At 40.1% G+C, this 139,664-nt stretch overlaps 15 protein-coding genes and 1 non-coding gene across 34 annotated transcripts in view; 10 read left to right on the top strand and 6 right to left on the bottom strand.

The window, feature by feature from the left end:
- Positions 1-12,832: 12,832 nt before the first annotated feature.
- On the top strand, positions 12,833-25,394 carry ccnd2b (cyclin D2, b). The gene is made up of 5 exons (XM_046872531.1): positions 12,833-13,437; positions 14,466-14,681; positions 19,863-20,022; positions 22,283-22,431; positions 25,086-25,394. The coding sequence occupies exons 1-5, from the start codon at positions 13,243-13,245 to the stop codon at positions 25,245-25,247; spliced, it is 882 nt and encodes a 293-aa protein (XP_046728487.1). The 5' UTR covers positions 12,833-13,242; the 3' UTR covers positions 25,248-25,394.
- Positions 25,395-29,271: 3,877 nt separating this feature from the next.
- Positions 29,272-32,001, top strand: tigarb (TP53 induced glycolysis regulatory phosphatase b). The gene is made up of 6 exons (XM_046873455.1): positions 29,272-29,405; positions 29,975-30,012; positions 30,132-30,253; positions 30,555-30,632; positions 30,738-30,848; positions 31,262-32,001. Exons 1-6 carry the CDS (start codon positions 29,371-29,373, stop codon positions 31,652-31,654), a joined length of 777 nt encoding a protein of 258 aa, XP_046729411.1. The 5' UTR covers positions 29,272-29,370; the 3' UTR covers positions 31,655-32,001.
- An 8,817-nt stretch (positions 32,002-40,818) lies between these two features.
- Positions 40,819-49,052, top strand: fgf6b (fibroblast growth factor 6b). The gene is made up of 3 exons (XM_046872516.1): positions 40,819-41,455; positions 41,880-41,983; positions 45,173-49,052. Exons 1-3 carry the CDS (start codon positions 41,122-41,124, stop codon positions 45,347-45,349), a joined length of 615 nt encoding a protein of 204 aa, XP_046728472.1. The 5' UTR covers positions 40,819-41,121; the 3' UTR covers positions 45,350-49,052.
- Positions 49,053-51,534: 2,482 nt separating this feature from the next.
- Positions 51,535-51,606, top strand: trnag-ccc. The gene has a single exon. It is a non-coding gene; the product is annotated as a tRNA-Gly (tRNA).
- Positions 51,607-52,662: 1,056 nt separating this feature from the next.
- fgf23 (fibroblast growth factor 23) lies at positions 52,663-54,863 on the top strand. 2 transcript variants are annotated; one of them, XM_046873938.1, is made up of 4 exons: positions 52,663-52,766; positions 52,858-53,100; positions 53,247-53,350; positions 53,911-54,863. In XM_046873938.1, exons 2-4 carry the CDS (start codon positions 52,860-52,862, stop codon positions 54,343-54,345), a joined length of 780 nt encoding a protein of 259 aa, XP_046729894.1. In that variant the 5' UTR covers positions 52,663-52,766; positions 52,858-52,859; the 3' UTR covers positions 54,346-54,863. The 2 variants fall into 2 exon arrangements, with proteins under 2 accessions (XP_046729894.1, XP_046729893.1); XM_046873937.1 differs by lacking the exon at positions 52,663-52,766 and having other exon boundaries at positions 52,792-53,100.
- Positions 54,864-59,135: 4,272 nt separating this feature from the next.
- Positions 59,136-64,777, bottom strand: LOC124401843 (piggyBac transposable element-derived protein 4-like). 5 transcript variants are annotated; one of them, XM_046874358.1, is made up of 7 exons: positions 64,248-64,777; positions 63,959-64,117; positions 63,399-63,505; positions 63,040-63,114; positions 62,816-62,921; positions 61,162-62,457; positions 59,136-60,017 (listed from the first exon to the last, which is right to left on the bottom strand). In XM_046874358.1, exons 1-7 carry the CDS (start codon positions 64,262-64,264, stop codon positions 59,594-59,596), a joined length of 2,184 nt encoding a protein of 727 aa, XP_046730314.1. In that variant the 5' UTR covers positions 64,265-64,777; the 3' UTR covers positions 59,136-59,593. The 5 variants fall into 5 exon arrangements, with proteins under 5 accessions (XP_046730314.1, XP_046730313.1, XP_046730317.1 ...); XM_046874357.1 differs by having other exon boundaries at positions 61,162-62,460; XM_046874360.1 differs by having other exon boundaries at positions 59,778-60,031; positions 61,162-62,460.
- Positions 64,778-71,387: 6,610 nt separating this feature from the next.
- Positions 71,388-76,296, bottom strand: LOC124400771 (piggyBac transposable element-derived protein 4-like). 3 transcript variants are annotated; one of them, XM_046872522.1, is made up of 8 exons: positions 75,794-76,296; positions 75,617-75,666; positions 75,350-75,476; positions 74,878-74,984; positions 74,626-74,733; positions 74,418-74,544; positions 72,375-73,643; positions 71,388-72,273 (listed from the first exon to the last, which is right to left on the bottom strand). In XM_046872522.1, exons 1-8 carry the CDS (start codon positions 75,808-75,810, stop codon positions 71,850-71,852), a joined length of 2,229 nt encoding a protein of 742 aa, XP_046728478.1. In that variant the 5' UTR covers positions 75,811-76,296; the 3' UTR covers positions 71,388-71,849. The 3 variants fall into 3 exon arrangements, with proteins under 3 accessions (XP_046728478.1, XP_046728477.1, XP_046728479.1); XM_046872521.1 differs by having other exon boundaries at positions 72,375-73,646; XM_046872523.1 differs by lacking the exons at positions 75,617-75,666; positions 75,794-76,296 and having other exon boundaries at positions 72,375-73,646; positions 74,878-74,923.
- A 1,134-nt stretch (positions 76,297-77,430) lies between these two features.
- On the top strand, positions 77,431-82,395 carry rad51ap1 (RAD51 associated protein 1). The gene is made up of 10 exons (XM_046873518.1): positions 77,431-78,140; positions 78,369-78,415; positions 79,006-79,132; positions 79,511-79,620; positions 80,160-80,216; positions 80,438-80,515; positions 81,013-81,120; positions 81,213-81,377; positions 81,773-81,928; positions 82,148-82,395. The coding sequence occupies exons 1-10, from the start codon at positions 78,124-78,126 to the stop codon at positions 82,273-82,275; spliced, it is 993 nt and encodes a 330-aa protein (XP_046729474.1). The 5' UTR covers positions 77,431-78,123; the 3' UTR covers positions 82,276-82,395.
- A 1,366-nt stretch (positions 82,396-83,761) lies between these two features.
- Positions 83,762-89,143, bottom strand: ada2b (adenosine deaminase 2b). Of its 2 annotated transcripts, XM_046872582.1 has the most exons (11): positions 89,035-89,116; positions 88,601-88,778; positions 88,118-88,433; positions 87,796-88,015; positions 86,599-86,809; positions 85,435-85,562; positions 85,238-85,328; positions 85,046-85,145; positions 84,795-84,952; positions 84,021-84,223; positions 83,762-83,909 (listed from the first exon to the last, which is right to left on the bottom strand). In XM_046872582.1, exons 3-11 carry the CDS (start codon positions 88,428-88,430, stop codon positions 83,819-83,821), a joined length of 1,515 nt encoding a protein of 504 aa, XP_046728538.1. In that variant the 5' UTR covers positions 88,431-88,433; positions 88,601-88,778; positions 89,035-89,116; the 3' UTR covers positions 83,762-83,818. The 2 variants fall into 2 exon arrangements, with proteins under 2 accessions (XP_046728538.1, XP_046728539.1); XM_046872583.1 differs by lacking the exon at positions 88,601-88,778 and having other exon boundaries at positions 89,035-89,143.
- Positions 89,144-89,247: 104 nt separating this feature from the next.
- atp6v1e1b (ATPase H+ transporting V1 subunit E1b) lies at positions 89,248-92,995 on the bottom strand. 2 transcript variants are annotated; one of them, XM_046872977.1, is made up of 10 exons: positions 92,806-92,995; positions 92,075-92,140; positions 91,854-91,963; positions 91,692-91,758; positions 91,514-91,603; positions 91,199-91,267; positions 91,017-91,111; positions 90,843-90,930; positions 89,686-89,778; positions 89,248-89,375 (listed from the first exon to the last, which is right to left on the bottom strand). In XM_046872977.1, exons 1-9 carry the CDS (start codon positions 92,836-92,838, stop codon positions 89,716-89,718), a joined length of 681 nt encoding a protein of 226 aa, XP_046728933.1. In that variant the 5' UTR covers positions 92,839-92,995; the 3' UTR covers positions 89,248-89,375; positions 89,686-89,715. The 2 variants fall into 2 exon arrangements, with proteins under 2 accessions (XP_046728933.1, XP_046728932.1); XM_046872976.1 differs by having other exon boundaries at positions 89,248-89,778.
- An 802-nt stretch (positions 92,996-93,797) lies between these two features.
- On the top strand, positions 93,798-96,052 carry ccdc167 (coiled-coil domain containing 167). The gene is made up of 4 exons (XM_046872979.1): positions 93,798-93,994; positions 95,318-95,412; positions 95,490-95,542; positions 95,634-96,052. Exons 1-4 carry the CDS (start codon positions 93,944-93,946, stop codon positions 95,735-95,737), a joined length of 303 nt encoding a protein of 100 aa, XP_046728935.1. The 5' UTR covers positions 93,798-93,943; the 3' UTR covers positions 95,738-96,052.
- Positions 96,053-96,953: 901 nt separating this feature from the next.
- Positions 96,954-119,887, bottom strand: snap91b (synaptosome associated protein 91b). 9 transcript variants are annotated; one of them, XM_046872971.1, is made up of 24 exons: positions 119,018-119,878; positions 113,068-113,210; positions 111,987-112,062; positions 111,800-111,902; positions 111,599-111,692; positions 111,243-111,354; positions 111,048-111,154; positions 110,585-110,626; positions 108,727-108,788; positions 108,625-108,630; positions 108,511-108,523; positions 108,268-108,404; positions 108,085-108,155; positions 107,848-107,862; positions 107,448-107,618; positions 106,780-106,878; positions 103,887-103,961; positions 101,264-101,362; positions 100,656-100,680; positions 100,490-100,556; positions 99,100-99,153; positions 98,924-99,013; positions 98,217-98,314; positions 96,954-98,037 (listed from the first exon to the last, which is right to left on the bottom strand). In XM_046872971.1, the coding sequence occupies exons 1-23, from the start codon at positions 119,145-119,147 to the stop codon at positions 98,228-98,230; spliced, it is 1,878 nt and encodes a 625-aa protein (XP_046728927.1). In that variant the 5' UTR covers positions 119,148-119,878; the 3' UTR covers positions 96,954-98,037; positions 98,217-98,227. The 9 variants fall into 9 exon arrangements, 7 of the variants coding, with proteins under 7 accessions (XP_046728927.1, XP_046728925.1, XP_046728926.1 ...); XM_046872969.1 differs by having other exon boundaries at positions 101,264-101,395; positions 119,018-119,876; XM_046872970.1 differs by having other exon boundaries at positions 100,520-100,556; positions 101,264-101,395; positions 119,018-119,874.
- LOC124401051 (clathrin coat assembly protein AP180) lies at positions 104,045-106,773 on the bottom strand. The gene is made up of 3 exons (XM_046872978.1): positions 105,613-106,773; positions 105,238-105,312; positions 104,045-105,006 (listed from the first exon to the last, which is right to left on the bottom strand). Exons 1-3 carry the CDS (start codon positions 105,746-105,748, stop codon positions 104,876-104,878), a joined length of 342 nt encoding a protein of 113 aa, XP_046728934.1. The 5' UTR covers positions 105,749-106,773; the 3' UTR covers positions 104,045-104,875.
- Positions 119,888-121,124: 1,237 nt separating the features above from the next.
- On the top strand, positions 121,125-124,249 carry c18h11orf98 (chromosome 18 C11orf98 homolog). Its single transcript, XM_046873515.1, has 4 exons — positions 121,125-121,278; positions 122,340-122,464; positions 123,094-123,191; positions 123,487-124,249. Exons 1-4 carry the CDS (start codon positions 121,243-121,245, stop codon positions 123,552-123,554), a joined length of 327 nt encoding a protein of 108 aa, XP_046729471.1. The 5' UTR covers positions 121,125-121,242; the 3' UTR covers positions 123,555-124,249.
- Positions 124,250-125,768: 1,519 nt separating this feature from the next.
- mansc1 (MANSC domain containing 1) lies at positions 125,769-133,967 on the top strand. 2 transcript variants are annotated; one of them, XM_046874377.1, is made up of 5 exons: positions 125,769-126,326; positions 129,242-129,356; positions 129,683-129,990; positions 130,071-130,211; positions 131,469-133,967. In XM_046874377.1, the coding sequence occupies exons 3-5, from the start codon at positions 129,747-129,749 to the stop codon at positions 132,512-132,514; spliced, it is 1,431 nt and encodes a 476-aa protein (XP_046730333.1). In that variant the 5' UTR covers positions 125,769-126,326; positions 129,242-129,356; positions 129,683-129,746; the 3' UTR covers positions 132,515-133,967. The 2 variants fall into 2 exon arrangements, with proteins under 2 accessions (XP_046730333.1, XP_046730332.1); XM_046874376.1 differs by having other exon boundaries at positions 125,770-126,326; positions 129,686-129,990.
- A 1,024-nt stretch (positions 133,968-134,991) lies between these two features.
- lrp6 (low density lipoprotein receptor-related protein 6) overlaps positions 134,992-139,664 on the top strand; it is a 36,685-nt gene continuing 32,012 nt past the window's right edge. Inside the window, exons 1-2 of the mRNA XM_046873273.1 lie at positions 134,992-135,613; positions 138,070-138,469. Coding sequence (XP_046729229.1) covers positions 135,529-135,613; positions 138,070-138,469 — 485 coding nt within the window. The 5' untranslated portion in view covers positions 134,992-135,528. The remainder of the gene's footprint in view (positions 135,614-138,069; positions 138,470-139,664) is intronic.

Raw genomic sequence — 139,664 nt, forward strand, 5'->3', positions numbered from 1 at the left:
GACACAAGGCTACTCTCGTGCAAAAAAAACGTTAGCTAGAACCGTCGAGCTACGTGGCATACGATGCACCAGCGTCCAACTGATTAAACAATTGTGTTTTTGGCGATAAAAACTGTGGGATATTTCAGTCTCAGACGTTTTCCCCTCTATGTTCCAAAAGAAGCAAATTCCAAAATCCTTTCAAGGAAGCAGCGATTTGATAACGAGCTGGAATTGATCACAATTCCACCTGAGCCTTAGGACCTTTCTTCACAACCCAGTTCCCAGCCCTCACATCACTTTTAACTGCAATCTGAAATAAAAAACCCACACACACTCCTCTGCTCTTGGCCTATTCTGGTCCCCAGGAATTTGGATCTCTCTCTCATTCTGTCTGTATGCCTTGAGCCAAGATCAGCATAGTTACCATGTTTTCTAGGAACAGGAATTGTGCACATCCAGCAGCTGCGGCTCGGGAATCTATTCCCGGGTCTTCTTCACGTATCGTTAGGACTTTTGTGGTCGGAAAAAAAAAAAAAACGTTAAGACCGAACATGAAGGTGACTACAAGCTTTAAGTGCGCTATATGGACACCATATGTTGCATTCATCTACAGGAACCGTTTCTCAGGGTTATGATGGATCCAGAGATACGCTGCTAAATGTTCAAAAGTATTGGAACAGAAGGTTTTTTTTCTCCCTAGTCATATGTGGTTGCTTCCTGAGATGTAGCCCAAAGACAGAGGCATACGATTGTATAGGACGTCTCTGGATGCCATGGAGATATGGGCGGAAAAGGAAAATCTTGAGTCTCCTGCTTCAGAGATCTGACTTCACCAACATCACTACCTGACTTGAAGATAAACCTTCACAAGCACACCAGTGGAACATCAGACGAGCAAAGGTTGTTCTAAGAGCAGATGTGGAACAGGATTTTCAAAAGGCCCCATCAAAACTCATGCTCGGGTGTCTGCAAAGTTTTGGTTTAAGAAAACGGCAGCAGGAAGGCAGAACTCGATCACAAAAAGAAAGGTGCTGTTTGTACATGCAGACATATTTCTGCACAGACACGTCTCCTGCTCTCGGTCCACATGACCTCGGCTTGTTTCTCTTTCTCCGCGTGTGTGTGTGTGTGTGTGTGTGAATGAAACCGACACCACTGTGATAGCCCAGACAAAAGATTGTTTTGTACTATTAGGTGATTGACACCTTGTATGCGCTTCAGGTGAAAGTTTAACCAGGTTGCTTAATGCACTTTTTCTCTCTCTGTTGTCACCAGACTGGAACTTGAGGAATGACAGGGTATTGTGCGGAGAAAGAAAGAGAAGATGACAAGGAGAGAAAACAAGAACGTGAGAGAATGAACAAGAGAGCAAACGAGCCGAAAAGGAACAAAAAAAAAAGAACAAAAACTAAATATCTCTATATATAAACCGTAAAATTCTTTAGGTACTTTTTTCTACCGGATTCTTCAGACAAGATGTTCAGCTCAGCTGTGCATCTCAAGACCTTGCTCCTGGCAGGTCTGCCTCTGATAAACATCTGACTTTTGTTAATGGTCCAGAATGCAGCTGCATGAATTGTTTTGAAATTCTTTTTTCAAAGTTCACACCATTGCTACTTTCCTTCATTTGGGTTCTTGTATCTCCTACATAAGATTTAAATCATGGACTCCTCCATTCTCCATCACTCTTTCAATTGATCCCTCAAACATCTACAACTGCACCAGTGATCCCTTCTTCATCTACCACTGCTCCACTGATCCCTCCATCATCTACCACTTCTCCACAATCCTTCCATTATCTACCACTGCTGCACTGATCCCTCCATCCTTTACCATTCCACCACTGATTCCTCCATCATCTACCATTTCTCCACAATCCTTCCATTATCTACCAGTGCTGCACTGATTCCTCCATCCTTTACCATTCCATCACTGATCCTTCCATCATCTACCACTGCTCCACTCGTTCCTCCATCCGAAACCACTGCACCGCTGATCTCTCCATCATCTACCACTTCTCCACAATCCTTCCATCCTCTACCATTTCACCAGTGATCCCCATATTCTTTTCACTCCATAAACGTCCATCCTCAACCACTGCAAAACAGAGATCTCTCCATCTTTTACCACGGCTCCACTGATCCATCCATCCTCTCCCACCGCTCCATTCATCTCTCCATCCTCTTCCATTAATATAATGATCCCACCTGAACACCTATAGAAGATTTTATTACATGAAAGCCGATCTGTTCCACACCTGGTGAATTATTTTGCCCCTAATGCCACAAAGACTTGCTCTATCTCTCTTTTTTTATTTGTCGTCCATCTTTAGACTGAAAGGTAAAGGGTCTAATATCTGGCTTTACTGGATGTCTGCGGTTGACATTCCCTTGCAGTCCAGGTGTTGCAGTTGCTAGGGTGTGCACTGAGAACTGGGCAAAACAAAAGTAAATGTTGCCAGATTGTGTGGGTTCTTTTCTTCTTCTTTGTACATTGTATATAAATATTGGAAACATCTGCTTCTATCTTTTTTTATTTGTTCTTCCTATATTCTTGCATATTTCTGCACTCGGTTCTTTCACTTCGTTTATTCTTGCTTGGGGTGGTTCTCTTCAATCCTGGCTACATTACTGTTACATAGGAAGTGTGTGTGTGTGTGTGTGTGTGTGTGTGTGTGTGTGTGTGTGTATTAAAGCATGCATAACCAGTACAAAATACAGACTTCTGCAACACACAACATTACCGAACTGACTCGCAGCAGTCCGGGTGTACAGACTGCGGTTAGAACAAGCTTGAAATATGCCTCGAATGTGACACATGCTGCATGCCACCCACTCATTTTGAGCTCTCATGTTTTCTATCCGTCACGTGCATGTGCATGTATGTGTGTGGGTGCATGAGCATGTGTGGTTACGTCCAAACACACTGCTGTAGATCGCATTCTATGTTCGATAGTAGTTTAAGGTGCATGAGCACTTTTTCGATCTGTACAATGAAGGTTTTGCATCAATTTCTAACGCCTTTGTTCGTATTTTGTATATAAAATCTGTATTCTCACGAGCGCCTGCTCTAATTATTAATTTTTTTTTATCATAGATTTTCCTGAGAACACTCGACTACTTTGCATTAGTCAAATGGAACACGTGTTTACACTGTTGTGGTTCTTGCTGCTGTTGTGGTTTTAAAAAAGTAGGACAAAAGTAGGGTCCTTCTCGAACCATTGGGCAGCTTGAAACAAGGCTAGCTAGCAAGCTAGTCACGAACAAGCTACTGTGGTTGCAGAAAATAGCTACATAACGTTTAGCGTGGGTTTTTATGACAATTTAGCAATGGAAGGAATGAATTCATTTATGAATACATAAATTGCATGAATAAATTATTTGGGTTTTCCCCTTTTCCTCCAGACAGGAAATAGACACATTTGTCGTGTTTTCTGTACGGATTGAGTTGCCACAACACCGTTCAAAAAGCAGTTCAGAGCTATAAACCCTATTGAACACATGTGGGATGAATTTGTCACTACACCGCAGGCCTCCTTATCTAAATCAGTACCTGATGTTGGTGTGTGAATTAGCACAAATCTATACAGAATCCAGTGGAACATCTTCCCAGAAGAGTGTAGGTTTTTAGAATTACAAAAGGGGAGTAAATGTGGAACGTGCTGCTCAAAAAGCAACATATCTTCGGCTCTGGTGTCCGCATATTTTTGTCTATATACAGTAGCACATGTATATTTTCTTATATCTGGGATTCTAGCGGGTTAGAAGTTATTGGAGTATTCGGTGCCTCCTAAAGAGGCGTGATGATTTCCTCCCCTCATCTGTAGCTTGTTACAGCTCTGTAACATGGTGGGAAGCATGACATCATGTGCGTTTTAGCGATTTACCCGCCAGCCCTCTGCAGCGGCAAGGAACCCGCAAGTGGACCCAGACACACACACACACACACACACACACACACACACACACACACACACACACACTGGATTTTTTCAGCAAAGTGAGAGGCCCCTTTTAAGGGAGACTAAAGCCAACTGTAAATGTCACAAATGAATGAGGGCCCTCAATTCAAAATGGAGTTTAATTCAGCTCGTGCCACAGCTGTGACGTTTTAATCTGCAAAGAAAAAAACTAAAAACGTCTCAGGCTGTTAGTAAAAAAAAAAAAGGGGGGGGGAATTAATTCTTTAGTTCTAGTTCTGTAGTTTGCTCTCTGTTTTAAAAATAAAAATTCTAAATGTCTTTTGGGAGTGTAAAAACACACCTTCAAGGCCCTTTTGGCATGAAAGTGTCCAATCGTCTGTCAAGAACAAGCTTAAAAACACTACCGAGTGTGATGATTATTATAGACTGTAAGGACGAGAGTATATGTAAACCTGGGAATAATGTTGGAACGTTCTTTTTCTCATTCACATTGATAACAATAGGGTTTATAGCTCTATAGCAGGCCAACCGAGATCTTCCACTCTAATCTTCTCCTAGAAATCATTAAAAGCAATCTTATACAATTGCATAAAACCACATATAGCATATGGAGAATTTGGGTGTCCAAATACTTTTGCCCAAATGTAGTGTATGTAATAAATCCAACCCTGAAAATGACATCATATACAATACTGTAGATGTTCCATGATTCTCCTAATAAAAGGAACAAAAGTATATGAACGCTTTTAGAATGAGCAGCTCTGGAAACTATCATCGACCCATTTTAAGTTTGTCTTTGTGCCCACAAACAATACCCTCAGTGTGGGCACTTTTTCCGATCCCAGTGCCAAAAATACAATATATTGACATTATGGCAAAAAACTTCCCAAGGGAATCTGTGCTCTGTCTGCAGGGCAGATTACCTCACCGTTGTAACATCCGATAGTGACACTAAATATCAGTGGTCTCATTCAGCACATGGGAGCTGGATGGCCTCAGCCTGAGTCTCTGCACTGATGTCATCCATCCTAGCTAGAGAGCATGTTCTAGTGGTTCTGCAGGTCATATACAATCGGCTATCTAATACCCTGAGGAGACCTGGGGCGCAGTCAGCATTCCAATTCATCCCAAAGGTTTTCCAAGATCAATAGCAGGTCACTCAATCCACTTCCACCCCAATCCAAATCTTCATGTAGATGGTTTTATGGACAGGCGCTGTAAAAGTCAGGTGTCCCAATACTTTTGGAAATACAATGTAGAAATGTTTTGCTGAAAAGTTAAATGTGGTGTAAAAATGTACAATTTATTTTTTGCCTAGCTAATTGTGATAGCTAGCTGAATGAATGTAAGGTTCATCTGCAAAGATTAGCAAAGAACATAGCATAGCATAGCTATGTGGATGTTAGCATGCTTGTGCAATGCCTTCCTGAGGTGCAAAAGGGATGGCTTATGTGATCCGAGTTTTTGTTACCTCGGTATATAGAAACAGTATATTTCTACATCCATGAGCTGGATTCAATGCTTTACAGACGTCACTCTCAGAATAAAATTTTTTATGTCCAGTTAACAAGGACTTTTCCACCCCCTGCTACTATTTATATTGAAGGAAACATGCCACCAAGAGACAAAACTCAAGTCGCAGGTCCAATCAAAACACACCCCTGTTCAACTTCCTGTCAGGGTTGCCTTAACAGACGCTTATACAAACATCAAAAGACGCCAAAAGCCTATGCATTTCCTCTCTGTACACTGTGTACTTGATAATATCAGTAAAGGTTTGTATTTTCATACATCGGTAAGGCTTTTTCATTTGAAACGTACCAAAGAAATGAATCCAACATCCTGCCGAGCAAACAGAAAACATCACGAGCACAATGTAGGTCAGAGTGATGAGACATTTCCTGATAAGGGAAAGAGTTTCCCCCGGAGGGACAGCCACGGTCCTGGGAAGTAAAGACCAGGGATCAGAAAGAGCATGGCAGCCGAGACCCTTTTCCTTCACCCCTTCCCCCTCTCATAAATGGGTCCATATCAGGCAGAGACCCCACGAACCTTCAAATGACCGTGTTAGCAAAAGTCGAAAGTCTCTTCCCGAATTGCATAGTGCAGAGAGGCGCTTCTCAGAGTCTGCTGGTGGGAAGAGTTTTAGGACTTCCTCTTATTTGACCTTGGTGAGAGGTTCAGAATAGATTTTCCAATGGGTATCAGTTATTATTAGTTCTTGTACGAGCAGTAATCCGAGTTGTCGTGTGGGAATGTTTTGGCGAAGCCTCACCCTGAGTGCTTTCTGAAAGAAATCATTAAAAAGCCTTCTGTCATTAGCATAAAAGTTGAATGCAAAAAAATGGCCACCCTCACGAATGCTTTTGTCTGCAGAATGTTTCACCTTCAGCCAATACACGTTTTTTTTTTAAAAATCCTTCAGTGATCACAGCCAGAGTGTTTTTTATTTTTTTATTTTAATGGCCCAGATTTATCAAGATACTACTTTGCATGCTTCAGGTATTTCCTTCTGTTAAAAGGTCATAGGTAAGGCTTGCTACTGAAGATTCGTCTATGCACAATCTGAGATGATATCAAAAAGTGTCGAGACTATTGGTGCTAACTGGAGCTTTTCTGACCATCACGGACTGCAAGTGAGAACAAAGAGCAAAAAAATTCTGCGTGAAACTCTGCCGCAAATACGTTTGAGTCTTTCGAGGTGATTTCGAGAACGCAAGAACTCGAAGACGCTTCAGACAATGAGAGATCAGAAAGACCGTCAACGAGCTCGAGCTCAAACATTTGGCAACGTGCACGATGATCATCGGAGAACGATCCACATGATCTCCCTTCTGCACCCACCCTACTTGCCCTGCGGACTTCGCCCTATTCCTGAAGATGGAGATTCAGCTTGTCATTTGGACACCATTGAGGAGAACCAGCATGATTCACAGAAAGAGCTTGAAAGCCTCAAGAACAAGACTTCCAGGACATGTTCCAGAAGAGGCAGGAACGCTGGGAGTGCTGTATTGGTGCGCAAGGGGACTATTTTGAAGGTGAAATTGTGGAAATGTAGATAAATCAAATACTTTCTAGTAATATGTGCTACACAGCAGAATATTGGAGCACCATTTCTTTGTCAGCAAAACCTTCTTGTAAGTTCTTGATCTCGTTTGGGTGGAGATGTCCCGCCTTGCATTATTGCCCAGCATACCAGCATTTCTACCTAAAAGCTTTCTCGCTCTTCCAGATCTGACATTTTTGACATTTGTGAGTTGGAAGTGCTTTGATATTATTACCATTGCAGGCTTTGTAGGTATCTTGAATGTAATTTTTTTTTATTCAGCTGCTATGAGGAACCCATGCATGCCTGAGGATTTATCACTCTCTGGTACTTGTTAGTAATGGAAAAAATCCTGATAAACATGGGATTTCAGTCCCAATATATCTTTGCCGAGCTATGTTTTGATGAATAACAGGATTTGATTTAGCAAATGATGACTAAAGATTTACTATATAGAATGCAATATAGGGTTCTTATTAAAAGCAAGGACCATGATTCAAAATGCAAACTATTTGCTCTTGGGTGTTTCTCTGCACTGCAGCCTCGGGCCGAAAGCCATTCTTGGACGGATATGGGAGTGCATCTGCCTTTGCTTCCCACCCATTTCATTGATAAGACATCTGTTCTCTTCTGATTTCTCAATTTGGAAAAAGTAAGTCGAAATATTACCAGAAATATCGACGATCATCTCATCTCAGACCACCCAAGTCAACAACTACAAACCACCAATCTTCAATAATCTCCCGATCAAAGCATTACTGTGGAACCGGGCAGTGTGGGCATGTCACCCTGTCCTCATCAGGCTTCATCTCTCACTCTTAGAACATTTTTCTGCTGATAAGGTCGGTATGCTGTCTGATTGCTTGCGAGCGTAAATTAAGGCTCCCATCGTGATAACTAGAGTGTCGGAGCAGATCGGGTTCGTTTGTGTGTTAGTCATCCATTGGCTTGAGTTTATCTTTTCTACACTACTAAACATTTTTAGACATTTCAGTGTGGACGAGCAACTTTTAGATGAATATGCTGTTTTGAAATTTATCCGGATAAGTGTAGACATACAGTTCTCAAAGTGTTTGGAATTTATTTGAGACTGAATATTAGGCCAGTGGCGCTACGGCTAGCCCAGTGGTTAAGGCTCTGGGTTACTAATTGGAAGGGTAGGGGGGTCCAAACCTTGTTATTACCAGATTGCCACTTTTGGGGCCCTTGTACAAGACCCTTAACACGTTCTGCTTCAGGGGTGTGTATTGTGCTCTGACACCAATTTCCTAACATTGGTGGGATATGAGAAGGAATGCAAACCAACTTGCAGTGTGTGGCGTACGGTCCGAGCACTGACAAGTGGACCTTCTGCTTCCGCAACCTCTGCTGTAATGCTGCAGCACTCATGCGTCTGTTTTTTTGAAGCAGCTTTTGCACCTGACTCGAATTCTTTGATGGAACCTTGCGAGGTCTGTTCCGAATGGAACCCGTCTTGGAAAACCTCTGTTTGACCATGGCCACTGCACTGTAACTCAGTTTCAGGGTGTTACTTTGTCTTTGTGGAGACACTGTGGATACTGACTCGCTAAAATATATCCAAGTTCCATTGCTTTTGTATTGTCCCTTGGAAAGGTACACTAAAACGTTTGCTGAAATGTGAGGGGTGCACTCACTTTTGTGAGATACTGTAACAACTACTGCCAGCCATGGTCATGCAAAACTCAAAGCCACCTTGAAATATATTGAGAAGGTGTTCCCTAAACACCTTTGGCAGATACCTTTATCCAGAGAAACTCACAACTGAGTAGATGAGGGTTAAGACACCTTGCTCAAGGGCCCAGCAGTGGCATCTTGGATTTAATGGTATTTGAACTTGGGACCTTCTGTTCCAGAGTTTAATGCTTTTACCCACTGAGCTCCCACCTCATCCTGTGCATTCTAGCTTGGTGCTATACAGTTCCCTGGTCCCATATGCGAACAAACTGGTGACCATGTATTCATATGCAAAGAATAAAATGCCGCTATAGGAAAACGATGTTGTAGTATGATGCAACCTCGTGCAAAATGACTATTACTGAGCAAAAGAGGATTATTTCGCTTTCACAGCAATTCTTGAAGCATTATTTCCTCTTCCACCACCACAACTTGCTGACATAATGTACATTTCTTTCTGTTTATAGGTATATGTCATGTTCTCGAACATTCACAAACCAAGCAAGTTCCTGTTATCACTTATATTATTGCCAAAAAAAAAAACGTTTCCTCTCCGATCTCTATTAAGCTAATAAAACAAAACCATGCAGGCTTCATGTTCTTGCAGACTTTCAGAAGTGGAAGACTGGAGGCTCCTTGAAAAGAGAAAATCACCATGATGAGATATTCACCTTCTTTTATGCTTTTTTTCCAGGATGCTGAGTGTAAAACGGTCCTACTTGAGACAGGAAACAGGTCTGTTTGGCTCTTAGATGGGGGCTAGGCCGGCATGCATGGAACCTGGTGATTAGGCGGTGCACGAAAATAAACGAAAAAAGTGAACTAGAGGGCAAAACTAAGGCTGGAACAGAAAACAATTTAAGTTTTGAAACAAGGTTCACGACATGCACATTATTGATCACAAACGGAAGGATGAATTGAAGGCGAATTTATTGTGTGTCGCTTTTCATTTCGTTTGATTGTCCCTGGTTGCTTGTGGTTGGAAATACACAGCAAGTATGAAATTCTATATATTGTTTATATTCTATAACTGAAGCTGTCTAAAAGAGGCCTGCAAGTTATGTGCCAAAATCGAAGATCATCCATGAACTTGCCCGAAGCCCCAGTCCCGGCTGAAGAGAAGCAAAACTATTGCACGATGCAACCACCACCATGCTTTACTGTAAGTATGGTGTTCTGTGGGTGATAAGTTCTTTGGTGTTTTGCTCAATTCCTTTTGAAAATGCGAGATTTTATCACTTCACAGAGAGTTATCGAGTCTCTTCCAGATGTTCCTGCAGCTCCTTTACCGTTGCTGTAGGTCTCTCAAGAGCCTCCTCGATAACATTTCTTGTCTGTTTTGTCATTTTGTCAGGATGGCACACCTAATGATTCAATGTGAAGTGATCAGATCAGAATTGATCTTTGGCAGGACATGACCCTGTAATTAAATACATATTATTATTCCTCACCTGCTACGCTACACTATATTCTGTTCAACTGTAGATCCCAAGATCGGTGAATGTTGACAGAAAGAAAGAGGAAGAGAGAGCAAGAGAGAGAAAGGGAGGGAGTTCTGCATATCTTCCTCTGTTTAGAGATGTGAGGATATGATCTCATGCTCCAAAAATCCAACCTATGTCACTAGTGCTTCAGCCAGGCTTTCATTTACTGTGCTAACTCTCTCACACACACACACACACACACACACACACACACACACACACACACACATATATATATATATATATATATATATATATATATATATATATATATATATATATATATATATATATATATATATATATATACACTATATACATACACACAGGACACTAATGTAAAAACAACCAAGTGATTCAGTTTGAAAGTTTCACAGCAGAGGAACCTTAGGACTTCACTCAGTGTTTGGATGAAGGCTTGTGGGTCATCAAGAAAAGGGGTATTGGTGTGAGGAAACTGAGAGAAGCAGAAACAGACTTATCCTTTGGAAACTATCGCTCATGCTAGCAGCCTAGCGAGCAGCTACACTCGATGTAGAGTGACTTCAATTATTATGTCACAACATTAAAACTGCCCTTTCACCTAGTGCTACACCTACAGACACATCCTTGTGGTATTCACAAGCACTTTTTTTCGAAGAAAAATACCTGAATGGGCTAACGGTGGAATTCGGGAGCTGCCTGAGTGAAGAATAACTACGATTGGTAATTATGTAAGAATGCCAGCCATCTCTGTCTCGTCCTGTCGGGTTTGTCTGGAGCGTAATTAGTCCGCTGAGCGTACGAGCCGAATGCATTGCAGCATTCCAAATGGAACTAGCTTAGCCTCCAAAACAGGTGTCGGTGCGTTGGGCTATAAACGTCGGTATAATGCTTTATAACACAACAAAACTAAAGAGCGTTGATTAGTGCAGATCGTAATACTTAAACTGCGATACGTATGTATTGGGACACCTGACTTTTCCAACCATGCGTGGTTGTACTTCGAACCCTTCCCACCGACTTTAAAGAGCTTAATGTCTCTGGATGAGCTAGCATGACATTTTCCTTTCACTGGAAACTAGACCCAATGCCTCTGTGCACAAAGCCTGCTCCGTGAACAAATGCTTTGCATGGGTTGGAGTGGAAGATCTCCTGCTATAGAGCTATTGAAGATCTTTGAGATGAAATGGAACGCTGACCTCACAAATCTAAACAAAACAAATCCACAAAGTCTAGCGGAACATCTTCTCAGAAAAATGGAGGTTATTATAACAATAAATGGGGGCTCATTTTGGAATTTAGTTACGTTTATAGCATCTGGTAGATGCTCTTATCCCAAGAGACTTACGATTATATTATTTATACAACCGTGCAGTTGAGGGTTTTGTTCAGGAGTAGCAGGGTATTGGTGCTGGGATTTAAACTCAAGACCTTCTGATCAGGAGGTTAATAAAACTTTTGTCTATTTAGTGTATGAACAACTTACACAGACTTGTGTGAGGAGTCTCCAGTGTCAGCACTTTGTACAAAGTCAAAAGCTTCAAGCTGCCACTATTTTCTGTGGTCATCATAGAGTAAAACACTTCACTATTTTCCCCAAAAAATGATGAGCTACGGGTTCCATTCATGCAGCGATAATGCAGCGCTTGCATAAAAATAACCAACCAAAATCTCCCTATTGCTTTTTTTTTACTTTCCAGGGCGTTTCACTGGCTTTCATGTGAACCTCATGAGAAAATTCAACATCGCTAACCTTGAACCTCACCCTGGCCTTTTTTTTTTCTTTTTTCACTGGTCAGAAATGTTCACATGGAGTTGAATTGTGCAAATTCCTGCATTGGATGTGTGTTATCACTTCCGTCCGTCATCAATGTTCCTGTGAGAAGAGGGAAAAAACAGGAGTAGGGTTCATCTGTGCAGCAAAATCTGTTCTATGAAATTTCATATCATAGACACGATATGGTTTTGTGGACACCTGACCACAAGGTTTGTATGTACTCTTTGAAAATTCCACTTTACTTTTACCACATTTGCTGTTCTAATGAGCTCCACTCTTCTGGGAAGATCATTCACTAGATTACTAGTGGAAAAATGTACCCCAAAGGTGCTCAGTAGGGTTTCTCGTTCAATAGCAGGCCACTCCAGATCTTCCATCTTCATGGAGCAAACATTGTCATGTTGGAGCATGTTTTGGGTCTCCTAGTTGAATAGAAGCGCACCCGAAGACTTCAAGTTTGTGCTCAAAATTTTAGAAAGAACCACATATCACATCAGATGTTTTTTGTTTTCCGCACCATTCACCTCCCAGATTCCCAGAAGCTATCTGAAATTTTCAGATGGGTATAACTCATCGTGACTCATCGATGTTCTTGTGCAAAGAGATAAAACCAGGAGTAAAATTCATCTGTACAGCTCCCTTTTCACATCATAGAGCACAGTGCTTTTATTCCACATTTCACATTTAGTGCCACCAGCCAATGAACATGTCCTGAAGTCACAACGGTCACACTTATGTGGTTGGAACACTGACCTGCATCTGCATTGGTACATGTTCTGCTGATGTGCAGGTGTTCCTAATAAAGTGGCCAGTTACATTATAGGCACTAAAGATTGTGCATTGTGACTTATTTTGAGTCGAACATTTCTGCAACTTTAAAGAAGGGTACTTGAGTTGGTGAAAGCGCATGTGCAACGATCCTTTTTTTTTTTTTTTCCTTTTGGGTGGAAAAGAGAGAGGGAGGGTAAGAGGGTAGGAGGGGCAGAAAAGTCGTGCGTACTGGGTGGTCGTGAAGCCGGTTAAGAGTTCCTCCGTTGCAAGTGATGGCCCACTGTAGTGGGGAACTCGTGCATATGCGCGTGCGTTGGCGGGGAACTCGTGCGTATGCGCGTGCGTGGGCGTGTGCGCGGCTGTGCGGTGCGGTGCGGCTCGCTTCGGCTTAACGCGCGCGCGGCGCAGCGCTGGTGACGAGCAGAAAGCGACTGGAGGCCAGAAGAAGAAGAAGGTGGAGAAGGTGGTGGTGATGAGGTAGAGGAAAGAACGACCCTGATGCTCTCCTGCCTTCCTCTCCTCTCACTTGCTCTTTCTCCTCGTCTTCTGCCGCAGTCACTCTGAAACGCAAAGGAAAGTGAATATGGAGTTGTTTTGCCACGAAAAACCAGTGGTGGTCAAAGCTTTTCTAGATCCCACCATATTCCGGAACGACAGGGTGCTGCGGAGTCTGCTAGAGGTCGAGGACACTTTTCTCCCACAACCTTTTTATTTCCAGAGCGTTCAAAAAGATCTGAAGCCCTACATGAGGAGGATAGTGGCCACTTGGATGCTAGAGGTTGGTTACTGTGTATGCATGTGTGTGTATGCATACTGTACGTATGCGTGTGTCCATTTTTTTTTATATTAAACATTAAAAAGTAACTTATGCACGAGCGCATGCATCCCGAAAATTCCATTAACATTTATGGAATTTGGCAAACGCCCTTCTTCATCTAAACAGTTGAGAGACTTGCTCAAGGGTCCAGCAGTTGCATCTCAATGCTTCTGGAATTTAAACTCAAGATCTTCAGGTCAGAAGTCCAGATGTCTTAAGTTACCACTTCCCTTATAAAACATTTCTTTTGAAATAACACTGGATGATGTCATGGTTTTTCTGGAGGTTCTAAAGTGGCCGAGTGTGTGTGTGTGTGTGTGTGTGTGTGTGTGTGAGGGGCGGAAGATTGTTTGAACTCGAAGGCCCAGGAAGTAAAATAAAAATGATAAAAAAAAAATACATAAATAAATCTATGTAATGGATAGTTCCACATAAACTATTAAAAAACTCCTCGAGAAAAAGTTTGAAAAAATATGACTTCCTACTTTAATTCTTTAAAAGTCCTCCAGAATGAAATGTACATAATGTTCTGGCAATGAGGGTTTTGAACTGAATTCTTGGAAACCAAAAAAAAAGAACTACGGAAGTGATGAAAGCTGGTGAAGTTACAATGCATCGTGAATCGAGTCCTAGTTAGGATGTCAAATAGGCTTACAAAAAAAACAAAAAAAAACATTTCCCAGCCATTGTGTGGGGTTTCATTTCTTTAAAATCCTCTCGCACTTGAATCACTAAAGCTCGTCTGTGTGGGTGTTTTTGCAGTTTTGCAGCGATCATGTGCGATTCCATAACTTCCTATGTTGAGTCATACTGTACGTAAATAAATTGTCTTCGCTCGAGAGCTTGTGTTCCCCTCCTCCTTTTGACAGGTTTGGCAGCAGTACGATGAGCCTGTTTATGCTTGCATTGTGGAGAATTGGCTTTTCACCCACACATACACACATACCCACACACACACACACGTTCATTTTTTTCCATGTCTTCCACAGGTTTGCGAAGAAGAGGAGTGCGAGGAAGAGGTTTTTCTTTTGGCTGTCAATTACCTGGACCGCTTTCTGTCGGCCGTGCAGACGAAAAAGTCATGCCTGCAGCTCCTCGGCGCCGTGTGCCTCTTCCTGGCATCCAAGATGAAATCGAACCAGCCGTTATCTGCCAGGAAGCTATGTTTGTACACGGACAACTCGATTACGTCTCAGGATCTGCTGGTAAGACTGAGTCCATCAAATCGAGCGACGTGCCTGAGGCGGGTATCTCGAGCCAGTTTTCCTCTGTAGGGTACAACTGGGTGATATGGGCCAATGTGTGTGTGTATATACAGTATATATAAACACATACACAGCTAGTACCCGACTTACAATGGAGATGCGTTCTAAAGACCTCAGAAGTCGAGTATGTAAAACTATACACATGTATATGTATGTGGCAGCAATCACACGGATGAACGCTGGTTCGTAAGTGAAGGGGGCGAAGCCAGACAACACGAGCAGTGAGAAGAACACGTGTAGCTAAAATTTAAATTGCTGAAATTAAATTGGGCTTCGAAACACCAAAAACGCAGAAAAAGATGCGCATTCAACGCCGAGACGACTGAACTCTGTCGAACACCATACATTCCTGCAGCGTCCCGACATATCGTACCAATTTATCAGGCCATTTGAAACTTTCCATTCCAACCCTTGTAGACATATCTTAATGGGACTGGCTTTGCGTGTCATGCTGGAACAGGTTTGGGTCTCCTAGTGAGGAGAAGTTCATATTAGTGTATCCAAAGACATCCTATACAATTGTGTGTCTCCAGATTCAGGCAAGAAAAACTATGGCCTGAAAAGTTGTGCGTCCCATAAATTTTTTTTTGATTTTGCAGAGATGAAGCCTAAAAATGTCTATTAATTAGAGCACACCCCAAACTTTGCAAATGTAATTGCTTGCCTGATGAAACTTGGATTTAGTTCTTAATGGCATCATCTTGAAAGTCTACAGGAAATTACTATGCAAGTATTTTTGCTATGTCATGCTTTTCACCTGAACCGAATCTATCATGAAACGCCCACGATGCTCAATTTACCCTCATTGGCATTTTCCATAACCTTTTTTTTTTTTTTTTTTTTTTTTTAAACCAGGTGGAAATACACGCGGCAAACAACAGATGCGTTAAAAAAAAAGAAGTTTTTTTTGTTGTTGTTTGTTACGTTTTTTTTCGCTCACTGAGATGTCGGTTCGCATAAAGCGGTGCAGTGTCTGTATGGTGTGTGGGCAAAGTGGAGCAGTGGAAATGTGAGAGGCTGACTCAGTCAGTCCCATCGTTCTGCCAAATCTAAAAAGGTCTTTTCTGTATTGTTTCAATTCCTTCTTGGGTTTAATAGACCCGCGTTTTCACTCTTTAGAACCAAACAGTTCGAAAACAACTCCTTAGACCAGCTGAAAGACCCCCATATTCTAAGGTTGGGTCATACATATTGTCATGTAAAACAATGGATTTGTTTCGTTTATATTTAGCCAGAAGGAAGCTGATGCAGAAATCTAGATTTATTTAGGCCGAGTTGCTTGTGGAACCCCTGATCTCATCATTTTGAACAATTTAAATAATTTTGAATTAGTCTTGAACTGATTAGATCCACCAGATCATTGCAGAGTATATTTGTTAGTGGGATATTACAAAGAAATTCGGGGTCTGAGACACCTGCATGTTCTAGACATATGTCTCAGTTGGAAGCTTTGGAAGCGCTAGCATGACATTTTCTTTTCACTTCAATCAGGATACCCAAACCTGCTCCACCATGTGTGGACAAAGAGAGAAGATATGGGTTGGAGTGGAAAATCTTAAGTAGTCTTTTGTAGAGCTATAAACCCTATTGAACACGTTTGGGATGAATCGGAACGCACCCCAGTCTTCCTTATCTCATCAGCATCTGACTTTGTTCGAGTTCTTCTGGCTAAATGAGAGCAAATCTCCAAAATCTAGTGGAACATCGTCCCAGAAGAGTGCAGGTTTATTATAACAGCAAATGTATGACGTTATGTTATGAAAGCACATACGAATCTAATGGTTTTATGTCCATACAGTGTATTTGCTTTGTTACTGTGTCAATACACTTGCTCCTGAAAAGCTCCTGAAATCAAGGTTGGCACAAAACCTATGGAAAAGTAGCAGTCAGGGACTACGTAGAACCGTTTAAATAAGAATCGAATGCATTTGTTAGAAAAGCTCGTCCACCCTGAGAAGGCTCTCAATCATACAAAGGTATCACTGAAAGAGCAGAAGAGATCCACAGTTCTAGTGCAGTGGAAAAGCTTTGTAGAAGTGAACCTGTACAAAGTTTGGCTAAGCAACAATGACGAAAATTGTTGGAAAAGGTTCTCTGGTCTCATGAGACCAAAACTGGTCTTTCTGGCCTTGGTGCAAAATGCTAAGCTGGGAGAAACCCAGAACTACTCAACAGTCTTGGAATGTCATGGCTACAGTGTAGCATGGTAGTTGTAGCATTAGTGGCTTTATTAGCAGGTAACACATGAGGCGTGTGGGGAAAATGGATATAGTAAAACAGGAAAACCCCAGATGAAAATCTGTTGCAGTCTTGGTGATGGTTTGATTTACAACTGGACAAGACCTGACTACATACATTGAAGTGGTTTATTACCAAGGAAGCCTAGAGTGTTAGGATGACCCAGTCAGAACCCAGATCTCAATCTGGGGGCCTTGATCTGCCGATTGAGAAAGCCAGAGGTGATCCTACTCCGAGGGGGACTAAATGCTTATGCAACAACCTCTGTGATTTTTGGAAATCAGATGGTCAAAATCCCAAAATCCATTTACCGACCAGGTTGTGACACTACTACAGCTTTATCCTCCTCACTAATACTCCATCTTGGAAAAGTACTGCCAGTTTTTACGTTGGTTTTGCCTAAGTGTTTTTCTCAAATCACAAAGTGATTACTTGGCTGCATTGGCTGCTTGCTTGATTGCTGAAATGCACTTGCTGTAACAAAGGTGATGATTGTGAAGGGTTTGAATATTGAGGAGCATTCAGCCTGACCCAAAAGGGAGCAGCACGACTTAACTGCACTGTCCTAAATACTCCAACACCACCCCAGTGCTCCGCTACCATGCTTCTTCAATCATCTACCATTCCTCCACTGATCCCTTAATCATCTCCCACTGCACCATGCTCCCTCTATCATCTCCCACTGCACCATGCTCCTGCCATCCTCCACAACTGCTCCACTGATTCCTTCATGCAAGAATGTGATCATGTGGCTAGTATGCTCTAGATATATTTTAATATAGATTGGCGCCCCTGGTGTTCAAAAAGTACACTTGCATCCGATGCAGAAGTGACAGATCAAATTTCTATTATGCAAAGTGCAAATCTTTGAATCGTTACACATGTATTTACTTGGCACATCTGTGTTTGTTTTGCATGTTTGTACCTAAATTCTTTTATGCTTGGTCAAGCACACAGAGAAAGATAGCTAGCTGGGTGCCAAGCCAACGATGATGGACTCTTTCAACCGTTGTGTAGATTTTGAAAGGTGGGACTTTGTGTTCATGGATGGGGTCAAGGATTAAGCATTCAAAGGTTTAATGTAGTTCACCTTGTAACTGCTGAACACGAATTCTGTCCAACGCACCGTTTAGCAACATGCACTGTTTTGTTCTGATTGCCATAGTAACTTGAATGACTTTGCTAATCGTAAAAGCTGTAATCCAGCCAAAAATAGCATGCCCATGTTCGCTTCTGTTGGAGAAAGTCCAGTACCATTTTGACAAGTTAAAACATTCCACTTAACGGTAAACCTGTTGCACACATTATTATATATTTGAGATGACTAGCTCAGTGGCACCTCCTTAGTTAACAGGAAATAAAAGCAGAAGCTGCATTTAGAGTGTGTTTCCACCAGCTATGGAGCATTTCTCAGAACACTTCCTGTAGAAAGGAAGTGTGTGTGTGTGTGTGTGTGTGTGTGTGTGTGTGTGTGTGTGTGTGTGTGTGTGTGTACATCAGGGAGGAGAGTGAGGTTTTGTTTGGCCATTATTAGAATGAGGGGGCTTGAAGGGCTTGTTGTCCTCACTTCATCCTTCGCTTCTTGAGACGTTTTTTTTTTCACCCATGGGATCCTGACTTCAAATGGCTTTTTTTTTTTTTTTTGAGATTGGGGCTTTTTTTTTTTTTTTTTTTTTTATCATTCATTAATTTTAATGCAGTTCCATGCAATTTAATGACTTTGATAACTTACAAAATATTTAGGTTATTATATATAGATTATAGAACACAAGAATGATGCTTCTAACACTTTATACCTACTTTTTTCACGTTAAGGGTTTTAGATTGTCCCGGTTTGGGTTTTATTCAGGGACTTCTTTGTATTGGCTTCATGTTAGAGGTCGACTGTATCTTTTGAAAAATTTTTATTTTAATTTTTTTTACTCCATGGATTTTACCAAAATCGATAGATAGGTTGAATGCTACTTGCCAATAACCAATTAATCAACCAATAGTTTTTGAAATAATAGATTTACTAATAGATTTTTAAATCAGTCAATTTTTATTTAATTTTTATTTTAACTTAGTTAATGGGCTATGAGCTAACTTGAATAAGGTAAAGCACGAAGCACGTGGCATCATCAATTCTCCTCTAGAGGCCGCTCTTGTACTATATAATGACAGCGGACCTTCTCAGACGCAACCCGGAAAAACTATCGTTATGGATTTTTACCTCTCGTTCCAGCAATCCAATTAATCGGTCGACCTCTACTTCATGTATCTTCTCCATTGATTCTGCCCTTGATGCTGAGAAGCAACCCTTATCTTATGATCCTGCCCTACTTCACCATAGGGATGGTTCACCAGTTGATAAGCAGGACCAGGTTTTCGCTGAGACATAACATAGTTTCCATATTTTCCTTAAGACTGATTTTCTCATAGCCCCCCCATAAAGGGGTTGATTGAGGGAGCATTTCTGAGTTGGTTCATGCAGGTTCTCGTATCTCTATGGACTTTTGAAGCATTCTCAGCGTGTCCAAGGATCTCTTGGTCCCATCTCTGACCAAGGCACTTGTAGCCCAGTTTTAATAGCTCTAGGAAGAATCCTAGTGATTCTAAACTTCATCTATTCCACATGATTGAATGTACTGTGTTCCTGCCAACAGAACTTCAGCTTCATTTTGTTGCCAATGTTCTTAAAATGGGACTTTATACACACAGGTGTTTGTATAGATATTTGAATTGTTTGTTGATTTACGATTTACAATTAAATCTGTAATACACAGGCTACTATACAAGTTTTACAGTAAAATTTTAAGCTTTTATAGAAATCCAGCTTTTTTCCTGAAAGCAAATGCTTCTTTATTTCTTTGTTTCTGTTTTTTTCTATCTCTGTCTTTTTAGAGCTGGGAGTTGATAGTTCTGGGAAAATTGAAATGGAACCTGGCAGCTGTCACACCCCATGACTTTGTGGAGCACATCTTACACAAGCTTCCCTTACCCCAGGACCGAGTGACGCTGATTAGGAAACACGCACAGACTTTCATTACTCTTTGTGCCACAGGTATTACAAGTATCAATACAAAAATTGCAGACATTCATTAAATCTGGGATCATTAAATCTGGGGTATTTGGGATATTTACGTAATTTCGCTGCTTTTTTTTTTTTTTTTGGTAGGATGTCAAGTCATAGCGCCAAAAAAGTGTCTTTTGGAATCTTACTGAACACTTCACAGTTGTTTTTCACACACACACACACACACATACACACACACAGTCCAGAAAAGGATCGCTGCGAGAGCACAAGAACATCCACTGACTATTAAAAATAGGCTTGAATTGAAATAAAGTGCAGGTCAGAATTTGCCAGCAGCATTAAGCACTGATGTAAATGATCAACCTTACGCAGACCAGGTGTCCAAATCAGCAGAATGGTCATTTCTGACACCACACTGGAGCGGAAGTGGCTTTAGCAGTCAAATAAACCAGGAATCAGGCAATAATTTGAGTATTTTATCTATTTCCTGCACCTCATATTCTGCCAAATTGTGTCTAATGATGTTATCCTGCATTCGAGGTGGAACTTTTGGAACATTTAGTCCCCATTTGCTGTTCTAATAACTTTCACTCTTCAATCATGTTGATTAAGTCAGATTGAGCAATGCCTGTGGTGCAGTTTATCCTAAAACTGTTCAGAGCTTTAGAGCAGGTCACTTAAAAACTTTTACTCCAACCCATGTGAACCATATCTTCATGGCCCCGGCTTTGTGTATGGTCATGTTGGAACAGGTTTGGGACTCCTAGTTCAAGTCGAGGGAAAATTACATGCTTCCATATCCAGAGATGACTGATACAACAGTGTACCTCCAACTTTGAACCACAAAAGTAGCCGGAAAAGTTCAATTCCATTAAATTTTATTTTATTTTATTAGTGTATTACTAACTTTATTTTTTGACTGCCCCATTGAGATTATTAATTTTCCTGATTGTTTGTCATACCACTGTGAAAAGTTTTTCAGTTCTTTTTGCATTATGAACAATTTAGAGAGCAACAGTCTACAAATAGGTAACATGCAAAAAAAAAAAAAAATAGCTTTCATGAGATTGAGCCAAACTGAGAAGGTGTAACGATGTGTTCCAATCATGATTCGATTCGATTTTCAGTGCTTTACAAATTAATAGCAATGTCATAGCAGCTCCTAAGGCATCATTTTAACAAAAAATAAAGATCCAAAAATGCCAGACTTCCGAATTTGACCATCTAAACTATAATACCCAATATTACTTATAATATGCTTCAATTATTGCGATCCACATTGTGGATTTATTATTTTCTTTGGAGTGCAGCTGATTACTGACACAGTCTAAAAAATATAAAATAATAGTTTTGTTATCGGGACCTCTGGTGTTCAAATGGAGCAATTGCATTTCTATAGGCTTTTAAATCGTGTTTTTATCAGCCATGGAAGTACAATGCAAAGAGAACCGAAACAATTGCACAAACTTCCAATCCACGTTAGCAACGTTGGGCTAGTGGGGGGTCCCTCGTTTTCATGTAGCACGTCTAAAAAGACGAGTAGAAAATCTTTTTTTTTTTTTTTGAGGTCTTATCTTATTTTTGTGTCAGCAGGAATAGTTTCCAGCTTTGGGTGTGTTTCCTGCAGGCCTGTGTCTATTCATAAGGCCTATAAACCGGCGACCACAGCAAAGAGTGTGCCGCTGCTTTTTGGGAGTAAATGTAAATGTTTGGGGTTTTCTTTTTCGTGTTTGGATATGTCGTTCTCATGGCATGAGAGGCGGCCCACATCGCAGCTGGCTTTCTCGCCATATGTTTATTCAAGCCTGTCTGTCACATCCTCTTCGGCCTCTGAGAAAAGAATTAAACCAAACACCAAATTCAAACCAGGTTGAGGGATTAGGTTTAGTGATGTAACCTACTCGTAACTAGCAAATGAGGTCGGATGCCCGTCTGAAAAATAAACTGCAAAGCGCATACAAAAATGTGCGAGGGTGGAGGGGAAAGGATCTACTCTCTGTTTTTCTAATCACAGCTGCATCTTTAAGGAACGACATTGACTGGGATTCTTGGCTGAATTCGGAGCAGATGTGGGAAGCACTGGAAACAGCTCAGATCTCCTCCAGCCATCTCACACACACACACCCACACACCCACCCACCCACACACCCACCCACCCACACACACACACACACACACACACACACACACACACACAGAGACTGGAGGTTAATTGTGTGCAGGATGCTTCGTGAACAACTTCCCTGCATGCTGCGTCTCACGTTATCTAACGTTTGTCTCTTTCCAGATCACAGCTTCTCGATGTTCCCTCCCTCGATGATCGCCTCGGGGAGTGTGGGTGCGGCGGTGTGCGGACTCCACATCGACCACACGGAGAGCAGCGTCTGGGGCGAGAGCATGACTGAACAGCTGGCCAAAATCACCCATATTGAAGTAGTAAGTGTGTCACACTGTCCCTGCCAGTATACACATTTTCTCCTGCCAGTCGTTCATTGGGAATTAAACGGAGGCTAAATTAACTTTCCTAGCAACATAGTCTGGACTCATCTGGGTCTTTATTACTTATGCAGGATCTTCGTTTATAGCCTGGGCTTTTTTCTTTTTTCTATTTTTAATGGTTTCGGAGCCCATGTGGCCCAACAATGGGTAACGTATTGGAGTGGGGTGGGGGGGGGACCACTTGTTCATTTATTTTGAATAGAATATTGTATAGAATAATATAGCATAGTATTGTATTGTTATATAGTACAGTACTGTATAGAATAGTGTAGTATAGTAGTGTATCATTTTGTATCGCACAATATAGTGCTGAAAAGTATTGTACAGTATTGTATAAAATAGGGGCAAGGTGTCGTACTGTAACATATCAGTTAGCATAGAATAGTACAGTTTTGTATAGTATATTTTAATAAAGAGTAGTACAATATTGTACAGTATGATACATTATAGTGTAGTGTAGTACATATAAGTGTAGTATAGTAAAGAACAGTATTGTGTAGTATAGTACAGGACAGTATAATGATGAATGAGGAAAATGAGAGCGAGAGAAGGTTAATTGACATACCAGTAGTAGCGTGGAGATGTTTAAGAGAGAAGGAGTATATGACTAAATTTTTTAAGAAGATTCTCAAGGTTGAGGATGCCTAAGGGATGGAGAAGGAGTTTGCTGGTACTGATCTTTAAGAATAAGGAATATGTGCAGACCTGCAGTAACTACAGGGGGATAAAGCTGATCAGCCACACCATGTCGTTATGAGAAAGAATAGTGGAAGCCTTTACTACAGGACATTCTGGAGTTGAGGGAGGCTAGATTGAGATGGTTTGGACATGTGCAGAGGAGGGACATGGGGTATATGGGTAAAATAATAGTTTATGGATGTGGTGAGGGAAGACATACAGGTAGTTGGTTTGAAAGCGGCAGATAGAGGATGGGGTAGTATGGAAAGGTATGATCCACTTTGGCGAGCTCTAATAAGAGCAGCCGAAAGAAGAAGAAGAAGAAGTAGGAGAAGTACAGGACAGTATAGTGTAGTATAGATTAGTTCAATATAGTTTAGTATAGAAAAGTACCATATGGAGTATTATAGAATAGTGCAAAATTGTGTAGCATAGTACAGTATAGTGTGGTTATAGAATATTACAATACAGTATGGTATAGTGTATGTAGTATAAAATAGATATACATAGAATGTATATTATTATATTATAATATAATACAATATATTGTATTATTGTATAGTATTATATAATATAGTACAATATAGTGTAGTACCGTATAGTTCATTACAGTGTAGTATATATTATAGTACAGTGTAGTGTATTATTGTATAGTATTATATTGTGTAGTATAGTACAATAGTGTAGTATAGTACAGTGGTGTATAGAATATGACAGTGCAGTACAGTGTATTATTGTATAACATTGTGTACTATACTATATTATAAAACACTATACAATTATACACTGTTTTGTGCTGTATTCTATACAACACTGTAATGTACTATAAGATACACATTACAGTTTAGTGTAGAACATTATAGTCCATTACAGTGTAGTATAGAATATTGTAGTACAGTACAATATATTATTGTATAGTGTTATATCATATAGTAGAGTGTAGTTTAGTACAGTAAAGTGTAGTATAGAATATTATAGTACAAAACGGTATAGTGTATTATTGTAAAGTATTACTATATAGTATAGTACAATATATAATTGGATTGTAGTGCTAAGCCGCCACGTGTGTCTTTCTGATTTTATTTTTTAAATAATATTAATACTGGTTTTGTCTGATTTATTTTTTTTTTTTTTGTTCACTCGCTCTCAGATTACTGACCAAATAAGCGTCAGCTCAAGTCAGTGTGGCGGTACTGCTCTGTCATTCCAGAAGACTGTAATAGTTTAAAGTTTTTTATAAAGTGCAGCCCTGATGTTTCTGCATTTGGTGACTGTTGGTGTTTCCACTAGTTGCATATTGAAGCTATTTACATTTCATGATGAGAGCCTGTACGATTTGGCTGTGGCTGGATCTGGCAGCTATAAAGCGACGTGTGCATGTGTCTGTGTGTGTGTGTGTGTGTGTGTGTGTGTGTGTGGGCTTGGAGGTAAATTGCTTCTTGGTGTGTGTGTGTTTGTCATCGTTCATTTCTATGGTAGTGCTTGTATGTCTGTGTGAGTGTGTGTTGTGATGGAGGAATGTGTGCTCCGAGTTGCATTTTTGTGGCCAGACATAAGCCTCTGCTTCTCATGGATCTGGATTATGGCTCACCGCGCGAAACGCACACATACACAATATGTTGAGCTGCATAGCTAGCTAGAAAGGACATTATGCACATTTATGTACACACACACAAACATCATATTCCTAATTTTTTCCCATGGTGTCTTAGCTTATAAAGTAATAGAACATTTTTCTACCTTTAGCTTTCAAATGAACCAGAAGGTTTTCAGCTTGGAACTGACAACCTCCTGAAACCTGACATCAGCAGGTTGAATGCATCAATATTACAGGAAAGAGAGAGAGAGAAAGGTGCATTATTTGTTCGTATGTGCGATAAAAAGTATTTTTCTTTTTCCGTCTCTCTTTTCAGGAATGTCTGAAGTCGTGTCAGGAGAAGATCGAGCAATTGCTGACTAGCAGCCTCCGGGAAAGCAGGCAGCAGAAGCATCAGGGGGGCGGCGTCACCAGCAAAGGGGCAGAGCCTCCGAGCCAGTCATGCACCCCGACAGATGTGCGGGACATCGATTTATGATTCATCACCGCACAACAACCCTACGCCCGTACCACCCCTACCGACCCCTCATCACCACCAACCCCTCATATCCTCTACCATGTGCAACAAAATTCCTTCATCTGGAAAAACTCATTTATACATTATAGAATTTGATTACAATTATTATAGCTGATCAGTTATTTATATTTATATAAATATATAAATCAATAATATATTCATTTATATATATATATATATATATATATATATATATATATATATATATATATAATCTTTAGTAGGTGTACACACATGTATGTGTACCTGAAAAAACAAACAAAAAAAAAATTTTTTTTATTTGTCTTCATTTTTGTGTTATTAACTATTTTAGTGTTATTTTTATTATTATTATAATTATTATTATTAATGTTAATATTATTCGCACTAGTTTAGTGTCACACTGAATTGTGACTATTTCTATTACCCCGAGAGAACGGAGTGAGATGAGAACGCAGTGTCGATCCGGGACAACGATAAAAAAAAAAAACGCCCCCGCGTCCACAACGTCGGTACCGAGGGTGTTTGACGGATCGATACGAATGTAGTTCGCAGGTACAGGGAAATACTGCTAGTCAGCTATAAGTGTTTGTGGACACCTGAGCATGAGATTTTATTGTTTTTTCGAAACATCTGCTCGAATAAACTCCATGTGATGATCTGGGTGAATGTTCCACTAGATTTTGTGCTCATTCAGATACAAGGATGTTTAAGTCAAGTACTGATGTAGGTGAAGTGATGTGACCTGGGATGCAGTGAAAGATTCATCCTAAAGGTGTTCAATAGCTCTTGGAGAAATAAGTTTGGATTTCTTAGGGGGTAATAAGTGAAAGAGGCATTTCATCCAACGATGTTTTATATACGATCGTGTTGGAAGCGTTTGGGGAAGAACCGCAAGTGGCAGATGAAGTCAGGTGTCCCAATACTTTTGCCATATCGCATTGGATGTTCAGTTTGGAGGTTTGACATGTCCAAACGGTGTTCACTGTGCAGAATCAGAAGAGCACATGGGAACTTGGACAATGTCCCTCAGATGGGCTCCTGTAAGTAAAGCAAATGACGTGGAAAGAAAAGAGAAGGTGATCGATTACGAGAAAGGCAAAGCAAGTCAGCGAAGGTATGGCTGATGGGGGGATGTTTTAAAACAATTAAGCAAGCCCTCCCCCACCCCCATCCCCCTTTAGAGAGTTAACGTTATCACTCGGATGTGAAAAGAATTCAACAAAAGCATAACCAAGTGCACTTTTTTTTTCTTTTTTTTTTATTTCTACAAAATTATTTTCAGTGCCCAAGCAGATATTTAGCCTTTTTTTTTTTTTTTTTTAAGTTATTTTTTATATTGGGGCTGGTTTCCCATCATGTTCGGTCAGGTCAGGTGTACTTGCAGGGTTTAACTGGTAAAGCATCAACCAAAGGTTGCTGAAAGAGGATTAGAGGGTTTTTGCCTACTGGATTTTATTGTACTAGTTAAAAAATTATGCAGATTTAAATTTTATTATTTTGCATCAAAAAATGTTTGCATTTTTTGCATACTTTTTTTTGTATAAGATTTTCTTTATAGGAATTCTTTTGCTTGCTTTTTTTTTTTTTTTACATTTTATTTTCGGGCCATAGTATCAGATTTGATTTAGATAAGCCTATTGATTTGATCTTTTCATCTAATTGTAGTACTTTTTATACGTTGTTGCTCAAATTTTTTTTCTCTTATAAACGTACTTGAATTTTACTCGTTCTGTATTTGAGAAGAAAAAGCGAAACGTTTCTGATTAAATACATCGAACGAAGGAAAGTGCCTTATGATGACATCATGCACTAACATGCTGTTCTACTCCAAAGTTACATTCCAGTGTAATGTGCTGTGTGTCCTGGTGTTCGCTTGTGAGGAACAAATTAATATCGCTTTTTTTTATTATTATTTTTGTTTTATAAGATTTTCTCTGATCGTCTGTCAGTATGCTGCTAAAATGGGAAAAAAAAAGCTTTATTTTTATTTTTATTTTATTTTAACACCATGGCACCGCATGCCTACATTCCACTTCATTTGCTGCTATAACATACGCCTTTACATTTTTCTTTAATATTGTATGTTTCCTTCATGCTGTTGCTGTTGTGTTACTGCTAGCGATAAAAGCAAAAAGGGAAGAGAAGAAAACCAACAAATGCTCGCTCACTTCATTGTGGACGTTTATCAGGGAGCTTCTACTGCAAGCGATGAATGATGGACACTGAGGAACGTTCACGCTACACCTCTGGATCTGCTCTTTCCAAGCACGGTTGGAGCAATATCTTTTTCTATGTAACATTTTTTTCTCCTTATTTTTCTTAGAAATGTTTTTTTTATCCCCTTTAAATTCTCCTCCAATTGTGCAATTTACAACAAAGACGATTTAATTTAATTTTTTGATTTTTAACCAGAAATTGTCCTCTAATGCAATTTATAGTAAGGTGTGTGTGTGTATATATATATATATATATATATCACCTTACTATAAATTGCTACGTTACTATAAATTTCTTTTTTTATTATTTTTAATTATGAATTTTATTTTATTTTTTACTTTTACTTTTATTTTATTTTTTTTTTTTTTTTTTGGGGGTGTTTTTGTTTAGTTTTTTTTTTTATATTGTCCTCCAGTGCAATTTATAGCAAAGACATTTTTTTTTTATATCTTAAATTGCCCTTTAATACAATTTATAAATCTAAATAATACAATTATTTTTCTATTATTTTCCCGGGGGTCTTTTCTTCTAATTGTCCTCTAGTGCAATTTTTAGTGCAAACTTTTTTTTTCTTTTTGGGATTTATTACATTGAATTCTTCTTTAATGCTGTTTATAGTAAATAAATCATTATAGGTATTTTTTATTATTATTTCAGGGTTTCTTTCCTTTAAATTATCCTCCAGTGCAATTTATAGCAAAGATAATATTATTATAAACATTTTTTTTTTTTCAATTGACCGTCCGTGCAATTTACAGTAAACAGAAGTGTTTTTTATCGTCCTTCTTATATCCTTTAGTTGTTATTTACACCAAACACAATTGTATATGTTTTTAAATCCATTTTTTTCTCTTTAAACTGTCCAACAATGCAATTTACAGTAAAGGCTATTTAATTTTTTTTATTTAGATTTTTTTACACCTTAAATTGTCCTCAAGTCGAATTGACCTCAAAGAAAAGTGTTTTTTTGCTGTTGGTTTATATATATATATATATATATATATATATATATATATATATATATATATATATATCTTATACAATCTGGTGCAAAAATACTTTTCACTTGAAGATAAAAAAAAAAAAGAATCTGATTTTTTTTTTTAATTATAACCTCGTCTAAATTCCAGTGTAAATCATATGATCAGTGTGTGGTGCAGGCAATAAGTAATAATTTTAACTTTTTTTATATTTCTTACGTGTATCAGACATCAGACTTGTGATACAATTTACAGCAAAGATCAATAATTTTGGTGGGTTGTACCCTGATTATAAACTTGATTATGAGAAAAGTCCATGTTTCACATCCTTTGTGTTCAATAAAGTTCAATCAGGACACTTGTTTGGAGTGTGTGTGTGATTGTGTGGTTGTATGGGCGCATTGCTTAAATAAATATGTATGTTAATCAACTAAAATAATCACTTATTATTAAAACTAAGATTAATTAAAGGTATGACTAATTAATTACACCAGTCTAATAACCTGAACTGAAAGATAAATGTGTGATGCTGTAATATTAGCAGTCGTTCACATTTACTGTAACACTGCCATCTAGTGGCGATTACACACTGGTGCGCTGAAGGCACATAAGTGTATAGGATGTCTCTGGATGTGGGAGCAAATTTCTTTCTTCACTATAACTACAAGACCCAAACCTGTTCCAGTATGACAATACCCATCTGCACGATGACATCTTCCATGAAGACCTGGGTTGGACCGGAAGAACTTTTCGTATAACTACATGAAGCAGTTTACGTCGATGTAGTTCTCGGTTCTGCCACCTGATAGCGCGCGTTTTTCACTAACCCCACAGAGCGCCCGTTAGGTGACGTCATCCAGCTGCGTCTCATTTCCACGAGTCAGTAGAATCTACGTGTGTGTGTTATGATGCTTACTTTGGGTCTGACGCTCGTGAGACAGTAAGTTTGTGTGTGAAAGAAAGAAAGATAGAATAAGTGTGTGTAAGAGAAAGAATGAATGAATGTGTGTGTGAGAAAGAAAGAGTGAAAGAATGAATGTGTGAGAGCGAGAGAGAAAGAAGAAAGGAAGAATGAATGTGTGTGAGAGAGAAATATTGTGTGTGTGCGTGTGCGTGTGTGTATTTGCTTGTTTGTTTGTTTGTGTAAAGCAATTAATCTAGTCTGAGTTTATATAAAATTGATTTTAGGAGTAAGAGTGCGATTTCACACACACACACACACACACACACCATCACAGAAATCTCACTCTCGCTGAAAGATCAATCCTCTAATTTTACCCTGAATTAATCTGTAAAGGTTGCCAGAGTGTGCATAAATCCTTACTTGCTGAGCTCATGTGATCAGAACCCTGTAGTTCTCATTATGCAGCTTTGCCAGTTTTCCACTGGAACCCTGGTGGCGCGACTTCAAAGTGTCTGAGACCCTAACCCATCATGGTGTGTGTGTGTGTGTGTGTGTGTGTGTGTGTGTGTGTGTGTGTGTGTGTGTGTGTGTTCTCTTCTCCTTAGTGGTGAAACCCAGTACAACAAGGACAAGCTGCTGCAAGGTATGAGCCAAAACCTGTAACGATTTGGAAATACTGATGACTGAAAGTTAAAAGGGATATTGTGTGTGTGTGTGTGTGTGTGTGTGTGTGTGTGTGTGTGTGTGTGTTTGTGTGTGAAGGTCAAGGTATTGACACTTCCTTGTCAGAAATGGGATTTCGGCAGGCAGAGGCTGCAGGCCAGTACCTTCAGGACCTTCACTTCACTAAGGCGTTTGTCAGCAACCTGCAGAGGGCCATCCAGGTGATACTGTGTGTGTGTGTGTGTGTGTGTGTGTGTGAGAGAGAGAGATTGAGTGAGTGAGTTTGTCTGTCTGTCTGTCTGTCTGGGCTTGAATCTTGAGCATGTTAAGTGTTAGTGTTTGTGTGTGTGTGAGAGAGAGAGAGTGAGTGATTGAGAGACAGTGAGTATGTGTGAGTGAGCGATATGTGTGTGTGCGTGTGTATGTGTATGTGTGCACACGCACTATTCCTGTATGTCACTAGTTTGCTGTACTCTCTGATACAAGATGAATAAGTTCATGGGTCTCTCACTGTTTCTCCAGACGGCTGAGATCATCCTGAGAAGTAACCTGCACTCTGCGGGCGTTGAAATGGTTTTGGATCCGTTGCTCAGGGAGAGGGTGAGACTGTCGCTCCCATGTCTTCAGCTCTGTCCCGTTGCTCTGTCCCGTGCTCTGCACCACTGTAGTTTCACGCTTTACACTGCTGCATTATGTGTTGTGCAGGGGTTCGGCGTGGCCGAGGGTCGACCCAAAGAAGACCTGAAGAACATGGCGAACGCAGCAGGACAGGCCTGCAGGGATTTCACACCACCAGGAGGAGAAACTCTCGAACAGGTACGAGCTTCGGAACAAAGTGCTGGAAGCGTAACTCTTGTGGTTGAAAGGTCATGAGTTCAAATTCTGGCACCACCAAGTTGCCAACTGCTGAGGCCCTCAATTCCGGAAGCTCTTAATAAGGCTTTACTTCCCTATTTAGTCATTAGCCAAGTCCCACCCATCAGCTAGTTCGTTGTGATGAGTTCTCAAGCAGGGAAAGGGAAAGGTAGTGTGTGCTTTTTCTTCTTTTTCTTGCAGCTAATGCAATATCATAGGGGAGCTGAATGCACCAGAAAACTCAATTTGCCCGCCTCTGCATACATGTCCTCACAAATGCCTAGTATTCCCCACGGATAGCTGTAATATACGCTGTGTGTGTGTGTGTGTGTGTGTGTGTGTGTGTGTGTGTGTGTGTGTGTGTGTGTGTGAAGGTAAAAACCCGTTTCCGTAAGTTCCTCAAGTCCATGTTCCAGCGCATCCTAACCGACCACAGACCTGGTCCGAGCGCAGACGCGTTCCCCGAATCGGCCCTCGATACCTCAATCGCAGGATTTGCAGACGACGGTGTGGAGAACCTGCACGTCCACGCGTTAGTGGTGAGCCACGGCGCCTTCATCCGCGTTGCCGTGCGCCACCTGGTGGATGGGCTGCGCTGCAGCCTGCCCCAGGGGATCAAAATGAGCCAGGTTTACTCAGCCTGCCCCAACACGGGCATCTGCAGGTTCGTCGTCACGTTGCGGACGGACGAGGACGTCCCGAGACCTGTTGCGTTCCACTGCATCTTCATCAACAGGAAGGATCACCTCGCTGGACTGAAAGACTAGACACGTCGTCTCCTCTGCAGCTTTTACCAAACCTGTGATCAGTGTCGTATAATATTCTTTATTTATGGTCCTCAGATTTCTGTCGCAAAAAACACGTACTAATTAAATTTGCATTTCCTATTTTTTTGTAACATTTACTGTATTTATTGGGACTCTACTGTATGTATCACTGTATGTATTATGAATGAGATGTTAAAGACAAGCTTCGGTTTAGTTTTTTCTTTAAGACTGACAAAATGCACTTTATTTACAATGGCATAGAATTTTTTCCTTTTTTCTGGAGTGTGGGGGGCGCGACATGTTAAATCGTCCTCTGCCGTCAAAAATAAAGATTGATGAACACTTTATATCTGATTAGTTTTTTTTTTTATATGGACCTATTGTCTCACTGGAATTTTTCAAACATGGTTCTTCTCCATATTTTTTGCCACAAATTTGGATGCACACAATTCTATACAACGTTTTTGGATGCAGGAGCAAAAAACCTTTTTCTGCACTTAAACCAGGAGACCCCAAACCCGTTCCAGCATGACGATGCTTCTGTGCACAAAGCCAGGTCCATGAAGATATGGGATGTAGGTAGAGTCGCAAAATCTGCATAAAATTCATCTAAATAAAATAAAACTTAAATAAAAAAGTTAAATAAAACTTAATCTGAGGAATTTGGGAAATATTCCAATTTGAAAACCTTTAAGGAATTTATGGGAATTATGACCAGCATTTTATATGGTCATAAACTGACATGCATGCAAATGAAAACAGAAAAAAGAAAAAACGGGAAAAAAAAGACATTTTTACTATATTTTTTTAAGATTAAAACATAAACTTCTGTAATACTTGTCATTGATGTGAATACTCACCAAGATGGACTTTTTTTTGTTTTTTTACATGCAGGATTCAAGAAATTATATATGATGAAGGACTGCACAGTGCATGTAGGGGGCGTGGCCTCAGTAACCCTGCAGAAAGTGTGCATGCGTTTGATGAATATGTAGAGTAGAACTAAAATTGCATTAAATCTGGTTGTTTTAACCAGGATTTTCCTGCAAGAACCACACTTAGGCTCCAGGTTATAGGCTAAACTGCAATATTGTAAATTCCCAGTTCCTGATAAATCCCATGGAATGTTTCCAGTCTTAAAAATTCTTGGAATTTTGCAACCCTGGTTGTAGTGGAAGATCTCAAATGGCCTGCTAACTCTGTTGAACATTACCATCACCTACATCAGTGGGTGAATCTCCACCAATTCTCTACACAATGTTCAGAAAGCTGTGGACTAACATATGTCCATATAATATACAGTCCATAATAACTAGGAATGATTGTCCAGAAGATGGCACTGCACACCCGGACCAGAAGCTTTTAGAAGCAGCATCCCTGACTCAAGGGGCAGAGAGCGAAAGGACACGTTCTCGTCGCAGTCGCCTACACTCTGGCCACAAGCAATCCCAGCCTCTCCCCTTCATTTTTCCATCCCTTGTTGGAAATGTGATCTTTCAGAAGCCTGTCATTTGCCTGTCGGTGAGTAGGCGGTGGTCTGGTCTCATTTGTCACACGGAGGCGACCTGGATTGGTCCATAATCCTCCAGTCCAGAGAGTCTGCGGCCTCGCATTCTTGCCCTCCCACGGGCGCCAAAAATATCAGGTGCAAACCAAATCCATGTCACACACACACACTCACACATATTCACACACACACATAAATACACACATCATACTTATTAACACATCCTGTCTAGAAAACCTGAACATATGGTGCAGCCACACAAACGTGACCCTCAGGTAAACATATTCACAGCATGCACGACTTCAGGAGTCAGTTGAAGTGCATGCGTGCGTTGGCATACACGTGTACGCATCTGTAATTACATAGTATTGTCCTGTAGCATTATTTTGTTCCTTTGGACAGGAAGTGCTGCTGGTGATCATCCAGGTTTCAACGAACACGTCTCGGCACCCAAACAAAGTCATGTGAGCAGGATGTTTAGGGATGTGTAGAGTGTGCATGTGGCAATATGTTGTTTGCATAATATAAAAGAAACGTCTAGAGTTTTTTTTCTGCTGGGTCATAACAGACAGGAAATGGGGACCATTTAGATAAAGATTTTGGAATTTTAATAAACAATAAGGTCGAATGGACAAAGTTTTGGACACCTGAGCATGTGCTTTTTGAACATTCAATTCCACATTTGTTATAATTAATATCCTCTACTTTTCTGAGATTTTCCACCAGATTTGTGGAGAAACAATTGTGTTTGTAAAGTAAGGTACCCATCAACGTCCTGAGGTTCACTCAAAATTCACATTCTATAGAAGTTCACTCAAGTTCTTCAACTCCAATTTGTATGTTCATGGAGATGGTTTTTTGTACACAAATGCATTGTGTTGCTGGAAAACGTTTGGGTGTTCTTGTTTAATTAAAGGGAAAACTACAATTTCTGCAAAATGCAAAGACATCTTATACAATCCAAGTGCTTCCAAGTTTGTGGATGATCCTTGTGAATGATCTTCCCGTGATGCACTTGTTCATAAATCGTCTACAAGACACACTGTAATCCAATTTGACAAACACACGCAAGCCTTTCATATTGTCCGAACCAAAAACCTCCCCAGGGTCTTTAGTTGTGTATTTGTGTGTGTGTGTGTGTGGTGTGTGTGTGGTGTGTGTGTGAGAAGCAGACACTTAATTCAATACGGTGTAATGTGATGACTCTGCTGATACGTCTCTAGAAGTCTCCAGAGCCTGAATGGGTCAATACCGTCTTCTTGGGAGAAGCATTAATCACACACTGTCCATATCCAAGTGTCCAGACGCCATACCATACGTTCGTACACGGACAGTGGTGCGAGACGACACACTGCGTTGTGCTTATCTTGAGGAGAATATATAAAAAAAACGACGCATGTTGCGATATAATTAAAGAGAATCTCTCCGCGACGTCACCATCCGTTTCGATAACATCCGGACTGATTGGACATGCCTTGTGGTTGAAAAAGAAAAAGGACAGGGATATTTACGGCAGCACTCTGCCTTTCTAATGAGCGCCAATCAGCCTCTGCCTTTAATTAGTGGTTTACTGATTGCACTTCCCCCTGTCTTCTATATAAGGACAAGCCCAGAAGGCTGCACGGGGCTTTTCGGATATCCGGTCGCGAAGGCTGTGTCCTTGCCTGGTGATCTTCCGACTCGGAAAAGGCCACTAGGGTCAGGTTTCCTCCAGGCAGCTCCAGACTACATTTTGACCACAATAGCTGCTGCCACTGCCGTTTGCAGGCCTTGAGTGGGCAGCACAGGGAGTGAATATGGGCATTGTGTTTTTTCCGGCATTTTTCCCCCCTCAGGTTTCTTGATATATAAGTACACACTTTGGAAGTTTTGCGGTTCGAGGTGCTAAATGCTCCTGGGGGGATGAAATTTGAGCAAGACTGTGTTCCTAACTACCGATTAAGCCCTTTCACCCCGTTCGGGTGGCAGGGAACATTGTGTCTTCTGAGCTGTGCTATGACACATCCAGTATAAGCACTGGTTCCTGTTCAAGAAAAAGAAGTTTGCTGGCTGATGCAGTCCTTTTTAGTTCCAGGATCTTAAGATCAAGATCAAGATTGCATTTGTTTTACATGAAGTCGATTTCGTGTGCTAGAATTTGCAGGCTGGTCAAGAAGTTGAGGTTAGAGCTCTATAGCGTTCCGCTCAAGAGCTTCCACTCTGAACCATGTACTAGTAATGCACAGGGGTATCATCAAGTTGGAACAGGTTCAGGTTCTCCTGGTTATGATGAAGGGAAGATTTCATGCAACTGCATCCAATGACAACCTATACACTTATGTAATTTTACTTTTGTGGGAACAGTCTGGAGATGAACCACATATAGCATCTGGAAAGGTCAGGTGTTCCAATACGTTTATTCGTATAGTGTTCTCCTAAGTCAAGAGCATTTGATTTTCATTGACCAGCAATCACATGGGTTTTTTCAGTCTGTTCAGCTTTTCATTCAGTGCATTCAATAATCAATTTAATTTTCTATAGAAAACAGAACTAATTATCACATTTATGTCTATCTATCTATCTATCTATCTATCTATCTATCTATCTATCTATCTATCTATCTATCTATCTATCTAATGCTTTAATTTGCTCATCAGTTCTTTATTTATTCTGAGCAGATAGTCCTCATGCAGAGACAAAACTGTGTTGTAATGCTGCAATGCAGTGAATTAATCCAGTAGACACACTGGATTTCTCCTCCACCAGAGGGCAATACCTCCAAAAAAAGAACATTTTTTGAACTCCATGTTCAGAAAAGAACTTCTCAGAGAGAGCTTCAGCAGTTTTGGGTTTCAGCCTGTCCTGGTCATCCTGAAGCCTTTTTGCGTTCTTACCTCTATAGACAGGTTTAGATTGGACGGCAAGTCGAAGAGAGAGTGAGAGAGCAGTGAGATCAACCTGATACAAAGAGGAAATGGTTTCATATTTCTTAATGGGATTAAAATTATTTTGATGATGATGATGCTGATGATGAAGATGATAATGTGACGTGAATTTTTTGTGTGTTAGGGACAGGAGATATATATATATATATATATATATATATATATATATATATATATATATATATATATATATATATACACACGTGTGTGTGTGTGTGTACAGTATATGTATGTATATGTATGTATATGTATGTATGTATATAAATGTGTGTGTGTGTGTGTGTGTAAATATTGGATATTTAGTACACATATATAGGTTATCTATCTTTCTGTCTGTGTGTATCAGTGTGCGTCAGTGCACACACTCCGCTTTCATCTACAAAAATTACCTTGCTCGACATTCCTTGCTTTCTGCCCCCAACTAACCCACCCATTCCTAGCGTGTGTGTCTTACCAGAACTCCAACCAGCCAGTGGGGAAAAATGCTCATGCTTTCACACTCACTTTGAGATTGCCGCCGGCGCACTTGACGCCTGAAGGGGGTGAGAACGTGCAAAGTGGCCCACGAATGTCCGAATGAAATGTCTTACATTCCAGCTCTGGGCTTCATGGCCTGGTGTTGGGTTCCAGCCGGAGAGACAGAAGAACTACACACTACACACTTCTCTGAAATCTGTTCCCTGGTTACTGGTACGCTCCAAACTAAACAACATACTTCACTATAGTTAGAAACCGTTCGGGATGTTCTTTAAAAATAATAATCAGCTTTTGGAGAAACTCAGAATACCACTCTGTGCAATTGTGGTGAGCGGAAAAGCATCTCAGAATGAGAACCTGCAAGACAACTTCGTCTCATAATAAACTATATGAACTAAAGTTTGTGGACAAAAATTAAATAACATTTTATTTTTCATACACATTCATACATAAATGCTTATTATAACTGTCTAACATGTAAATAGTATAAATAATAAATATTAAATAAATAATAAATAACAAAAATATGAAGTGTAAATAACATTTTGTTCTAAATATTTCTATTTCTCAGATGTATACTTCAATATTTAATTGATTCTCTCATCTTTCTTGAAGTTGTGCACCTTTGTTCCACAGAATGTATTACCCTGGTGGTCACAAATGGGAACTGCATCAATTGCTTAATAGAGGTCCATTGGGGCAGGATTCACACTGCCTCATGCTCAAGGGTGGATCAGTTAACAGGACAGTTAACAGAGTTGCCATTTTTTGGGGATCATTCAAATTTTTGCAAACACGGCCAAGCACAAGTCTCTAAAGAGTGAGAAAGTGAGATGGTGGAGAAATGCGTGTGCATCACAGTGACCTTGTTTCTCTGTGAAATAGAAAATAAAATAGATTTTTCAAATTTCCTAAATAGTTAGAGGATATTTTCTGATTATTATATTAGCTAAATCCTGGCAACCCTGGCAAACACATGCTGTATCAGACACTTTTCAACAAATATATCTCTAAAACTAGCCAAAGAATCCGAATCTGCATCTCAGAATGCGCAGTACATCTAACCTCGAGGGTTGAGGTCAGAACTTTAAAGTATGCCACTCAAGATCTTAATTTCAACCTTGGATCATTTTGTGTGATGAATGAAAAATGAAAGTACAGTGACTCATGCATTTATTCCAGGCAGCAAAGAAAGTGATGACCTCTGAAAGCTGGCTGCATTTATGCCTGAGTCATCCTCCAGTACATGTTTTAGTACTTCAAGTTCTCTGTCTCTCTGCAGGGGGCAGATGCAGTGTCCTCTCAAACCATGCATCTGCCTCTGATCCTGTCAGTTTAGTCAACTGTGGAACATTAAAACTGCCTGGCCACACATGCTCGAGTGTGGCTCTGAGAAACCTTAGTGCAGAAAAGATTGATTAGCACTAAATGTATTCAGTATCAAGATCAAAACTCAATTCAGATTCAAATTCCTGCTTCTAATTCGTGCATTTTGAGATGCCGTTCTGCTCAGCATGGTTGTAAAGAGTGGCTATTTGAGTTCCAATAACCTTTCTGTCAAATGAAATCAGTCTGGAACTTTAGAAGCTCTTGAACTGTATTAATTTTTAATGCAGTTTGCTCTGCTAGTCCACATGATTTGACATATATTGCATAACGTTGCAGGCGTACATGGGTTAAGTGGGTGTGTTAAGTGCATTATCATTTGCTAGACTGTCAGGAGTCTTTCTAACTACTAAAAAGTAAAGGATGTTTTTTCTTTACTTTCCAAGACTTTGGGAAAGTATAGAAAAATGGCCTTTACTTTTTTGAATGGAAAATGTTATTGTGAATTCCCTTGCACACATCACCCCTATTACATATTGTAAATGAGTATATTTTTTCCTACAGCCTCAACTATATACTGAGATCCACAATTAACACATTATTTTAAGGAGTTAAATTATAAAACATATATATCTCCCCCAATGAATTATTTTTGATTTATTATTATCTTATTGATTTTTGCATTTTGATTTATTTTATTTTATTTGTTTGTTTTATTTCTTATTTTTTCATCTGTTTCTAGTATTATGTACATATTCTAGAATGAAAAAAAGAAAAATTGTATGGTTGATAAGTGTGTAACTATTTCTGTTTTGGAATTGGTTACTGCACTAAAAATTAAGAATTTATTAAAAAAAAGATTGGCCTTCTTGTATTATCCCTTCGTAAATCATATTCATACTTATACATGTGTTGCACAGGGTCTTTCTGTAAAATTAGGATGTCAAAAATCCAACCCAAAAAAATTAGAAGAGAAAAGAAGAGAAAAGAAAAGAAAAAAACAGCCCTCCCTGGGGTATTAAATGTTTAATGGGTTTTCATGGTCCTTATGTCATGCTTGGGTAATTCTCTGCCTGCTGTTTTTTGCCTCTTTTCAGCTCAAGTACCAGGGACGGATCTAGAAAATTATTTATGGGGTGGCAACAGGGTATATATATATATAAAAGAAAAAAGAAAAAAGAAAGAAAGAAAGAAAGAAAAAGATAAAAAATCAAATAGTTTGACAGCTATGGATTTAGTATTACTGAAATGACTGGTGATGGTGGTGGTGGGAGGCGTTTTGGGGAATCCAGTAGCTTGTTCTCTTTTCCACCTCATCGCTACTGTACTTTGCAATATTTCAGCCTCCGTCTCCTGCACTGTCCTATTTACGAGTAGTTACTCCATCCCGCTCTCGCTCTATTCCTGAAATTTGCCGCATGACCTAGTTCTAACAATCTGCTTGAACCCCCTTTTTATCTAAAAATGGACATATTGTTGTCTTCCAGGTCAATGTTTCTTCATCCTTGGTTTTAATAAATGACCTGCTACTGTACATTTTATTTCATCATCTCAGTCCTATTGTACTGCTAAAAAAAAAAAAGGTACCTGTCCGAGGTCCTGGATTAGAAAACATCTACCTACATTATTTATGAGGTCCTGATTAACAGTTTCTATCCTGATGGGTGTGGTTCCTTCCAGCCCCAAAAAAGGAGCTCTTACTGAATGATGCAAATAATATGGTTTTTAGAGCTGCCAGATTTCCAGGCACCTATTAAAGATTTTTTAAAACACTTATTCTTCACCATCATCATCCTCACAAAATATTCTAATCTTATTTGACTTAAATTAATTTGTGTTTTAAAAAAAACCTTATTTGGGAAGATCTCATTCTAGAAAGGTGGTCATTCCTGCATTGCAGTTCCCAAGACTTGTGGAATCAATGCCAAGGCACATCAGGTCACCCAATAACACTTTCTACTGTATTTCTCTCTCTTTTATTGGTCTCTATCCCCATATCTAACAAACACTCAGCAAAATTTAGGTGAATCGGCGAGTTGCATGAAGCCGTCGTCTCAGCAATCACTCAGCAGAAATGTCCTGTCGCTTCAACTGCTGTCCGTCTATCGATCTGGTGCTTAGTGTGTATATTGAGCTGTCATTATTTCCCACTGGCAATTTGTTTTGATGATACAGCATATGACTGTGCACATGTAGCAGTAACACACACACACACACACACACACACACACACACACACACACATACACACACACACATGTACTGTCTGAAGTCTGGTCAGTGTACCTGGAAGAAAAAAACTGCTTTTTGCAAGCATCCGAGTATTGATTTGAATTGGGGGGGCAGCTCAGTGGTTAGGATGTTGGACTTCGGATCAGAAGGTCATGAGTTCAGATCCCATCACGAATAAGCCGCTACTGCTGGCCCTTGAACAAGGCTCTTATCTCTTTCTCAGATGCTGTGCTGAGATCATTGGTACATCACTGCTCAGCATCACGAATCCCAATCATCCAAACCTTTTGTGCATGGTCATCATACCTTGAGGTGCAATGAAACAGCTTAATATTTCATAACCTGTATAAACTTCCTCCAAAAGATATATGGGGGGGTATAGGGTGTTGGGGGGGAAGGGGGGTAGGTGGCGGGGGTTGGAATGGGTGCCATTGCTCTCCGGTGACAAGTATCCTGTTTTTACACCTTCCATCTAAATTAGGAAGCAGCCTGGGCAGCCATATGACCAGCGCCCCAAATTGGGACGCTTGTAGTCCCATCCAGCGGCCGTGTAGCTACCAACAAAACTTTCTCCCTCCTCCTCCTCCTCTCCCTCCTCCTCTTCCTGATCGCGCGGGACAGCGCGTGAAGACGGGCTGATGTCGCACGTCAGGATGCTGGGGGCCTGGCAAGGTGTGATAGGTGTTCGGTGAGTGTGGGGCCACACACACACACACACACACACACACACACACACACGCACTGAGCGATCCGGCGTTGCCCCTAAAAGCAAAGAGGCGAAACATGCTAATCATTACGATCAGCAGCAGCACAGCCACCGCACGTCGCAGCGCGCTCCTGCTCTGTCCCCCATCGAGTCCGGGGACGTGCTTTGCTCCTGAAACCCTGCTCCGTGACGCTAAAATAAGCTCGTGCGGCCATGCCGGAGGCAGGGGAACGAGAGGAGCGGTATTTTTAGCGCCGTGCGCCGCTGCGCACCACGTGCCCCCGCGGTAAACCGGATGGCCATTGCGCGAAGGTCGTTCGCCAGTATGGTGCGCGAGGCCGGCGCGCGCTGGACGCTCGGCGCCGTGCTCCTCCTGGGCTTGCTGACCGAGATCGGGCCGCCGGGCGCCGGCGCCAGCAACGGGACATGGCCCGAGCGCCGCTGGGAGAGCCTGCTGTCGCGCTCCGTGCTGGCCATCTCGGGAGAGAGAGCGGAGACAAGCTGGGAGAGCGACTATTTGATGGGAATCAAGCGCGTGCGACGGCTTTACTGCAACGTGGGAATCGGGTTTCACCTGCAGGTCTTCCCAGACGGCCGGATCAGCGGCGTGCACGACGAGAACCAGTACAGTGAGTTTGCGTGCGGAAATTCGGTAACGCAACACGCGCACGCACACACGCATACACACTTCCACACGCGCGCGCGCACGCACGCGTCCAGGACGCGCTCTATCTCCCTCCCTATTTATTCACATTGTACTGCGTTTATTTACCCCCTAGAAATAAATAATCTAATAAGTGTAAAGTGGCAGGTCCACATGACATGAATGCTTGCACGGATATAGACAGAGTGCAACTTATTTTTACACCGAAGTCCTGAATCCGCTCCGGTCCTGTCCCGAGTGCACGTGGAGTGCGTTTTTGACTGCGTTTGGAGCGAAGCCGCGGACGTGTCCGCACTTCTGCCGGCGTGCTGCTGCTCCCAGTTCTTCTGCTGCTGCTGTTGAGGGACGAATGTGAGTCGTAACTCGGTGGTTGTTGCTTTTCTGCTCAGGTCTGATCGAGATCTCGGCGGTGGAGCGCGGCGTGGTGAGTCTGTACGGCGTCAAGAGCGAGCTCTTCGTCGCCATGAGCAGCAGGGGAAGACTATACGGCTCGGTAGGTATCCACATCACCTTCATCCTCATTCTCACTCTGATCCTCCTCCTGTTTTTGTGCTGCACTTATTCTTTGTCGCACCTAAAACCTCCAGTGCTTTTCCCAAAGCTTTAAATCTGGGTCTACATACTCTAAGAAGAAGAACCAAGAGACAAACATGGATCAATATATTTAAATAAACAGGCAGAATTTTCACTCGGATAAAATATGCAGATTCAGCAAAAAAAAGGACATGGTAACTTGGTACTATGGTAACACCATAGTAACAATAGTGTAAAAAAAACCACGTGATACACTATTCAAATAATTTCATCCAGATCTAACTGTCACTGTGACCTCAAAAGTACACTTGATGTTGCCATATGCGCTCTTTTTTGAAACTTTTCACAAAGTCGGAGGCACGCAAATCTCTAGGTCGATTTTGGATGCACTGTTGTGAAATTTCACTTGAACTACGAGACATGACAATGCACCTGTGCACAACGCCAGCTCTATGAAGATATGGTTTACATGGGTTGGAGTGGAAGATCTCCTGCTATAGAGCTCTGGAGTCAACCCTGTTGAAAACATTTGCAATGAATTGGAATGCTGAATGCACCCCTGCTCTCCTCACCTCATCTACACCAGATTTCCTTATCCAGAGTTAAGGGCCTTTCTCAAGGGCCCAGGATTGGCAGCTTGTTGTGTCTGAGATTCACAACCTGTAGATTAGAAGTCCAAAGCATTACTAACACCCTTGTGGCTAAATGGGCAAAAATCTACACAAAATCTAGTGGACCATCTTCCTAGAAGAGTGGGAGGTCATTATAATAGCAAATAAGAACTCAGTGTAAAATTAGATGTTCAAAAAGTTGTCCACAAACCTTTGTCCATGTAGTATAAGTGTGACATGGTTGAAGTGTAGCCTTGTAGCCTTGTTCAAAGTTTTCACATCCTTTACACGATGCTCTCGCTGTAGTTGTGCAATTCAATCCAGGTTTCCTTGTGACAAGCAAGTTACCGAGCCAGCATGACCGAGACAGTTCCGAGTCTCGAATGTCAGGTCAAAGCAAAACATCTTGCTTCCTCTGAGCTTTGGTTTTATAATTCATTTGGGCACGAAAAGTTTGTAGCGCCGTCACACAAGCGACATTTCAACTGACGTTAAATGTAGCCATTAAAGGTCTTGCGGCCATTTTTTTCACCTTGCAGTAGCCTGAGAATTTACAGCATTAGCTCAGTCACATAAATTTGTCTAAACTAAGTGAAAAAGATCTTCTCTGTGTGAAAAGATGTTCCACTAGATATTTTTGTGGATATGTAGTTCATTTAGCCACAATGGTGTTAGTAAAGTGACGTAGGAAACGTGAAGAGGGCTGGGGTGTTCAGTAGGGTTCATAGCAGAAAATCTTCCACTCCAATTTATATCTTTATGAAGTAAATCTCCTAGTTCAATTGAAAATTCAATGCCACCACATCCAAATACAATTGTGCACCTCCTTTTTTTGGAATAGTTTGGTGACGAACCACATATCACTGGAAAAAATGGTTGTCCCAATACTTTTGCCTATACAGTGTATATTGGTGCTATGTTTTTTTTGTGTGGTTGCATAGTCCAAAATGTGAGTAAATCAGATTACTTCATTCTATATTCGATTCTGATTGGCTGGAAATTGTCTGGCAATTATCATAGAAAGCTGACATTTCGAATTCTATACATTGAATATATTTATTCTATATTTTATTTGATATGCTTTGTGCTTCTAATATATTATTTTAAAATTAAACAGCAACCAGGAGCTAACTCCAACAGCTTCATTATTAATCTCTCACTGTGTCTCCATTAACCATGTAAATAAATGTAATCAGGCACTACTTTATTGCTGGGTGTGATTCAGAGCAACAGGATTGTAGCTTTAATGAGATGTATATAAAATGAGGCAAATAAAGAGTTATTTTGATAGAACTATAAAGACATGACAGATGTATTAGAGCAGTTTGAATTTGGTGCTTTGAGTTCAATTCTCTCATACTGTCCACTGGATTTTCAACATGGCACCTCGTGGTAAAGACTCTCTGAGAAATTGATCATTAGAATTGTTGCTCTCCACAAAGACGGCAGAGGCAAAGAAGATTGCACTGGTCCTTCCAAGAAGTCGAGTCCTTGTGCTGCTTCAAAAAAAACAGACACGAGTGCTGCAGCATTGCTTTAGAGGTTGCAGAAGTAGAATATCTGCTTGTCAGTGCTCAGACCGTACGCCACACACGGCAACAAGTCAGTTTGCTGGCCGTCGTCCCAGAAGTAGCCTCACCTGAAGTTGGCTTACAAGAAAACAGTTTGCTGAAAATGACCTGTCGAAGAGCATGAATTACTGAAACCATGTCCTGTGGTCTAATGAGACTATGGTAAACTTGTTTGCATCCGATGTTGTCCAGCATGTGTGGTGATGCTCTGGTGAGGAGTACCAAAAAAATTGTGTCTTTCCTACAATCAAGCATGGTGGTGGTAGCATCATGATCTGAGGCTGCATGAGTGCTGCTGGTACTAGGTTCATGGAGTGAAACAAGATTTCCAACATGTACTGTGACATTCTGAAACAGAACACGATGCCCTCCCTTCAGAAACTGGGAGAACAGCAGACTTCCAACATAATATAGACCCCAAACTCACCACCAAGATGACAACTGCCTTGCTGAGGAAAGTAAAGGTGAAGGTGATGAAGTGGCCAAGTATGTCTCCAGACCTGAAACCTATTGAGCACCTGTAGGTATCCTCAAGCGAAAGATAGAAAAGCTCCATTTGTCTAACATTCAGCAGCTCCATGATGTTATTATGGAGGAGTGGAAGAGGATCCCAGCAATAACCTGTGCAGCTCTGGAGAATTCCATGACCAGGAGGATTAAGGCAGTGCTGGAAAACAATGGTGCTCACACAAAATATTTACACTTTGGACACAGTTTTGACGTGTTTTTTGAGACAATTGTGGCTGTATGTTGAGTTATTTTTAGAGGACATCTATACTGTATAGAAGCTGCACATTGACTCCTCTAAAGTATATCCAAGTTTAATTTCTATAATATTTTCCATTGAGAAAATGTAATAAAATAGTTGCTGTATAATAATATATATTTCTATATATGGATACATATAAAATGCCTATGATTCCAAACTCAAGCTGTATTTATTTTTTTCTCGTTTTCATTTTCCAGCCCACCTTTAAACCCGAGTGCATGTTTAAGGAGACCTTGCTGCCGAACAACTACAATGCCTACGAGTCTTCCGTTTACAAGGGATTCTACATCGCTCTCAGCAAACACGGCCGAGTGAAGAGAGGCAACAAGGCCAGCACCTCCATGACGGTCACTCACTTCCTCCCTCGAATATGAGCGAGGCGTGCAGAAACCGCTCTCGTTTTGCACATGCCGTCCGGTCCGCTCTCTCTCTCTCTCTCTCTCTCTCTCTCTCTCTCTCTCCAACACGGGAGGCCCAAAGGACGACGACGCCGATGACGAACTATACGTACCCACCAAAAAAAGAAAAGAGAGAATATGATTATTTATTTGTGACTTGATATATGTATATTTGGATAGCCAAATGTTTTTGATTTTTATTATATAGGCCACTTTTTTGCTGCTTTTTCATGATGGACATTGTTGCTCATGGATATGGAGACTGCCTCTGTCTCTTCACCTTATTCGGTCGCTTAAACAGGACGTAAGGAAATACTGGATGGAGACGACAATATGTGTTTTTTTTGTTAAATGACCTCAGAGCTGCTTATGGGTTAAAAGGATTAACTTATGCAGAGTTATGCCGCTTTTGTTTGTTTGTTTGTTTGTTTGTTTGTGCCAATGCAAGCTTGATCGTTGTTGTTGTTTTTTTTTTTTGTTATATATGCTAACATATCTTGATTTCTATTTATTTTTTATTATTTCTTTAGTTCTCCTGCCATGGAAATGTGAGAGCACTTAAAGCAACACGGATCCTTTTTTTCGCTGCATGATGAGCTGAGGTGCCTTGGCATTCCTCCACGCCGCCCCTTTAACATGCATTCTCCGAACGCCCCAGGGAGTCAGAAATAGGGCTGACACGTTAGCCAGGTCTCTGGAGGGACTCTCCCGCTGAGGAGGGTGTGTGGGTGTGTGTGTGTGGTTGGGGGTTGGGGGGGGAAGGTGTTTAGGAATGGGTATGAGGGTGTTTGATGGCTGTGTTTAATCTCGATTTCCGAGTTGAAAAAAAAAGTAATCGTTCTCCGTTACGTTTCCGGCGGGTTACTTAGAACTGTTTGCTAATGCACTTCAGCTTCCTGAGATGTGTTTCCGTTCGAACCTTGAGACCCTGCAATGCTCGTCACTGGAATGGCTGAACGGCGGTACACTTGATATATGCTAAAATAAGCTCGTTTTTATAGTATGTATGTATGTGCTGGTCTACTCAAGCAATGAAGCTGCTGAACATACCAAAAAGCTCGGCCCAAAAAAAACAAACAGGAAAAATATTTATTTATTCGTGTGTGTGTGTGTGTGTGTGTAAGAAGAGAGAGAACGATCGAGAAAAAGAACGAGAGTGTGTGTGTGTGTGTGTGTGTGTGTGTGTGTGTGGAGCGAAGCAGCTCGTAGCAGTGTCCCCAGGGGAAGTGTGTGTATGTGTGTGTGTGTGTGTGTGTGTGTGTGTGACAAGCTGCAAGGCTAAGCCTCTTTGCTGCAGCTGCACTGCAGTGCTGTCTCAGGGCTACTCTGCTGCTGTTAGCCATGCAAATAAAATGATAGGGTTGCTGCCGTAGCGTTTTTGCGTGCGCGAAGACATCCGTGGCTCTTTGGTACCGACTCGAAAGGGCGAAAACACAGGTTTCGCTAGGCACGTTTTCGAAGGTGCTATTTTCATCCAGAGAAAAGATGCACATCGCAGCCACATTTGTTTGTTCGTTCTCGCCGGAAACTATGCGGCTCCGTGGGGTGGAGACGCCAGCTTCCGAAATACCTGAGCGCAGCGAGCATCATCGCAGTTATTCCTGTTAAAAAAATACAAAAAAAAAACTCCAGCACTTGTCAAGGCCTTGGGATTCCTGCAGTAACCTCGGGGCCAGGCCTGGTCAGATAGCCGCCCATTTTTAGTCCATGCTCAAGGACACAGACAAACCCTGAGCCCTGAAGTTCTCGGAGTCACAGAAGCCTGTGAATTCGTGTATGGGTGTGATGTATACCAATTGGAAGGTCCTACCACAAAACAGGGTAGCCAGAGGATTTGATTTCTGAACATCCTCAATCCTTCCCCCATGTAAATCCATCATCTTAAATCTCATATCATTGTTTAACACTGTTATGTGAGTCTGATTGTGTACTGAAAGTTGCATGAACGCATGAAAGGTTTTGGTGTTCGGTTTCATTTTCACCCCTGCTTTCATACCTTGAAAGATTCTTTTATATCCATCACATCAACACTATCATGTGCAAGCACCTAAGTTTGGCTGTTGAATAGAAAGCTGATTACTCTTTATCACGTTCTATGGAAGAGTGCAGGATCGATTATATGAACTTGGCTCTGGTTCCTCACTCATGTCATTACTATGTGTACGAGTACCACAATGTACACGCTATGGACAACGTCTTTTGTGGACACCTGAATATAAGATTGTGTGCTACTTTTTGAACATCCCATTCCACATTGAGTTCAAATTTGCTCTTGTAATAACCTCCACTAGGAACCCCTGGGAGGTTGTTCCACTAGATTTGTGGCGATTTGTTCTCATTCGGACACCGTTCTGGCTTTGTACTTTGTATTTCTGGAATAGTTTTGGGTTCAACGAAGAATTTCATGCTAGCGCACCCAAAGACGTCTGATAAATTAGCGTCCCTGTAACTTGGGATCAGTTTGACGAAGAAGCACGTGTGGCTGGAGAAGTCTGGCGTCCCATCTTAACTTTTGTGCATAGAGTGCATTTGTTGTCAATCGAATCGCATTGTTCGAAACTCACAACAAAAAAAAAGCATCACGTCACCAAAGTTTCTCCTGCCAAAGGAATTTTTAGATTGTCATGCATGCCTTAGATTTGGAACAGAAGGATGTGGCGCACGAACGTCTGAGAACGGGGAGCGATTCCTGAATGCAGACGTGCACGTCAAGCAGATTTATTGAGACAGCTGTAAAAATGTTTATTGGCCATCCAATATGGAAGCCGCTTTCCTGTGAGATGTGGCCTGTCGACCTCAGGAGAGCCACGAATGTCTTTGTGAAGGTGGGCCGAACCCTCTGTTCTCCACAACAACAACCCCCCCCCTCAGGAGGCTCAGGAATCCACGGCGCACCAGGCATCAGAATGTCATACGAGTCCTGCGATTGGGGATCTCGTTGTCCTCTCAAGCTTTTTTTAAAGGGTGCAGCTGAGCCCGGTTGCTAGATATCCCCTTTCTGAGAAATGCACGTGTGTGTGTGTGTGTGTGTGTGCGTGTGTGTGTGTGTGTGTGTGTGTTAGGGGACGTAAACAAATTCTAAAGATTGTCGGGAAATTCACTGGAATTTTGGTATCGTTCTGTGATTCAGATTTGATTAGCATTAGATTCAGTCATTCACTTATTTATTTATTTATTTATTTTATTTTTATTATTTATTATTTATACGTCACAGTACCTCAGATTTCAGCCAGCTCGTATCCGTCCGGTAAAAGCGTTTGGATACTGTGATAACGAGGGAGCGTTTGTGAAATTGTCAAATCTCTTTCTTTCTCTCTCTCTCTCTCTCTCTCTCTCTCTCTCTCTCTCTCTCTCTCTCTATTCTGTTTTTTATTTCTTTCTGTTTCCTCTCCTCCCTCATTGTGTTCTCCCCAACCGTTCTCCTTTTTGTTCTCCACTGTCGAACATATACCTCACCTCCTGCCTTAGTTATGATTTCTTACAGCAATTGCGAAGCGACAGGAAACACGTCTTCAGTTTGTTTTTGGGGAAAGAACAAACAACGACAAAAACGACGATGATGCGTGTGCAAATTAATATATATTGGGGGGAGGGGGATGGGTTTTCCTTTTATTTTTGTACGTATGTGCTGTGCACAGCAGTGTAACCGTATTCCTGATACCAATAAAAAAAAAAGTTTGATTTTCTAACAAGCGGATCGTTTTCTCCCTGTGAACTTTTTGACCTTTTGAGAATCTACGATGTTTAACTGATCAGTAAAAGCTGAGGATGATCAATCAGGTAATATTGTATTCAGACAGACAGACAGACAGACAGACAGACAGACAGACAGACAGACAGACAGACAGACAGATAGATAGATAGATAGATAGATAGATAGATAGATAGATAGATAGATAGATAGATAGATAGATAGGTATCCACTCTTCTTTCAAGATGTTCCTCTAGATTTTGTGTAGATTCAGCTTCTAAAGTCATGCACTGATGTAAGTGAGGTGAAGAAGATTCATCTAAAAGGTTGTTCACAAGGGTTTACAGCTCCACAGCAGGCCATTTAAGATCTTCCACTCCAACCAATATCTTCATGTAGCTGGTTTTGTGCTGAAACAGATTTGGTGCCTCCAGGTTTGCCGTTTTACAGTTTTTCTAAGTTGCTTTGAAACATTTTTCAAATCATCCTTAAGATTTGCAAATCAGTAAGTGCATTCTCAAAACAATGTGTACAAACAGCACAATACATTGGATTTCTTGCAAAAGCGTGTTTTTTGCTCAAAATCATTAGTACTTCACTCAAAAGTAAGTATTTGTTTCAATGAACATATCATTGCCATCAAAATAACAAGTCCTTTTATCATTGTTTACGAACAAGATAGTCAAAATCTTTAGTCATTTTATCAATATGACAATGCTTTATTTTAGTATTTCCTGATGTAAACTATGTTTTGGATTACAAGTATTGAAAATGCACGAGGCTGAATTGGCAACTGTGAATTTTAACAGCACAAATTTACACATTACTGTATGTGGGACATTGATTGTAAGAGACTTCACACACTTTTTTATTTTTTTTACTAGTGGACTGACTGAAAAATTACAATATAATGTCATTATGATAGACAATAAAAAGACACATTAAAATTCCAAAAGGTAAACATAGGAAACACTTCTTAGGCAGAACTGCACATGCCGCACTATACAGTGTAATCTGTCTCTACCCCCTGACGTCCCAGTCTGTCGGGCCACAGATTTTCATCCACATCACAACAGATATCATCCCTTGCAATACCATTGTGAAGCAATGATTGACAACATGGTCCACAATAGTGGCTCTAATTTCATCTGAAATGTGTCTATGTCTTTGGCCTCTTCTTTCTCTTCCTCTTCCTCCATTTTGCCTCCTGACCCTTCCAGCACACATCCTTATTCCTGGATCTTGACCATGTTAATTTCCTAGTTGTTCATCCGTTTTCAACAATCGTAAATCTGTGTTTTGCTCTTTTTATAAACACTCGCCAATTACAGTAAAGGTTCACGAGATTCAGCCTTGACCTATTTTAGAGAACTAGCTGATTATTGGTTGATCTGAAAGTAAACACACCCCTTCATTAGTGACATTCAAGGTTCATCTGCATAATTCATCAAGACACATTTTTAAGTTTAATAAACTGTGAAGAAGAAGAGCTTGACAAATTTTGACAACTGGTTTAACCATTTTGCACTCAATGACTTATGCAATAAACTGATGCCTAAATGTTTTGGGGGTTAAAACCATTTAGGTGAAACCAGTATAATATATTTTGATCATCATGAACATAAACAACTGATAATTTAGGAAACAGCAGACACTCGTACACAATTGAATAAATGATGTACCAAAGCATTCGCAATTTGATCAAAGCAATGAGAAATGTTCGTATGATGAGCACAAATGACTAAATGATGTGGAGTTTGAACAAGTAGTTTTGAGAATTTCATTTCTGATCTGAAAAACGCTCCAAAGCGACTTAGAAAAACTGTAATAAAGAAGCACATATAGAAGGAAAAGTCTGGTGTCCCAATACTTTTGGTATCCAGAACCCACAATTTTCTATAACTTGACACGAACAAAAGTGAACAGCGTCCATTGTTTTTTATTACATGATTAAGTGAAAAATAATTAAACTAGATTTTTATTCAAATTGAACATTATATTTGAATTTATAAAACAAATGAATAGGGCAGAAACAAAAATAATGGCACCCGCAACCTTGTGGTTGTTATTATTGTTATCTTTTTTCTTACTGCAAAACGAGCAATTCCCGTAGCACTCAGTAAGACTCCTGCATCTGTCTACAAGTATTCTGGTCCAATCATCATGAGCAGGTTTGAAGGAGATGTTCTCCAGGGCTCATTTCAGAATATTTCAGAGTTTAGTTTTTACACATTCCTGAGTGCTGTATTTGAGTTTAATGTTTTAGGTCATCATCCTCTTGGAAGATCCGTGAGCTGCGAACAAGATGGAGCTTTCTGAATACTTTTTCTTCCAGAAAAAAGTTCACTAGTCTTGGGATTTTCCTGCACAGATTCAACGCTTCCATTGTGTATAGAACATTACACTATGCCATGATAGAAAAACGACTCATAGGTTTATTCCGCAAGTATTAGTACAAATATATGTAGGTCCCCTGGTGGTCTAGTGGGTAAGACGCAGCGCTCCCACCGCTGCGACCCGGGTTCGATTCCCGGTCAGGGGACCATCCCCAGCCCTCTCAGTGCCGGATAAATTGGGGAGGGTTGCGTAAAAACATGTCCCAAATCAAACGGGAGCCCTACGGGAGCCCAAACGGGAGAAGCCTAAAGAATTAGTACAAATCTGTAATATAAGCTCGTTATCCAACACCGTCCCTTTCCAGCAATATGTAAATTGAAGACAAACAACTGAAGCAAGACATTTTCACCATCAATTGAACAATGAGGTCCAAATCAGTTCCAGCTTCATATTGCTCCTGTGCACAAAAATATCTCAATGAAGATATGGGTTGGAGTGGAAGATCTTGAGTGGACTGCTATAGAGCTCTGACCTCATGCCTCATCATCTCACCTACATCCATCTGTATTTGACTTATCTGACCTATAGTGCATTTCTTTCATTCTTGCTCATTTTCTGATCAATGATTTGCAGAATATTAAAATCTTCATATCTAACATTTACACATTTTCTATAAACTCAGCCGTTTTTATACATGTATCCTAAATAGGTACAAGAAATCATTTTCTAATCCCTTTCCTACGTTTCCTACGTCCCCCTTTCCTTCCGGTTTAAGTCTAGCCATATCCACTTAATGATGATGTCATTAAATAATTAAATAATAAGGCATGTGATACTTCAGTGGAAGTAAAGTTTCAGCTTACACTGATCGGGGTCAGAAAATAAATATTCCCAGTTGAGCTCTAGGGTGCAAATGCCAGAAATGGTCGAGCAGCCCTGGGAACGTAAAGCGCGAGCTCCCTCTACTGGCCAGTGTAAGCATGTACGCAAGGATTTTATGATGTCTGGGGAAGACCATAAAAAAGTTGGATGTTTTGCTCATTTTATTTACATCCTCGTGTCCTTTAGTCATTGCGTTTAATTGCACATTTATTTATATATTTTTTATTTATTTATTTTATTCTGATGAGTGCAAATGTATTGAAAGCTGCGCACTCAATCAACGTGCGGCTTGTGGGCACGAGAAAAGTCAACACTGTCAAAATGCAGTTATGGCTTGCAGCAGCCAATTAGCTTCATTCCAAACCAGAAAAAAAGGTGCAAAACAACCCCATCCTTCCGTTTCTCGTTGATGGGGGCGAGCGTTGCGTCAAAACGGGAAACGAGGAGTGGCGCGTGGATGCGCTTAAATAGCCCGACTTTTAGGTACCCACTCATCAGTGCCAACAAACTTCAGCTCTTCTGACTTCCTTTTTTCTGTTTGATATTTTACATTTCATCTATTTTGCAAATTTAGATATGGTGCACGAGGCTGCTCGCCGTCTGCACGTGCGCGCTTTGGTGGCACTCTGGCTCGGGACGCTTCACGGATGCGGGAATAGTCAAGCAGCCCCGAACCCTTCTTCACCACTGCAAAGTTCCAACTGGGGCAACCCGAGGAGATACGTGCACCTGCGCACCAGCACCGAGTTTAACAACTTCTACCTGGAGATCAGCCTGACTGGGCACGTGCGCAAAACGACGCACCGGGGCTCATACAGTAAGTGTGCAAATATTTGTGTGTGTGTGTGTGTGTGTGTGTGTGTGTGTGTGTGTGTGTGTGTGTGTGTGTGTGTGTGTGTGTGTGTGTGTGTGTGTGTGTGTGTGTGCGTGTGTGTGTTTCATCTGACTCTTTTGCATCTGCAGGTGTGATGGTACTGAAAGCCGAGAGCAGGGACCAGGTCGCGATATTTGGAGTAAAGAGTAACCGGTTCTTGTGCATGGACGCACATGGGAATCTTTTCACTTCTGTAAGTGCATTTCATTATTAACTTACAATCATCCAATGCTTCGCTTTTTGCTTTTACGCACATATGAGTTTAGTTCGGAAACCAAAAATTTAGCTTCATTGTGGTTTATAAATAATTACGATATGTATGTGTCAGATAAAACTTTAGTCAGTTCACTGCAAGATTATACACAATTACACACTGTGAAGCAAAGGAAAGAAAGAAAGAAAGAAAGAAAGAAAGAAAGAAAGAAAGAAAGAAAGAAAGAAAGAAAGAAAGAAAGAAAGAAAGCGTAAATGAAATAGAAAGCAAAGAAAGAATTAAAAAAAGGAAAAGTCTGGAAGAAAGGAAAAGTGTTAACATATTAAAAGTGTTAAAAAAATGTTATTGACCCTGAAGCAAATTATCAGAAATAAAATATTATACTGAAACTTGTCCATTATAAAATATTCATAGGTTATTAGAACATATGCATGTCCATTTTCTGGAGAAACGTATTTTATGGCTAATATAATAACTGGTGCTTGTGCGCCTTCCTCTCTCTCTCTCTCTCTCTCTCTCTCTCTCTCTCTCTCTCTCAGGCGGTTTGCCACAGAGACGACTGCCTCTTCCATCACAAGCTCTTGGAGAACCACCGGGACGTGTACTACTCGACCCGGAGCGCAGTGCTGCTGGATTTAGACGGCGTGAAGCAGGTGTACTCGGCGGGCCGCAATCTGCCGCAGACGGCGCTGTTCCTGTCTGAGAGAAGCACGGTCCCGCTGGAGCGCCTGCAGCACCGCGAGCGACGCGGCCGCCAGGACGAGGCTCCCGAAGGGCAGCGCGCGCGCCCGCGCGACGCCTTCCACGCCGAGGAGTCGGACTCGCGCGCCGCCCGCGACGACGACGCGGAGTTTCCCGAAGACCGCGGCGGGGCCTCGCGCGAGACTCGCGCGTCGCCCGGCGACGACGACCCGTGGGACGCGGAGCACGTCAGGAGCCCAGGGAGTCCACGGATGTCCGGAACGGTTGGATGAAGTCACCAAAGCATTCGATCTGCAAAGTCAAATCATCTTCATCATCATCATCATCCAGAGCACGCGTTGCGTTACAGAAATACACACAAGCTGTGGTTCAGAACTGTGTGATTGAATCTTTTCCATGTACTTGAATCCAAGGGGAAGTTTCTATTTCTTTTCTTAGTATGTTGTGTAAAATATACCAAAACTTTTAATGAGCACAGGGTCATGTTTCTTACCTGGTGTTAATGAAGAAGAAAGAGATTTTCCTTTAAAAAGAATGATTCCAAAGTAAAAAATAAAAACACTTTGAATTGTTTAATTTGTACCAGTTCATATATATAAATTACATTCCCTATCTGACAAAAACTTCTACTGGTGCAGGACACCAACCTTAGACATAATTTGCAGTCTTCTTTATATATATATTAAAAAAGATTGTATGTATTAATTTATTTAAATCAATTGTTTTTATTTATAGTATTATTTATATGACTATACAATGCAATGTACATGATTATATTCATTCTGTCTCCTATTTGAGAATAGAAGCTGTTTTACTTCCAATTCCTTGTGCCTTGTGTTTTCATTGTCCAGCCCCATAAAACACACCACGCATGCACGCACACACACACACACACACACACACACACACACACACACACACACACACACACACACATCAAAGTGCAGTTTAGCAGTACAGATTTACTGTCCTCTGAAAATAACTCAACAGCCATTATTTACTCAATTACTGGCCACAAAACAGAGTACACCCTCAGTGAACATGACACAACTGTGTCCAAAATGTCAATATTTTGTGTTAGAACTTTTCACTATTCAGAGCTGCACAGGTTGTTGCTGGGATCCTCTTTCACTCCTCCACAATGACATCACAAAGCTGCTGGATGTCAGACACATAGCGTTTCTGGACTTTCTGCTTGAGGATCCCCACAGGTGCTCAATAGGGTTCAGGTCTGGAGACATATTTGGCCACCACCTTCACCTTCAAATCCTTCAGCAAGGCAGTTGTCATCTTGGTGGTGAGTTTGGGGTTGTTATTATGTTGGAAAATTGTTGTTTGGCCCAGTTTTTGAATTGAGGGCATCGTGTTCTGCTTCAGGATGTCACAGTATATGTTGGAATATGTTGGTAGCCCCAGACCATGGTTGCTACCATCACCAAGTCAAGTCAAGTCAAGGGTCAAGAGGCTTTAATTGTCATTTCTACTATACACAGTGGTACACAGTACACAGTAAAAATGAGACAATGTTTCTCCAGAACCCTGGTGCTACACTAAACAACAAACAACAAAACAACATTAAGCTAAAACACAAGTTACATAAAGTGCATCGAGTGCAACCTGGTGCAAACAGTGCAGACAGACAGTGCAGACAGACGACACAAGACAAGACACAAAACCCTATATAGCGCCGACCAGTAAACCTACTGTATACTAGATTATACAGTACTGTACAAGAAAACTGTAAAAACTATACAAAAATATAAACTATATCCCAGAAGTGAGTGTAAACAGTGTAGTGCAAAAAATACAGCAGCAGTCGAAGGTGCAAAAACAGCATGTAAACAGTATAATACAATGAAAATCATAAATGTGCAAGAACAGCAGTTGAGAGTGGTACTGTTAAGAATAATAAAATAATAAATAAATGAATGGTGGTGGAATGGATTGAGATGAGTGATGAGTGTATGTTAGGTTTTAAGTCCAGGAAAAAATGTTTTCAGTTCGTTACACACATTTGAGTGAGTGTGTGTGTGTGAGAGAGTTCCGTTTCAGTTCTGTGTGTTGAGAAGCCTGATGGCTTGTGGGAAGAAACTGTTGCACAGTCTTGTTGTGGTGGCCCGAATGCTTCGGAACCGTTTTCCTGATGGTAGAAGTGTAAAAAGTGTGTGTGAGGGGTGTGTGTGGTCGTCCACAATGCTGTGTGCTTTGCGGATGCAGCGTGTAGTGTAAATGTCCATGATAGAGGGGAGAGAGATTCCGATGATCTTCTCAGCTGTCCTCACTATCCTCTATAGGGACTTGCGGTCCGAGACGGTGCAGTTCCCAAACCAGGCAGTGATGCAGCTGCTCAAGATGCTCTCAATGGTCCCTCTGTAGAACATGGACAGGATGGGGGGAGGGAGGTGGGTTTTCCTCAGCCTTCTCAGGAAGTAGAGACGCTGCTGGGCTTTCTTGGTGATGGAGCTGGTGTTAAGTGACCAGGTGAGGTTGTCTACCAGACCATGCTTGACTATAGGCAAGAAACAATTTTTTTGGTTCTTCTCACCAGGGCGTCGCCAGACATGCTGGACACCATTTGAGCCAAACAAGTGTATCTTAGTTTCACATCATACCACAGGACATGGTTCCAGTAATTCATGCTCTTGGACAGGTCGTCTTCAGGAAACTGTTTGGAGGTTTTCTCGTCAGCAGCTTCAAAACAGGCTCCCTCTGGGCCTACAAACCAACTTGTTGCTGCCACAACCTTCTTTTGCTGCAGCTTCTGCACCTGACGCACAGCACGAGGACCAGAATTCTTTGATGGACCACTGTGAGGTCTGTTTTGAGTGGAACCCGTCTTGGAAAACATCTGTATGACCCTGATCACTGTACTGTAACTTAGTTTCAGGGTGATACTGATCTTACAGCCTCAGCGTCTTTGTGGAGAGCAACATCTCTAATTTTCAAATCCTCAGAGAGTCTTTACCATGAGGTGCCATGTTGAACATCCAGTGGTCATTATTAGAATAGTGAACTCAAAGCACCAAATTTTAAACGCTCTAATACAAAATGCACAAATCTGTGTGGTCCTGTCAAAAAAACATGAACATGATGAATAGGACATTTGAGGTTGCCAGCATATGTAGAGATTAAAGGAAACGAAACTGTAAACAGTTTGGCAAAACATTTTTAAATGGTGGTGGTAGCTCAGTGGTTAAGGCATTGGGCTTTGGATCAGAAGATCACAGGTTCAAATCCCGCCACTCCTGGGCCCTTGAGCAAAGCCCTAAAACCCTCCCATGCTCAGTTGTAAGTCGCTCTGGATAAGGGCGTCTGCCAAATGCCGCAAATGTAAATGGCAGAGAATATCTGGGATGGGCTGAGCATACAACGGAAGGCTGGGAGAGGGGGGGCAACTGGAAGGAATCAGAATAATCTTTACTAGAATATTATAGATGATTGGACCCTTTGGGTTAAATATCATATTATACTTATGAATAGATCAGGGAGATATGAATTTTATATTGAATTTGTGGAACATTTGGTCTTTGAATGTAGGAAGTATGAGAGAGAAAGTATAAACATGAAAGCAAGTAAAGGAATTTATTTCCTAAAGAAAATATGGTATAGTTTATAGGTTTGCAAAAGAAACAGAAGCTGCGTCTGATGTGGCATTTCGATGTATTTACACACTAACCCTAACCTGCAGTTACAAATGTATAAATATAGTTTTAATATTTTGAACATAAAAAGATGAATAATAATAATGTATTTGAGATTATTTAAAAAATGAGTAGATACTTTGAATGTAAAATTTAAACTACCAGTAGGTGGCAGCAGGTCACTGTTAATAAGTGAGTCATTGCGATTGAACCGAATCATTGAAACGGGTGATTCATTCAGAAACGAGCACCTTTATATTGCTCAGAGACGCTAAACAGTGCTGTGGCTTGTTTGGAAGGATATTTTTGTTATTGTCTAAAACGTAAATCTTTTCATTTTAACTTCTTGTTTATTGCTTTTAGATTTGCTGTTTGTTCACACCGTTTTAACTGAATCCATTACTATGTCGCGAGCGAGGTGATTGCGCGACATGATGCTCGCGAGTCACGACAGAACCGATCCAGTGCGACTGTCCCGAAGTTACAAACATACAGTTTACACAATAATACATCACAGTGTGGTTTTCTTTTTATGTGCTTATGCACCACTGTGGTACTTCCATCCCACACAAGCTCCGCTTTGCATAATGTGTAGGTTATAGTTTTCTTTGTTGTGTTTTATATAAATGCTGCTATGTTTTGGGATGCACACTTTTTCCTGCTGCTGGTTGACCTGTATTCTCCGCCATTTCGCAAACGGACAAAATTTCATAATCGATTAGTTGTTGTAGCCCTGCACATCTGTATCACCCGAATGGGGTCCAATAAATGAAACTATTTAAGACTATCCGTCTTTAATGAGGGATGTGTTTTGTCTTTCTTTTGGGTTTGTTGGTGTTCCCAAACAGTTAGTAGGATGTTTTGGAGACAAGGTGAGGGAGGTGAGATTGAGATGGTATGGACATGTGCAGAGGAGGGACATGGGGTATATCAGTAGGAGAATGCTGAGGATGGAGCCACCAGGTAGGAGGAAAAGAGGAAGACCAAGGAGGAGGTTTATGGATGTGGTGAGGGAAGACATGCAGGTAGTTGGGGTGAAAGAGGCAGATGTAGAGGACAGGGTGGTATGGAGATGGATGATTCGCTGTGGCGCCCCCTAATGGAAGCAGCCGAAAGAAGATGATGTTCACAAATGTTAATAATAAACTTTTTAATATTTCGCATTTCTTCCCCCAAATTTAACGAAATTTAACCGAACCGTAATTTTGTGTATTGATACAGATATTAATTTTACAAGAATTCATGTTAATTATTGTACTAAAACCATATGTTTTGAAAAGTAATCATATAAGCCAAGGCCAGCTTTTTGCAGACTGTCCCAGTGCCAGTCGCAGAACAACGACTGTATCTAACTGTAAAATGTGATCTTTGTAAAATTGTGAATAGATGTTTGAAGCACTTCAGTTACTGGAGTAACACGGTTTTTAAAAAAATGCGATCGGTTTTAATAAAAAAAAATCAGTAGTTTAGAATATACACAAACACATTTCATTTAAACGATTCAGGTTTTGATATGATAGTCATTGAGTATATACTAAGTCAAGTGTACATCTTCAGTAACAAGTTACCGAAACTCATGTAAGTAAACAACACAAACGTTTGTTAGTACAACACAATATATATATTTCACTTGACTTAGTTTTTTAAAGGTCTTTGCAGTCGGTGTGCATGCTTTTTTTTTTTTTTAAAGGTAGGCTTAACTATTTACATTTACAGCATTTGGCAGATGCTCTTATCCATATGATTTGATTTATACCGTGTTCAAGGGCCGTGCTCAAAGGCCCAACATTGGAAAGTTTAGTGGTGCTGGGATTTGAGCTCACGTCCTTCAGATGAGAAGTCCGACGTCTAAAGTGACCCCTGAATTGGATTAAACAGTTCAGTGCAGCTCGTGCCAAGCAGAGAAGCAGTCACGCTTTGGCTGAAAGCATAATGGCACTAAACAAGTCTTGCAGTATACAGGGGTTCTTTGGCCACACACTTTGCACGTTCGCCTTCCTTTGCTGCTGTCTGAAGCAAAGTTCCCCGGTAAATGGCGTGTTTTCTCAGGAAGGGATGGACGAGATGGAGGAAGGTTAGAAAGCACTAACGCACCGAGTTCCTCGATGAGTTTTTCTCGGAACTGCTTCTGCGTCATCGGCTTCTGGTTCTTGGCGCAGGCCGTTTCCTGATGTAGGATGAAGGCGTTTACGATGGCTATGTCCACAAAGTGGTAAAAAAAGGTTTGGTACCACTTTCTTGTCTTGTGTAAGACTGTGTAATAGCCGATGAGGGCGTCTGATAAGTCGACTCCGCCCATGTACCTGAAAAGAAAAATCTAAATGATTTGATTTTAGAAGGAAAAACTCGAGTTTTACTGTAAGAGAAATAAAATTAGAGGTCGACCGGGCCGATTATTCTATTCTATTCTATTATATATATATATATATATATATATATATATATATATATATATATATATATATATATATATATATATATATATATATTTTTTTTTTTTTTTTTTTTAATAAAATTAAAAATATATTGTTACTTTTGGAAAGAGAATAACATTTGGAGAAAGAATGAGTAACTTTTTGCAACTGTATTGTTATTGAACCATCAACCAGCTGTAGTTTATGCTACAAGGAGGCACAGGTAACAAAACCTAGTAACAAATGCACTGGTTGGAGTAGAGCTGTTAATCAAATTAATCGAGTACTCGGATAAGAAGAACTTTTCTACCTTTATTAAAGCGCAATACTAAGTATACAAGAGAAAATAAGACGGGCCTCTTAAAATGAAGAAGTAACTTATTTCCGTTTTAGAAAAATTTACATTTTTAATGTGCATTTAATTTAAATTTTAATGCAAATGTATAACTTTTTTTTTTATTATTCAGATCTAAAAAAAAAAAAAAAAAAAAAGGTAAATGCACTGTATGGTGTTTTCTTTATGTTTTCATTTAAAATGATCCCAAACTTTTATCTCTTTCTTTTCCCTGAATCCTATGGAATTGTACGATTGTAGACTATTTAAAAAAGGCAGAATTGCGAGAAAGAAAAAAATATACAGCCAAACTTTATTTCGTGTGGCAGAAACAGGCTTCTTCTCCTCTTCTGGATCTTCTCTTTAGCCCTCGCCGTTTTCCCCCCTTTTTCGTTCTGCAGCATCTTCTGTGTTTAGCGGGTGGTACGTCAGTATTAATGGTCCGTGTGTAATGGTCAATGCGCCGTGTGGAGTTAAAATGACTAAATAAAACTTCGATTTATTACAATGAATTTTTGTAATCGAATTACTCAAGTTACTAATGGACTTGTTACAGCCCGAGATAGAAGCTTGTGTTGTTTAATTTATGCAATTTTATAATTTGTATATACAAATATCGGCATCAGAGAGAGAAAAACATATTGGTCGACCTCTAATATAATCAAGCGAAACCGACATCACTGAACACTTTCTACTAACCTGTTGTATTCTACAACACACTCTGGAACTGGTAAATCCAAGTTTTTCCACTGTCCGGCTTTACCTTTCACCTTCCTCTGCACGGTGCTACTTTCAGTGCCTTTGTGAAAGGTGGAGCACATGTAGACCACCCTGGTATCCTTCCATTCCACGAACAGCAAGTTCCCCTCTCTCAGCCAGCGATGAGTGCCTCGGGGAGCTTTATTCGGAAGCTTGTTGGTGATGGTTTTGGGGTAGCCTATGCAGTTGGACCGAATAGCACCGCAACCGAAGATGTCTTTCTTTAGGAGATCTTGGAACAAGGCTGGACTCGTGTAAAAGTTGTCGACAAACAGTTTGTAACCAGTGCCCAACATCTTCTCATCAATAAGTGCCATGACAGACTTGTAGCTCAGTCCATGGTTCTGTGGGCTGGATATTTCGGGAGATTTTCCCTCGTAGATAAAGAAATCCCATGTGTACCCACAGTGCGAGTCCCCCAGCACAAAGAGTTTATATCCCCACTTTGTTGGGTTGCCTTTTATATATTGTTTTAGGCCATTTCTAGCTTTCGTTGCCACCATCCTCTCGTCGATGGCGATGTTCTGGAAGGGATGAAAATAGTTTTTACATGCGTCTCTCATCTGGAGATACATGGGCTTGATCTTGCAGAGGCGGTCATACGCAGCTGTTCCTCTTTTTTGGTTGTTTTCAGCGTCCACTTCAGGATCACTGAGATGCAGTGCAGAGGAGATGGTGAAGAATTTCCTTGAAGACATTATTTGTTCAGGAAAGGGAATTTTAAAGGTGTCTGATTTCCTCCAGTAATCCTTTAGCGAACGCACTTTCACCAGACCCATGAAGATCACGAGCAGCAGGTAAGAATATAAGTCATTCATAGAAAGATCCTTCCACTGTTTTGGGCCTTTGTACATCTTCTCTCCATAAGCATTAGTGTTTATCAAAATTGTCTGCAGCACTGAAGTAGAGAGGAACAGCTGGAACAGCTGCAGCACAGTGTATGATGCTGTGGGGTTAAGCTGTGGGCCTGGTGTTCTGGACGGGTTGAAGGCTGGAGGCTGTGGTGTAATATCCTCATCCGTAGATTTATTCCATATCTCTTCAGGTGTATTAGGGGAAACATCCGGGAAAGACTTGGCTTTTCTGCCTCTCTTTTTGCCTTTCCCTCTTAATGGTTGACGGACCCGATTCAGAGCTGAAACACGTGGTTTTGGAGAAGCCGACTGCTTGAACCTTTTTTCCGGTTGTTGGCTGGTGCTTGAAAGAAAGTCCTCATCAGAGGATTCAGCTGAATAACTGCTGCAAGATAAAGAAAAAATTCGCATTGTATCTCAGGTACATTTGTAGAAGTTTTTGAGGCTTTGGCTGAGCAGACAATCAACATTCGGACTGATGTTGAGACATGCAGATGCTAATCATACAGATGCCCGGCCATAGTCAATAGTTACACTCCTATGGCCATTCATACAGACAGGAATGTGCCCCAGAGTACACACACACACAATATAAAAAATATGTAGCAACTCACAAATAATCTTTTTAGTCTGCAATAAACATAATTTTTCTTCTATTCATCATTAATTCACTGTGTTTCTCTTATTAAAAACTAACAGATTAATTGTAGAAGTGTAAAAGGAAATATATTGCAGCTCACCTATATGTTGTTTCATCCATAAGCAGATCTCCTTCGTCGCTGTTGTCGCTTTTCTCAAAAATATTTTCCTCGTCGCTGCTTTGAACAAGCGCCAATAAATTATCGTCTGCAGAGAAAAATAATCTTTTTCATTTCGATTCTTTTGGGGTTTTTTTTAGGTGTCAATCATCTTGTGCACACGGTGTATATTACAATATTAATCATGTTAATCTACTGGCTCTTACCCATGCCGTTGTCTTCCACGCTATAGTTTGTCACCACAGGGGGCGTGTCTTCAGTGTTGCAGGGCGGAGTTTCATCTTTTTTTTTAAAAGAAAGCAGAATGTAGATGGTAGTAGACTATTTTAAATTGATAAATAAATAAACCAAACCTATACATTGTGTATAAATGTATGGAAAATTTGGGCAGTCATTTGTTTCTGTTCTTCAGCGATACATCAGTGGCCATGTGACTGAAGTTTATCCCAATCAACTCACAATAGAGACAAAATACAACCACTAGTTACAGAACAGCACATTATCATAGCTGTTATATTTTTTTCTCTCTTTATCGAGAGATTTGTTAATATGATCACGTACGCACCTTGACTACTCCCGAGCGTCTCTACGGAGTTTACTGTAGACTGGATCTGAGACAGAATGAGAGCAGCCTCTAAATCTCGCTTACGGAGCTTTTTATTCGCAGGCTCCCTGTAAAAGAAACGAACAAAAAAAAGGGCATAACTTTGCTGTATTTTTTTTTATTTTACAGAAAACATGTATACACTTGACTTTTTCATGTCATATGTGGTTACACTACTTTAGAGACACAAACCTGCTCCAGCATAACAATACCTCCGCACAAAGCCAGCTCCATTACCATATGGGTTGGAGTGGAAGATCTTGAATGGCCTGCTAGAGAGCTTTTCAACTTTTGGGGGGGAAATTTTTCATGCTGCACCCCAGGTCTCACTTCACCTAGATCTTGTTACTAACACTGTTGTAGCTGTAGGAGCTCCAAATCTAAACAAAAAGCTAGTGGAACATCATCTTAGAAGAGTGGAGGTTATAATAACAGCACATGGGGACTCAATGTGGAATTGGATGTTCAATAAACACATCAATCTAATACTAGGGTCCCATAAGGCCAGGAAATGTTGATACCTCTTGTCCTCCACTTTTGTTGGTGAATCGACGATTCCATTTTTACTGGTTTCGGTCTCTGGACGTTCCTTCTGAGAAGCCCGAGCTTTTCTTTTCGGAGTGGCAAAGTCCTTACCACCATCATTATCCAATTCAAAGTAATTGATGACTTTCTTTTGCCTGGAAAACCCACAATTGCACAAACACATGCATCAGTCACTGGACACAAAGAAACCGGAAGTTAAATCATTCACACATTAATATCACAAAAAACAACATTTACACAGAGAATTAGGGGTGAAGAACAAACCTCGATGGTCGGTCCATTTGTATTCAAATAAAATCAAGCAGTTAAAAAAAAAATCTCTGTTGTCCTTTATCACTTTCTTTCACTGTTCCCCCTCTTTCTATTTTTCAGTACTCGACAACTGAATTTCAGACTATGCAATGAATGAAAAGTTCCATCTATCTATCTATCTATCTATCTATCTATCTATCTATCTATCTATCTATCTATCTATCTATCCCTTTCTTCCTCTATACCACTCTCTCTCCCCATCCCCCCTTTTCTACCTTTATATCCCTCTCTCTACCTGTTTCTCCTTACCTTTGTTGTGTAAACACAACGCTAGCAAACCAGATGCTAAGTCTTCTTTCTTTTAAAACACTCCTCTACTTTAAAACAATAACTATTTTTAAGCCCCACCGTTGAAATTACACACCAAAATATTTACAATTTCTGTCGCGGATTAAAAATGACAAATAATTATAAACACAACGCTCCTATCTACACCACACTCAACCCGCGCGCACACAAACAACTACTTCTTCTGATGTTTAACGGCGGTTGGCATCCAACTTCAGTGGTGCATTACCGCCACCTAGTGTACTGGAGAATGGAACAGTGCTATTCAGAAATGAACCAGATTTATAATAGAAGAGACTTTTCCTTCTCTCTTCTTCCGCTTTTTATTAGACAAATTAATCATTTCCATAGCTTTAAACCATAACACAATAATATTTTCCATAACTGTATATCCTATTTGCTAGACCAGTATTTTTAGGGAGCTAAATAAATGTGTACTAATGTCATTGGATGCATTTCCCAGAAAGAAATGCTTTAGTTTATTTCATATAAAAATAAAAGGAAACTAAACCCACTATCATAACGAATAAAATTTAAAGCCAGACATAATCACTATTACATATCTGGTTCTATTCTAACTCAACAGGAGGTTTTTTAGTTTGCAGGATTTTGTTCTTTACAAAACAGCCATGTTTCATGTCTCTTGGTACATTCTGGAACGTCTGGTCTTGTTCTGTTGATGATGAGCTGTGTGTGGACAGAAATCACTGTATCATCAGATACATTGAAATTATCAGACATGCTGGTGGTGGAGACAGTGGTAATGATCAATTGGAATGACCTTAGCAGTAGCTTTCTAGCTGGCAAGTCTCCTGTGTCCTCAAGGTTGCAGAAGGCATTATTAAAGTAATGAATTCATACTGCAAATTAGGGGTGTGATATTAACCAAAAAAATTATGTCTATTTTTTAAGGATTTTATTAATAACGATAATTAAACGATATATTGCTGAGTTTCTTTTAACCCCTAAACATAAAACGCTAAATACTGATATTTGATATTATAAAAAATGGGAAAATACGTCAAATGTGAAATTAAAATCACCAGTAGGTGGCAGCAAATCACTAACAATAAGTGAGCCCTTGCAATTAAACCGAATCATTTAAACGGGTGATTCATTCAGGAACGAATCACTATCATGCTGTTTAGAGACGCGAAACAGCGCTGTGGTTTGTTTAGGTGATGATTGTTGGCGAAATCAAGCAAAAGGGAAAAAAAGTTTGATAGATGTCATGTATTAGGATTGTTGTGGTTGTTACCAGTGTCCGTCGTTAGAGGGTGCTGGATCAGGGAGAATAAAGGTGTTCGGAGAAAGTAATGGAAGTAAAAAAGGTGTTTGGAAAAAGCACAGGTGTTTGTCATTATTTGAATATAGGCAGTGATGTTACAATAGCTGTTTAAAATGTTTGTCTCTTCATATTAACCTCTTGTATATTGAACTGCTGCATAAAATCAATATCAAATTTTTTTGTGGGAAAAAAACGGCACTTTTTGTGTTAAATGAATTACATGAAATTATATAAATTTGCATATTTTCTGCCCCGTATCTTAATTTTTTTATAATTCTGAATGCATTTTAAAACTGAATCATGCAGTGAAAGAACGCGCTCTTATTGCGCATGAGTCTCATCTACCAGATTTCCTGTACGAGTGTACGCGTTTATTTATATATATATATATATATATATATATATATATATATATATATATTCGATTTGGCACGTTTTACGCTGGATGCCCTTCCTAACGCAACCCTCCCCATTTACCCGGGCTTGGGACCAGCACTAAGAGTGCACTGGCTTGTGCAACCCTAATGGCTGGGTTATATATATAAATATATATATAATTATTTTTTATTTATTTTTTACTCGATAATGTCCGATCTATCATACACAACTAATTAGTTTTTTGTTCTTCAACATTTCAGTCTTAGTTCATAGCTTTTATGGTCCTTAAAAAAAATAGATTCACTTTAGTGCCCATTCCACATACCTTCTTTCAGCATATGTGGTTCTTTCACAGTCTGTTTGAAAGCACACAATTGTATCGGACATCTATGAAGGTGGTGGCATTGAATCTTTTTTTTTTAATTTGAACAAGGAGACCCAAAACTTGTTCCAGCAAGACAATGCTTCTGTGCACAAAGCCAGTTTCATGAACATTTTTGGTTTAAAGTGGAAAATCTTGCTTGGCCAGCTACAGAGCTATAAACCCTTATGGATCACCTTAAGGATGAATGTTCATTCTAACTACACCCCAGGCCTCTTAAAAACTTTGGAAATCAACATAATCTTCCCAGGACTCGTTGTGTAATGGGATGTTTAAAAAGCACAAACTCGGGTGTTCCCAAGATTTTGTCCAAATTCTGCTTGTTTTAACTATGTGCTTCCAAGTTTTTTGTAACAGTTTGGAGGAAGAACCACATGGTGCACACGCAGGGAGTTGCAGTACACAAATCTTTACCAGAATTCTTTTGGTACAGGGTTTTCGGTTCAGTACACGTGTACCAAATGCAATCCTTTTTTACAAGCATAGTTCCCTCGAGGAACGTATTAAGTGGCGGACCTCAAATCTCTGCCTCACACTTTGAGTACATATTTTTTATTATTAAACTTGGGGAAAAATACACAACAATGCCAGGGGTATAAAAAGAAACTAAAGTTAGCACAGTGTCACTGTTACTACTCACGCCTTAATGGAAATAAGATTTGTTTTGTTTATTTATGGAAATTCTGAAGAATCCATAGCGCTATGCATTCTTTAGCATTTTATGTCTCAAGAGTTTCTCTTAAAAGGAGAAAATACTAAAAATTTTGCATGTGGCGGGAGTGAAAGTATGAAGGATGGAAGGAATGAAGACATTTGTTAAAGTGTGCTAAAATAAGTAGAACAGTTAAGTAGATCATATCTTTAAAACAATTATTTATATTAAATGTAACACACGCACACATATATACACATCTGTATTACCCAAATGGGGTCCAAAAAAATATAAACTTTTTAATTAGATTTTTCTAATTATAGATTTTTTATTGTATTTTATTTTATCAATTAAATTCTCAATATAATTAATATAATAAAAACGTGTCTTGAATTTGTTTGATTTATTCTATTTTATTTCTATAAACCACTTTTAAAATTAGTTTATATATTGTTTAACCAAGCAGGCATTTTATTCCAAATTGTTTTAAAATAAACTCTAAAAATGCAATTGATCACAAATAATAAACGGTGTTAATAATAATTTAAAAAAGGACAAGCAAATGGAAGTTTTGGTTAAGATACAGAATAATATTATAAGTACTGCATCCAGGACCGCTGGTCCTATTTCTTGATCCGCGTCAGCAGATTCGCCTCCATACTGCACGCTTTTTTTTGTGGGTCTTTACTTAATGTTTATTAGTAGGGAAGCCCGTTTCCACCACTAAATAAAAAAAAAAAAAAAAACTTATTGCGATTTTTATCTTACAATTTTGACAATTTCTTTTCCTCAGATTTGTGAGAAATAACTCATTTGCGACACTTTCTGGCAAAGCACATAATAGGCTTTCATATCTATGATAACATCCGCAATTCGTAAAGGATTATCATCCCAAAGAGTTAATATGGCCAAATCTTGTCGAAAGGGTAACAAGATAAGTATTCCCGTATTCTGTAATCAAATCTTAATAATACATGTGTTTTGCCAGAAAGTATCGCAAATGAATTACACAATTACACAATGAATCTCACAATTCTGAGAAAACGTCAATAACCTTTTTATTATTATTAATATTATTATTATTATTATTCAGTGGCGGAAACGGGCTTCCATATATCAGAGATGAGCAATTTAATCCGTTTACGGATTCGAATCCCTCTGAATCACTTAATGAACTGATCCGATTCTTACGAGTTCCTTGAGTCAGTAGATTATTCCTGCTTTTGCCAGGGAAATCCACTAGAGGGCACTCAACGAATCCTTAGAATTCATCGAATTCGTGCACTTATAAATCCGACTCATCTCGGATGCCCTCTAGTGGAATTCCATGGCAAAGGCATCAGGCAGAATCCCAAACTGACTCGGATCTATTCACTGAGTGATTCAGAATCATTTGAATCCCTGCAAAAAAAATGTATGTAGATTTTATATAAATGTGTCAATTATTGTACCAAAACCGAATGTAATTATATAAGCCAAGGCCAGTTTGTGCAGACCGTTCCCTGTGCCCTGTGCCAAAAAAATAAAATAATAATAATACAGTTCAAAGACCAATTTGTGTCACTGCATTGAATTAATGTGTCCAAACTGTAAAATGTGATCTTTGTTAAATTGTGTATAGATGATAGAAGCACTTTAGTTAGCTTAACAATGTTGAGAAGTGTGTAAAGGACATTAGACAGTGGATGCTTAATAACTTTCTTCTGCTCAACTCAGATAAGACGGAAGTACTTTTACTAGGACCACATGCAGCTAGAAGTAAACTTTCCGATTACGTAGCATCTCTGGATGGTGTTTCTGTTTCAGCATGTACGGCTGTCAAAGACCTTGGTGTGATTATTGACCCGAGTCTTTCCTTTGAGTCTCACGTGAATAATATCACCAGGATCGCCTTCTTTCACCTTAGAAATATTGCTAAAATTAGAAATATGATGTCATTACAGGATGCAGAAAAACTAGTTCATGCTTTTGTTACTTCTAGATTAGACTACTGTAATGCTTTACTGTCTAGGTGTGCGAGTAAGTGCATAAATAAGCTTCAGTTAGTTCAGAATGCAGCAATCAAGTCAAGTCAAGTCAAGTTTATTTGTATAGCGCTTTTCACAACAGACATTGTCTCAAAGCAGCTTTACACAAATCAACAGTGATGGTGAATGGTGTGAATTTGTCCCTGATGAGCAAGCCTGTGGCAAGGAAAAACTCCCTTAGACGTTATGAGGAAGAAACCTTGAGAGGAACCAGACTCAAAAGGGGAACCCATCCTCATCTGGGTGACATCAAGAGTTTGATCATAAATCTTTCAACAATACAGAACACTGGAGAGTGAGAACTAACATGATTACTGGAGTATAAGATTATAAGTAATGTTCTTTCTGCAGTCTTAAACAGTCTATATGGTTAGTAGCTCCGAGTTTTATAAGCTCAGCATTTGTGATCACCACAGATCCAGCATCAGCTTCTCCATGCCAGAGCCTTTAAACACTCCAGGAGGTCCAATGTCAAAACTCCACACATGTAGCGGGATCCAAATGGCACTGGTACGTCTCTAGATGGTTCGGGATGTTTGTGAGTTCGGCATCTACTTCTTCAAAGGTCCGTAATCATCACGAGGTGGGAGGTGACTGGAGCTGGCCAAACCTCAGGGTGTCTCGGGATGGGGAAAGAAAGAGAAGCAGTGGAGAGGAATTAGCGTAGCTGCTGTTCATGATATTAACAGCACAAGTTGATAATGTGCATGTGATCAGATGTTCTGGAGCACAAGGTTATGATGTGAGACGTATGTTATGTGTAGGCTTTGCTAAAAAGATATGTTTTTAATCTACACTTAAACTGAGTGAGTGTGTCTGAGCCCCGAACACCGTCAGGAAGACTATTCCAAAGGAAAGCAGCAAGAGTCCTCACTAGATCTAGGAAATATGACCACATCACCCCTGTTTTAATCAGTCTACACTGCTCCCAATCAAATCTCACATTGATTATAAGATACTACTACTGAGTATAAAGCACTTAACGGTCTCGCACCGCAGTATCTGAGTGAACTTCTGTACCAGTATGATCCTCCAGGCCTACTTAGATCAAAAGGTGCTGGCTATCTGTTGGTTCCTCAAATAATGAAGACTACAGCAGGGGGCAGATCTTTCTCTAATAAAGCCCCACAGTTATGGAACAGCCTTCCAACCAGTGTTCGGGACTCGAGCACAGTCTCAGTGTTCAAGTCGAGGTTGAAAACGTATTTATTTAGTCAAACTGTTGACTAAATAAAGTAGATCAGTAGATTTTTTCTTAGGTAAAGGCACAGATCTGGAGGGAACATGGATATAGAGTGTTTAGTGAACTGGTATGTTTGTATGCTGTCGTCCCCTCACATTCACACGTTCACTCGAGTTTTTTGACGGTGGTGTGGTGGGTCGTCTCTTATCCCAGAGATCCCTCATGTCTGTGTTACCTTCTGGTTCTCCCTTTTAGTTATGCTGCCGGAGTCCAAACTGCACAGTGACATTAACTTTCATACACCAATAGGGACACTTAATAATCCATATCCTTCTCTTCCCGTCACCCTCTTCTCTCTCTCGGTCGAGTTAAACATGCTCCTGAGGCTCCAGTGACCACTGTTCCTGCCCCTCTCCCCTCCGTGGATCTTCACACTTCTGTGCAGCTTGGGACGGTCTCTCATCAACACCTTGGGTGGTTCCATGAAATTCAGGAGCAAGAACGGGCGCTTTGAGGATGGATTTGGACTGTAGTTAATGTCAACAGTCTGCTACACTGACTCAGGATACAGTTCGCTTCTGATCATCATCACTGTACCCCGCAGCATTGTATATCTGCTTCAAATGGACATTTGGTGCAACCCAGATGAGGATGAGGTTTCCTCTTGAGTCTGGTTCCTCTCAAGGTTGCTTCCTTATGCCATCTCGGGGAGTTTTTCCCTTGCCACAGTTGCTCATCAGGGACAAACTTACTTACAAAGAACATATTTACGTTTAATCACCACATTATCTGTGTAAAGCTGCTTTAAGACAATGTTCATTGTTAAAAGTGCTATACAAATAAAAATGAATTGAATTGAAGTTAATGGAGTAACACTTGGAGTTTTTAAAGCGATTGGTTTGCAAGGTTTTAATGATGAAATCAGTAGTTAAGAACGGACACAGACACACAACAACGTATATTGCACTTAAAATGATTAAAATTTTGATATTATATACTCAAAATTATTATAAGTCAAGAATACATATAAAGTAACTTTAAAAAATCTTTGTCGTATACTCGATTACTTACATGAGTTTCAGTAACTTAACAACACAAACGTTTGTTAGTACAATATTTCACTTGACTTCATTTTAAAAAGGCAGTCGGTGTGCATGCTTTTTTTAAAGCAGGCTTAACTATTTACATTTACAGCATTTGGCAGATGCTCTTATCCAAATGATCTCATTTATACAAGGATTAAGGGCCGTGCTCAAGAGCCCAACATTGGAAGTTTAGTGGTGCTGGGATTTGAGCTCACGTCCTTCAGATGAGAAGTCCGACGTCTAAAGTGACCCCTGAATTGGATTAAACAGTTCAGTGCAGCTCGTGCCAAGCAGAGAAGCAGTCACGCTTTGGCTGAAAGCACAATGGCACTAAACAAGTCTTGCAGTATACAGGAGTTTTTTGTTGACACACTTTGCACGTTCGCCTTCCTTTGGTGCTGTGTGAAGCAAAGTTCCCCGGTAAGTGGCGCATGTCCTCAGGAAGGGGCGAAGGAGGTGGAGGAAAGTTCGAAAGCACTAACGCACCGAGTTCCTCGATGAGTTTTTCTCGGAACTGCTTCTGCGTCATCGGCTTCTGGTTCTTGGCGCAGGCCGTTTCCCGATGTAGGATGAAGGCGTTTACGATGGCTATGTCCACAAAGTGGTAAAAAAAGCTTTGGTACCATTTTCTTGTCTTGTGTAAGACTGTGTAATAGCCGATGAGGGCGTCTGATACGTCGACTCCGCCCATGTACCTGAAAAAGAAATGAAGGAAAAAGGCAGAATTTGGATTGAAATTCGAAACATGAGAAATATAATCAAGCGAAACCGACATCACTGAACACTTTCTACTAACCTGTTGTATTCTACAACACACTCTGGAACTGGTAAATCCAAGTTTTTCCACTGTCCGTCTTTACCTTTCACCTTCCTCTGCACGGTGCTACTTTCAGTGCCTTTGTGAATAGTGGAGCACATGTGGACCTCCTTTGTATCCTTCCATTCCACGAACAGCAAGTTCCCCTCTCTCAGCCAGCGATGAGTGCCTCGGGGAGCTTTATTCGGAAGCTTGTTGGTGATGGTTTTAGGGTAGCCTGCATTGCTGGGTCGAATAGTCCCACAAGCAAAGATGTTTTTCTTTAGGAGATCTTGGAACAATTCTGGACTCGTGTAAAAGTTGTCGACAAACAGTTTGTAACCTGTTCCCAACATCTTCTCATCAATAAGTGCCATGACAGACTCGTAGCTCAGTCCATGGTTCTGTGGGCTGGATATTTCCGGAGATGTTCCCTCGTAGATAAAGAAATCCCACGTGTATGCGCAGCGGGAGTCCGCGAGCACAAAGAGTTTATATCCCCACTTTGTTGGTTTGCCTTTTATATATTGTTTTAGGCCATTTCTAGCTTTCGTTGCCACCATCCTCTCGTCGATGGCGATGTTCTGGTAGGGATGGAAATAGTTTTTACATGCGTCTCTCATCTGGAGATACATGGGTTTGATCTTGCAGAGGCGGTCAAAGGCAGCTGTTCCTCTTTTCCGGACGTTTTCAGCGTCCACTTCAGGATCACTGAGATGCAGTGCAGAGGAGATGGTGAAGAATTTCCTTGAAGACATTACATGTGCAGGAAAGGGAATTTTAAAGGTGTCTGATTTCCTCCAGTAATCCTTTAGCGAACGCACTTTCACCAGACCCATGAAGATCACGAGCAGCAGGTAAGAATATAAGTCATTCATAGAAAGATCCTTCCACTGTTTTGGGCCTTTTTTTAACTTCTCTCCATAAGCATTAGTGTTTATCAAAATTGTCTGCAGCACTGAAGTAGAGAGGAACAGCTGGAACAGCTGCAGCACAGTGTATGATGCTGTGGGGTTAAGCTGTGGGCCTGGTGTTCTGGACGGTCGGAAGACTGGAGGCTGTGGTGTAATATCCTCGTCCGTAGATTTATTCCACTTTTCTTTAGGGGTGTCAGGGGATACAACCGAGGGAGGCCGGGTTTTTCGGCCCTTCTTCTGATTTAGAGCTGAAACGCGTGATGATTTTGAAGAATCCGAGTGTTTGAACCTCTTTCCTGGATGTTGGTTGGCAGTTAGAAGCCACTCCTCATCAGAGGATTCAGCTGATGGGCTGCTGCAAGACAAAGAAAAAAAATTAGCTTTGTATGTCCGGTACTTCTGTGGTAGTTTTTGAGGCTTTGGCTAAACAGACAATCAACATTCAGACTGATGTTGAGACATACAGATGCTAATCATACAGATGTCCGGCCATATAGTCAATAGTTACACTCCTATGGCGTGGGATACAGACGAACGTGCCCCACCACACACACACACATATGAGGGGGATTTTACATTCTAAAAACAATTTTAAATAAAATGCCAGCTTGGTTAAATAATATAAAAAAAATAATCTATTTAATGCTTTTTTTTAATTAAATGTAATTATTTAAATAAACTGATCTACTGGTAAAAATTGCATTAAATATTTTACATTTTACATGTGTGTGTGTGTGTGTGTGTGTAGGTATGTAATTAATATATATATATATATATATATATATATATATATATATATATATATATATATATATATATATATATGTGTGTGTGTGTGTGTGTGTGTGTGCGTGCGTGCGTGCGTGCGTGTAGGTATGTAATATATATATATATATATATATATATATATATATATATATATATATATATATATATATACGCACGCACGCACGCACACGCACGCACGCACACGCACGCACGCACGCACGCACACACACACACACACACACACACACACACACATATATTTTGGTCGTTAACAAATGACAAAAATCATTCTTTTTCTTCTCTTCAACATTTTCTCAAGTGTTTCTCTTATACAGACAAAAAATAAATTGTAGCTCACCTATGTAAAGTAGGTTCGGATTTTCCATCCGGAAGCAAGTCACCTTCGGCGCTGTCCTCGCTTTCCTCGCACTCCTCCAGAATATTCTCCTCCTCGCTGCTTTCAGCAAGCTCCAGTAAAAAATTTTCTGCAACATTAAACGATCCATTTTTTTTAATTTATTCCGGTGTCCTTATACAGTGTCTACTACCATACTGCTGAGACTCACCCATACAAACACCTTCCTCGCTACAGTCTGACAGCACAGTGGGCGTGTCTTCGGGCGTGTTGCAGGATGAAGGATCGTCGTTTGTGGAGGGAACGGCTGCTTGCAAACCTATTTTAAATAAATAAATAAAAGCCTATACGTTGCGTATACATTACAGCACTATAACGGTAACGCTGTAATATCACATACACCTCAGCATTCACTTTGACTGACGCTTCATCAAAAGATTCATTAATATGATAACGTACGCACCTTGACTACTCCCAAACGGCTCCTCTGACTTTGCTGTAGACTGGATCTGAGACAGAATGAGAGCAGCTTCTAAATCTCTAGTGTGCAGCTTTTCATCCTGTGACACTCTGCAAAACAAAATTGGGAGGCACGCAATTCTATAGGACGTCATTTCTAGCGTGGAATTTTCCCTTTGAACTACGAGACCAAAACCTGCTCCAGCATGACAATACCCCACAATCAACACATTAGTGGGAGGGGAAGATCTGGAATGGTCTGTTTCTGGGATGAATTTTATCACTTCAGCTAGATCTTTTTACTAACACCTTTGTAGCTGTAGGAGCCCCAAATCTCCACATGAATCTAGTGGAACGTCATCTTAGAAGAGTGGAGGTTCTCATAACAGCACATGGGGACTCAATTTAAAATCTGATGTTCAATAAACACATCAATCTAATACTCAGGGGTTGGTAAGGTGAGAAAATCTTGGTACCTTTTGTTCCCCGCTTTTGCTGGTGCATCGATGGTTCCATTTTTCCTAGTTTTGGAGTCTGTACATGCCTTCCGAGAAGCCCGAGCTTTTCTGTTTGGGCGGGGTTTCACCGTTACAACGTTTTTATCTGTTATACAAAGTGGTAACAAAAAGGGAAAAAAAGGGTAGATTAATGATCTTTGTACTAACAACAAGCCCCCACTTTAAAACCCCCTTTTCCCACGGGTGTCAGTTTTATTCCTCAAAAGGAAATTAGACATTCCTTACCATTATTACAATCATACAAGAAGTCAGAATAATTGATGGCTTTCTTTTGCCTGGAAAACACACAATTGCACACACGTGCATCAGTCAGTGGACACACAGAAACCGGAAGTAGCAGCATTCAAACACAACAAACACAAAAACAACCTTTACACAGAGAATTAGGGGTGAAGAACAAACCTCGCTGGTCGGTCCATTTGAATACAAAGTAAACAAGTAGTTTTGAATGGAAAGATTTTTCTCTTTTCCTTTATCGCTCTCTCGGTCCCTCTTTTCCTGTCTCAAGTAGTTTTGAATGGAAAGATTTCCCTCTTTCTATAACATTCTCTCTATCCCTCTTTCTAACTCTACATCCCACTTTCTATCCTTTAACCTCTCTCTCCCTCTCCCTCTCTATCCCACTCTTTTTTATTTATCCCTCTTTCTCTCTTTGTTGTGTAAACACAGCGCTAGCAAACCACATGCTAAGATCCATTCTTTTAAAATACGCATCTCCTTTAAAATTAAAACAAAAAAAAGCTCCACCGCTGATTTTACACAGTAAAATATATAAAAACAGGACGTTAATTGGCGTAAATTAGCGACTGTACCAATACTTATGAACACAAATCCCCCCTCCCACTCTCCTATCTGTCCCCTTTTACCACTGAGCCCGCGCGCAAACAAACTTCTTCTTCTTCTGCTTCTCCTCTTCTTCTTCTTCTGTGGTGTTGAACAGCGGCTGGCCTCCAACTAAAATGATTCAATACCGCCACCTACTGATGAGAAATCGATTCGAATCTTTCTGAATCACTCACTAAACAAATACGAAACATTTTTTTAACACGTGTACCATTACACCCCTAATGTATATATTTTCTATATATGTAGAGAGAGAGAGAGAGAGAGAGAGAGATAGGTAGATAGATTTTTAAAGTAAAAAGGGGGAAAAATGCTTTTCTTGGGATTCTTCCTGCTTTTGCCATGTGTTTCCACTAGAGGGCACTCAATGAATCCTTATAATTCAGCGAACATTTTTTTAACACGTGTACCGTTACACCACTAATGTATATATTTTATATAAATGAAGAGAGAAGAGAGAGAGAGAGAGAGAGAGAGAGAGAGAGAGAGAGAGAGAGAGAGAGAGGAGAGATTAAAAATAAAAAAGGGGGGAAAATGCTTTTCTTGGGATTCTTCCTGCTTTTGCCATGGGATTCCACTAGAGGGCACTGAATGAATCCTTAGAATTCACCGAATCCGAAGACTCATGAATCTCGGATCCAGATGTTTCACTACGCGCTAAAAACGGAGTATCCTATGTTTCTTGAACATGAAGGACGTTTCCTGAACAACTCCGTCAGCTTTTTGTTGCTACAGTTCCTCGCCAACAACAACCTCGAAATAATGAATGATGAATTTATAGTGTGTTGTAGCTTTGCCTTAATTCGCACGAGTGAAAGCCAAATATTCCCCAGCTGTTTCTATGGTAAAAAAAAAAAAAAAAAAGTGTGCAAAGGGTTGCAACTCTGCAGGGAAAAAAAACAAAAAATGACTGAGAATCAATGAATGATCAATGGCAAATATTTAATGATACATATAAACACCACCTTGCCTGCACTTCCATCACAAGAACACACAGTTACTGAAACAGACTCGAAAAAGTCAAATGCATTAATGTTATTTAATATCTGACGTGCCACAACATAACAATCCAAATATTTAATTTATTGTAGTTTGCGTCGAAGTGATTCTGGCTATTTTGTCACAGTTCTTCCACTAGAGGGGGCTAAATCCACAGAATCCTTGGAGTTGTTCAAATGATTCAAGTCATCCGATTGAATGAAGAGAAAGATTCACGAATCCTGGGTCATTAAAATGGTTCTGGTTATTAAATCTGAATAAATTCGGATTCTTTTTAATTCCTGGATTTACTACTTGAGCTACACAAATCTAAAACATATCAGAAGAGTCGATATTATTATAAGAGCAGGACCGTTGGCCTAAAATGTAGATCCGCGTCAGCAGATTCGCCTCTATACATCACGCCTTATTTTTTTCTTTACTTAATGTTCATTAATATCAAGGATTTCATACTGAACACAAGCCATTTCATTTGTTTGACGTGTTTTTTTGTTTATTTGTTTTTTTACACGCCTGACTGTTACGAATCTGCCATTCGGATCGTCAAATGACTGCTTGTCGTTTGTTTGTTTGCGCGCGCGAGCTGAGGGGTAAAAGGGGAAGATTTCAGTTCATAATTATTCGTACAATCGTTTTTTAATTAACGACAGGATTTGTATATTTTGTAATGTGTAAAATCCGCAGTGGTGCTTTTTTAAAATTTTTTAAAGGTTTTAACAGCTGAAAACAGCGTAGGGTTTGTTTACACGAGAGAAAGGGATAGAAAGAGGGATATATAGAGTGAGGGATATAGAGATATAGACACAGGGAAAGAGGGATAGAGAGAGTGATAAAGGAAAAGAAAGAGATCTTTTTTTTATTCAAAATTTCTTGTGTTTACGTTTATACAAATGGATCGACCATCGAGGTTTGTTCTTCACCCCTAATTCTTTGTTTATGTTGATGATGATGTGATGTTGATTTGATTTAATGTGATGATGTGATGTTGATTTGATTTTGATGGTGATGTTGATTTAATGTGATGTTGATTTGATTTTGATGGTGATGGTGATGTTGATGTGATGTGATGTTGATGTGTGAATGCTTTTACTTCCGGTATCTGTGTCTCCAATGATTTGAAATGTCTGTGTTCCAGGCAAAAGAAAGCCATCAATTACTCCGACTTCTTGAATGATGATGATGGTAAGGAATATTGACAGTGTTGGTAATCACATGCAAAGAAATTATCACAAAACAACTCCAAAGAAAAACTATCCTTCTGCCATCTTTATGAATTCAGATGAGTACAATAGACCTGAAGTATGTTCCTGGTGATATTTTGCTGTTTCTAAGTACACCTTGCTGACTAGGAACGGGAAATTGTTCCTCCATGACTTCCTGTTAGACACTTCCTGTTCCATAACTATGAGGTTCAGTGGTATGGATGAACTATCCTAGCTGTAGGACTGTATCGTAGTAGATTTTATTGCATGACACGAACAAAAAAAAGAAATTCTGCCCCACACACAATCCAATTTTTTTCTTCCATATGATACATTTCTATGTGTGACTTTCACATTTCATGGCCTTCCGCGAGGCCTCGAAGAACAGTTTGGCGAGCCAGATGTTACACAGTAGTGCTCACCCAAACACCAACTGAAGGAATGTCTTCTGAAAGATGTTCCAGTCGAGATATAACATAAAAAAATGACAACGCATTTTGAAGCTGGTTATGGAGCTTGTGGTTTCTACGGAGATACTAATCCACGTGCACTCGTGTATTTGTTTAACAGATGAGGACTTTGCCACGGCGAAACCGCCTCCGAACAAAAAAGCTCGGGCTTCTGAGAAGGAATGTCCGGAGGACAAAACCAGGAAATGTGAAATCCTCGATTCAGCAGCAAAAGAACACAAAGAGAGGTATTAAAACTGCTTTTATCAACCTGACCTTATGGACTACACTATATGGACAAAAGTTTGTGGCCACCTGAGCATTAGACTAATATGTGCTTATTGATATTCTCATGGAGTCCCTATTTGCTGTTATAATAACCTCCACTTTTCTGAGAAGATGTACCACTAGATTTTTGTAGAGATCTGGGTGTTAGTAACTCTATAAAGTTGAGGTGAGGAGGCCTGGGGCACAGTCAGAGTAAAAAAAACATCTTAATAGCAGGCCACATTTAAGGAACAGTTTGAAAACAGACCTCACATGGAAAGGTCAAGTGTCCCAATACTTTTGTCTATTAAACAAACAAAAAAAAAAACACTTAAATATTCAGCAGTTTTGTTTTGCAGAGTGTCGCTGGATGAAAGGCTGAGCAGGAGAGATTTAGAAACTGCTCTCATTCTTTCTCGGCTCCAGTCTACAGTAACGTCCGCAGAGGAGCCGCTCGGAAGTTGTCGAGGTGCGGACGTTATCATATTGATAAATCTTTGGATAAAGTGTCCTGGTCATATGAATAGAAAGTTTTTCCGGCTTCCATCTAAGGTTCGCTGTCATTATACAGTACGAGAGCGGCCAATTGTGGCAAATCACTAAAGCCACGTGCTGCATGCTGCATGATGTCATTCATGTTTTTTTTCGTCGTGTATTCACTAAAGTTATCAGATAAAATCCAAATTAATTTCAGAATAAGAACATTTTTTTACTTCAGTTAATGTTATGGTAAATGTCTTCACAAAGGGTAGAGCATTGAAATTGTTTATTTTTGTAATATAATTTCAGTACTATATTACATGGAGTGTCATGTTTTTTTTTTTTTTTTTATCCAGTATCCATTTTAAAATAATTGAAAGATTTATGGGTTATCGTCAAGTACGATCCAACCTAGCTATCAATATCCGTAAAATCCACTGTCTGTCGACCTCTACATATGAATGCTCTTGTTGTTCACTAAGTGATGTAATAAATAAAATAAAATAAGACTGTTTTTCTCCCCTGAAGATGAGAAGTCGGAGCCTCCGGTGCTGACACACTACAGTGCAGATGGCAGCTGCTTTGGTAATAACAATTAAATTACATTATTTTAAAAAAGTCTGTATTCGCATGAATAATGGAAACATACACTATAGGGGTAAAAGTTTGTGGACACCTGAGCATAAGATTGGCTTCTTGATTTTTTTGAATTTCCATTCCAGTATCCTTTTGCGACTATTCACATAATTATTATTATTTATTTATTTTTATAGTTTTGCAACAAATAACTTTTCTTTTCCAAAAAGATGAAGCTCCGCCCTGCAACACTTCCAAAGACACGCCCCCTCTGCTGTCAAACTGTAGCGTGGACGTCCAATGCATGGGTAAGAGCCAGTAGATGAACATAATTGATATTGTAATATACACTGTGTGGACAAAAGTATCAGGACACCCAACTTCCACACTCCTTACGTGGTTCTTCCTTAAACTGGACATCTTTGGATGCTTTTTATCAGTAGAAGATCTTGAGTGGCCTGCTTTAGAGCTATAAACCCTATTGGACCCCTTTGGGATGAATTCTCCTCACCATTTACCTTATTAACCCCCTTGTAGGCTTAAAGAACACAAACCTCCAAAAAAATCTATTAGAAACTCCTCCAGAAGCAAATGGTGGACCGAATGGAATCTTCTGAAAGCATCAATCTGATAATTTGGTGTCCACAAACTTTTGTCCATATAATGTATCATAAAAGGATGTGTTCAGTCTATACCCTTCTTTTGGGGTAACTTTTGCATTCCTTTTTCTCCCCAAAACATTCCCATAATTCAGTGCACTGCATGTTTGTACTTAAAAATCCACCTTCCTGCTCTCTGACTTCAGGATCAGATAACATCACTAGTGAGCAGACACCTTCGTCTGGCGTCTCCACAAAAACGCAACAGAGGTGTCCGTCGCAGGACGAAGAATACAGACCTCGAAACACAGCCGGTACATCGGCACACACCTTCACCATGCTCTCCATGATGGTTGTGAGTCGAAGTGTTTGGTTGCGTGATTGATTAAATGCTGCATTCTTCCAGAGAGCGACTCGGAGTTCAGTGACGAGAGTGAGGATGAAGAGTACACGGTGAAAAGGAAACGAGAGAACGTGAAAAGGGCCAAGAGTGAGAAAAAGGCATCACCGAAAACAGCAAAGAAAGAGAAGAAGCCAGCGAAGGTGCCTAAAACCAAAACGCAGGCCAGAGGTTTGTACAGATTTCCTCCACCTTTCTATTAGAGAACCTAACGTGTGTAAAGCACCATACCAACAAAATGGAGTTTGTGACCGAGCGGCACTGTAATTATAAAAACCTGTGTGGCCAAAAGTATTTGGTCGCCTGCCTTGAAAGTTCTCCTATACTTGAATTTGCAGACCCAAAAATGTTCCTGCATGACAATATGCCCCCATGCACAAAGCCAGCTCCATGAAGATATGGGTTACAGTGGAAGATCTCAAGTGGCGTTGTTAGAACTTATTATTAGAACATCAAATGGGGACTCGATGTGGAATGGAATATTTAAAAAGCAAATAAATTTTTTTTCTCTTTCTTTCTTTTGTCTTCAACCTTCTTCCCTCCCTCCCTCCCTTCCTCCTTCCCAGGCAAAGACACAGCACTCAGTAGTCCAGGGGTCAGGAGTCCAGCTGCTGGTCAGCGTTTCTCAGCACCAAACAGAACTCCCACCACCCCTCCCATGTCCAAATCTGCCCTCCATACCAGCCCTGGTTGCGGCAAAATGCCAAAATGGACTCCTCCTGGTAACTCATTGTGCACTTTAAAATCATGTACACGCACGCAGCAGTTTCTCCTACAATGAATTTGTCTCGTCTGAATTCGCTGTAGGCTGTAATTTGTAATGTTTAATTATTTATTTAATACATTTATTCACAAAAGTAAATCTAGAACAATGAATATTCATTCTTAGATAAGACACTATGCAAATGATTGTATTTTTTCCCCCCTTTGCATGTTCTCAGGTCTGGTAGGAAGAAGTCCTAGTTCTTGTGAGAGTCCTCCGGTGAAGTCTCCCGGACTCGGTCTACGGTTAGGACTGTCTCGCCTGGCGCGTGTAAAACCCCTGCACCCCAACACAGTGGCACATTAGAATCTTTTATTCTTTACAAATTAATTCTATTAAAGGTAATCTGTATATTATGCATCCATGTGTCTAGATCTCTTTTTATGCCTAAATAATTGTTTTTTTATTAAAAATCTGACAATTTTACTTCGTCGTTGTGTTTGGTTAATCCAGGTCTCCAATCCAGCAATAAAATAAATCGGTTGCTTCAAATGAAAAACTTGTGATCCGTAAGGAATAAACTGGATATTCCATATTCCCTATAACTATAATATTGTACTATAATGTGTTTCGAAAGGTGGCCAAGATGATGGCATTTTCTTTATCCCAGACCTTTAACTCTTTTCTCCTCAGCTGTCTCTTGTTTTCACAAAACGTTCGCTGCTCAGGGTTTCCCATGTGGAGCGTCTGTATAGAGAAAGTGGAGAGATCTTTATTGGAAGGTTTATTTATGAAGTGTTTAGAAAGAACTGAGCAACAACCCAACCATAAGCAAAGTAAGTGGAGGCTCTTCGACATTCAAGCCTTTTAAAATGGAATCGCAGCCTTCAGACCTTCAGAAAAAGAACACAGATATTGACCAAGGAAATGACCTTTGCTCCTGACTGATCCGGCATGGAGCATGTGATGTTACGGTATGGCAAGATGATCTCACCATTCCCTAAAGGCATATTTATGATATACAATATGCAGAAAATCCCCACACATACTGTATGTACATACACAAAGATTTCTTATAGGATTATTATTATAGGATTAGTATGCATATATATATATATATATATATATATTATATTATATTATATTATATTATAGGATTAGTATGCATCATCACCCAGATCTTATGTTTGATTGTCTTAATGTTAATTGTAGTAATGGCGTTTTCTTTTTACTTTTTGCCTTTCATCTATAGAGGGCGCTCTAATGATAAAAATATCGGTATAAATTACTTGACTGGCTTTGTTATTGCGTTTTAAAGTTTGTTGGGTTTTTTGTTCTCCCCTCATGTGTCAAAGTGGACTAGTCCATTCGTATAAAATCGTCCCAGTCGTTTGTTATATATTATTTTTTATTTGATTTAATTACGATTTTTTTTCGGTGTATTTTGCGCCCTAAATGCTCGAATCTATACACCGCCTACAGAAGTTTATTTTTATATATTTGATTATATTTATTTAAAAAAGATTTTTAAACCTAGTTTATTTTGTATTTCACAAATATAAAAAAAATTGACTGAAAGGTGAAAGAAATCTGTAAAAAAATTAATACATTGAAAAGATTTTAATATTAAGCACAAAATTTCATATCAAATTAACTATTTAGTATATAGTATATTAGTACATAATATTTATTAATTTAGAATGTGTGTGAGAAAATGTATGAGCGATATTTTAAAATTATTTCATTCATTTCTACATTTTTATTTTTTATTTATTGGTTTCATTTATTTTTAATAAAATAAAAATAAATCAGCCACCTCTACGTGACAGAAAACCTGAAGTCCGGAAACATCTCTGGAACGGTTTTTGCATTTTATTCATTCATTGTTTATGTAATTTTTTTCTTTTGACTATGGCGAATTCTCCAATATGAACTTGGTCCACTGTTGCTGCCACAAAGCCATGGCTTTGTCCTTAAGCCCTGGTGGCAAAGAGCTGTACCTGTACACAAGCAAAAAAAAAAAAAAAAACAGGTCAGTCAGAATTTATTTCCAAGATAAAAACATATAACTGAAATTGTGAAGTAAAAAAAAAAAAAAAAAAACATTCCACCTGATTGAATTTATTGCCAGCTCCTTGAGCGTTCCTACGCCGGCACTCAGGCCTCCGATTCCTACAAAGACTTCGTAGAAATCGTAGGCGAGTCCACTAGTACCGAACAGGGTTGGGTCATCAGAGCTCACTACCATGGGATGTCCTTCTGCCATTAACACTGCGGCGGGGTGATTACGCAGGTCTGAGACCAGCTTCAGCACCTACAGTCCACAGAAATCCATTAAGAGGAAGACAGGATGACTATTAAGCATCTCATTCCAGATTTATTTTCAGTTGTATTTACTGTTATAATAAGATCCCTCATTATTTTGCAAACTCTTTACTAATCCCAGCAGCCACAGCCCCAAAATCTAGTAATCATTCAGCTACAAGAGCATTAGTAAGATCAGACACATGTTTGAGGTTTCACCCAAATGAACATATGATAAAGCATCACTAATTTCCCAAAATTATTGGGACCCCTGACTTTCCCCATATGCCATATGTGGTTCTTCCCCAAAATAGTACCACAAAGTTGGAAGCACACAATTATCTAGAAGGTCTTTATATACAGCAGTGTGAGCTTTTACATTTATTTAAACCAGGAGCATCAAAACCTGTTCCATGAAGATATGAACTTCATGGAATGATTGGAGTGGAAGATCTCCCCCCAGGCCTCCTCAGCTTCATCAGTACCTTACTTTACCTGAACGAGCACAAATCTCCACAAAATCTTCCCAGAATAGTGGAGATGGATATGTGTTTGTGTTTATGTGCTTCTCAGGGTCTTACCTGGTTGGATATAGGACATACTTCCACTGGCACTCCCATTTTTCTGGAGAGCTCCCTGGCCAGGGGATGGTGCGCCAGGGCAAACCCATGCCCGATACGCGTTGTGTTGTATAACAGAGCATCCAGAATGTTCCTGTCTACATCTGTGCCGTATAAGTCTATAAACACAACCAGAACATACACACATATATATAATTGTGTAAATGTGCATGATATTCAATGCATCTTTAACGTATCGATGTGAAACGTACCGGTTTCGCCTGCATGGAAAAAGTACGAAAGGTTGCCAGTGGGAACTGGAAGAGCACTTCGAAAATACCAGATGGAATTTCCTCCATCCTCACGGCCGACCTACAGAAAAAAAAACAGACCCGTAATCATTCAACCATCAACCAGATCATAACAGATGGATTTCTTTTGAGGTTTTAAAGTCGATTTTAAACCAGATCAAAGCCGGCGATGATCTCCGGATAGCGTTTTTGAATCTCTATGGTATCTTGGACCGCTTGTTTGACCGCCGATAAGTTCGTTAGTCTGGAAAAGGAAGCAGGAAAAAAAATGACATTTAAGAATCAAGTCAGGAGAGACAAACAGCATCACAAACAATGGTGTACTTGAGCAACTTGACCGAGTAACTTACCGAAATACAGACACAATTATTCGAATCCCGATGAAATCTGGATGCTCCAGCTTGAACTGCTCGCTTACATTTTTGTAGGTTTGAATAGACCACTCTCTGTCATGAACTGTGCCGTCAAGTTCATAGATCTGCAGCAGAAACATTTCTCATTTAATATACACTATATGCACAAGTTTGTGGACACCTGATGAATACGAGTGGTATGTGCTCTTTGAAACATCCCATTCCACATTTAGTCGTGATTATGACTCTTATAATAAAGCTCCACTCTTCTGGGAAGATGTTCCACTGGATTTTTTCAAGATTGGCAGATGCCATTTTATTATCCAAAGCAACATACGTTTTTCCCATTTACACAAATAAACAGCTACTGGGTTAAAGGGCCCCAGAAGTGGCAGTTGGCATGTCTGGGATCTGAACTTACGACCTTTAGATCCAAAGTCTAATGACCACTAAGCTTCCACTTCCCCAAAATAAATGTGTTTCTGAATTTGAAACCTCAAAGCCTCAAACCTCAAACCTTTGGTCCGAGGAATCATGAGATGAACGACTCGATTCTGTTTCCTCTGTAATGCGCTTCATAGCGTACAGAGGTCTGATAAAGTGTTTGCCCCCTTCCTGATTTCTTCTTTTTTTTGCATGTTTGTCACATTTTAATGTTTCAGATCATCAAACTAATTTAAATATTAGTAATAGAGAACACAAGCGAACACAACGTGCAGTTTTTCAAATGAAGGTTTTTATTACTGAGGTAAAACAAAATCCAAAACTACATGGTCCTGTGTGAAAAAGTGTTTGCCCCCATGAAAACTGTGGTTTATCACAAAACCGAGTTGAATTTCTCTCGCCACACCCAGGTCTGATTACTGCCACACCTGTTCGCTATCAAGAAATCTCTTAAATAGGACCTGCCTGACAAATTGAAGTAAACCAAAAGATCCTCAAAAGTTAGACATCATGCTGAGAGCCAAAGCAATTCAGAAATAAATGAGAAAGAAAAGTAAGTGAGACATGCACCTCCAGTAGAAAATGAACGAATCACCTTTTGAAACTACTCATTCTTCTTAGTCACATCAAAGACTCATTCGAAATGAACTAATTTTTAATGATAATCACTACTATGAATTCCAAAAGAATTCATATTATATATAAGTATTTACCAACCTTAGACAAGCCAGCCCTAAGCTCCAAATACAGAATATTGTCGTCGTAAAGTTGCAGGAGGCCTTGGTAGAGGTAATCTTTGAAAACCGGTGCGTAGTTGATCAGCCCAGAGATCGCCTCAAATATTTGCTCGAACTGGTTCCACACTTCGTCCTGGGTCGGGTATGCCAGCTCGGGGTTCTCTGTGAACAGCGTGAGGTTCTGCATCAAACTGAAAGAGATTGAGAAGCTTCGAGTGAACAGTCACTCAGGAAGTTCTACAATGTTCTCAGATCAAAGAGCTGATCATCCAAAGAATGAACCCAAGATGAAGCATCATGCTACAGTTCTACTCTTTTTAATCTAGGAGCCCTAGTCCAGCTAGAAGAAGAACAGAGAAAAGTTCTCCAAATAGCAAACTACTATAGATCTATAATAGCAAAGTACAAAAGAATGACTTCAGAAGATGATGTTCAGAGGATTTGAATCAGAATCCAGATCTAAATCCTATCAAAGAACACTGAGGAAAGACCTAAAGTGGGCTATGTACTGCAGATCTCCTCACAATGTTCCTCACCACTAGGTAATGAAATGAAATGCATGATATTGCCAAAAGTATTTGGACACCACAAAGTCAGAGATTTCATTTAATGGACCCATGATGCAGCATGGTGGTGGCAGCATCACTTATTTCCTTATATACAATGTGGAAAAAAGTATTGTGACATCTGAATGGTGTTTTTTTTTTTTTTTTTTTTTTTTTATTAAACCGTGCCAAAAGTTAAAGGCATGCAATTCTACTTTGGATGCAGTCACATAGAAATTTCCCTTCACTTCAACTAGGAGACCCAAATCTTGTTCCAGCATGACAATGTGGACAGAACCAGCTGTATGCAGATTTTTGGTTGGAGTGAAAGATCTGTAAACCCTATTGAACAGTGACTGCTGACTGCACCCCAAAGCCTGCTCACCTACATCAGTACCTGACTAGAACATCACAATTTACCTCAACAGGTTATTAGAAAAGCAAATAGACTCAACATGGAATGGGATGTTCAAAAAGAAAAGCATATTAATCATATGCTCAGGTGTCCACAAACTTTTGACACTATATTTCTTACAGTACATATAATTAGGAATTGAGAGCTGCAATTTCAGAAGCTTAACGTAATAAATCCCACACAAGACACTGATCATGTGCTACAGTAGATCGACGACCTCTGGTCAAAAGCAGGTACATCGCTAATGGTGGCCCTCAGGTCCTCCAACAGGATCCATCCGGAGCAACCCAAACGTGGGAACGGCTGCCGGGGAGAGAACGTGAACTTCACGCGGCCCTTCCACGTGAAACAGACATAGCAGTGAGGCCGATATGTTGCGTTCTTGACGAGCCAGTCGACGCTCACCAGAGCAGATTTGTGGATGTGTAGGACGGCACCTTCAAAGAACAGAGAACAATAACGTGACCTAATCGGTTTTTATTCACATTAGAAAAAGATTTAGAACCCCTGAGGTGGATGATTATGGAAGACGAAGATACCTTTTGGCATTTTCTGCAGCACTTTGAACACCAGACTTTTTTGGATGTAGGGTTTTGCTTTGAAGAAGTGCAGAGATGGAGGGAAACCCGGAGACATAATCTCCTGCTCCTTCAGTTTGTGCAAGTACGAGTCAAGTCGACGCTCTGCTGCGCTGAGCTCCACTCTGCCACCGATCACTCTGGAGGCTTCCTCCTGGAGCAGAAGCTCTCTCTGGTGGGGGTCTGGTGCACATTCGGCCCCTTTCATTGAAGCTAGCATGAGCACTGCTAACAGTGCTGTGGTACCACTTGATGAAGAGCCAAATAGCTTCATGATCTGTAAGAAGATCATGTCAAATCAATACCTTCCAAAGAAGTATCAGGGCACCTGACTTTTCTGGCCAAATGTGGTTGTTTCACAAAACTGTTAGCACAATTATATGGAAGCATTAGCATGAAATTTTCCATTTACTTTAACTAGAATTCCAGAATGACAAAATGCACCTGTGCACAAATCCAGCTCTATGAAGATATAGGTTGAGGTGAAAGATCTTGAGAGGCCTGCTATAGAGCTATTGAAGATCCTTGGGATGATTTGGAAACGCAAACCTCCTCACCCAACATCAGCACCTGACTTTACTAACGACCTTGTAGCCAAATGAGCACATATCTAGTGGAACATCTTCCCAGAAGAATGAGGGTCATAATTACTAAAAGCAAATAAGGACTCAAGTGTGGAATAGTATCTTCACAAAGCACATACAAAATTTTATGGCACAATGACACAAAACACTGAAATTGAGCTCAGAGATGGATTAAAGAGTCCCATGAATCTTCTCTCATTCGTGTTTAATACAGCACCTTAAAAAGAAAAAGAAAGAAAAAACAAGCGGCACAAAAATCTAAAATGAAACATAAAACTATGGGAACACACTTACCCATGGAATCTTCACCGTGGAGCTGTGCAGTGGTGAAAAACTCACACAACTGTCCCTTATTTCAAGACACAGCACTTCCCCATTGTCTATTACTGCACATTCAATTCCAATAAAGGAACAAGACGAGTCATGTGATCCTGTGAGAAGTCCCACAGTTTGCACATTCTTCTGCTTGAACCGTGGTTCGCAAATGAAGAGGGCATTGACACACAGTAGGACACGGAACAGTCTTTATTTCCACAATTAAGTCATCTCAGAGTTTCCTTTACATTATTACACAGTGTGTGAACTGCATGGAACATGGGGGGATAAAACTGTAAACACCAGTGTTCTAATGCGTACTATAAAAAAAAAAAAAAAAAATAATGTAAACCACGACGCAAACTTGTCAGTAGGACTTGATGTTGCGCGTAAACACGTGAAGCGTAGAGTCTAAAAGCCGATCGATCGTACGGCAACAATGAACTCACAAAAGACATCATTAACACAATTCATAAGTTAAATTGACACCAAAAAACAGACAAAAACACTAGGGTTCTTTTCTTCTGGCATGGTCCTGAATGCTCCTGGGAGCTCTCCCATACACACGCGGCACACACACACACACACACACACACACACACACACATACATACATACATACATACGTACGTGCATGCATACACACACACCGAAAGGTGATTAATCCATGAATTTGCGGTTCTGGTTCACACCGAACAGGGCAACCCGGATTTCAGGCATCATCTACAGAAGAAAAGTAAAAAAGATTTTAAATCATAATTAGTTATGAACTGAATCTGACCAAAATCCGAACAATTTAATCTTCCACTCTCCTCTATTAAATTCAACTCATACTCTATTCCACTCTATTATATTCTATTCCACTATACTTTTTTGTTACTCTATTCAACTCCCCTTCATTCATTTTAAACTAACTCTATTGTGGTCTACTCAACTCGATCCTATTCAATTACTCTATTGTATTCTACTCTCCTCAATTCAATTCCACTCATTTCAACTCTACTCACTCTAGTCCACTCTACTATAAATTTTTGTCCTCTTCTCAACTCCCCTTCATTTAATTTCAACTCATTTCAAATCTACTCTATTCAATTCTTTTATCCCTCTACTGTATTCTACTCCCCTCTATTAAATTCTACTCCATTATATTTTACTTTACTCTGTTCTACTCAACTCTATTGTATTAAACTCTTGTCTTCAATTCTGCTAATTTCAACACCGCTCTGATCTACTCTCAACTCTATTCTACTCATGCTCATTCAATTCCACTCTACTACACACTAATGTTCTATTTACTATACTCTCCTCCGTTGTACTCTGCTCACCTCTATTCCACTCTCCTCTGTTCAATTCCACTCATTATACCACCACTCTGTTGTACCCTTATCAACTCTACTCTATTCAATTCTACTTTACTGTATTTCACTCATTTCACCTCTACCCTCGTAACTCCATTTTTACTGTACTCTATTCTACGCTACTATACTCTATTCTATTCAATTCCCTTTTACTCTACTACACTCTATTTCAACTCTATTCTATTCATCTCTGTCCTACTCAACTATATTTGTTCCATTTTTCATGATCAGGTAAGGATGGGGGGGAGCTCATGGCTTGGCCCAGAATCTCTTCATGAAATATTTCACCTTGCTGTTTATTCATGATGTAGAATTTGTAGGCTTTAATCACACAAATCATTATACTGCTGAGATTTTAAAGCCTCTGGTTGTCAGCATGGACATGGTCATGACCTGATGGTACAATTTCTACCACCTTATACACTTTACCTGCTGTGCCATAAGGTCCAGCCTGCTCTCCAGAGTGTTGGACACTTTAATCTTGCCATCTGCATTATAGAGCTCAATACCACCGGAGCTATGAGGGGGACAACAACAACACATGTAATTACGTGTATTCGTTTAGCAATTGTGATCATTGAAATTATGCATTCTGATACACACATATTCGGGGGGAGGAAGTTGTCTTGATCAATGCGCACTTCGAGATTGTTCTTCACAGTTGCTTTGTAGATGGGAATGTTTTTCTGTATGGCAGCCTGGAATTAAAGACAGAAACATGTTTTTTTTTTTTCTGCATCAAGATTACTCTTTACTACTCTCCGAACAGATTCATCAAAACTGACCTGCACTAAGGCCAAGTCCTGCTTGCGGCAACGGAGCATCACTTTGGGTTCTAGTAGCTGATAAAAACCCTGAAAAAAACACAATAAAAGCTTTAAAATCACATGGTAGTTACAGAACTTGACTTGCAATGTGAGACATAAAGGAGACCTGCGTCCGGCGTTTATCTGCACCATCTTCAAACGGTACTTTTGTATCTGTATTTCAAACCTAGATTCACATAATCTAATACTAGATTGGGAATGTAATACTCTTGGTATCAAACCCTTGATTGCATCCATTTATATATGAATAAATCATCATTGAGACCAGGATACCTGTAGCACCAGTCCGTCCATCAAGGCAGAGTACCGGGCTGGATCTCTGGCAATGCCTGCCATCCTATGACGTGCATCATTTAGCATGTCCTAAACAAACAAACACAATAACAACGTTAAAAAAAGAAATAAACAAAAACTAGCCAATCCGAATCTGCTGCAAGAAACCGATACCCACCGAGATCATATCATCTCGGGCTTTCAGGACCTTCAACCTGGCCTGGTTCATCAAATTCGACATCTGACTGTAGGATAAGAATAGACGAGTGAAAAAAGTTAGAACGTTTAGACGTATTCAGACTCATCCCAGAAAATGTCTTTTTAAAGGAACGTGACTCACATTTTCTTCTGCTGCTCGATCTGTTTCTCCTTCTTTTCATAGTACTCCATGATCTTCAGCCTTTGAGTCTGTACCAAGCGACCCTTTTCGATGTTGAACTCCTCTTCTGCCTGTGGGAGAAAGTCGCAACGTCAAGCCATATTCCTTTACGATTTTTGATCCTCTATCAAAAAATCATTTAAAAAAAATATGAAATCTGTAATTATATAAAGCATGCTCACCTTGGCGTCGATCTCCTCTGCCTTTTCGTTGGCCTCCTGCTCAATGAAAGCCATCATGTGCTTGATCTAGACACATGGAGAAAGAGGGAAAAAAGGTGTTGTCAAGCACTGTTCTGAGTAAAAAATGGGCAAAAGTTATACCCCGGTAGACTTTAATATAAATATTTTCATGTCTGATACTTGACTGCGACAAAAATGCGTTGCCCTGACCTTGATGTGCCAAGATTTTAGTGTCATACTGAAAACTGGGATGCAAATAATGCAGAGTAGTGAGGAGTCAATCATAAACGATTCGTTCATTTTGTTGAACGAGATTCAAAGAACCGACTCACTAAAATGATCCGATCTTCCCATCACTACCACAGAGGTGTCAGGAGTGTGCGTGTGTGCGCGCAAACGCTCGTGACCGTGTCAAATCAGTCAAATCCTATAAACACGTTATTGAACGAATTATTTAATTCATTATGAGATATAAAAATACCAATGTAATAGAAATTACGCTTTATTGGTCACGCGCGGGAGCGCGGACGCAAAGGTGAGAGCGCGCACGCACGCTTAATGGCGGTGTCCTTCTTTATAACGGTTTCGAAGGTTATATTGTACTGAATACGAATAAAATACACAACACAAAGCTCATTCGTTGTAAACGTCATAATGGGTGCGGTGATGTGAGGATTGATGACGTCACGTCTCCAATTTTGATATATATTTATATATAATCCCATATTTACCTGCTTCTGAACATCCGCGTCGCTGAGCGCCATGGCTGCAACCTTTTTTATTTATTTATATAATATAATATATATTTCGAACAAATTCAGATGTTCCACCTCCAAAGCCCTTCTACAAATGAACTGCAGAGAATTAAACGGACAGAACAGCGGCGGTGAAAAGATCAGCTGATTCTCAGTCAACAAGCGCAGAAGTCACGTGACGCGCACTTCCTCATCCAGGGCCAATCAGGATTGTGATCGGGTGCACGTGGCCTATTTTAGTCACGCCCCAGATCAGAGTCATTTTGTCGTGATAGCAAACTGCCATCATAATTATTGTAACCACAATTTGGCAAAAGTATGTGGACACCTGACCTTCACACCCATCTGAGAAAATCCATCTGGACAGATGTGTTATTGTGTGTTATAAAAAGGTCTTCCATCCTTCTGCGAAGTCTTTCCACTAGATTTTTTCGTGGCATGTACGTAGTGATTAGTGATCATTCCACATTAGTGAGATCAGACAATGATGTTGAGGAGGATGTGAAAAAGTCTGATCTTTTGGTGGAGAATATGGTGTTCCAGTTCATTCCAAAGGTGTTCAGTGTGGTTGTGGAGGTCAGGGATCTAGCTCTGGAACAGAAATCCTGGCTGATTCTTCAGCCACCGTTTGCAGAACCACATTCAGACTGGAAGTCCATGCACTGATGGCATGACCTCTTCTGATGAAGATACTGAAATCTAGAAGCCTAATGGTGTCCTAATGGTGTCCACTTGATACCAAAGCTATTCTATTGGTCCTGGTGTCCATTAGAGTGAGAACTAACATGAGCACTGGAATGTAAGATTATAACTAATGATCTTTCTTCGATGTTTAGTTCTCCAGACGGTATAGTATTTATTATTTTATTTTAGACCTTTTTCATTTAATTAAATTCGATTTCAGTTCATTTACTTTTATTTTAGTTTATACCTGAGAACTTTGAGGAGTTTAAGAAGCGCAGTGTGGGGGACTGGCCGATAGATGCCGCTGTCGGGGTTTCTTTCTTTTCGCACGCTCTGAAAGGTGAAGGAAGAAGAATCGTCCAACACGTCAGACATTTTTTTTATTATAGTTATTACAATTATATCCTAGTATATTTTATAAGCTATCAGAATGACAAAGACAAAAAATATAAAAAGGGAAAAGATTAGCGTTGCGACAGAGGTGAGTAAAATACGCCACGTTTTCCGTTTAGCATATACACACACACACACACACATGACCGATCCGCCATGTTGGATTTCCACTGAGCGGCAGTAAATAATGGCAGGGTTATTTATCCGATAATGTCCAGTTTTTGGATTGCACGTACATGTTTTTGCATTTAAAATTAATAATTAACTTATTTTAAATCTGTATGTTGATGTATTTTTTTTTATGTTTATTGCTGCTCTGAACAGCGCAGGCGTTTTACTGCCATCTACAGGCCGAAAGCGGTATAGCAGTCCAATTCAAACTAGACAAGGGGTGTAACAGTACATGTTAAAACTAAAAGAAAATGTTAAATAATGTTTTTGTTGTTCTGTATATTTTGTTCCATTTATTTATGGTCTAGACAACATATATTAGATGTACAAGTACATGATATAGCTACCAGATTTAAAACACACACACAGGTGAAGGTGGTCAAACTGGTATATTCTCTATGAGTTATAGAAAAAAAGTGAGTTTACAGAATTGTTATTTTAATGAAAAGTAATTAAGACACGCCAATAAAAATAAATCTCAGAACTTAAGTAAGTGTAAGTTAAGCCAACTCAAAACATTTTCCCATCAGCTGGCTCAAATCTGAACTCAGACACTGGTCAACAAGTCCATTATGGCCCCTGATTACACTCCAGACGACTGTTTACTCTCTTTATAACGCTTGCAGTGCTCGGACGTACGCTTCGGCTCATCATCTTGTTGTATGGTGAAGTCGGACGTCAGACGGAATTACATGGAGTTAAATTATGAAATGGTAGCCATGTTAGTTCCGGATTGCTTTTACTTGCCGAAACCTTCCCTGCTCCAAAACAACCCCAAACCACCTCCATGTCCTTTTTCCTCAACAAGTGTTAGAGGACACGTACTCAGCTATTGATTGTTTAAACACTAAATGTCACAAAGGACAGTGGATGGGTCTAGATGTAAATATCAGATGAAAAAGTAAGCAGAAATTGTAGTGACTGATTAGGTAGGATGCCCTTTTCCAGAACAACTTTAGTAATAGAATAGCGGCGATCAAAAATACCTGTTCAGTGCTTAAGAACACCATCATTCTGTTAGACAGAAGTACTTACAGTCCCCTCCAAAAGTATTGGAACAACCTAGCTTTTTTTTGGGGTCCTGTAAATAGCTCTCTGGCTTTGGTTTTTTTTTTTTTGCTCCAGACATGTATAGCAAAAAAGCCAACATGATTCCTAGTGAAACTAAATCGCAGTGCTACAACAAGAGCTTCAGCTAGATATACTGTAGGAAGCATTAAGCGTATTTTTCTTGTCCTAGATTGACCGTGTTGAGGAGCAGCGACTGAAGTGGCAGGGCAGTCTGGAGAAGGCCGAATTCAGACATCGGCGTGAGCAGCTCTCAGGTGAAGACAGGTACACAAGCACAGAGCGCACAGCGTGATAATGACTGTCACGCCAAGGCGTGTAACTCTCACACGTGTTTTCCACAGACAGGCCCTCGAGGACGAAATGGCGCTCATGAACGAGAGGATACAAAAATATGGTAATGTCAAAGACATTTCAGTACATTTTAGTCGTGGTATAGAAAACCCGTGTGAAGACGATTCGACGTGTATGCTGCATCTGTGTTGCAGAGAAGGAGCTTGCGGATTTGCGGGGAGAGAACAGGAGGAACATGATGCTCTCCGTAGCCGTGCTGGCCATCAGTGCTCTTTTCTATTACTCCTTTATTTATTGAGGACCCCTGCAGCGATGCCTGCTGCCTTGGCATGTCATCCGTCTCCTGTTTATAGAAGCTGGTAGTAAAATGCGTTTTTTTTAATATAATATACACACAAGGGCTTTAGAAACGTGATGCAGGGTGACGAGGTTCAAATCCATCTCAGTGGTGTTATAGCAGGAGATCTTCCCCTCGTGCTATACAGCAGGTTCAGGTGAAAAAGGGAAAAATGTATTTGTAGCGCATCCGAAGACACACTACACAACCACATATGATTGTGGAAAAGTATTAGAAAATCTTAGAAAAAAACATATTAAAAGCAAATGAATTGAATTTATGACGTTCCGAAATCATTGTAATGGTAATATTTTAACTTTTGGGCATTGTTGGGGTGTACAAACTATTGCACACGACTATGGCTTGTCTTGGTTGGGAAAAAGATTGTAGTATAATCATGTGCACGTGTATAATTCTCACCCAAACCTACATTTGTAGATGTTTGTATATTGAATACTGTATATATTTAAGGTTCTGGGTTTTATCATTTCTTTTTTTTTTATAAAATAGTTTTTGCATATAAATCATTTGGTGTCACATTTATCACTTACCTTATAGCAGCCATACAAACATAACAGCTAAAACAGAGTGTCATGTTACAGAGAAACTCTGTCCCAAAGATTTACCTGTGGTGGAAAACCTCAGAGACTCCTTCAATTGAGATCCGTTTTCCTACAGTCCATCAAATGATATCCAGCATGTTTGAATTCTCGGATCCGATTGGTCAGAAGGTGTGGTTTAGCTTCGTATCGTACTTAATCTTCGTCAGGCAGGAGACGCACTATGTGTCCAAAATTATTGGAACACCTGCCGTAAGTCTAGTTTTATAACGCGCCAAAAAGTGGCACGCACAGGCACAGGGAGCACCAACCTTCATAATTCCTGTATACATCGGGAGCTGTTCAACTGGTGCCATTCTGACCTTCAACGTCCTTCACATTGCTCCTGTGCACTGAGCCAGCTCCATAGCTCAAAATGGATTGAAGTAGGAAGTTCTTGAGTAAACTGCTCAAGAATTGCATCTCAGGCCTCTCCACAAATCTAGTGGAACTTCTTCAAAGAAGAGTGGAGGTTATCATAAGAGCAAATGGCAACTTAATGTGTTGAAAAACCATATGTTATATGACTGTAGGTGAATCTTCCAACATGCATTGACCAAATCCTGTCTCGTACTCGCTGAGGGGTTTTCCAGGTAACTTTATTGCATTTCAACAGGACTTACATGCACAGAAGTGTATTGGGACAAAGGGAGGGAGTTTATTACATCCAAAAAAAAAATATATATATATGAAGATACACCAAAAAAAAGTAAAGAAAAATAAACCAACCAGCACATCCACTGTTAATATAAAGTCTCTCTACCAACCCCCTTTTTTCTTTTTTTTTTTTTTTTTTTTTTAAATACACATATTTCCAAAACGCCACTGTGGTCATTATTATGGACTGGTGGTGAAACCCAAATCATAAACCTGTCATGCTTCGGTTTTTCGAACCAAACGAGCCGTCGTGCTCTTGTGCACTACCCACTATTCACTCCAAGGTGCCACTGAACAGATCTAGATTCCATTGAGGGGCAGAAATCCAGGGGTCTGCGGTACAACCGGAAATCTTTTGCACCACCTCTTTTAATACAATGCACATAACTAAAAATAGATTGATTTTTTTGTTTTGTTTGTTTTCTCCTCTAAAATAAATGCTAAAGAGAAAATAATCTAAATGCATATCTTTTGCTAGTCAGGGCTCACGCCGTCGAGCGTGTAGCTGACAGAAAAGGAACGGTCGGAGAAAACGGAATACGGAGATGCTACAACAAACGTCCGTAAACTTTAGGTTCATCCGAATATGGTCCCGCAAGCTGTATATAAGAGCTAGACAATTAATACTTAAATGACAACAATGTGAGCCCAGTGATATGTACCACACCGAAAACACGTTACACTACACATCTGCTTGGGTTCCTCACAGGAAAAAGAAATAAAAACCCAAAGGAGCACACAGCCGTCGTTGCAGATGTACAAGGGTGCATCCATCAATACCTTTTTTTTGTTTGTTTGTTTTAAATGGGTTTTTTAGTATAGCCTGGAAACATTAAAATACGCGCACACACACATATACGTTATCACTTTCACAGATTCGTAATACAACATTGGACAGAAAGAGATTGAGTGAGGGAGGGAGGGAAGAGATGGGGAGAAGCCTGATCTAAAAGGAAATGCACACGTTCCTTTTTCCTCAGGGTTCCTCATGGTCGCTGACTTGCTCTAATGAGAGAAAAGCAAGCAAGAAAGAAAGAAAAATTAAAAAAGGCAAAAGCAAGAAATGAAAAGTTTAAAAGGGAAGAAAAAAAAACAGCTTAGTTCATTTTAATATTCGTAGTGAATGCGCTGTTGATGAAATGATTCCTTTAAGAAAAAAAGGGAAGAACCAGGCATGGATCTACCTGATGGTGGCCTATAGGAAGTCCTTGATGTTCAGGTCAGCAAGGGGATCTTTAGGAGGAGGAGGCTTCCTGGGGCTCTGGGTCATTCCAGAAGACATCTGTAGAGGAAAGAAGATACCTTGACCCCTGCTCATGTTTGGTTGTTCCTCAAACTGGTGCAAGAAGTGTACAGTTGTAAAGAAAGTTTCTGTATGTTATCGCTTTCCTTTTCCCCCTAAGAACAAAGACCCAAAATAGTGTTCCAGCATGATGATGACAGAAGCATAGGTTTACAAGGTGAGCTCGATGACATGGGTTTTGTTGTGAAGGTTGAAGTGGCAGTGGACCACCTCAACCCCATAGAACATCTGCAGACCTCCTGACTTCCACAACATCAGTGTCTGGTCTATTTTTTTATATTTACAGCATTCCGTTATCCGAAGCGACTTACATGTTAGTAAGTAAAAAGGATGGAAGGAAATACAGAGAAAGAATGAATGAATGGGAACGATCAACAAAGATAAAACAAGCAAGAAAGAAAGCATAAAAGAAACATTACATTAAGGGCCTTGCTCGGGGCCCAGGAGTGGCGGCTTGGTGTGGCTGGGATTTAAACTCATGACTTTTGCCAATGCCTTAACCACTAAGCTACCACCTATATAAGTGCTATAAGGCTTAGAATTGTGCACATGCGGGTGGGTGTGGGCATGTTTGGGTGGTGACGTTACCGGTGCCGCAGGTGCTCCTGCAGCAGGAAACTGCGGTCTCATCATAGGCTGCTGAGGGAACATCATGGGAGAAGCTCCTGCTGCACCGGGCTGCATGTGACAGAACAGAGCGTGAGACACGTGTACACTTTCATCCAAACACGAGCACTCGGGAAGACACACGTACACGTTCTTACCATGCCAAACGGCAACGAAGGCCTCATGAGAGGAGAGACCGTGGAGGGCACAGACTATAACGGCCGTGTGTTTATAAGGGAGGGAAGTGGAAATTAATACAAAATGAACTACACAACCAACAAAAAAACCACACAAAAGATAAAACAAGAAAAGGGGAACATTTATCTCCATCTCTACCAGCACAAGAGCGCAATGTCTCGGAATGAGTCTGATGTTCATGCATGTTTGGATTCCTAGTGAAGGAAAGTTCGCAAGCCAAACCCGAATCATCGGAATCACACACCTAAGATCAAAATATTAAGACACATATTGGGTTTCCCTCAAACCTGGACAATACACAATTGTGTTAGATGTATGTGGCTGCAGCTGCATGAAATTCTCCCTTCACTGGGTCTCCTAACTAGGAGGAAAAAAGTTAAAAAAAAATTGGAAAAAAAGGAAGAAAAGCTTAAACAAAAATTGGAGAAAAAGATGAAAAGTTTAAAGAAAAATTGGAGAAAAGGAAGAAAAGTTTAAACAAAAATTGGAGAAAAGGATGAAAAGTTTAAAGAAAAATTGGGGGAAAGGAAGAAAAGTTTAAACAAAAATTGGAGAAAAGGATGAAAAGTTTAAAGAAAAATTGGGGGAAAGGAAGAAAAGTTTAAACAAAAATTGGAGAAAAGGATGAAAAGTTTAAAGAAAAATTGGGGGAAAGGAAGAAAAGTTTAAACAAAAATTTGAGAAAAGGAAGAAAAGTTTAAAGAAAAAGAAGGAAGAGAAATTAAAATAAAGGATAAAGAAAAGACAAACGCGAGGATGAAAAATTAAAGATGAAAGATGCTGTACATCTAATTAAATGATTCCACGAGGGGATCATGTTAATGTTTCACGCTGACTGCACCCCAGACTTCACCTCAACTTACACCACTTTATTAACACCGTTGCCATTGAATGAGCTACAAATCTCCACAAAATCTAGTGAAGCATCGTCCCAGAAGAGTGGAGTTAATACTGTTATTAGAAGAGGAAGACTGAATGGGGTGTTTAAAAAAACATACTAATGTTATGCTCAAGTGACCAAACTTTTATCCATTACATGTTACATTTAAGTAATAATCATAAATACATTCAATAAAATATTCAGGATATTTTATTCCTCATTTAAAGCTTAGAGAAATGTGTAAGAAGTGAGTAATTAAAAATACTTGCTAGTTTTTTCTCAACAGATTTACCGAAAGCTCCTACAGATTTGTATATCCCAGTCATTCCATATGTGATCAGCTTGTAGAATTCTCCAGAAACGTCGGAGGAAAGCGGGTCATGTGAGTGACCCTATCACATGCCATGCCACCCCAAGCCATGCTGCACTACACCATGCTCCAAGACGAAACACCACAACACAACATTTACCATGGGCATGCCCCAGCTAGGGGCTGCTACCTGCGCTTGCCAGTTCGCCCCTCCTGCTGCTTCGCCCCTGAGAGACAGCAAGAGAGAAGAATGAGAATGAGGGAAGAGTAAAAAGAGGTGCGGGAGGAAAAAAAGGATGATCGTTTGTCTGAGAAAGTTGACTTACTGTTTCTGGGCCCCCATTCCCAGATCTGGAAGAGAGTGACACATGAATTACACATGGTTTAATAATCAAATAATCGATTAATAATACACACAGAAGCTGGACATTACATCATGATTAACACTATATGGACAAAAGTTTGTGGACACCTGAGCATAAGATGTTCTGGTATGCTCTCAATGTTCTACTAGATTTCTGGAAACTTGTTCATTCTTGCCCACAGTTTGTGTGGGGGAGCTGCATTTGGTTGGAAAAATCAGGTGTCCCAATAATTTTGTCCACTGTTTTGATTCTGATTAATTTTTTTATTTGTGATGTTGTGAAGTTGTGAGTGACGACTCTGATGTGATGCTCTGACACTGGAGATTCCTTCCAAAAAACATCACAGAAAACTGATCTTAAAATGATACTAATGAATAAAAGATATAAATAATACTTTAAAACGTTGATATTAAATGGATAAAAGATATTAAGATACTTTGTATCACTTAAACTGTTTTTATTTTTGTTTATTTATTTTTTGTTTTTATTTTCCAATCATAATCGAGGATTTAACCACATTATGAATATATACGTTTTGTACGTAGGTTGTGCGCTGGACTGAAACTCACTTCCAGCTAAACTAGCCATCGTAGAGTCCAGATCTCCTCCCACTGGTTTAACTGGTGAGGGTGCCATGGGTGCTGCTGCAGCTGGCTGAGGGGCCATGGCTGGCATCAGCATATCCCCCAAACCACCAAACGCTGTAGAACAAAAGACAGAATCCATAAAAGATTCAAAAGATTTCATTTCTACACCAATCATGACACTGACAGCAAAAGTGTTACAGCGTTCAGACTAAACACTGAGAATTTACCGTTACCGGTGTAAGAAAAAAAAAATATAATAATAATACAGACACCCAATACAGGAGCACCAACACCACTCCACAGCACATTACTGATAATACACACACCAGTATCACAACATCCACTGACAAATTCTGTCCTTTCATTGCACTCCATTACTGTGTTCAATATATAAATATATAATATAATATAATTTATATATATATATATATATATATATATATATATATATATATATATATATATATATATATATATATATAGTCATATCAGTTGGTTCTTCATGCATGCATTTCAATCATCTACCCATTGAGTGTTTTATCATTCGGCCATCTTTTCATCCATACATCTTTTCTTATTCCATCCATTTTGACTATCTGTCCATTTATTGTTTCATCCAACCAGCTATTCATCCTTAAATCCATCCATTTTAAACATGGATAAATGTCTAAAACATGTATTTGTCTATTCATTGATTCATCATCCATCCATCCAGTCATCTATATATTCATACATACATATGTCAATCAGTCCATCTACCATATATCCACTGTTTCATAATCCTTGCATCCACCCACTGCATTGACCTATCATTCATCCATTCATCCATCCTTCCACCAATCTATTCATTCACCATCTATCCATAGTTTAATCCATGCATCCATTTATCCATCTATCCTTTCCCCGTCTATCCATTTTAACCATCAATCCATTCATTGTTTCATCATCCACCCATCCTACCATCCATCTATCTGTTGTTTCATAATCCATCCATCAATCCATTTCAACCTTCTATTCATTCATTGTTTCATCATCCATCCATCCTACCATCTATCTATTCATCCATCCATCCATCCATCCATCCATCCATCCATCCATCCATCCATTTCATCAATCTATCAATTTATTTTTTTATCACTCACCCGTTCTTCCATTCTATCTATTCACCTATATATCTATATATCTGTTGTATAATAATCCATTGATTCATCTATCCATTTATGGTTTCAACATCCAGCCATCCTTCCATCTATTTTTTTATTGATCCATCCATCCATTTATCCATTTTCACAATCTTTCCATTTATAGTTTCAACATCTTGCCATCCTTCCATTTATTTAGTTACCCATTTTTTTGTAATTCATGCATCTATCCACCCATTTATCCATTTCAAACATCTATCTATTCAATATGTCACCACCCAGCCACACTTCTACCCATCCATTTATCCATTTCTCCATTTTCATCATCTATCCATTTATGGTTTCAACATCCAGCCATTCATTTTTTCAGTCCACCATTTATTAATTGTTTTGTAATTAATGCATCCATCCATCCATTTCAATCATCTATCAATTTATTGTTTCATCTTCATCTATGATTTCATCTTGTCACTAATGTACTTAATACATCAATCCACTGTTTCATTATTTTCATGCCTCTATCATAAGCCTCCCTTCCATCTATCCATTCATCCATTTTTCCATTCCATCCATTAAATCAATAAATCTTTAATTCCAATGATTTAATACAGTGCAGTTCTTCCAGCTCATCCAAGCCATTACATTCCAATCAGTTTAACATCCTTACACTTCTATCCAGCCAACCATCCAGTATTTCATCAACAGCTTTTTCTATCCATCCAAACTAATCCCATCAGCTGGAGTGGACAGAAATATACCCACAGGTTTAGGCATGTTTAAACAGTCTGACTTGCAGACTTCTCTACTCAGTTACTGTCACAGAGCCAGGGCTGAATATTTTACTGCAATGCAGTCATGTACTGTGAAAGAACAGCTTGTGTAGGAGCATCAGGACTCACCGTAGCACAGGAGGAAGCAAGCAATGACCCAGACCAAAATTGGAGAGAGCGAGAGAGAGATATGGGGAGACGAGGTGAAAGAAATCATGGCAGAAGCATAGAAGATAAATAAACCAGTAGAACAATGAGACGAATGAAAACATGGGCAAAGAAAAATAAAAATGGTAGGGACATGATCCAAAGCGAAATTGGCATAACAGGAGAAAGAGTGAGGTGAAAAAAAGAGAGAAAGCAGTACAGAGGAATTCAGCATTAAGCAGGAACTTTAAAATACACAAATGGCAGTGCATTTCTTGGCATGGACAGTGAACAGACAGCTTGGCTTCACCCACTCTGACACACTATGAGATTATACTGTAAACACACTGACTCAACTCACGCTATCATGAGCTCTTAAAAACAGTGTAAACACACACACACACACACACACACACACACACACACACACACACACACAGCGTACAAGTCGATACCACGATGTGATGCACACACTACACACTGTGGCTCAAATGGACTTCACAGGACACATTACTTGCAAGTGGATAAGAAGCGAATGGACAGTACCTCCCATTAGATCTCCTCCTGAAGATGTTGCCGGTGCCGGAGGTGTGGGTTGGCCGTTGCCTGCACCTGCAGAGTCTGGAGGACCGCATCACAGAAAGAATCCACGCAGCATGAGGGCAGAGAACGGTTAACAATGAACCATCGGCGAGACACTGAGAGGAAACCCCAGAGACACAAAGATCAAGTGTCAATCACACACAGCAAGGACATCTTTCACTTTAATGTGAGCAAACTCCAACACACAGCTGAATTACACACGCAGTTCAACCTAGAGGCAGGCAAAACCTTTAACAATTCAAAAGTTGCTGGCACCCAGACAAGGTTTTTTTTAGGTTAAACGTTCCATGTGAGCACCAAGTCAAAGAGAAAGCATCCAAAATCGCTGTGTTCCACTGTAAGTCGTAAGTCGTCATTTCCGATTTCAGAACCAAAACACGGAACGGTCTTTTCAACCTCGAGTTCAGCAAGTGGCATGAAATCCAAATGGCCGTTTACAGCATCAAGAGTAAACACAAAAGCATCTCCAATCATTAAACGTGTTACTATTCTAGTCATATGGACTATATGGCCAAAGGTATTGGTACACCTGACTTTCCATTAACATGTGGTACTTTCACAAGCTGTTCAACTCACAGTTGTATCGGACGTCTGTAGATGTGTTGGCATATACATTTCCTTTGGACCCAAACCTGTTCTTCAGTGAAGATGCATGGGTTGGAGTAGCAAATCTTGTTGACGCCCCTTTTTTCTAAATGAGCACAAATCTCTACAAAATCTAGTGGAACATCTTTCCAGAATATTGGAGGTTATTATAACATAAAAAGGGACTAATTGTGGAATGGGGAAGTTTCAAAAAGCTAAATCTTATGCCTAGGTGTCCACAAACTTTTGGCCCTATAGGGTATCTATTAAATCTTTGACACTTCCTATACACCATCATCCACATTTAATTTTCCCACTTTGAGCTTGGAAATGACGCACTTCTAAATTCAAGGAATGCAGCAACAAATCGAACCCCAACCTGAAGCACCCGAGCAACTCCCGACCGAATCCTGAGCCGCACCAACGTCCAGCCAGCTCGCAGGGGCCGAGAGAGCAGCGGGAGGTGGGCTGAACACATCTGCAGTGCGAACATGAAGGAAAGTTTGTTCACGATTCATTTCTGTGGGATCGTTCATCAATCAAGAAAAAAAAAGGAAAGAAATTTGGAACAGAAGCTGTTAAAGTCACGAGTCATGGAAAAAAGGTTGGAAGAGGCTTCTGAAATGGCTTCAGTGAAAGTTTGGAAAGCCAGAGAAAGCTCCATTTGATCAGCCAGAGAATAAAGGAGTCTTTAGGGAAAACCTCATACCTGATGAAAAGAGGTCTAGACTGGGAGCACACTCAGATTTGGGTTGAGCTGGTTGAGGCATGGAATCAAAAAAACCTGGGGAGGGGGCAAGGAAATGCTCAATGCACATGGACACACACTTGAGGGGAAAAAAACGAATTTTTAAAACGCAATACGAGATAAAGAAGAGGAAAAAGTTATTGTGATTGGTCGATCGATCCAAACCGAACTATATATATACATACATTAAAACACAAACTTTAACTCATTTGATTAGAAGTCAAACAAGAAGAGAGTCGTTTTCTTCAAAGGGCGAAGAATCTGCTCAAATCAAACCTCCTTTATGGAACATGTGGCACTCAGGAATGTCACACAAGGGCACGAGTCATAATTTACCACTAAACAGATCTATCGTGGGAGCCGCAGGGGCTGCAGCGTTGGGCGTGCTGGGGGCGAACGGGGTCTGAGTGGTGGCAGGTGAGACGCTGCCGAATAATGAGGCGCTGCTCTCCGCAGGCTGCATGGAGAACATGTCCAGCTGTGGGGAAATAGTCGCAAAATCCGCAGCTGGTGCAAACGGGTCTTGATGAGAGGACAAAGGGAATAACGGAAATTGTAAAAAAAAAAATACAAAAATTCAAAAGTGAGAAGTGAAATGCCAGTGTTGAAATGTATTTCTATCATAAACGTATAAAATGGATATAACAGATTTGATATGATCACAGAGAGACAAAACACTTCTCATGTCCCCAAAAAAATGACTCGTCCAAAACATTTGCACTATGTGGTCAAAAGTATGCGGACACCCGAGCATCATAGCAGTGCTTTTTTGAACATCCTGTTCTCTTCTGAGAAGATGTTCTTCTAGATTTGTGTAGATGTTTTACCTCATTCAGCTACAAGGGTTTAGTAGTAGTGTTTATAGATCTATAGAAGGCCACTAAAGCTCTTCCACTCCAACCTATATCTTCATGGAGCTAAATAAACGGAAACTTTCATGCACCCCTATCCAAGAATGTCCTACACAATTTTGTGCCTTCAACTTTGTAGATCCAGTGTGAGAAAATCCATATATAGCATACGGAAAAAAACAGATGTCCCAATACTTTTGTCCATGTAGTGTATTAGCAAAATGATAACAGAAGTTTATGTCCTGTAATATAGTATTAACAGGGCAAACACAACACACAACACACACACACACACACACACACACACACACACACTCACACATGACTAAAATATGTCAGAAATCCTTTAAATCTGGAAAATCTGCCAAAAAAATGAAAGGAAATATCTAGAAATATTCCTTTCACCATCTTTTACTCCGCGCTATCCGCGAAACGACGGAGACAACAGGTTGCCATGGCATCGCGGTATTCCAGTCGTCATGGCAACGGCCGCCTCGCGTTGAGATCCGGACTGGTTAATAACAAACGGACCGCTCAAAGCTCAGTCATACAATTCAGAATTATCAATATGAGCTTGGGTTGATGTAACCATCACATGAATACACAAATGGCTTAATATAAATCACACACTGATGCACACACACACACTCACCATTTGCAGCAGAAGGGTCGGCGGCAGGGGCGGCCGCGTTGCCCGAACCCCCCGTCTCCATAGCGGACGCCGGTTCAGCTGCTGAGCTTCCGAATGCGCCTACATTCCCAATGGAGTAAATGGGGAAAATAAACAAAATATTAGTATTTCATTGAAAGGAAAAGATCTGGTGCTGAATCAGGAAAAGGAAAGGGGGAAAAAATCAAGTGAAGAATCATTCAGAGCCTGTAAATCTCCGTTCTCTCTGTATGATACGTCTGTGGTCAATAGATTTAGAAAAATATAAGATTTCACTATCACTGTGGTGCTTTTTGAGCATCCAATTTCACATTTAGTCTCCATTTACACTTATAAAACCTCCAATCTTCCTGAACGACACCAGCACAAATCCCCCAAATCTAGTGAAACATCTTCCCAGAAGAGTGGATATCATAACAGTGAATGGCAACTAAATGTGGAATAAAATATTTTTAAAAATACACCAATCCTTTGCTCAGGTGTCCACAATTATTTATCATTTTTGTTCGGTCTGGTTTTCTACACACTCATGAAACACAACGCTGAATTGGACCGAAAATATGAACCGATTTATTAATTAGTACTGTACCTCAAAATAAATTTGCGTGTTTTTTTTTCTCCTCTGAATAAAATAGTTCTTCTCTACTGACCTCCGAGGAGATCCGCCGAGCTCGGGGTCGGGCCGGTGCTGGTAGAGGAAGGAGCTGCAGAAGCAGCGCCTTCACCAGCTGGGGCACTAGATGCAGCTGTCGCAGAAGTGGTACTGTCTACAGCAGGGGTGGGGTCGGGGAGAAGAGTCTCCGTAGTGAGGGAACCAAATTCTACAAAAAGCCACGGTGCCATCGGAGGGACCGTAACGCCATAAATGATATAAAAGGCGAAAGGAAAAGGCGAAGACAAGAAACGATTGAGAAAAAGAGAGAAGAAAGAGAAAAATCTGATTGGAAATGAAACAAAGAGGCTAGGAAGCAAAGAGAAAGGACAACAGTGGAAAAGTAATGACGCTCTGGATGTCGGATGATTCCATCAATTCAAAAAAGCATCTCTCACCTGACCCCAAAAGATCTGCAGCAGCAAAAAAGATGACAAGAAATGATGAGATCAATATGTATATATTATGCACATTTTATACTCAATTACACACACAAATATTAACATTGTGTACAGTTGGAGATGGAAGGAGTTTCCAGTGTCAGTGCTTTGTAACAGATGTAATACTGTGAATTCTGTTTATCTGTCTGTCTGTCTGTCTGTTTATCTGTTCACAAGATAATGAACGCTCTTTACCTCCCCAGGATGTTGGAGCAGCAGAAGCAGGTGGCCCTGAAGAAGAAAACGGATCCAAGTCCAGCAAAGAACTAAAGAAAATTCAGCAACAAAGAATCGGTTAAAAAAAAAAACAACAACAATCTGGAAGTATCACGGAGAAAAAGTGATGTCGTTGTGAAGATGCGAGAGGCGATCACTCACTCAGTTACAGGCTCGGCGGCGGCAGCAGGTGCTGCAGACGCAGCCGCGGCCTCAGTGGGCGGCGGCTCAAGGGTGGGCACGGAGCCTGCAGACTTGGAGGGAGTGGATGTTGGAGAGACGTTGTTGGTGGGCGACCCCTGCGATATGATGAAAAAGATGAGGATGTGAATGTATACAGCTGTATATATAAATATGGAAGAATTTACACATGCAAGAAGCATAACAATAAAAAAAAAAACTCACTTTTGTCGGAGACCTGAAGATGAGACGAGGAACGATGAGACAGATGTTCAATCAAGTCTACATTCAATTTGAACGATAGATAGCGAATAGATCGTAGAACACAAAAACTCTTACCCCTCTCTGAGGATGCAGGGAATAAGAAAATAAAAGCGTGTCATTCGAACAGTGTACACGTTAATATATATACGATATACAAATTTGATTTATTCTTTTTACCCTTTCTTGCCCTCTAGACTGTTCATGTGTGTCTCCAGAGACTCGAGAATACTGCTGGGGGCCTAGAAACACCACACATAAAGTCAAAGTCAACAGGACAGCAAAATACTCCATACTCACGCAAAACACACTTTTACCCCACAAATACACACCTGAGTGAAATAACACTAATCACACTCAAAATCGGTTCAGCACAGCATCACACACCAGCAAACCGAGTGCACACGGAACCCCGGCACCAACGCTACACTTTAATACACTGCTTCCTGAGATCAGTGATCTATCTGGTCTCCTCAAAAGATCAGGACGTTGAGTGCGGAGAGTGATGTGAATACACACTACATGGGAAAAAGTTCATGGACACCTGACCATAAGAGTCGTATGTGCTCATAATAACTCATAAGAAGCTCCACTCTTCTGGGAAAATGTTCCACTTGATTTTGTGGAGATTTGTAGATCATTTAGTTAACACAAGGGTGGTGAGGAAGTCTGAGGTGCAGTCATCTATCTATCTATCTATCTGTCTGTCTGTCTGTCTGTCTGTCTGTCTGTCTGTCTGTCTGTCTGTCTATCTATCTATCTATCTATCTATCTATCTATCTATCTATCTATCTCTGTCTGTCTGTCTGTCTGTCACATCAAAAGACATCCAAGTTTGTGGGGAACAGTTTAAAGAAGAAGCATATATTAAAAAGTCCAAAAACTTTTGACCATATCTGTAATGATACAAAGAGCATCACCAAGATTTTTTTTCAGGACAGTGAACATTTCTTTGTAAAATAAGACGCTTTATAATATTTTGTTGTAATTCCTGAAATAAAGAAGCAGTGCAGTAAGCTGTAGCGCCGGCGTCTCTGCTGTGCACGTGATTACCGGCTCCTCCTCCCGGCTGTTGTTAAACTGGCAGTCCTCATCGTCCGAGTCTGCCAGGTCAGCCACCACCCCCGGGTGAAGACACTGAGAACGCCCAATATCAGTGGGACAAAGAATGAAGGACGAAGCCCTTCATTAGTAACGTCTCATATTAGTCATGTCTCGAAAATTACCCACAAATCCATTTACTGCTTGTTGTTTAGAAATAATGGCAGCCATCCATCTGGTCAGACACTTTTTCAGTTTATAGTCGCTTTACTTAGTTATAGTAAGCAATGTTACATCATGGTCAGTGTAAATACTAGATTGTGATTGGCTGGGAGGAGTTCAGGTGTGAATAGTGGATTGTGATTGGCTGGAAGGAAATTCAGGTGTGAGTTCAGGGGTAGTTTGTGTTTTAGTTGGGTTCTAAATAAAAGTGCTGCTTATACATCTGTAACCATAGTAACATCCAGTTCCAGCTCCATATAGAATAAAACAGCTAAAACATTTCCTAATGTCCTTCCTGAGCTCCATGAGGAGTTTAGCGTGTGCTGGAACTTGTATGGTATTTTGATCAATTGTTAGAGGTTCAGGATGAATTTCTGGAGTAGAAAACGAGAATTTCAAATGAGAACTATATCCAGAAACAGCACCAGGGGGTAAATCCAACTGCTTCATTATTAATCTCACTGTGCCTTTAATAACTATTTCAATGAATGCAATCTTTTGGCACTATTTTATCTCTGGGTGTGATTCGGAGCAGCAGGATCGTAGACGTAATGAGGTGTATCTAAAATGAGAGAAAAGACCATTGGATAAGATGATCATCCGCAGCTAGTTGTGAGACCTTACACCATTATAATGAGCCGTTCTCCACATCACGTCTTGTAACACCTCACACCTAGTGCTGGATTATCCTTCATTATATTCCATAAAATAATAATAATAATCACAATAATCATCATTATTATAATATAGATACGGATATAATAATATAACTTACATATGATATGTCAGGAATGTCATTTTTGTCCACACCAACTTGCTGAAAAAGACATTTTTACAATTAGACCAACAAAAATATTTACAACAGAACTATTAAAATGTAGTGGGTGAAATGACCTGCCCAGTCACTGCACCTAAATCCCATTGAACTGCTCTGGGATGAACAAGAAATCCCCAAATAGTAAAGAACATCTTTGGCGAGTTTTAAGAGAAACACAGCTAACGAATTTACAGATTTACGGAGAGCGTGTAAAGCTGTTCTTCATGATAAGTGAGCATTTGTTTATGATAATAAAGTAGGGACATTTGGACATTTATATATTTGTTTGGTCAAAGTCAACCTACATAGCGCTTCATAACCGAGTTTGTCGCATAGAAACCAAAGAAACGTGCACGTGTCTCTGAAAATCCAGAAAACACTCTGACATAGTATATTATACACCGAAGTATTGGGTTCGTACCTCTGCGATTTTCATAAACTCTGAAATCTTGGTTACTCGGGTCAGAAACTTTTTGTAGATCTCCAGTGACTCCTTGCAATCAGATTTTTTCATCTTGAAATATTTCTCTGCATGAAAAAACCCAGAATACTCATTTATTGACCCACAAATTAAAGGTCAAAAAAGTAAGCAAGATTGAGAAGTGAAGTCTCCTGCCTAATAAATTGATAATTCCATCGTTGTAGGAGGCAAAAAGCTTGATCAGATCCTTGAAGAGGAGCATGAACGCTCCGTTGATGATGCCATTGTTCAGGTCTTTGGGATTAACCTGGAAATAAGAACAGATGATTGAGTAAAAGGAATTCACAGTCCTGTATTAGATATACTATATGGACAAGTATTATTCTCGAACTAGATTATTATAACAGGAAATTGGAAATCGTTGTGGAATTGGATGTTCAAAATGCACACACCAATCTTATGCTCAGGTGTCCACAAACTTTTGTCCATAAGTATCGAGAATTGTTTGTAATGAATCGTAATTAATCGCTAAGAAATACTCAGTTACTCACATCAAATTCAAGTAGCGTGTCCACTTGAGTCTGTAGAGCCGGCATAGCCTTTAGTAGTTTCTCGGAAGCCATGGTCCTCATCACACCATCAGTGCTGCACACACAGCCACGATAACGTCATCAGTTTGAGCTTTTATGTTGAAACTTGTTGCCATTCCAAAAAAATCTAAACAAACCGATCCTCATAACGATCAGACGTACCCTTTTTTGACCCGAGTGAAATCGAAGGCCATTGCGCGGTAAGCATACGCCTTTTCGTTGAGGTACCGTGCGTATCGTCGGATAAACGTGGACATGTCGTAGCCTTGTGATCCAAAAGACAGAGCGATCCAAGTTAATCATCGAACACAAATCAAAAAGTTGATACATGTCGAGCACAAACACTCACCATGGGTCCCGGTTTTGTCGATAAAATTGCTGAGGTTGAACAGTGAATTCCTGGAGGCCAGGTACTGGATAAACCTCTGTCATGATTCAAATAGAAAACTATCAGTCATGTGCATGTTTATTGTTCTGGAGATACTTTCTGTGGGTTGAATTGTAGACATGAGGTTTTAACAATGTCAGTTTGAACTGCAGGACAAACAGATAAGAGGAGATTGGAGAGAATGGGGCACGCTCACAATCGTTACAATAAATCAGGTCCTAACCCTAGACCCTACCTCACACCCCTAACCCCTAATCCTTAACTCTAACCCTTAACCCCTATCCCTATCTTCTTAACCAAACCTCTAACCCAAATCCCTCATTCCTAACCCTAAACCAAATCCCTAACCCCAAATGCCTAGCCCTGACCCTAAACTCTAACCCCTAGCCCCTAAACTAAACCTAAACCGAAAACCCCAAACCCAACCTAAACCCAAACACACATCTTAATACAAACACCCTTAAACCTAACCCGAACTTAAACCTCAAAGACTAATCTAAACCCCAAACACACACCTAGCCCAAACCTCTAACCTAAACCAGAAACCCCAGTCCCTAAACCCAACCACTGGCCTAAACACCAAACCCTATCCCCAAACCCAAACTCTGAACGCTTACCTAAACCGCAAACCCCAACCCACACCCCAACCTGAAACTCAAACACATCCTTGTCCCCAACCCCAAACCCTTACCTAAATCCCTAAACCTAACCCTAATTTAAACCCCAAACCTAACCCCCAATCTAAAACCCAAACACACACACACACCCCTAGACTCAACCCCAAGCTCTTACCTAAATCGCAAATCCAAACCCCCAACCCCTAAGCCAAACCACTAGCCTAAACACCAAACACTAACCCCTAACCCAAACTACGGACGCTTACGTAAACTGCAAACTCAAACCCCAACCCCTAAACTAAAACTAAAACACACACCCTTAGCCACAGCCCCAAACCCTTACTAAAGTAAAGTGCAAACCCAACCTCAAAAGAATCTGATTTGTTCCCAATCGCCATAAGAAGTCCTGTCTTTTAACCACTGACCTCATTCCCATGGATACACATGTGGTGTGTGGTAACAAGCGCTTTGAAGACGACCACCCAGCTGGCATTCATGGCCCTCTCGAACAAAGTGTCAGCCATCTGTGGGATGTTTACGTTGGTCTCGTTGGTGGCGGCGATCAGGTCTAGAGAAAAAGATACATCGAACATGAAACACTCTGATAAGTTGACAAAATAAAAAAGAGGGCTGTTATTTATATTCATGCTTGGATTACCATAACACATTAGACTGTGTGATACGATTTTGGAATCAAAACAGGTCAAAAAAGCAAAAACGTCTCTCTATTGGTGCCTGAAATTGCTGTACAGTTTGAAAAAAATGGAGTCTGTGGCAATCACAGTGTCTGTTGGGAAATTGAGTTAGAATTACAGTTAAATGACAGTAACAACAAAGAGGATGGAACTTTTAATCAGCTTTAATTTGCCTTTACATTTTCTAAAGCCATTTCTCCTTCCAAAACTCTAACTCTAACCGAAACCCCTAACCGAAACCCCTAACTAATAACCCCTAACACTAACCCTAACCCATAACCCTAGGTGGTAGGGAGGTGGTAGCTCAGTGGTTAAGGCTTACCTTTGTACAAGACCTGAAGCTTTGGATCAGAAGATCACCACTTTTGGATCAGGTTCAAATCCCACCACCACCAAGCTGCCACTGCTGGGCCCTTGAGCAAAAGCCCTAAAAAAACCCCTCCTGCTCAGTTGTAAGTCGCTCTGGATAAGGGCGTCTGCCAAAATGCCGCAAATGAAAATGCAAATGTAATTCCTCCTAAAACCTTAACCAAAACTCATAAATCTAATCCAATCCCATAGCCCAAACCCCTATCCCTAACCCAAACTCAAACAAATAACCCTAACTCCTTCCTTAACCCCTACCTAAACCCATAACGCTAACTCCTTCCTAACCAAAATTCAAAAATCTAATCCAAACCCATAACCCTAACCGCTAAACCAAAACCCCTAACCACAAATGCTCTGAACCTTAATCTAATTCGCTAACCCCTAACACTAACCTCTGACCCTAATCCCTAACCAAGTTGGTTAAGACAAATCCCTGTGGTATAACAGGAATAAAATCACAGATTGGTTGCTGTATAGCAGCACTTCCCTTGTGTGTAGTAAACATATTATTCCATACGCCAAGGGAAAGATTCACTACAGAGCAAAGCTTATTAGATGAAAAGCAACATTTTATTGGTTTATGTCAAAGTAGAGTGTTGCCCGGGCATAAATACTGAGGTCTTGTAACATAATCTAAGCCACAAATGGGATAAAAAAAGAACGATAAATGTTTTTCTTCTACAAAGTAATCAATAATGGAGAGTTAGCATCTTGCTAAGTCTTGGTCATTTTAGCCCCAGGATGCAGAGCTTTGAAGAGAAGTGCTCTGTGTGTTCATCGTCCCTTAACTTTAGTGTTTAAACTGTTCTCCTGAAAGATGCTAAGTGCAAGTTAATAACAAACACAGTTTTTGAGCATGCTAATGAAATGACACCAAACAACCAGCGCCAAAGCGATATTGATTTGTGTGTTCAGACAGCGCTAGAAGAAGCTAACTCAGACTAGGAGGATAATCTCTTAGCCATGGATATTCTTGTATTCAGAATTTAAGAAAAGCATCTTTAGCTTCTGCAGCTCAGATTGCACTGGCGGTGAGGAAGCAGGATGAGTGATATGATTGGCTAATTCTCTGACTAGCATGAAAACGAAGATAGCAGAATGGGAACTCTGGTGTCTTCTCAACCCCCGAGTGCAGCAAAGCGGCTTCGAGTCAATATAGCTGCTCATAGATCTATTAACGTATAGACGGGTTAGCTCGTTTAACCTTTAAGACTGATTACACAGTTCAGTTCATTAGGTAGCTGGTTAGCTTGTTGCTAAGAAACAGCAAACAAAGAGGACGTCCATGTTTTTCTCCTCACAGAATATGGAGCTCTGCCTTCAACCTACAGAGGAAGCACTGCTGAAAAAATAAAAAAAAATAGAAACTATGACAGAAATTCTAATGGCTTCCACTGCAAATCCCATTACAAACCACCATAATTATTAAATCATCATCAATCCAAAGAAACTAGACTAGAACATCTCATTTCACAATAAGCTCCATTCTTCTGGGAAGATGTTCAACTAGATTTTGTGGAGATTTGATCTTAATCATTAAGGTTCAACGTGAGGTAGCCTGGGGTGCAGTCAGCGTTCACATGCATCCTTAAAGTGTTCGATAGATTTTAGAGGTCTATAGCAGGAAATCGTCCACTCCGACCCATGTGAAGCAGATTTTCATTGGGCTGGCTTTGTGCCCAAGTGCTGGAACAGGTTTGGGTCTCAGAGTTCAAGTGAAGGAAACTTTTCATGTTGCCACATCCAAAGACATCCTATACCATTGTGTGCTTCCAAGTTTGTGGAAACATTTTGTGGAAGAACCACATATGGAAAAGCAAACGTAAACATTTTTTAACAGATTTACTTTTACATATTATTACCACATGATCACGTGACTACATGACCACTCTGCTACGATGAGAAGATGTTTCATGTCAATACACAAGCCCTTCAAATCACCTTTAACCCTTTAACCTTTCACAGGCTACACCGGTTTCCATTGAAACACCATATTAACACAACCAGCTATTTATTGTAATGACTGCTGCCAAAAAAGGCATCAATTGCTTCATAAATGGCAGCTGAGCCTAGCAGGAGCTGAGAATAGACAACATTACACTCAAAGTTCAGAGGACTTTGTTTTATATATATACTACTAACTGCTGAATTTTAAAATAACCCAGTAAAAGGCAGCGCAGAATTCATAACACAATCTAGTACATTATGAGACGTTTAATCTAACCCAATTTGGCAACCCGATCATTAAATATCCGTCTTCAGCTCCTTTTATCTCTGAGAATGGGGCAATGTGAATCCTGCCCTAGTGGGCTTCAATTATTAGGGTATCATGCAGCAGTTTTAGAACCGTAGTCATGCATCCTGTAATTTCATAGCAAAATACAGAAGATATACACTTAATGATGATAAACTCGAAAAGATTCCAAAAGATTCCATGCATCAGTAAGAGGCAGAGACTATTGGAAGTGCAATTGACGCTGGACAGAAGAACTCATGTGAAGCATAAACAGAATAAAAACTAGCACAATATCTAAATGAGCTCTGAATAAAGTCATGTTACTGGGTTAGGTGCGTGGGTTTCAGGATGTAGAGTCCGTGGTGACCATGTTTGGAAGCCGTAGTGCATTTTGGGAAAATGTTTAATTTCCCTGGAATCAGTTCCTGATTCCACCATCATCCAATGAACCTTCTAAGAATATATCTTATTGTATTATTGGAAGTAATGTAATTATGTTATACACTCTATTTCCAAAAGTATCGGGACACCCGCCATTCTTATATGTTGGAGGCACACGATTGTACGTGTTGCACTAACTTGAAGACATGTCCTTGTGCACAAAGCCAGCTCTATAAACAAATAGGTTGGAGTGAAAGATCTTAAGTGGCCTACTATAACCCTTATTGAAGACCTTTGGGATGAATTTTTCACGCTGACTGCACCCCAGGTTTCCTCACCTCATCTACATCAGTATTTAACTTTACTAATACCCTTGTAGCTGAATGAGCTCAACAAAATAAATGAAATGGAAGATATTATGATAGCAAATGGGGATTAAATGTGGAATAGGATGCTAATATGTTCTGGTGTCTAAAAACCTTTGGCCATTTAAATGTAAAAATGTGATAATGCAGTTAATAACTATTGATTCAAGGAGTCATTCTTACAAGCTTTGTCCTGTGTAGGTGCAAGACAAAGGGGTTACACCTAATGAACTTTTTCCTTTTATAAATTCTTGTTTAAAGCCATGAAAAGACATTTCACCAAGAAGGAAAAAAATAACCCATAACCTACGCTTGGACGTAAAGAGACGTCCGTCTCTGTCCTCATCTTTAGCTGTGTAAATAATGCATGTAAGCTTTGGCTGATTGATATATAATTTAGCAGGTCTTGAAGGCAACGCTGCTCAGTGGCCACTACAGCCACGAAGACGCTACGACTGCCTTGTTTCGCTGCATGTCTGACCCACGTATCATCCGTGATCGTCTGTGCTTCTACTAGAAACAACATTTTGAATCGGAAAATCAATGTGCCATGAAGCGATCGAGCGTTTTACTCAGTCACCTGTCTCAGCAGGTGTCTTTGCTATGAGTAACATCAATGCACAGAGCCTGTAATGCTGATATTACTCCAATCTGATCATCATGAACTCCATTGCAACGCACAAAAGTATTGGGACATCATGTGGTACTTCCCCAAACTGTTCTAACAATATTGAAGACACATAGTTGTCTAGGACGTCTTTGGATATGGGAGCATGAAACGTTCCCTTTGCTCAAACTAGGAGATCTATGTGAGCTCCAAAGCCAGCAGTGATATGTAAAGCTAAATATCTGATGATGAAGTGACATTATTTCTATACGATGCAACAATTTTGAGAGATATTGCGCATTTATATATAAAGTGTAATATTATGTCAATTGTAGGCTATACATTTTTGCCCCTGACATTCATAAATAGTAAAATGTAGAGAGCCCCATAAGGGTCCATGAATCATAGCTTATTCTTTTTTTTTTTGAGACAGGGTTAATCCAAAAACTTAGTAACCAAAAAACAAAGTCTGCATAAAAATAGCATGTTATAGAGAAGTTATTTGGAATTCTATGAATTAAAACAGCTCCTGGCTGCCAATAGGGAATCATAATATTATTGTGCATATTTAAATAATAAGCCTAGTTGGTTTATGTTTGTAAAATAATTCTGTGTTTTTTTTCAACGGCTGAAGTTGACAGGGGACTCAGGTTTTAAATTTTAACTAATTTAATGGTCCATTCATATTGAGATTGTTCCCTGTTTGATGCTCAGCAGCCTCCATTATTTTGTCAATTCTTCCTAGTAGATTCTAAGAAGGAGTAATTATTCAGCCACAAAATGAAAGAGGTCTGGGGGTTCAGTCGGTGTTCCGGTTCATCCCAAAAGTGTGGGGTTGAGCGGGAAAGGGTTCTGTGCAGGAGTTCTTCCACTCTATCCTTCACACCAACAATCATATCTTTATGGAGAACGCTTTGCTAAAAACAGTGTTGGGAAGTGAAGGGACATTGTAATATTACAACACTCAAAGACCTTTAATACAATTGTGTGCACTAGTTTGGCAAATAACCACATTTTGGTGTATTGGTCAGGTGATCACATATTTCTTGCTATACCACAAAACCTTCACGTATTTTGGCACCACATTGAGGATAATACATGTTTAATAAGAGGATTGTGAACATTTTAAAAGAACATCACTGTAGTATACTTTGAATCCAGTGTATTCGTTTGTGCTGACTCAGTCATTAACCCTCTGAAAAAAAGGTTGCTTCTGATGCAACCACACGCATGGACCCTTTTCTACTCGAGCACTAGAGAATCATGGCTGAGCCCAGACCCCTGCTTCCCAACAAGCTGGTGTAGGTGAAGAAAAGAATGTAACATTAATGTAATGCAGATGACTAATAAAGGCTTTGTCTTCTGTCATCGGCTATTGATAAACCTTGTATCGAATGAATGCATGTGTGTGTGTGTGTGTGTGTGTGTGTGTGTGTGTGTGTGTGTGTGTGTGTGTGTGTGTGTGTGGTTATTTGTAGGCCTTTTTCCACCCACCCATCAACCAAAACACACACACACACACACACACACACACACACACACACACATACACACACAGTACAGAGGACACCATTGCTCAATGGCGTGGTGCTGAAACGGACAGCGCCAAACAAGCGCGTCACGCTGCGCGTACCAGGCGCGTTATTTTTGTTCAGTATTGACTGTGTGGAAGCGGTTTTAATGAAAATTTACTCAAAAATTTACTGAACAATGTCCACTTACAGTCCAGATGCTTCTTCTTAGGCGCCATCACCTCGTGTGTGGTAGCTTTACACACAGCCCGGGCCACGTCCGAGCCGGTGAGCTGGTACTGCGCGGCGGCGATGCGATCCGTGAGCGTCTGGCCCGACATGTCTGCTTTGGGGTTTTTTTTTTTATTATTATTTATTATTATTATTTATTATTATTTATTATTAATAAATATTTTTTCCTTTCAATAATCCGTTTCGCACTCAGGAATAAACCGGCCGAGCAAAAACATAGGCCGACAAAAAAATAAAAAATATTAGGAATCCTTGAATCAAGCTGAACTGAATACAGTAGATCAGAAGGTTCTTCAGATCTTCAGCTCCTATAATGAACACAGCAGTGCTTGATAGGTTTGCGTCTTGACATGAGGGATTTTGGCGCACGGTTGCGCTCCTCGGTGTTACGTAACGCGGTTGAGATGACGTCTATGACGTAGGCTACCGGATTTTCCGGATATCTCTCTAGCAATTAAAATAATACTAATAATAAGGGGAAAAACCTGCTGCACCAAAATATTACGTCCTGAAGAGTTCAAATGAATAAAATGTAACCCGAAACGGACAAAAAATGTACACGCGGCTTTGTTTTTTTTCCCTGAATATCGCGCGCAGTGTCCTCTATCCTTGTCCTTTTCTTCGGCAAAAAAAAGCAAACCAAAGATGCTCTTGTGTTAGATCTGGACACTTAGGGATAAAGTGATGGACGGTGGGTGATGGTTCCGGATTTATGCATTCAGGTCCGGAGATCGGTTTTATTCCCGACACCGTTGGAAAGAACGGATCCGGTCCGTGTAGGTCGTCAGCTGGTTGGTGGACACGATCACGTGACCTTCAGCAAGTCGTAAAGGAAATGGATTTAGGGAGAAAGAAAGCAGGCTTTACTGGGTTAAAAATGGTCAACACACACACACACACACACACACACACACACACACTGCATAATACAGTGCTATAATGCATATTAATCCCAGTGTCTGAAATGGAGTAAACACACAATCCAGAAGCTGAAAGACATATTTTTGGTGTTTTTTGTGTCATTACTGGTTCTTAAATCCGTCTAAAATGGCTATGAGGTCTAATATTCCAGGTTCCTGTCTTACAAAAGCGTTTCCCTCAGAATGGCAAACCAAAGAACTTTGGCCAATCCTACATCTAGAGAGTGAACATTGTCAAAGAACCTTGCAAGACCCTGTGAAGACCCCACCACGACCATTTGATAAAAATGAGATACACTGTATAACCTTCTGTACATGAAATCCAGTGCCATATAAAATACACTATCTGGACAAAAAGTATTGGAACTCCTGAACTTTTAACCATTTGTGTTTCTTTCCCAAACCGTTACTATAAAAGTTGAGAAACACAATTATATAGGAGGTCTCTGGAAGTTCTAGCATGGAATTGTCCACTTAAACTATGAGACTCAGCAGGATAATTCCTCTGTGCACAAAACCAGCTTCGTAAAGATATGGATTGCAGTGAAAGATCTTGCACTATACATTTTAATGAATACCTTTGGGAATACCTTTTTATCTTCAAAAAGATAAATCGTTATTTTAAAAATTAGTAAAACTAAGGATTAGTTATGATGAGGATTAAATCCACCTGGATTAGTTGAAGGATAATTAGCTATATTGAGGATTAGATAAATTAGTTAAAATGATAACTAGTCATGCTGGTGATTAGTTAAACTAAGGACTAGTTGTGTTGAGGATTAGTTAAGGATGATTGCATTGATGCTGGTTGCAGTTATGCTTAATTCTTCCCCCAGCGGTGAAACTCGAGAACTAACAGCCTTCTTGTGATCTGCTGAATTGACTAGTAGTGCAGGAGTTTTGGGGAATTTCGTCCAGATGAGCCGCATTTACACACAAATTCGATTTATTTATTTATTTATTCATTCATTTATTCCAAGTGAACCTGCTCTTTAATTGGAAAGCTTCCGGTTTCTTTGAAAATCACTCTCAGGGCTTTAGGGCTGCAATTATTTTTGAATCAAAATCGTGCAAAAAAATGTTTTTTTTTTTTTTTAAATGAAGTTAAAATTTGAATCAAAGTTTTCAAAAGCGGGTGTTGTTTTTGTTAGAGGGCACAGCGCTGCTCTTGTTTTATCCAAAACATTGAGGGACTTTTATTTTACGTCACTTGATCCGGAAGTGAACTTTCTTGAGTCGGAGTATTCGCACGTTGAAAGTAAGCATGGCTCCAGGTGGGAAAATCAATAGACCGAAAACAGTAGGTGTCTTAAATCTTTTATATCTCACACACACACACACACACACACACACACACACACACACACACACGAGTGTTTATACACATAGCCGACACTTTATGGTAAAAAGTTTGTGGACACCTGAGCTCTCAACTCCACTCTTCTCCTCAAATCTTCTGGGAAGATGTCAGGTAGTGTTGTAGGTGAGATGAGGAGGTCTGGGGTGCAGTCAGGGTTCACATTCATCCCAATAGCAGGCCGCTCAAGATCTTCCTCTCCAGACCATATGTTCATAGAGCTGCTTTGGCTTTGTGCTCAGGGGCATTGTCATGCTGGAACAGGTTTGGGTCTCGTAGTTCAAGTCGAGGCAAAAGGTATTGCTCTCTATACGATCGTGTGCCTCCAAGTTTGTGGGAACAGTCTGAGGAAGAACCACATGTGTCTGGTGTCTCAATACTTTTGGCTGAACAGTGTATACAGTACGGTTAAAGTTTTTATCATGTTTCAACACGATTCGTTAAATCATGCACATGCAGTCGAGAGCTTCAATTCACATCGAACATCAGACTGATCTTTGTGATTAGCCGGAACCAGATGAGCTTCTGAATATTGCGAGATGTTGCTGATCATCTGATTTTCTTGCATGTCAGTTTTTATACAGCATGGTGCTGAAAACAAAAAACCTCCCCTGATCTGACATTGCTATTGCATCAAACTTTCCAGGGAGGGTTCAGTAACTCATACGAGTTTTCATCAGGTTGAGCAGAAACATCTCAAACCTTGAGGTGGATGGACTACAAGAGCAGAAGACCAGGATCAGGATCATGCCAAGCCATCCTAGCGCAGTTGTGTTCCTCTAAATTCAGTTTGGGGAATAACAACACTATATATGTCGGGGGGAGGGGGGAATCAGGTGTCACAATATTTGTTCTCGTTTTGACAATTATTTTGGTGTTCCTTCATGTTCTCCTTGGGGTTCCTCTCATGTACTTGTTGTATGGACCCTGGATAAAACCCAGGTCCCACGCTAATGATGCAGATCCGGTCGTCACTCTTTGTGGTTTGTGTGGTTCTCCTGCAGGAACTAGGGAAGAATCTTTTCAAGAGGAGGAGGGTTCTGACAAAGCAGAAGAGGAAGAAGCATCGCATTGTTGGAGCGGTGGTGGATGAAGGTCTTATAACCAAACACCACCTGAAAAAGAGAAGGTGGGGTCTAACATATGATGGGGACTAGTTACTGCTGAGGATTAGTTAAACTGGGATTAAATGAACATTTGGAGGAAAAGGTGGCCATGCTGAAGATTAGTTATGAGGTTTAAAATTAATCAGGATTAGTTAAAGGATAACTAGTTGTGTTGGGGATTAGTTAAACTGAGTATTAGTTATGATGAGGACTAGTTAACCTACAGGTTAGTTAAATTCAGAAGAATTATAATAGTGATTTCTTGCAGTTGTACTCAGTTCTGCCCTCAAGCGGTGAAGATGTAGAACTACACCCTGGTTGTCTTGTGCAGGATTCTCTGGGATTTTAGTTCAAATCAGCTGCATTTACACACAAATTCGGATTTTTATTGATTTATTTGAAATCTTTCTTATGTTGGGGACTAGTTAAATTGAGGGCTATTTATGCTGGGGATTATTCATTCCAGAACTGTTTTAATTAAGGATTACTTATGATTGGGATCCTGTGAGATCCTGTGGACCATCTGATCTTTATTTGAATTCTGTATGACTATTTGTTTTGAATGTGATTGGTTCAGTCACATGACCCCATTATAAAAGGCTGTGTATGTTTCTATGCCCAATTGATTGTACGCTTTCTTTTTTTTTCCCAGCACGAGCGCCAGAGCGAACATCACCCTGTCTGGGAAGAAAAGACGAAAACTGCTGAAACAACTGCGCCACATGGAGAAAGAGAGGGAAGGCATGGACGGTACGTTTATACAGATTTGCCTCGATTTGTGATATCGTTCAGCACTGTAGCCAAAATTACGTTGACACCCGAGCGTCACACGCATGTAATCCGAGGCTTCACTCACTCAGGAGCAATACAAGTAGATCACAAAAATACATATTTATCAGAACTTTTGTGTCGACATGACATTGTTTGTTCTATGTAAAGAACTGATGTCAATCAAAAACCCATTTGTTCCTTGAATATCAGCATTTTATCTGTTTAAAATCAGATCAAATAACATATAACTCCGTTGCCTCTTTTTTCTTTAAAGTGGAAGAAGCACCAAAGAAGAAACCGACTCCTGCGGCCAAAAGAAGAAGACGACGACAAGTGATGTAGAGATGATCGATACGGAGTAAACGATCTACACTGAATGGACAAAGTGTGGACACCTGAACATATGTGCTTTGTGAACATCCCATTTGTTGTTATAATAACCTCCACCCTTTTTAGAGGATGTTCCGTTGTTTTCATTTTTTTGGAAATCCGTGCTTATTCAGCTATAAGGGTAGAGGTGAGGAGGCCTGGGGTGCAGTCAGCGAAATGATTCTTTAGAGTTCGTCATTCCGGGTCAGTTTCGGGTCTCCTGGTTCAAGTGAATTGCAAATTTAATGTCACCACATTCATTCTATACAATCGTGTGAAACCACATGTAGCATATGGAAAAGTCAGGTGTCCCAATACTTTTGTCCAAATAGTGTATATATTGTTGTTAAATCTGCTATTTTTGTACATTTAGACTGTACAGGATCTAAACAGCAGGCTACAAGATTTCCATAATCACATTTGAGCTGGATTTTTGAGATGAACGTCATCACAGTGTACTGATAAAGCAACACCATAGAGCGACGTGAAGCAGAACAAAAAGTGACATTTAGAGATGAATGGATCCGTGGACGATCTCACCAGACCAACATTTTTATGAAAATATTTCATTGTTTGAAGTTTCATGAGATTCACGCTTTGTTTTCTGATCGAGTCTCTTTGATCTTCTTCGGTTTTGTGAACGACAATAAAATTCACCGTCATGTTCAGCGCTGTCTCTGGTTTCGTTTTTTCATATCTAGGATTTGCTCACTGTAATTAAAAAAAACAAATCAGTGTCCTTTAAAGTCCATATAGAATCATTTTAGAGCTATAAACTGATTCCATACACTTCCTTTTGAAACAGGAAGTCAGTGACATATACACCGTTCACACTGATCATCAGAGAATGTTACAATCACCATCCTAATATTGTATTGCCTCCAAAAGCTCTCTGACCCATTAAGGCACACGTCTCTAGGTGTGCTGTGTTACCTAGCACCAAGGTGTGGATCCTTTAAATCCCTCAAGTTCAGAGCTACAGTCTCCATGAATGAGACTTGATCTTCCAGCACGTCCTTTGATTAGGAATGACTTTTGGGGATTGTGTCAACACCTCCAGAAGCCGTTCCTGAACAATGTGTGGATGTGCAAGCAGCATTATCCTCCTGAACAAAGGAATGAATCATCCAGAGCATCATACTGCCTCCACTGGCCCACTCACTGGCCTGACTGAGCAGACCAGACCACCTTTTTCCACTGGTCTATAGTCAAGTTCTAATGCTCATGTGTCCATGAGCTTTGGGTGGTGTATAGGGGTCTGCATCAGCTCTCTGACTGCTCTGCAGCTCCATTAGCCTGGAGTTCCAATGACATTTTTGGTAGGTAACCTCTGCAAAATTGGGAACATCACCAAAGACCTGCTTTGGAAACCAAATCCAATCTTTTTTTTTTCTCCCATTTTTCTTACACATCAGCTTTGAGAACTGATTCTTTACTTGCTGCTGAAGAACTCAATCCCCTTAACAGGTGCCATACATGATCATATGAACATATCAATACTAATCATTTCACATGTCATGGTTTAAATGCAGTGTAGAGTGTTTTTACACTACATGACAAATATTGTGGACACTTGAACCCACAACTCTTCTGGGAAGATGTTGTGCAGATTTGTATCTCATTCAGCCACAAGGGTCTTAGTGCTGTAAATCAGAAACCGGAGTTTGGAGGTGCAGTGAGTTGAGGAGGCCAGGTGTGCAGTCAGTGTGAAAAGTTCATCCTGGAGGTTTTAAATATGGCTTATAGCAGGCCAAGATCTTCCACTCCAAAAGATATGTTCATGGAGCTGGCTTTGTGCACTGGAGCATTGGAGCAGATTTGGACCTCCTAGTTCATGTGAAGGAAACAATTCATGGAGCGGATTTTAAAAGAACCACATTCGGCATTTGGAAACGTCTCGATTTCCTAGATTGTGTGGTCACTTTGGTAGACCATGATTGATGCATTGTGTTTGTGTGGTGCCACATGTTCTATACAAATGGATGCCATAGTAACACACACTCTCACACAGATACTGTTATCATTTACACACATCTCTGAGACATGATGTTCATCCATGCATGAGGAGCAGACCTGCTGGTGGTTGTATCATTTTAGTAGTGGGGGAAGGAGGGGTAGTTGATGGAGGTGGAAACATTCTCCTCCTTCAACACCTCTTTGTGTATGTGTGTGTGGTGTCTTCATTCAGCAGGGTTGCTCTCCTGTTAACATACGGGTTCTGCAGCAAGCACGCTCTCATTGGGGGTGGCACTGGGGGGGATTTACAAGGAGCCGAAAAACAAAAAGAAAAATGGGGTCAGAGTCGTGATGAAGTCTGGAGCATTGCATCTATTTTTTTTTGGATCGACTCAATAACGGGAATTAAAGCGGTGCTGTTTTGCGCGAGCGCACGCGTTGATTTATTGTGCGCGTGTCGGGTGTTTTTTGATTTATTTATCCTTTTCGTGTTACCTAACAGCTCGGCGCGTCTCCGTCTTTTGTGTGCACGCGACCGGGAAGGTAAAAATTAAGTAATATGTGTGTTTAATTCAGTGCGTGGTGTGGATGCTCTCAGTGGGATGCGGTTTCCTGTAGACACCATTTTAGATTATAGACCTTGTGGGCATCTTTAAAAAAATAAAAAAATAAAAACCCTGATGTTCAGATCCACCTCTCTGGGATGATTAAGATCAACATTGACCGGATGCTTATGAAGATGATGCTGATGCTGATCGTTTTATCCTCTTGTGAGATATTTCAGTAAGGGTAAGTATAGGCTAATTTTTCATTCTTTTATTTTTTTTTTCTCCAGAAGGCCAAGAGCGCGTGCGTGTTCTAGCAGGTGTTTAAAAAAATCCAGCTTTGCTTGAATGCACGTTGAATGAACGCATGAATTTATTCATGTTTTAGAAAATACAGAAAAACAACTGGCGATCTGGGGATTTCATTAAGATTGCATCACTGTGATGGTCTTATCACGGGATGATGCTTGTGTATCCTAGCAACGCATCAACATCAGCACCAGTGTGCAGTTCAATCCAACTTGTCATTCCCCAGTGCTTTGCTGATCTTCATTAAGAACGCCTTCAACATCACCCAGTTCACTTTGCACTATAATGCGGTGTTCCTTTGTGAAGAACAATGCAACCATAAAGGACTAAAAGAAGTCAAAAGAACTGATCCGGAATCCTACGTGTCTCGACAGGAATCTGTCACACCAATTTCTCATGGGGATTGTACACGTGTGTTGTTTAACTACTCCACGTTTTCCTTCCATGTGGGTCTTCTTAAAAAATAAATCGGAAGATTTGTAGAACATCTCTGTACGCTGAAGCTTTCCAATTTCCTAATAAGACCTTAGACTCTTTGAGAGTGTTCCAGACTGAGGGTGCTTCTTTACACAAAAGGAGCTCATGGAAGACTTTACAAATGTTAGAGTAGAAGAACTCCTGCACAGAGAAAGACCTGACCTCCTTAACCCAACTGAACACATTCGAGATGAAGTAAAACTCTGACTGAACCACCAGACCTCCTCAAATCCTCAGCATCAATGTCTGATCTCAGTAGTGCTCAGTAATGCTCGGTAGCTGAGCGATCACTAATCTCCAAAGCCACACCCCAAAATCTAGTGGAAAGACGAGTAGAAATGATCGTAATAGCAAAAACATGAGACAATGAGACGTTCAACAAGGATATATCGCAGCGATGGGGAGGTGTGTACAAACTCTCGGCCGTGTACAGAGCGCGATTTATTTAAAATGATTTCACGTCGTGGAATTTGGTTATATTTTTTAAAGCATTTAGTTCAGTTCAGCAATATTTTTGCAGAAACCTTGATCTCTTTTTGTACTGATACATGTTAATCGGAAGTGAGTAACATTTCAAGTTATTTAATATAACAAACACTGATTGACAGAATCATATTCCTGCTGTTTAATATATTACAGTCAAAACAAGGTTCCTTTGACAGGTGTTTAATTGTTTGATTGCAATATAGACAGTATGTCCAAAAGTATTGTATAAGATGCAGTAGCATTAAATTTTACATTGAACTACAAGACCCAAACCTGTTCCAGAATGACCATGCTCCTGTGCACAAATCAGCTCTATGAACATATGGGTTGGAGTGGAAGATCTTTAGTGGCCTGCTATAGAGCCATAAACTCTGTTGGGATGTATTGGAATGCTGACTGCACCCAAATGAGGATGATGTTTCCCTTTTGAGTTTGGTTCCTCTCAAGGTTTCTTCCTCATAACATCTAAGGGAGTTTTTCTCATCTGCTCATCAGGGATAAATGCACACCATTCACCTTAACTGTTGATTTCTGTAAAGCTGCTTTGAGACAATGTCTGTTGGGAAAAGCGCTGTAGAAAAACTTGATTTGACTTGACTTGACCCCAGGCCTCCTCACTTCACCTACATCACTCTCCGAACACCCTTTTGGTTGAATAAACACAGATCTCCACACATCTAATGGAACGTTTTTCCAGAAGAGTGCAGGTTAGAAAGAACAGCAAAATTAGGACTGAATGTGTTGTTTAAAAAGCTCATAAGCTTATGTGCAGGTGTTCATGGAATTTTATCCATATAGTGTTATTACAGCAGATTTACCCAAAGGTCCTTTGATATGCACACTTTCCATACCACACTTTGGATCTTTCTTCACCATTTTTCTTTTTGCTTTTATATGCACTGGGTGCACCTGCATGGAACAAATTTCCCACAGCATGATGACTTTGCTTTCCACATTCCGTACGCCCTAAGTGGGTAGTTTAATAGGCACAACCCAAACATACACACAAAATGATACGTTCCAGCACGTCTATGTCATATGACCTCATATACACTACAGTAAGTGTGTGGTATAAATTAGACATCAGACCTGGTGTTTTCCTTCAGGTGAGCACAGTCATGAGCCAAATAGTCATTTTAATGAGATCAAATCATCAACAAATGGCATCAAATACATAGTCGTGAGTTGTCATTAGTGCTCTCTCCAGTTCCCAGATTCCCGGCTTATGGCACATCAGTTTGCAGCTGTTTTATTCCCCCGAAACTGTGCAATGCAGTAGTTCTTGTGGAGGACCTTGTTACATCGATGCCTCATTGCTTTTGTGATGTTCTCAAGACCAGAAGAGTTGTAACACAACATTGTGCCAAATAAACGTATACACTAATGGCTAATAGTTGGTGGACACCTGAGCATAACATATGTCCTTTATAACATCTCATAACACATTTTCTGCTGTTCTTTATAATCTCTATTCTTCTGGAAAGAAGATCCAAGATTCCACTAGATCTTGGTGTGTTTTGTGGGAATTTGCTTATTCAGCTAAAAGGGTGTTAGTAAAGACAGGTACTGATGTAGGTGAGGTGACGAAGCCTGGGGTTCACTAAGTTCAAAAAATCATCCCAAAGGTGTTCAATAGGGTTTAAAGCTGTAGTAGGCGACCAGAAATCTTCCTTTCCAACCCATTTAATATTCACGAAGCTGGTTTTGTGAACTGGTGCATTGTCACACGTTTGTCCGAATACTTTTCCACTTGAGGAAACGGTTTGACGTAAAAGATTTATTGTTTAAATAGGGATTGTAACAAATACAACTTATTACCCAGATGATAAGAGACTATGTTAATGATTCCAGTAAGATATTACCAACAACATATGTGATATGTTCCAGTAAAAGGAGCGAAGTGCAAAGTTCTACAGAGATAGATTGACGACTGCACATGAGCTCTGGACCCAAAGGACTTGAGACTGTCTAATGGCATTGTACATGCAAATCCAAGGCACTGGTTGGTACCTCGTTTCTCAGATTTGTTAAGATTTAACTTTCTTTAATGGCTTACAAATGTGAATGTAATGTATTTATAAAATTGTAATGCTTGTTGTGTAGTTGTAATATGATCTCTACTGTTCTAGTGTAAGTATTAAATTCATGTGCTCAATAAAATAAGCGAAACGCGTCGAACGAATGTCATTTTGACCTTCAATTCACTCGTTTGTGAAGAACATTTTGGTTGTAGGAAGAGCAATTAAAGGTGCTTAAGTTATTTGCGGCTCAAATGATCGAAGAACTCTCGGTTTTTCTTACTTCTAAGCCTCCCCAATTATCACCCAGCAGGTTTTAATCCTTTCGCATCAGGACTCTGAGAATCCCACGGATCTCCTGAGCTCTTAAAGCCATGTTCCCGGTTCATCGACACTCCTTCAGAGCAGTTAAGCTGCTTCTTGGGGCTCTGATCTTTCTCCAGGCTTGCAGTTGTGCTTTGAGCTCCAGCGGTGAGACATGCTACTCCAGGCAGCATCGAGACACTGTTGTGAATGTGGCCAAGGCTCTGAATAATCAGAAGACCGTAATGGATAAAAGGAGAAAAGATGCAGAAAGAGACTGCATTCTGTCCTGTTGCTCCGAGGAGCTGAAACCAGGTGAGGTGTTACATAAGTTGCTTTTTTTGTTTACATTTTTAATCAGATTATGCTTTCAGCAAAATTCTCCTATTTTACAGGTATAAAATGCAACATGGTGATGTTTAAACCATTAAGCCAAGATGGTATTGAGAACTGCTACCTGTTTCATTGTGAAACTGAGCAGGACTGCCCCCTGATGTCAGTCAAGCCTGGGTCTAACACTTACGATATATTCAAAGGTAATGTAAACAAACTTTAATTGTGATACAATGTGAAGGATTTCCTGCCTATGACAAGAGATGTGAACTCTCATATCTTATCAGCACCTGTTTGATCTATACATTATACAATTTTTAGATCATTTCTTACTTTCAGTATTCAGAGATCACTCGTATGTGTGCTAATGACATACCAGCACCTTCCAACATAGTCACACCTGATCCAGTATTTGCAATAAATAAACGTACTTATTGTCTTGATCTGGTTGAACAATATGGAATCTGTGTCATTTTCTAGTTACAACTTATCTTTCCTTTGTTAGCTTTGCAAACGTCCCAGTTTTCCATCTGGGAATGTTTTCCAAGCCCTGTTCACTATTAAATTTACTTAGGTGCTGGATTTCTGCTAACACGTAGCACTGGAGCTGGGGTTGATTCTACACACTCCATCTTTAGGATGCAGTGTCCGATGGCATGCTCAGCTGGCAGATTTATCCCTGTAGTGTGTCCTAGGTAATGTGATGGATAGCCAGCTGTCAGGATCGGCCACATGCCAACGCTGGCAATACTTTAGCTGGTTTATTGCTAGCACACGGAACACTCACTACGGATGGCACAGGCTGATCCTTCTGTTCAGGCTGAAAGGGTTGCTGTTTGGGCTTGTCATTAAAGAGGCTCCGGAAAGGGGAGTGCAGGTTTCAGAATGGCACAGCAAAACCTGGGGGTGCTTTAAGATCGGTCAAATGCACACAGAAGGCTTTCCTACATTGCACAAGTCTTCCAGCAGATATCTGCTCACAATTCCCCTCATCCCATCCATCATGTGGGGCAGGTCCTCTTTATCCTCCTACACATTCCAGTAAAATAAACAAAGCAAAAATATTTCACATTGATTAGCGACTACATTTGATCATTGTGTCTTGATTATACTGCCCAAAGGGTGCAGAACTTTGCTCGAAACAGGAATTCTCCAGGGTAGAACTACAATGTTTCCATAAGTGGCTTATCAGCCTGCAGATGGAACCGGAAGGCTATCATCACTGACACGTCCTTTTTTCAACAAGAAGGCCATGACCACAGGCCCATGTCATTCATCAGCATGTGTAAGGCCCAGTGGAATGAATCCTCAACTGACAGTGGTATTCATTGTACTTTACATTATTCAGTAACAGATTTGTTGGAAGGTTGTGACATCTGCGTGTACGCTCATTAAAAGGAACATGGCTGATTGTCACTGAAATATATTCATGGAATAATGTTTCCTTTTTTGTACTAAAGGTTTGACACACCCTTCTACTAAAGGAAAGGATCGGGTATCCACGATGCCCTTTACGCTGACAAAACAACCTCCTACTCAATGTACATCGACAACCATAAAACCAATGACCACGACAACCACCACTGAGCCCACCAGTACGACAACTACCACGCAGTCATCCACAACTACGGCTCCGAGCAAAGCAAACCCCTTCACCACAGCGGCCTCAGAGCTGGCAATCATCCTGCTTACAATGCCCGCTGATAGCATGCCGACCACTACATCGCCTATGACAACGACAACAACAACACAATCAACAAGTACAACCACAAAACTACCTTCTACAACTAGCACCACAACAACTATGCATCCTGTCCAACCACCACAGCCACCTCCAAATCCAGTCAGACCATCCAAAAAGCAGGTCAGGCCACCAAAAAAAATGGCTAGTAATAAAGTAGGTGAAATTCCAACCATACAGAAACAAGCCACACAGAAACCTGTGATACCTACTACTGTTTCCACTAGTACAACTACCACTACAACCACTGCTGTTACTACCCCAACAACAACCACGACTACTACAACCCCAACGACAACCACGACTACTACAACCCCAACGACAACCACGACTATTACAACCCCAACGACAACCACGACTACTACCCCCACCACAACCACAACGACTACTTTCTCGACAACCACAACATCTTCAGCTACAACCAAGACCACTATTCCGTCTACAACCACAACGACTACTCCCACTACCACTACCACTACCACAACAACTACATCCACAACTACCACTGAAAGGACAACTATAGTCGTCGTAGAGATGGAGAATGATCTGAAAAACGTAGATTCGAATTCTGACCCTACAGCCTCTGCTTCAGATAAGTCTAAAGAGTCACACTTGATGTGGAAGAATAGCCTGGCCTTGCTGGTGGTTCTCACACTCATCATTCTCACGTTTGTCGTGGCCATCGTGGGCCGCAGAGCCATGGAATCTTTTGACAGGAGACACTACACGAGACTGGAGCTCAACGACCTTCACTACGAGATCTAACCCTCGACCGAATCCTCGATGATCGTAGAGACAATCCCGTTCAATTTTAAGAAGTACCCCCGTTAGTTCACTGAAACGAAATATTTTGAAATGTAGGACTTGAAAAAAGTCACATCTTCCCCACTCAGATGATTGCTGGTGGGATGGAACAAGATGAGATGGATTTGAAGGGTAAATGAAAAGCAATACAAAGACCTCAGGAAGCTACAAAATGATAATAAAAAAAAAAAATTTGGACTATAATACTGTTGGACATCATTTGCTATGGCAGTGCATTTAGTCATTAACATTTCCATTGTGTAAAACCAATGATGAAGCTGATTTACAGTAAAAACAGCTGCATAATCAAATCTCTTTGTTCAGAGGCTTCATTTGTACAATGGCTTGATTTAGAACCATATGAACCATGCTAGGGGCAAAATCATTACTCTAGCCAAGTCAGCGTTTTGATCTGATCTGATGAAACATATTTGGTTGTTTTTCAGTTGTTATGCTGTTCATTTCAAATGATTAACACCTTCGTCGCTTGGAGGGTGTCAATAACTAAATGGAAAGACAGAATGCACTGAAAAAAACATGCAATGGTTTTCACGAGCACCTTTATAAGGCCATTTCCAGTCAGTACTGTTGCTTCCTTACAGAAAACTGCTTATCAAACTGTATTTACTTGCTGTGCATTGCATCTTTTGTGATTTTTTTCCCTTCTATGTTGTATTGATGTGTTTGACATTTATTACACCGATCCATAGGACAAGTCTCTGAAACATTGTTTGCATTTGTGCTGCGATTCTCTTGTGCGTCTACTACTTCTTGGTGGTAAATTACATTATGTGCACTATTTTTACTAAAAAAAAATTTTTTTCTTGACGAGCAGGTGTGTGAGTGTGAAGGTGTGTGTGTACAAGATAGGTGACTGTAACACATGCATGGTAAACATAGTTGCAATATTTGATGTGTTCCGGTACAGTTTCTAACATGCTTTTTTTGTGACTTTCACACGTTTTCCAGGAGTGTGTATCAGGTCAAAAATCTAATGTTATAGTTTTTAAAGACTAATCATTATGTACACAATCATATAGGGCTTTAAGGAACCTGAGCCTTATGATGGCGATCTGGATGAAGAAGTGAAGTCCAACTAGGGCTGCTTACAAACTGGACTGAAACTAATCCGGTACCTGTAGAACACATCGAATTAGCTGTAACTGCATTTTTTAACCAAAGGTGGCAGCAGTCACTCAGTCAAACCTACAGCCACCTTCCTGCTCTCGTGCTCCATTTTATAGAACATGGCTTAATTTTTTTTTTTTTAATTATCACTGTATATATATATATAAATGGTGATGGTTTGGTCTTGTTTTTTGTGAGTGGTTGCTTTTAACAACAATTTTGAATTTCATTTCATTATTTTTTTCTGCCAAAAAAAAAAATAAAAAAGTCAATTCTTTGAATGAAATGTTTGTAGGTTCTGGTTAAAAAAATATTAATAATAATTTATATATATATAAAAAACACCATAACACAATAATCATATTAATTATTAATAATCATTTTATATATATATTATATATATATATATAAAATATAGCTCAGAGTTACAGGTGTTTGGAAAATCCATTCCAGAAGAAGTATGTGGACACCTGATCATTTCATCCTATGGTGTTTGCAATTATTAGTCTTTCCACTACATTTTGTGTAGCTGATAGATAGATAGATAGATAGATAGATAGATAGATAGATAGATAGATAGATAGATAGATAGATAGACGGACGGACGGACGGACGGACAGACAGACAGCTAGATAACTTTATAAGCTATAGGAGGAAAAGATTAAGAAGATAAATAAATTTAGAGCAAGCTGTGTGTAAATCACATTTTATGTAGAGAAAATTTTCTATATAAATGTACAATATGAAATATGTACATTCAGAGATTATTCAGACTGTACAGAGATTAGACACAATGCTGAGTTGGTGAGGAGGTCTGGGGGTTCAGGTATTTTGTGGAATTGAGGAGCTCTTCCACTCCAAACTCTTCATGGAGTTTGCTTTGTGTACAGGAGCACGCCATACCAGAACATAATTTGGGTGTCTTATACTGTAGAAACTCATTCTGTCCAGGTTTTATGTGCTTCCAGAACGTTTTTGTATTAGAAGAAGAACCGCATATGTGATGGATGTGATGATGTAGAGGTGAGAGGAACAGAAGAAGCTGCATGCAATATAAAAGATCTATATGACTCTGTGAAATACATTTGTACATCATAAATGTCTACATAACAATAGTGTTGTTCTTGTTTTTTGGGGACTTGACAAGAACTTTTGTCTGGGATTTTATGGCTGGAGCGGCTCATATTTCCATGTTCGACGATTTATGATATTTTGAAATAAGAAAAATAGAATTTGATCACACACAACTATCATTAATATTTTTTATTCGGTTACACAAATGATTGTGATATACCCCTTTTGTCGTAAACACACACACACCGCATCACCGCTCATTGTGTGAAAAAGTAGTCCCACTGGAATGCGACTCGACGTTTAATGAGACGCGAACGCGTTGAGACGGGAGCACGAAAACCGCTTTATTTGCGCAAGAGAACTCGAATAGAAAGAAATATCTTACAGTTCTGATGACGAAAAGACAATACAGGTGATACAACAATAGCAGGCGTTCGGGTGTATTCATACATACAAACACACAGAACGAGACGGCGGAATGATACATTTCCACTTTACCACCACTACCCCCCGGCGGAAGGATACGACTCGGAAGCGGCGCAGCGTCAGGAATCGCAGCTCCACCACACAGGGAGAGAGTGAGTGAGTGAGTGAGTGAGAGAGAGAGAATGGGACCGGAGCTGACATAAGAATGAACGCGTCTGCGTTATAACCACGGCCGAATTCCCACAACTTGGAGAAATAAAAAAACCAAAGGAAAAAGGGATTTTTCCCCCAAACCCGGGGTTCTTATCCAACCGAGCGGGAGACGAGGATTCAGAGGCAACCATGCGATGAGCTCCAGGGAGAAGCGGAGGAAAAACATGGGCGCGCTGCTGCCGAGTCTCTTTTTGTGCACTTTTTGTTTGCAAATACGCGGTGAGTTTGAACCGAACTCGTCTTTTATTATTCTCCTCAGTCTTTAGGTCTTTTTAATAACACAACAGACTCAATTTCCCCCCTGTTTTTCCTCCTGGAGCTGTGAGAGGAGTCGCCGGATCTCAGTCTATAAAACTCTGTGTCTCCTCTTAGGCTCGCGCGCATGTCTCGCTGAGGCGCCTAAATAAAATAAAATAAAAATCAGCTCTTTTCTTATATAGATATATTTTTAACTTAATTACCGAATTATTTCCTTTATTACTCACTTACAATGTCTGATAAGATATTCGGAGTTTCTTTTGACACTTTCCATGGGTCTGCTTGCTAGTTTTCTGTAGCCGAGCTGCATTGTTGTGAATCGCTAGCTAGCTTTAGCCGGAGTTCAGCACAGGGTTAGCATTCCTGCTAACTAACTTCCAGTCCTGAGGTAAAAAAAATTATACTGTATATACCATGACTTTTTGGGTTAGGATATATTTTGTTTTTATTTTGTGCGTGTATATATTTATATATATATATATATATATATATATATATATATATATATATATATATATGTATATGTGTTTATAAATGTATGTGAGACAGAGAGAGGGGTTTGGGCCTGTAGTTGAAAAGGTTAGAACTATGGCGTGGCTTTTACCTCAGAAAAAGAAGGAAAAAATTTTCTCAGGTCAAGAACACAAACAGTAAGTAATGTGTTTATGTAAATACATTTATTTTTCCATAGCTTTGTAAAGAAACGTACACTTGTCAGATTTGACATATGATTTGTTTGGTTATTGTGTATTTGTCTAAGTGACTGTGTATATTTATGTATAATATTCCTAATATTTAGTTAGAAGGCATTAGAATAATGCATTCATGTGAATCAGTGGGACTTTTTTTTTCTTTCACTGTCGACTTTTTAACACTAATGAAACCTATATAAATCAATATATATAACTATATTATATATAAAAAGATTTTTCCCTCAATAATTACAAACCCATTAAATGTTATAATTAAAGGTATGAATAACGTGTTTATACCCAGATTCTTTTTTCCTTAGCAGCTCTTAGGAGAACCCAGACTACTTGTGCCTATGAACATCACATCCTGAGGGTTGCAATTATGCCAAGGCATCTTCAGAAAAAAGGGAAAATGTACTATAGATTATACAACAGGCATTTAGTAAAAAAAAAGTGATGTTCAATTTTATATATATATATATATATATATATAATCTCTATACACCCTCTGTATTTTGGATGATTGAAGGTGTAAAGGGTGTTGGATGGCCACCCTGCTGTTCTGCAAATTTCTAAATATTTGGGAAAGGAAATTCCCCATGTAAAAAAATAAATAAATAAAACATCAGCAAGACCAGGAGCTCCTTAGGGTTTTGCTGTTGAGAGGGGGAGAGAGCAACTCCGTGGTCCATGTGTCAAACTGAGGTTTGAGTCTGTGCCAGAAAGCCCTGCAGAGGTATGAGCTCCAGAGTAGAGGAAGTCCTTGAGGTCATACACAGCTTCAGAGCTGAATAAATGAATAAGGGTTGGGGGGGGAAAAAATAATCCAGACTGAGGAAATGAAACAAGCCAGAAATGACTTTCAGAGGAAGTAAGTTGTTTGGTGGTGGTGAAGAAATTTATGAGGAAAAATGACGGCTTGTGGTTAGCCGAATTTTATTTTTGTCTTTATTTTTTATCTCATACTGAGTGTATTATGTTGTGTATGTGAGCACTCCAGACTCTGATCGACCTTTACACCCCTGAGTCTAGCGTTAATATTGGTGGTGAACGAGAATAATAAAGTATTAGGAAAGAAATTCTGACGTGAACTTTGAAATGTTGCATAACGGACCTGCTGTATGTTTGTGTTTCATGGTGTGATGGCGGTTCAAAGTTGTATCTTTCTTTAAATAAAGGCTTTTTTTTCAGCTTTGTACATCTGTGATGGAAACAAATTAATTACACGGTTGTTGTGAACTTTGTTTTTGGGTTTTCTGCATCTTTGACAAAAAACATTAGGTCAACATACACTATATGGACAAATCTTTTTGGACACTTGACTTTTCCATCTCATGTGGGTTCTTCCACAAACTGTTAGACCAATCTTATAAACGCACACAGTTGTATAGGATATTTTTGGATGCAGTGGCATGACATTTTTTTCCCAATGCTCAATTTATTTATTACATGGGTTAGAGTGGAAGCATTCCTGCTATAGAGCTATGAATTCAGTTCAACTCCTTTAGGATAAATTGGAACGCTGACTGCAGAACAACAAATGGGCGATAAATTATGATGTGCAAAAAGTGCATACAATGCTAAGGCGTCCACAAAGATTTACTCATATAGTGTATATCTAAGTGTCAAGTCATGAGCTGTTTTGTGTTTTCTGATTGCTGAAGAAAAATTGGATGTGTGATGGTAGTTCAGTGTGTAATCATACTGTCGTGTCGTTTTCTGCAGCCGTGCCTCTCCTCCTGTACGCCAACAGACGCGACTTGCGATTGGTGGACGCCGCCAAAGGTCCCAGCGCCAACGCCACGGTGGTGATAAGCGGCTTGGAGGATGCTGCAGCCGTGGACTTTGTTTTCAGCAGAAGTCTGATTTACTGGAGCGATGTGAGCGAGGAGGCCATTAAGCGGGCCACCTTTAACGGCTCGAGCTCCAGCTCCCAGACCACGGTGGTGTCGGGTCTGGCTTCGCCCGACGGTCTGGCATGTGACTGGTTGGGTAGTAAACTTTACTGGACAGACTCGGAAACAAACCGCATCGAGGTAGCCGAGCTCAACGGTTCACTCAGGAAAGTTTTGTTCTGGCAGGACCTGGACCAGCCGAGAGCGATCGCTCTGGATCCGGGCAGAGGGTGAGTGGGGAACCTATCGCATTTTTATTGCAGTCATGCTGCTGCTCTGATTGTCTTCGAGATTATATCGATTTAAAGTCTGAGGTAATTCTAGACGTTTTGTTCGAATTGGTTTACGATGAAAGATGTGCATGCGTGTGACTACGGAGTGTCCTGAGCGTTTAGAACGAGGTTCTAGCTGAACTCTTTGCATGTTTTGTCTTGTCAGGTGGTAGCTTACATTTAAAAAGAGTTTACATGTGTACAACTGCATTTTAATACCCCTGGGATACAGGGAATGTCCAAAGGCACTCAGTGTTCCTGTGGAATTCCTTGTGGAAAACTGTTAATAAATAAATAAAAGAGAAAATGGTACTATTTTAAAAGCTTTTTTTTGTTGTTGGAAAAATAGGATAAATAGTTTACTTTAATTCTAGTGGGGGCTATGTTTTTTTTTTTTTTTTATGAGAACTGTCTTACAGAGTTTTCTTTATTTTTGTAGCCTCCTTCAAATTCTAGATAATGAGGAAGTGAATTTTCTAGAGGAAGTAGCGTGGGCTTTGTTCCAGCTGAACGTGGTTCTTTCCCAAACTGATACTGCAAAGTTAGCTTGTATAGGATGTCTTTGGATGTGCTAGCATGAAATCTTTCCTTCACTTGATCAAGGATACTCAAACCTGTTTTAGCTCGACAGTGTCCTGATGCACAAAGCGAGCTGTTGAGTTGAGTTGCATGGTTTAAAAGTTTTTTAGTAGGTCTGCTATAGAGCTCTGACCTCAACCCTATTGAACACCTTTGGGATGAATCGGAACACTGGCCTCTTCACCTCACCTATATTCAGTGCCTGACTTTTTTACTTACTTAACTTTTGTGGCACAAATCTTCACAAATCTAGTGGAACATCTTTACAGAATAGTAGAGCTTCTTATTACAGTAAATTAGGAGTAAATGTGGAACAGGTTGTTCTAAAAGCACATATCAATCTTATGCTCAGGTGTCTACAAACCTTTGTCCATATTGGGTATTTTATAATGAATGCTGTACTTCAGAGTATAAAATATGTTAAAATCAGTGTTCATGTATGTGTTTTAACTTGAAGGTGCTAAATTAGTTTTTTTTTTTGGTTGTTTATTTATTAGGTAGAAAATAAGTTGTTTTTTTTTTATAACTAGTGTCTCATTAAACCAGCTGCTTCTGATTTACCTGTGCTGTGAGT

The sequence above is a fragment of the Silurus meridionalis genome, chromosome 18 (genome assembly GCF_014805685.1).
Source record: "Silurus meridionalis isolate SWU-2019-XX chromosome 18, ASM1480568v1, whole genome shotgun sequence".
Taxonomy (NCBI): domain Eukaryota; kingdom Metazoa; phylum Chordata; class Actinopteri; order Siluriformes; family Siluridae; genus Silurus; species Silurus meridionalis.

Excerpts from the sequence above, each read along its gene's own strand:
- ccnd2b (XM_046872531.1), top strand. The coding sequence starts at position 13,243 with ATGGAGTTGTTTTGCCACGAAAAACCAGTGGTGGTCAAAGCTTTTCTA. Across the intron at positions 13,438-14,465 it reads TGGCCACTTGGATGCTAGAG|GTTTGCGAAGAAGAGGAGTG; the intron begins GTTGGTTACTGT and ends TGTCTTCCACAG. Across the intron at positions 20,023-22,282 it reads CATTACTCTTTGTGCCACAG|ATCACAGCTTCTCGATGTTC; the intron begins GTATTACAAGTA and ends GTCTCTTTCCAG.
- tigarb (XM_046873455.1), top strand. The coding sequence starts at position 29,371 with ATGATGCTTACTTTGGGTCTGACGCTCGTGAGACA. Across the intron at positions 29,406-29,974 it reads GGTCTGACGCTCGTGAGACA|TGGTGAAACCCAGTACAACA; the intron begins GTAAGTTTGTGT and ends TCTTCTCCTTAG. Across the intron at positions 30,633-30,737 it reads ATCCGTTGCTCAGGGAGAGG|GGGTTCGGCGTGGCCGAGGG; the intron begins GTGAGACTGTCG and ends TGTGTTGTGCAG.
- fgf6b (XM_046872516.1), top strand. The coding sequence starts at position 41,122 with ATGGCCATTGCGCGAAGGTCGTTCGCCAGTATGGTGCGCGAGGCCGGC. Across the intron at positions 41,456-41,879 it reads GCACGACGAGAACCAGTACA|GTCTGATCGAGATCTCGGCG; the intron begins GTGAGTTTGCGT and ends TTTTCTGCTCAG. Across the intron at positions 41,984-45,172 it reads GGGGAAGACTATACGGCTCG|CCCACCTTTAAACCCGAGTG; the intron begins GTAGGTATCCAC and ends TTCATTTTCCAG.
- fgf23 (XM_046873938.1), top strand. The coding sequence starts at position 52,860 with ATGGTGCACGAGGCTGCTCGCCGTCTGCACGTGCGCGCTTTGGTGGCA. Across the intron at positions 53,101-53,246 it reads GACGCACCGGGGCTCATACA|GTGTGATGGTACTGAAAGCC; the intron begins GTAAGTGTGCAA and ends TTGCATCTGCAG. Across the intron at positions 53,351-53,910 it reads ATGGGAATCTTTTCACTTCT|GCGGTTTGCCACAGAGACGA; the intron begins GTAAGTGCATTT and ends TCTCTCTCTCAG.
- LOC124401843 (XM_046874357.1), bottom strand. Across the intron at positions 62,922-63,039 it reads CGTGGAAGACAACGGCATGG|ACGATAATTTATTGGCGCTT; the intron begins GTAAGAGCCAGT and ends TTTTCTCTGCAG. Across the intron at positions 62,461-62,815 it reads ATGGATGAAACAACATATAG|CAGTTATTCAGCTGAATCCT; the intron begins GTGAGCTGCAAT and ends TTTATCTTGCAG.
- LOC124400771 (XM_046872521.1), bottom strand. Across the intron at positions 74,985-75,349 it reads GCAAAAGCGGGGAACAAAAG|AGTGTCACAGGATGAAAAGC; the intron begins GTACCAAGATTT and ends TTTGTTTTGCAG. Across the intron at positions 73,647-74,417 it reads TCCGAACCTACTTTACATAG|CAGCCCATCAGCTGAATCCT; the intron begins GTGAGCTACAAT and ends TTTGTCTTGCAG.
- rad51ap1 (XM_046873518.1), top strand. Across the intron at positions 78,416-79,005 it reads CTTCTTGAATGATGATGATG|ATGAGGACTTTGCCACGGCG; the intron begins GTAAGGAATATT and ends TTTGTTTAACAG. Across the intron at positions 81,929-82,147 it reads GCCAAAATGGACTCCTCCTG|GTCTGGTAGGAAGAAGTCCT; the intron begins GTAACTCATTGT and ends GCATGTTCTCAG.
- ada2b (XM_046872583.1), bottom strand. The coding sequence starts at position 88,430 with ATGAAGCTATTTGGCTCTTCATCAAGTGGTACCACAGCACTGTTAGCA. Across the intron at positions 85,563-86,598 it reads TTAGGGCTGGCTTGTCTAAG|ATCTATGAACTTGACGGCAC; the intron begins GTTGGTAAATAC and ends TTTCTGCTGCAG. Across the intron at positions 83,910-84,020 it reads CTGGCAATAAATTCAATCAG|GTACAGCTCTTTGCCACCAG; the intron begins GTGGAATGTTTT and ends GCTTGTGTACAG.
- atp6v1e1b (XM_046872977.1), bottom strand. The coding sequence starts at position 92,838 with ATGGCGCTCAGCGACGCGGATGTTCAGAAGCAG. Across the intron at positions 91,759-91,853 it reads ATCGAGCAGCAGAAGAAAAT|TCAGATGTCGAATTTGATGA; the intron begins GTGAGTCACGTT and ends CTTATCCTACAG. Across the intron at positions 91,604-91,691 it reads CCCGAGATGATATGATCTCG|GACATGCTAAATGATGCACG; the intron begins GTGGGTATCGGT and ends TTGTTTGTTTAG.
- ccdc167 (XM_046872979.1), top strand. The coding sequence starts at position 93,944 with ATGACAAAGACAAAAAATATAAAAAGGGAAAAGATTAGCGTTGCGACA. Across the intron at positions 93,995-95,317 it reads AGATTAGCGTTGCGACAGAG|ATTGACCGTGTTGAGGAGCA; the intron begins GTGAGTAAAATA and ends TTCTTGTCCTAG. Across the intron at positions 95,543-95,633 it reads CGAGAGGATACAAAAATATG|AGAAGGAGCTTGCGGATTTG; the intron begins GTAATGTCAAAG and ends TCTGTGTTGCAG.
- LOC124401051 (XM_046872978.1), bottom strand. The coding sequence starts at position 105,748 with ATGTTCTCCATGCAGCCTGCGGAGAGCAGCGCCTCATTATTCGGCAGC. Across the intron at positions 105,313-105,612 it reads CACGATAGATCTGTTTAGTG|GTTTTTTTGATTCCATGCCT; the intron begins GTAAATTATGAC and ends CCCCCTCCCCAG. Across the intron at positions 105,007-105,237 it reads TCTAGACCTCTTTTCATCAG|ATGTGTTCAGCCCACCTCCC; the intron begins GTATGAGGTTTT and ends TTCGCACTGCAG.
- snap91b (XM_046872969.1), bottom strand. The coding sequence starts at position 119,147 with ATGTCGGGCCAGACGCTCACGGATCGCATCGCCGCCGCGCAGTACCAG. Across the intron at positions 111,903-111,986 it reads CGACAAAACCGGGACCCATG|GCTACGACATGTCCACGTTT; the intron begins GTGAGTGTTTGT and ends TTGGATCACAAG. Across the intron at positions 100,557-100,655 it reads GGAATGGGGGCCCAGAAACA|GGGCGAAGCAGCAGGAGGGG; the intron begins GTAAGTCAACTT and ends GCTGTCTCTCAG.
- c18h11orf98 (XM_046873515.1), top strand. The coding sequence starts at position 121,243 with ATGGCTCCAGGTGGGAAAATCAATAGACCGAAAACA. Across the intron at positions 121,279-122,339 it reads AAATCAATAGACCGAAAACA|GAACTAGGGAAGAATCTTTT; the intron begins GTAGGTGTCTTA and ends GTTCTCCTGCAG. Across the intron at positions 123,192-123,486 it reads AGAGAGGGAAGGCATGGACG|TGGAAGAAGCACCAAAGAAG; the intron begins GTACGTTTATAC and ends TTTTCTTTAAAG.
- mansc1 (XM_046874377.1), top strand. The coding sequence starts at position 129,747 with ATGTTCCCGGTTCATCGACACTCCTTCAGAGCAGTTAAGCTGCTTCTT. Across the intron at positions 129,991-130,070 it reads CTCCGAGGAGCTGAAACCAG|GTATAAAATGCAACATGGTG; the intron begins GTGAGGTGTTAC and ends CCTATTTTACAG. Across the intron at positions 130,212-131,468 it reads CACTTACGATATATTCAAAG|GTTTGACACACCCTTCTACT; the intron begins GTAATGTAAACA and ends TTTGTACTAAAG.